Consider the following 144,179-nt stretch of genomic DNA (forward strand, 5'->3'; position numbering starts at 1 on the left):
GTTATGTTCTAGTCTCACAGTGACTGTCCCCAGATTTGGGGTGCCCTATTTCCTGTTTAGTTTCTGACACTGTCTACCTTCCTTACAGAGCTGATTAATCTCGGGTGCCTGGAATGAAGGCCATGAGGTCATGTAATATTAAGGCACCAAGAAAACTTCAATAAGTGGTTTAATGTATTTGCAGCGGCCAAAATTAGAACGGCTTCCTTTTCCTTTGATTTGACAGACTATTTTTGTGCTACAATTTACAGTTCTTCCCCCTCTAACAACTTGAGTTAATTTCTACTCTGCAAAAAGTCAGAAGCAAAGAAGCTAAAGCAAAGCTCTGGATTGAGATAGATCTGGGTAGGTAAAAGTGCAACAGCAAAGAAAGGCAGAGTCCCTTTCTGGCTGTTTCTAGTGACTGAGGCACCCCTGGGTTATGAGCATCCTAGCAATGGCAACTAGAGAACTGAAGAGATGTGGAGACATGTTCCCCAGTGGTGACAGTGGGGAGAGGCCCAGGAGTGGACTTCCAAGATGTAGGATAAAAGAAGAACCAGAGGCTGTGATGACCAATAAGCTTCTCCTCCTGCCAGAGCTAGTTAATGTGCTATATAACCTTTCCAGTACCCTGGAAATAAGGCCTTTTTTTTGGAATGTGCATTATACATGCATGTCTTTTTTTATATACAATAAAATGTTTTTAGATTATACCATTCAAAATTACAAGCATTGGGGCGCTTGGGTGGTTCGGTCGGTTAAGCATCTGACTTCTGTTCAGGTCACGATCTCGCCCTTCCTGTGTTCGAGCCCCATGTCAGGCTCTGTGCTGACAGCTCAGAGCCTGGAGCCTGCTTCAGATTTTGTGGCTCCCTCTCTCTCTGCCCCTCCCCCACTCATGGCTTTGTCTCTGTCTCTCTAAAACTTTCTTTCCTTTCATTGAGGAAGTGACAGTCAAAGGCAGGTGTATCATGACACTAATGAGGTTTGAGCTCCAGGACCCCTCATTTGCACAGGCCCCTTCGAAGGCTCTGGGAGCGGCCCGGGTAGTGTTCACGTGGTCATGTGCTTTGGGCAATTTCGAAAAAAGATATCTAATCTTGATCAGTTAACACCCTGGTGTCTTTCCACTCTGACCTCCTTTCTGTCATGCTTCTCCTTGTTTCATTCAGCTGGCCTTAGAGTACGTGTATTTTTGAGATCCAGTTAAGGGGAAGTTAATCTGGGGAAATATTTTGTTTCATTTTAATAGGATGTATTTATATGGTTTGGTGGCCATCACAGTATAAAGAGGGGCTTCCCAGTTGATGCCTACCACTACTGTGCTGACTCACCCCGCATCACAAAGCAAAGTTACAAGGCAGATATTGTTACATGAATGTGTCTTGCAGCAGCTGGCCCCAGCGTTACCTGTGCAATGGAGGAGTAACACAGTTTCAAATTTATTAAACTAGAATGTGGCCTGTGGGAAATTTTCGATTGTCAAACGTGTAAAATTGTGAGCGGAGGATGTGCTTCCCTTTGAGGTCTCCTCGAAATGAACATTCCCTCCCATCAGCAATATACTTGACAAGGTATGGTGGGAAATGTTTGGGTTCTGTGTTTGGCAGATGTGTTTGGGTTTGAATCTTCTCTTTTTGATATTTATAAACCTCAGTTTACTCTCCTGTAAGAAAGGAATAATAATATCTTTCCGAGTTACGATGGGAATAGCTACCGTTGAACACTTTGTCTGCCAGGCACTGGGCTTTACAACAACTCTGTGCGGTGGATACTGTTATTCCCATTTTACAGACGAAGTTATCCAAGGTCATACAGTAAGTGGGAGGTGGCCTCCATATCTACCAGACTCTTCCATGAGGATACAAGATAGCATATGGAATGTTTCTAGCATAAACCAGGCAGAGTCATCATCGAATAAATAGTAGGGATTGTTATGAAACCCACCACAGATCTCTCTCCCTTCTGACTGTCTATTGTCGCAACAAGCTCAACTTCAGAGCTTGCAGAACAGAGCTTGCAGAACAGAGCTTGTCTCTGTTCCTTTCTCCTACATGGTTCCTTTCTCCACTAGCAGAAGGCTTTATGTTCTTAATTATTACTCTTAGCCAATCTATCTTATTTTTGGAATTAGATGATAAATTATTTTAAAAATACAAAAACACTATTATACCACATTAATAAAACTATTATGATTGTTGATATATTCACTAACATTCTCTACATGTTCTAAAGTTTTGTTATAAATCATTTGTATGCATGCATCATTTAAAATATTACATGTTTTCTAGACCTGCAATGATATTTTATAATTGACATTTCCTGAGTCACTACATAGCCTTTAGTCTTATTAAAAGTCTTTCTTCAACCAGAATACATTATTCAAATTTTGTAATTTGTGAAAAGGACATTACATACCATGCAGAGTGTTTCTCTATTTCTGTTCAGGCAGTCATTCATTCAACCAATATTTACTATTTACCATGTGCCAGATATTGTCCTCAGTTTTTAAAACTTGTTTGTACATGCAATTGTTATATAATTGTATTCAAGTTTTAAATATAAGTATATATGTTTTATATATATGTTTTTTAAAACACCATTGGTTTTTTTTTCATTGTTTTAAAACATTTTTCAGGTCTTCATAATTATCGCTTTTGGTGGCTGTATAATGTTCCATTAAAAATATCTGCCATACTATGCCACTTATTAAACTATTCTTGGACATTTAAATAATGCATTACCATTGGAAAGAATGGTATAGTGAATATCTTCATACATAAAACTCTTCTCATCTGTTGGATTATTTCTTTACATTAAATTCCTTTAAGTCAGGGGACTGAACTTTTTTTGTTTGTTTGTTTTGGACAGCTATTGTCTTCCAAAGGACTTTAAGAATTCACGTTTTCATCAAATGTAAAGATATCGCAAACACTTGCATATTGTTACTTTAAAAATGTTTATTAGCACATGTAAAATAGTGCCTCCTTCTTCTGTAGCTTTGCATTTCTCTAATAATTTGTGAGGTTAAACATTTTTCTACTTCTTTTTAAAACAAGTTTATTAACTCTTAAATTGTCTACCACAGGGCTGTGTTAAGAGGACCAACACCAACAGTAACATGGATCAACACAGTGAGTGATAAGTACTGAATTAGGTCCATGTGGTGAATCTTCATATGAAGATTGTGATGGGGACCATGATGGGGAGAGTGTGAGTTGGAAAGGCTGTCCAAACCTGGGTTCATATCCTTCTTCTTCACTTGCCTGTTGGGAAAACCTGGACTTCAAGTCCATTGTGTATAAGATTGCATGAACAGTATAAAACATCAAAGGTTGTGATGAGGCTTAGGTAACGCTGAGGCAGAGACTGTATCCTTAGCACACAGCACAGTGCCTAACATGCAGTAGGCGCCCAATAAATATGTAAGCTCGGTGAAGTCCTGGTAACACAGAAGTCCCCAGTAAACGCTAAACCTTAAGATATTTTCCCTGATCTCCTGGAACTAATAACCTGGATATGACAATAAGATATAAGAATAAAATCATAAGTTCTTTATGCAGATATTTTCACAGGGAAGGCTTTCCATATAGAAAGAGTACATTCTAGGAGAGTGCAGAGGACTCTTGATAGAAGTGAGACAAGAATAATCAACATGACTTGGTTTATCAAAAAGGTGGGAATGTCCAGAATAGCCATATCCATAGGGAATAGACTGTGAAGTAATTGTTGCCAGAGACGGGGGAAGGGGGGACGAAAAGCAACTGCTAATGGGTATGGGATTTCTTTGGGGAGTAAAGAAAATATTATACACTTAAATAGTGGTGATAGTGGTACAACTTAGTAAATATACATAAAATCACTAAATTGTGCATTTCAAAGGGGTGAATTTTATATGTGAATCACATCTAAAGAAAAAAATTAGAAGTATATTCTTTTCTGTGGCTTATAATTTAGAACCCATGCCAATTAAGCAAATTCTAAAGGAAGGTTAAATAAGGAATTTATTCAAAGGCTCTAATATTTTACTTTTGCACATGACTCAGCCCCAAATTCAGAAACTAGGAGAGTGGTTGAATAAATTTTGGTACCAATTGCCCCTATCATCAAGAAGAAACTGTAAACATGTCTTGTTATGCTTTCCTACCCCAAATTAGCTACTCGTTTCCTTGAATTAAAAAGTATAAAGATCACTATTTTCAATGAGCCTGGGTCCGTTTAAAGCTTAACAGTGTCTTAGGAGTTGCTGAGAGCATATCATAGCAGAGGGCAACAGATCACAGCACCTTGATATTATTCACATAAAAGCTGATAATTCCTTGGGTAAAAATGGTAGAGATGCCTTTACAAGGTCCCTTAACTACTCAATCAGAAAGCAAAAGAAGGCAGTTGAAGGTCGGACCACCACCAGCCTAACTATGTTTCTACTTTATAATTACCTTTTTTTCTGATGCTACCTTTTAAAATATCTTAGGTTACCTTTCTCTTGTCCTTCAAAATGTCTGAACAAATAATTTATTACTGCATAATTTAGTTATTTCAGTATGAAATGGTCAGAGAATGGGTATCTGTGATATTGCAATTTTATAATTAGACATACATATTTGGTTCTTGACACAGAGCTCCTAAAACCCATGGCATTTCATAAGTGAGGACAGTGACAAAGGTACCTTTTGTTATACTAATGAAGGGACTTTTGGACTGCCCTGTGAATTAGGGCTCGTTGCCTGTGGAATCAACCCTGTGATTCCAGGGTTACATCTTTTAGTCCCATCCCCCCACCCCCGACCTCCAGGAGGGGGGAGGGGCTGGAGATCGAGTTCAATCACCAAAGGCCAATGACTTAATCAATCATGCCTGTGTAATGAGGGAGGCCTCCATAAAAATCAAAAGGACTGGGTTCGAAGAGCTCCCGGGTGTGTGAACCCATGGCAGTTTGGGGTGGGTGACTTGCTCTGGAAGGACACGGAAGCTCTAAGCCTTTTTTCCGAACCTCGTCCTGTAGGTCTTTCCATCTGGCTGCTCCTGAGTTGTACCTTTCTTGATAAAGTGGTAACCTAGTAAGTAAAATGTTTCTGACTTCTATGAGCAGCTCCAGCAAATTAATCAAAACCAAGGAGGGGGGCCACCTGGGTGGCTCAGTCGGTGAAGCATCCCACTTCGGCTCAGGTCAGGATCTTCCGGTTCATGAGATCAAACCCTGCATCAGGCTCTGTGCTGACAGCTGAGAGCCCAGAGCCTGCTTCAGATTCTGTCTCCCTCTCTCTCTGCCTCTCCCTCACTTGTGCACTCTCTCTCTCTCTCAAAAATAAATATTAAAATAAAATAGAATGAAAAAATGAGGGTGTCATGGGAACCTCTGAGTCTGTCATAAGCAAAAGTAGCAAGCCTAGACTTGCCAAAAGCTATTCGAAGTGGAGGGCAGTCTTGTGGGACTATCTCTGTAGAGACAGCATGAGAAACCTATTGAGTTGAATTGTAGGATGCCTAGCGGGTGTTGGAGCATTGCTTGGTGTGAGGGGAAAAATTCACACGTTGGAACTAGGTGCAGAACCCTTAGTGTCATATGCCCAAAACAACTACACATAGTCTAATCGTATATTAATTGGTATTAACCAATAGCATTTTTCTGCTGAAAATTCAAAAGAGATTTATTTTAGCTGTATCTGTTCCAAAATGTAATAAGTTTATGTGAACAATCACGTGAAGAACATAATTGCATGATATACACACAGTACCGTGTATCAGACACGGCGGCAAACATCGGACTGCAATGTGTTAAGTGTCAATTTATCCTAAAGTTGTTCGGTAATAAGTGAAAAGTGTGATTTGGCTCCTTGTTGTGTGGTTTCTTTCGCTGCACGTTCTCCAACTGTTACTTGCTTGATGGCACTCAGAATACCTGGCTAGACACTCTCGAAGCTATAAGTCAAACATGGAGGAATCAGTCTGGCTTGCGTTTCCTGCTTGAGCCAACAGGAAGTAAAAATTAGTCCTCTGCTGTTTTGTCCTATTTAAAGGTTAAAAAAAAAAATCCTATATGTGGGAAGCAACCAAAAGCCTTCTGCTAAAACAACTGATAAAACCTACGCAATAAGTAATGACTTAAAATGTTAAATGGATTTTTTCCCCTTAACAAACTCAGAGTAGTTTAATCCTAAAGTGCATGTATCAGAGAGGAATAAACACGTGCTCAGTTGAATCTGAGGGTTGATAGAGGGTCCAAACTGGTAGAGAAAAAATATCCATATTGCCCTGTTTCCACTTTATTGTAGTCCATAAGATTCCTCAAAAAATTAAAAATAAACTACCCTACAACCCAGCAATTGCACTACTAGGTATTTATCCAAGGGATACGGGTATGCTGTTTCGAAGGGGCAAATGCACCCCAATGTTTATAGCAGTGCTATCAACAATAGCCAAAGTATGGAAAGAGCCCAAATGTCCACCGATGGATGAATGGATAAAGAAGATGTGGTATATATATGCAATGGAGTATTAGTCAGCAACCAAAAAGAATGAAATCTTGCTATTTGCAACTACGTGGATGGAACTTAGAGGGTATTATGCTAAGTGAAATTAGTCAGAGAAAGACAAATATCATATGATTTCACTCATATAAGGACTTTAGGACACAGAACAGACAAACACAAGAGAAGGGAAGCAAAAATAATATAAAAACAGGGAGGGGACAAAAACATAAGAGACTCTTAAATATGGAGAATAAACAGAGGGTTGCTGGAGGGGTTGTGGGAAGGGGGGTTGGGCTAAATGGGCAACGGGCATTAAGGAATCTATTCCTGAAATCACTGTTGCACCACATGCTAACTAACCTGGATGTAAATTAAACAATAAATAAATTTAAAAATATATTGTAGGCCATAGGAGATTATAGTGAATGTTCCTTTTAGTGGAAGTTTCTTTCAACTCTTGCTACTTAACAAAAGGAAGTTTACCTCTAAGAAGCCAAGATTTGGGAAAGGTTTGCCTGCTCACATCAAGACCCCCTCCCCTTGTTTTATTCTTATTTTTCTGTCTTTGAACACTCAGAAGCTCTACTCCCTGTCCAACACACTAAGAATGAAATGGTCTTAAGTAAGATCAGAAAGCTCTGGAAGCCAGGTCACTGATACCAGGCATTGGTTCCAGAAATGAATGGATGTGGTTCTCAGAGGGAAGTTACCCCAAGTTTGAGCTATTCTAGAACAGTCATTTCTAGACTGGCATTTCTCCTAGCAAAACCTAACCTTTGAATGGAGAGAGATTGTTCCCATCTGTCCCCACCTGTTCTTTCACTTCCCATCTCCTCTTCCACATCTTGAAAGCCATGGCTGGGAAAAAAACCTCAAAAAAAGGGGAAGTCTTCAGAGTAAGGAAACCCTTCCAGTTTGCTTTTTTTCCTGATTGGCTGAGTTGGTATGGGAAGAGAAAAAGAAAACAACAAAACTGTCCTATTCAATTAAAGAGCTAAGGATTTAAACACTGGCTCAGTTCATTTGTCCCTGAATAAATTACTTAAACCCCTCGGGCCTCGGGTTCCTGATCTATTAAATGGGCATAAAATATACGTCCTTGCTGGTTTACCCTGAGGAAAGTATCTGACACATAAGTGCTTAATAAATGGTGTTGGCCTTCCTGTGTGTTCTGGGAGGTGCTTTAGGCTGTGGCTGGGAGGAAAGGGAGGTTTGCCTCTAGCCTCTGCCCAATCACGGTGCCAGATGAATGTCCTGGGTGATCCCAAAGGCAGTTTCAGTTCATTAGGCACACCTTGTGAAAGGGGTTCACAAGAGCTCAATTAAAAATGTCAGATGATACCAGCTTGTTCAGGGATCTCTCCATAACACTTTGAGGGGTTCCTTTAAATCAGGACATTATAAAAATACTAGAGGATTTTTACGATGGACAAATTCACACTGTAGAACAAAGTATACCCAATTTTGAAATAAACTTAGATATAACTATGTATATAATTATATCTGCAATTCATATTTTTATTATAATTCAGCCTTTACTGATACAAAGATGGCAAAAATGAAATGAGATGAAAAACTGTATAATCAGTAGGTGAAAGTAGAACAAAAATGTAAATCAAGGTGGAGCAGCATCCCCAGCCACATGCTCACACTTCCGATTTTAGAGAATTGTAACGTTGCCAGTTTGAGCGAGGCCCCCTTAACAATCCCACAGTCCGGCCAATCGCCTGAAGCATGTCATCACTTTAGATGCACGTGAAGATTACAGTCACTTGTTTCCTGATTACCCAGGTCACTTTTTAAAAGCATTTTATTTACTTTTTTGTATACATACCCGCCTATAAAGATAAATTGATATAAATGGCACCATACACATGCGTCTTCAGTCCCTTTCTTCTCTTACATTATGGCCTGTGCCAGCCCTTGTCTCCCGCCCACTTTGCTCAACAAAATAACTTAGGTTAGCAACTCCATCTATCCTTCTATGAATGAGACCACCTTACACAAAATCCAAAGATGCCCTGGTCTCTACAGCTTCAGCCTAATCTTTCTCCACCTTCTACATCAAGAACTAAGTTGTATGATGTTCGACATGTTACTAGAAAGATAAACCAATATACCGTAGAACTATTTTCAAAAGCGAAGTTGAGATAGATGGACTTATCAGTCTTTGGTTAAGCTTGGTGCTTTGCACGTAGCACGTTGTCAGTAAAATCTTGATTCTGGAACTATTTCTAGTTTTTACTTGTTCCCCCCCCCCACCCCCCTTCTTGGTACCACTCTGTCTACAAGGATGAATTTTCAGAGGTTTCTGGGTAAAAATTTTAGCCAAGACATATGTATGTTTTGGGGGGGGTGGACACATAACACCCTGAAGGTCAAAGGAAAGAGTGGAGGCAGGGTGCGATTGGCCACCGTGAATGGATGTTTGAGTTACCAAGAAAAATGGGCTAGAGGTTCCATCCAACACCTGCAAACCAATTGCCACGTATTAATGTCTCAGTTGACATCAAAGATCTTATTTAGTGCCTTATTTTGCTTAGTGTCATAAGAAAAGTCCCAGCAAAAAGGGGTGCCTGGGTGGCTCAGTCAGTTAAGCGTCTGACTTCGGCTCAGGTCATGATCTCGCGGTCCGTGAGTTCGAGCCCCGCGTCAGGCTCTGTGCTGACAGCTCAGAGCCTGGAGCCTGTTTCAGATTCTGTGTCTCCCTCTCTCTCTGACCCTCCCCCGTTCATGCTCTGTCTCTCTCTGTCTCAAAAAAATAAATAAACGTTAAAAAAAAATTTTTTTTTTAAAAAAAAGAAAAGTCCCAGCAAAGTAATGAGCCCCTCAAGTCTCCTGCTTCATATCTTTTTTAAAAAACCATTTCTTGTTTTTGTTAACATTTATAAAAGAAATAAAGATGGAGTGTGCAGACAGGGGACACAGAATCCGAAGCAGGCTCTGTCAGCACAGAGTCCGATGCAGGGCTCAAACCCACGAACCGTGAAATCATGACCTGAGCCAAAGTTGGTCCCTTAACTGACTAAGCCACCCAGGTGCCCCTCCCACTTCACATCTTAAAGCTTCTTCTTAGGGTCTCCTTTCCTCTCTGAGGTTGCCAGGGCCCAGAAGGTCTCTCCTCATTCCCCATTAAAACTGCTTCAAAGAAAAAACGAGAGGGACACATTCACACTAATATCATATCATAAATGAATAATAAGAGAACTTCAACATACATACCAGTATTGTTTGCGATTTTATAAAAACCAAAGCATTATTTTTAAAAAGAAAAATCCAATAGGGTAGTTTTCAAGCATAATAGAAACACAGGAAGAAGTCCTGCAGAGCCTTTCTAGCACTCCTGAGTGCATACATAAGCCTCCATAGAAGGTGGCCCTGAGAAACCATTACGAAGAGCACAGGGCTAGAGTCAAGAAAAGCTGTGGGCGTGATTCCAGCTCAGCCATGCACCGGACACTGGAACTTAACAAGTCACTTCACTGTCTAGGCCCCAGTTTCCTCATTTGTAAAGTGAAGGTCTTGAACTAGATCACTTCGAAGTCACTTCCAGCTCCAACATGCTGGGATTCTAGGATTATAATGGCCTTTTTGAGTGGACCACATTATCTGGATTTAAAAGAGATAGCATGCTTGCCATGATACCATAAAGGACTTCTTGGCAAATCCAGAATGGAAAGCTTCTTTTCTGCACGGAACCCACCCCTCCACCCCCTCCCACCCTTAAGGTGGAGAGCATGACTCAAGGAAAATTTGAACTCCAGTTCAACACAAGTATTGATCAATGACGTGCTATCTCATAAGACTGTTCCACTTGTTCTCAGTTTTCTGTCTATAAAAACAAAGGTTACACTAATGACAGGGTGATCTTTTTAAATATGAAAAGCTGACCATGCCACCCCCTGCTCATCACCTACTGTAGCAAACACTGTCAGTTGCCAACTCAGCAGCCATTTGTCCTGTTCCCCCTACTTTTTCTCAGAGGCCCAAATTTGTTCCAGTATTCTCTACCTGGCCATGTACTTCAGAAGAAGTGGGTCTGTCCCCTCCAGGGGGTGAGTCCAGGTTGGTCTGAGCCAGTCATGGTGGTTGCATTCCCCTTGCCAGTGAATGGTTTAGGATTGGGCATGTAATGCAGTTTTGGCCACTGAGGCATGAGGATTAGTCTGTCAGGGGATCATCTTAAGAAAGATTTTCCTCCCTGATTAGAAAGACACAGATCAAGTCAGAAAGCAAACAAACAAACCTCTCTTCCTCTTTGGTCATCTTGCGATCCAAAGAAGCAGCAGTCTGAGGATAAAGGACCATACCAAGAATGGCAGAGCAAAAAAGTGGAAAGAGCCTAGGTCCTTAATGACAGAGTTGAGCCACTGAATTCAGCCATCTTAGAACCTCCCTGCCTTTGAGCACATTATATATGCTAATCAATGTACTTCAGTGTTTAAGTCAGTAGTGTTGGAGGTTTCCATTCGTGCAGATGAACACATGCTAATACATCTACAGTGCAAAACTAGCATACAGTTTTTGGTACACAAAGCCCTTCATGATCTAATTGCCTCATCTCAGTCACCATCCATGAGGCTCTAGTCACCCTAGCCTTTGCCTAGCATGCCCACCTCCAAATTGTGCACCCTCATAAACACCACTACTCATCTTTCAAGTTCCAACAAAAGTATCTCCTCCTTTTTAAAATTTTGCTTAACTTCCTCGGGCAGGCCCTGCTGTACCGATTTCCAACAGTGTATCGTACATGCCTCCATTACATTGTTACCATTTGCATGCCAGTCGACCACACTAGACTGTGAACTTCTTGAGGGCAGGGGCCTCCAGGGCCTGTTTCTCTTATATTACCAGTCCCTGAGTGTATTTCTGTCTCATGGGCATGCTGAATGAATATAACACCTGACTTTACCTATCATTTTAGGAATAGAGCTCACCCTTAATTTGGAAAGTTTAATTCCTGTCTATCTCAGTGTGGGCCTTGCCCCAACTCAAATGCACAGAGGTCTGAGTAATTGAAATGTCTGAGACAACATAACCACCAGTTCCTGAGACCTTCACAGACTATGAGTGGTGGCTCTGGAGTTAGTTATGTTTGACAGTCTGACAATCAATCATGTTCTCTTCATTAAAAGAAATGAACAATGGAGGGAAATGTGCCCACTCCATTTGGGGAGTAGACGAATCCTATCCTATAACTCAGCTTCGAGATGAAGAAGTGCTAAGGCATAGCAAGCTACCTCGGTGATCCATCCAGCGTGAGGACATCAGGGCAGGCTAATATTTTAGAGTGACCAAAATTCGTATGGAGGAAATGTGGAACAGGGAGACTTCAGACCACAAATCCAAAACCTAAATCGGTTGAGCTTAAGCTTTCCTCTATGTTGAGAAACTGCCTCGCGGAGATCGGACACCATCTTCCACACCAGCCTGCGCTCTGCTGTTCTCTGTCCCCTCCACACACACCACACATATACGAACGTTGGGCACTACCTACCATTCAACGTCTTTCTGTAAATAGCAGCAGCTCCACTGAGTAACCATTTAAAAGTTCACATCTGCCCAGGGGTAAAACAAATGACACACCCTGCAATGCACAAGATAAGCCAGAGAACTGGAACACACAATTTCAGCAATTCCCTATTCAGGCCCAAAGCATTCTTTTGGGAATGCAGATCACCTTTAGCGGGACAGGGGGCAAACAATTACACTAGGGGTGCGATGACTCGTTTAAACAGCGTAATTCAAATATCTTATTCATGTTGCAATATAATCGAACTCCTGAGGGGTTGCTACACTCCTCGAAGGAAAGAAAAAAAAAAAAGTGATAAAGGAGAAAATGCAGAGCAATGACATGGCGGGGTAAGCAGGTACCGGAGGCTGAAGGGAGTCAGGGTGAGCGGGATGCTGGCCGCCCACTAGCCTTCACGGAGCAAATAGGGAAATTCCCCTCTACTGTTCCCCGAGTTGTGGGGCCCCACTGACCGCTTACACGGTCTATGGGAAAAACATGAATGCTAGTCCAGAGTCATTCGATCATCAAAACGTGCTGAGTACCTACTATGCGCTAGCATCGGGGGTGCAAAGAGAAGGACAAAATTCCTCCCCCGGAAATAGCTCTCCCAATAGTAGGGAAGATAGACAAAACAGCGTGGCCAGCGCTAGAACAGAGAGGGAGAAAAGACACTTGCTGGGAGACAGTGAATTCTAGCTGAGAGTGCTGACGCAGGCCTCACAGGACGCGTGCTTAAAATGCCTTGAAAGAGGAGTAAGAAGGGTCTCTCCTGGGCCTACACAAGGCTCACAAACAAGGTAATGTGTCAAACGACAAGTTGCTGGGAGTAGTCTGGAGTGTGTGTGCCAGATACACACAGAAGGGCAGGGTGAGGGGCCGCGTTTACATCTAGGCCCAGGTCCAACCTGTCTTATTTCCCCCCCTGGCTGCTCCTGACTCACTCTCACATCCCTAAACACCACTCCCAGGCCTTTCTGGGCCTTCCCTCCTGAACACGTGCCCTGCCGTCCATCTCCAATTTCCCTCACCCTGTTCCCTTCTCTGCCTGGACATTTCATCTCTGTGTGAAGCCTCCCCACATCCTTGGGCAGAGCAAGGTGCTTGTCCCTCTGTCCCTCTGCCCACCTCCTTTTGGCCACTTGGTAGGATGGACTATGTTTCTACTTTAAAAAGGCATAGACACAGTCCCTGCCTTCAGGGAGTTTGGGAACCAAAAGCCCTGAAACACAGAGCAAGACACAAGCCACAAGTGCAGGCCCCAGTGCCCAGATGGCCACCACAAGCTGAGCTGGCTTGTTATGACAAAGGTGCAGGGACCGAGGGCCATATCCTTAAGAGAGCTCCACTCTGCCCATGGCCCTCAATCAACCCTTTTGATTCCAGTATCTCTCACTGCATTGTCTCAATCCATGACCTCAATTTTGTTTCATCCCTTTACTCCTCCATTTCAGAGATTGCTCTGTTCTTCTCCTGCCCCACAACCAGCTGTCCAGAAACAACATGATAACAAGTAAGAGCACAAGCTGTGACTTCACCCAGAGCTAGACTTGCCTCCCAGCTGCAGCAACCCAATGACTTGCTGTGAATTGAAGGAGATGACAGCATTTAACTGCTCCAAGACATGGTAAGCACTCAACAATCCACAACTCCCGTGGCTGTTGATTAGCCTTGGGGTCATCCATCATTGCATCCACCTCCAAGCTTCATATCTACTGTCTTTTGAGTTCCGACAATTTTCTCCCCTCCCTCTCCTCTCCAACCTGTCCCTTATCCTTCAGCAAGAGTGACAGATCCTATACAACTGTAGGACCTCACAAGCTTCATAGAGGAGGTGGCTTGGATGATGGGTCTAAAAGACAAGTAGCCTTGGGATCTGTGGATCTGACAAGAAGAGGGCATACCAGAAAGTGGGAAATGGTGAATAAAGACAGAGACAGGAAAGTATGTATCTAGAGTTCTTGTAGAGGAATGTAGGGTCTCTGGTTTGGCTGGATGGTGGGGTCAATGCCAGAGATATTAGAGGTCAAGATAGACAGAGGCTGGGACCATCATCTGCAGTTTCGGGGAAACCACAAGCATGGATTTGTGGGGGTAGGGGAGGGGGGAGCAGGCTGAAGGGTGACTGTATATGAGATGCATTGGGAAGAAAGAGACCCAAGATACAGGTCACTCCTCAGGGGTGACCCTCGTGTCATACAAAACACACAAAATCGGAAGCCCTGAGCTCCAAGATCTGCAACCAATGAAGTAAGCCATCTTGGGACTTCAGTTGGCTCATCGGCAAAATGAAAAGCTGGACTTTCCTGTGGAGTTACCCAAGTTCAAATACCAGCCTGACCACTTATCAGAACAAAAAGATCTTAGGTAAAGTCTTGAATATTTTGATGTCTTCATTTCCCTCATCTGTAAAATGATGGCAAGGGCCCTACTTTCCTTATGGTGCTGCTGCAAAGACAAAGCATAGACAACCATATTGGCATGAGATAGGAACTTAAAAAGGAAAAGATCTGACTGTTAAAAGTCCTTCCAGCTTAAAAAGAAAAAAAAAAAAAAAGATTCACAGTCCCTCCTATGACAGTCCTATCCTATTCAGAAAAAATCCTGGAACCTAATCTGGGCTAGTCTGGGGTACAACATGAAAATTTCCTTCTGATCTGTTAAAAAAAAAATTGCATCCTTAACGATCCTTTCCAGATTGTCTTCAGAAAATGAAAATGTATCATTAGGAAGTTAGAAAAGCAATTGTAAAAGTCTTGGAAATAATAAAACTCAGTTAAGCCTTTGATTTCTAACTCAGACTTGGCCTGCATTTAGAAGAGGAAGGGCTATCCAACAGGTATGCAGGCACACCGCTTGTGTCTTCCCGTGACTCATGGAGACTCTGGAAAGCAAACAGACCACAAAACTATAACCAAGTGCTTGCTCAAGTCCACCAAACCTTATATGTCCCCAAGTTTGTCTGTGACGGGTCAGTTTTGACCCCTTCCAGAATCTGAGGACCAAAAAGATGATCTATTTCAAGACTCTGACCAAGAAGGTCCTGTTTCAGTTCTTAAAAAAAAAAAAAAATCCCAAGAGTAAAAAAAAAATTACCAAGTGTTACTAGTCCTATTCCACCCTTCACATACCTTGCACTTACTTACCCACCATTAGGAAAACATTTATCACACTAGCGGGTTTCTAGATGTCTGTCTCCCCAGAGACTGAACATAAGGATATGTCTACTTCATGTTTCATTCCCAGTGCCTCCTGTATGACCGTCACCATACCTACTATATTTTCAACACCTGTGATCCAGGGCAGCCTGAAACCACAGTGCATATTCTTACAATTACACCTACCGCATCCCAAAGGACTGAAGGAAAAAATACCCGGAATACATGAGCGAATGAGCATTCACATCCCATGCCATTCTTTCCACCCCAGATACCCTTTCCTTTCATTTTTGAGACTTCTCAAGTCTCCTCTGGAAGACACTTCCTTGTTGATCCCCACTCACTTCTGACTGTGTCTCGCCACCGTGCCTCTCTCAGCAGTTAGCACTCAATGCATGTTAGAGGAATTCTCACCTCTTTCACTCTGAAGCAGTGTGCTACATTGAGTAGGCTCTCTCTGAGCTTTGCCCTTTTGGCTCTCCTTCTACTTCATCTACTCAAAAAGTCCCCACTTCTTAAGCCTCCTTCTTCCTGCCCTCCTTTCCCACAGATGAAACATCTTTGAGGTGGACAGAGCAGGGCACAGGTCAGAGATTCTCACCTGACTATTCATCACAATCATCTACAGAGGTTAAAAAATAACAGACGGGGGCTCTCTGCGCCTCCCCATTCAATAGACAGCAGCGTCTTCGTGTGCAGTGCCAGCTGCATCCTCCAGACATGATGGTGGAGGTCAGAGTGAACGGATTTGACCTTATTGGGTACCTTGTTACCACGGCTGCTTTTAAATCTGGCAAAGTAAATATTGTCATCCCAAATGACTTCTTTGTTGACCTCAACTACATGGTCTATGTGTTCCAGTATGATTTCACCCATGACAAATTCAATGGCACAGTCAAGGCTGAGAATGTGGAACCCGTCATCAACAGAAAGCCCATCTCCGTCTTCTAAGAGAAAGTTCCCAACAACATCATGGGGTGATGCTCGTGCCGCATATGTTGTGGAGTCTGCTGGTGTCTTCACTACCATGGAGGAAGCTGGAGCTCACTTGAAGGGTAGAGCTAAGAGGGTCATCATCTCTGCCCATCCTGCTGATGCCCTCATGCTTGTGATGGGCGTGAGCCATGAGAAGTATGACAACTCTCTCAAGATTGTCAGCAATGCCTCCTGTACCACCAACTGCTTGGACCCTCAGGCCAAGGTCATCCATGGCAACTCTGGCACCGTGGAGGGACTCATGACCACAGTCCATGCCATCAGTGCCACCCAGCAGACTGTCAATGGCCCCTCTGGGAAGCTGTGGTGTGATGACTGAGGAGGGGCCCAGAACGGCATCCCTGCTTCTACTGGCACCGCCATGGCTGTGGGCAAGATCATCCTTGAGCTGAATGGGAAGCTCACTGACATGGCTTTCCATGCCTCCACCCTCAACATGTCAGTTGTGGATCGGACCTGCCACCTGGAGAAAGATGCCAAATACAATGACGTCAAGAGATGGTGGAGCAGGCATCGGAGGGCTCCCTCAAGGGCATCCTGGGCTACACTGGCCAGGTTGTCTCTTGCAACTTCAACAGTGACACCCACTCTTCCACCTTTGATGCCGGGGCTGCATTGCCCTCAATGGCCACTTTGTCAAGTTCATTTCCTGGTATAATAATGAATTTGGCTAAGGGGACTGGGTGGTAGATTTTGTGGTCCAGATGGCCTCCAAAGAGTAAGAGCCCCCTGGATCACCAGTCCCAGCAAGAGTAAGAGGAAAAGAGAAGCCCTCAGCTGCTGGAGAGTCCTTGCCCCAACCCTTCCCCCCACACACTGAGAATATCCTGACCTCTATATGGTTTCCATCCCAGACCCCTTGATAAAGGGGAGGGGCTTGGGGAGACCTGCCTTGTCATGTGCCATTAATAAATACCCAGCCAAAAAGAGAGAGAGAGAGAGAGAGGAAAATAACAGATGGGCATGTGAGATCATTGCTTTCTAGAAGGAAACAGATCACAAGTCACTGTTGGAAGTGTTTGTCTGTGGAAGGAAGGACTGAAAGCTGGATGGAAGGGGCAGACACTTTCTTTTCTGTACTGTGAATTTTTACTTTGGGCATGCATGTCATTTAATTTTCTTAAAAATGGAAAAAACAGATCCTCAAGGTCTGTTCCCAGATACGATTATTTAGTATATCCAGGAAAGGGCCTCGGCATCGGTATTTTATTTAAAATTTGGGTGATTTTGATGCAAAGGCAGAATTGGGGCCCAAGGGAGAGAAAGAGGGTGTATATGTGTTGTGTAGGTGTGAATGCACATGTGATTCTGTGTGGCAGGGAGGGGGTTGGGGGCAGGATTCCACAACTGAAAAATTCCTTCAATATTCCTTGCCTAGAAGTTTCTTCAGCCTTCTCCCCAGAAGCCAGATGAGACAGTGGGCTCAATTGCTTCCCCCTTAGGAAAGGCCAGAATGAAGCTTGCTCCCTATTGGAGGGCGAGTAGTGAATGGTGACAAGCATGGACTCAGGAGCCAGGCAACCCATGTTTAAGTCCTGGCCCTAACTGTGCATCCAGGAACTTCTCTCTGCCTTCGTGTCCTCATTTAGTGTTGTGTGAACATGACACATGTTGCTATATCCAGAGTACTTAGAGCCAGGCCTGGCATGGGAAAAGCACGATGCAATCACTATTAGCACAAACAGGTGACAGGTGAGCCCCTTCGTTATCATGAAAGTTGAAGCGGGTCACCCCCTTCGTCATCTGTTCCCCTGTGGTGCCTTATTGCTGGCCCCGTGGAATCACACCATAATGCCATTGTTTGGTCACATGCCTGTCTGCATTACTGGGATGTTACTGCCCTAAGGGAGACCCTGCTGCCCCTTTAATATTTTGTTGTCCCTTGGACATAGAGCAGTGGCCTTTGAGTGCCTGTAAAGCAGCCAAGGAAGTAGCCACTTAGTTACAAAGCTCCAGCATCCCTTTCTTCCAGAAAGCCATTCTTGACCTAGCTGAGTTTAACTATCTCCTGCTCTCTGTCCATGGACTCACCTCCTGGTAGCATGTCAACATTTCACCACCTTAGGCTGAGATTCCATCTCTCTTTCCAGGTGAGGGCTCCTTGGCGATAAGCCTTTTCTTCTCCTGTGTTACACACTTCCAGATTTCAGTGCATTTCTTGGCATACAGCAGGAGTGCAATAAATGTCTGTTGAGTCAGACTGCTGTTCTCATCTGACCCCAGCTGACACTCTCTGTGACCCCTACAGAAAGCAACCAAGGTGTTAACTTGATGTATAGTCTCCATATCAATGTGGGTGGGGTGGGGTGGGGTGGGGTGGGGTGGAGGTAGAAGGTGGGTTTCTCTCCACGAGAAGCATTTTTTTAGTAAACAGTCTGCAGATACTTGAAAAAGAGGAACATGTTGTGCCCTGGTTCTAAAATCCTAGGTAATTATACTTCATCGGCAGCCTGGCCCTTTGTTCTTTACCAAAACTGCATAGGAATAATCTTGCCATACTATTGCTACTATTAATAATGTGTAGACCTTATCACATTACAAACTGTATTATGAAAATTGAGTGCCAACACAGGGGAAAACTGATAGGACAAAGCTACCTCATTCTGTTGATAAGGGAGCAGACTTACTTCGGACCGAAGTTAGGTCCCTTCTGGGCATGGGAACAAACTGCAGCCTCCTCAGCCCCAACCCCCTCCGTCTGCTCTGCTCGCACCAATCAAAGGGATCAGTGAGGACTTTGTGCCAAGTGCTGCCTCCTGAAGAACCCCCTATGCCTGCACCATGGCCAGCAGTTTGCATTCAGAGCAACCGGCAGGCCTTTCAAAACACAGGGACACAGCCCAATCCACACAGTGTTCGCTTTGTATAAGGACGTCTTCCCGTACTTTCCACTTCAGTCTCCCAGACCACACCTGTAAATAGGGTGCCGTCCTCACTTTTGTGTCTCACCCTCCTCCTGTGTGAACTGTAAATTCTTCTAAGCCGAGAATGGGCGGGGGAGGGGGAGAACCCTCTCGCTAGATTCGCCCCTCTTCCTCCTTGGGGTTGCCCAGGGCTCCTTGGGAGGGCCTTGACTCCTTCGGATTGTGGTGCTCTGTGAGCATTCAACGTACAGCATTGCATCAGCAGGAAGGAGAAGGTTTCCACCTACAGTTCATTAAACACAGTTTTGCTGTGCACATCCTCCATTAGGAAGTAGAGCATCCAAGTCCAGCAATCTGCCGAAGGACACTGAGGAAAGTACCTCCTCAGGGCTTACTTTTGCCTACAAAAACCAAAAGAGGTCTGAGCCCAAAAAGGATGTGGTGTAACTTCCTAAAATCACCTCCTATTCTTTTTGGGAAAAGACTTGCCCAGAGACCCAAACTGATTTTCCTTATTTCAAATGCAAATTGCACACACACACACACACACACACACAGGCACACACAGAGACACACACTGTGAGAGTTTTTATGAGGTAAATGGTGGTGTCGTGATCGCCCAAGTTCAGCACCACTTTTTAACTTTCCATCACCAGGCCTTATCTTTCCAGAAAACAGATGAAAAGGTCTGAGGGAGGGAGGTGATCATAGAGATGGGAATGGCTTTTATTAAAAGAGTGTTTTCCCAGACCTTAACTAAACCTCATCCACTTTTGTCAGTCAGGGCCGACAGTTGAGAGCAATATTAGAGGAGGTAATTGCATGTATCAGTCAACAGCTTTTGTCCTGCAGCCGCTGAGAATTACAGTAAAACGGGCACAGGAAAACAGCATACTGGATTAAAGGCAAAAAAGATCTTTCTCCAGTTTCTCTCTACTCACCAGCTGTTATGTTCGGCTGTAGAGACAGAAGCAGCAATAATATCTGGGGGAAATCTAGCCTACCACAGTCTGGTTTTTTTTTTCTCCTTCTGTTTTTCCTCCGCCTTAAACGTGATTAAGCTTCGACTTTAAAGAGAAACTTTCTCAAAAAGCATTCTATCTCACCATAGCAACTAAGCTATTGACCCTATATGAATTTTTCCCCCCATTCAAGTATATGAGCACATGTAAACCTGAACCTTCTACCATTGCTTAGACTGACTATAAAACAACCACCTATGAGTTTTTGATATCACTTACTAACAGGGCCCAGTAGTTGCTTAAATAAACAGTTGGCAAGACACAGGTACGTACGTACGTGGATGAAAAGTTCACACAGGGGTCCGAAATTCACCCCCCTGAAATGCCTACGCCTATGCACCAGGCACAAATCCCCACAAGAGAAGTGTGGTTGTCACCAGGTCCCTGGTGCTGCGGACATCACACACTGGCCCCCATACCCCAATACTAAAGGAACTTTAGGAACTTTCTCTCAACCAGAGAAAATAACCAAGTCTGTCCAAAAGCAGCCAGAGACTTTGGACACAAAAGAGGAACTCTTAGGGCCGAGGTGGCGACGGTACCTTAGAGGGGGAACCGGCTGAGCTGGGAAGGACAGAGACCAACTCCAGCAGGATAGCAGTGGTCCCAGGTCATTACTGAGTGCGTTAGTGAAACCAGGGGCAGCGCTGAGTTTGGCCAGCTCCACCATGACTCTGGCAAAGGTCAATTGGGACATGGGTGCGGCGGGCCACAATAAAGTTGTTGTTATTAATGAACTTGATCCTTAGATACTTTAAGTCCTATAGCCACGATCGATTTCAGATGCAACAGTAAACACGCCTTTTTTTTCTTAATTTTTTTTTACTTTACTTACAGGTCAGAAACTGAGGTTTAGAGAAGTAAAGCAACTCAACCAAGTTAACATAACCAGTGAATAATACAGGCAGGATTCAAATCCAGCTCTGTCGTTCACAAAGCCGTGCTCATGCCGCCACAACTTCTTCTCCCTGGGGAGGGGGCACGTCCAGCAATAGTTGAGTATGGATGCCGGGGATGAGGGGAGCTATAGAATAAACCTGTAGCATTTTCCTGGGACATCAAACCCGTTCAAATATTAGTGAGTGTCAAATGGAACAGGAGGAGTAAGGTGGTGGGGGATTAAGTAATTGCATTAATCAATATTTTATAGCATTTTTCACATTAAATCCAATGGCTGTATTAGGGAGCAAGATGCAATATTGCTATTTTTAAAAAAGATTGAATAGGTAATGAATTAATATGATTCAAATTCAAACACTATAAATAGTACAAAATGGAAAGTTTCTCCCTCCCTTATCCCCAAGCCCCCAATTCCCAATTCCCTACTCACTAGGCAAATTATTACCTATTTTAGGCATATGCATATACATATATCATATATATATGTATATATATATATATATATATGATAGCAAGTATATATATAGTAATTTTTTTTTTCTTTTTTAAGCAAATAGTAGCCCACTAGACATGTTTTTCTGCACACTGCTCTTTTTCATTAAACAGGAAACCTTGGAGTTCATATCTATAAACAACTCCCTCATTCTTGTTGACAGCTGTTAGTATTTCATTAAATTGATGCCTCATTATTTATTTAACCAATCCTATTAGTGGACTCTCAGAATGTTCTGAAACTTTGCTACTACAAACAATGCCTCAATTAATAATCCTTTACATGGATCGTTTCACACATTTGAGAATATGTATGTGGGATGCATTGCCACAAGTAGAGCTGCTAGGTCAAAGGCATTTGCATTTACATTTTGACAGATATTAACAAATTTCTTTCTCTGGAAGTTGTACCAATTGGCAGAAAGCCATTTCTCAGTATTATCAAACTCTTTTCAGTTTGCCAATCTGACAGGTGAAAAATGAAATTTCACTGTTGTTGTAATTTGCATTTTTCTTCCTATGGGTGGGGCTGAGTAGCTTTTCCATGTCCTTAAAAGCCATTTCTCTTTTAGTGTCTGCAAACTGTCCATATCCTTTGCCTACTTTTTATAGGGTTTGGGGCTTTTTTTCATTGGCTTGCAGAGTTCTTTTTAGAGTACAGAAACCATCCCTTTGTCGGAGACTTGAGCCGCACAGTTTCCCCCCACCCACCAGTCTGCCTTCTCCCGTCAGTTTCCACTGAGAAACCCAGCCCCACAGTGGCAGCATGACACTGGCAGCCTGACTGTCCCCATGCTGACCCATGTTGACCCATCCGCACCTGAACTCTCCTGAAATCTACTTGTGGCCTTGCCAAGCTCCCATCCACATCTTGGGTTCATCCCCCAGGGCCTGTTCTTGTCCAACGGATGTCCAAGTCACCATGATCTGGCTATTGCATCTCCAAGCTCCTCTGAAGAGGTGAGGAAGTAAGAGAACGGTGAGAGCTGGTGCATATTCTCAACACCAGACCCCTACCAGGATCTCTACAGGCCACTGTGTCTTCTCCACTGAGCATGCCCGAGATCATGTAAAGTGCCTTGATAATAATAATCGCTCTCACGTATTGAACGTTTACTGTGTGCCAAGCACCAATTGAAGCACTTTACATCTATTTCCTCATTTCATCTTCAAAATGTCTCAAGAAGGTATTATTATCATCAACCTCTTCTACAGATGACAACACAAGTGACAGAAATGTTAAATAATTTGCCATGGGTCATGTAATGCCAATATGAAGCCAGGACTGAAAGTCAGCTATATATCAACCTAACCCAACCCTGAAAATTGCTGTAATCTTCAGCAGATATCCTGGCCACCACTCAGGTTACATATATCACATGCACGTACACACATATACACACACTGTAATACAGGGAAATCTCACTAATATTTTATGAGATTAACAAACACTTTATCCTAGTACCAACATGATATGAGGTCCTGTGGGCTTACATAAGCAAATTAAAGATGTTTGGGGCCTTAGCTTGCCTAGTTTTAACCGAAAGTCACGTAAGTTGTACAAAAATCTAAGGAAGTATCCAACTTTCCAAGAATCAAGGAAATAATATCTAGGAAAAGATGGCTTAAGAATTATGACAGGGGCGGGTCCCATGGGTCTACTTGGAAGTGATGCTGTGTTACTGAAACTTACACAACTCTCATATCCAAGGTAGAAGGTCATCCCAACCCTCAGCACATGCAAATGAAAAATCTTCCTACAATAAGTTGCTTAGGGATGCCTACTTTCACCTTATAGTTCCAAGGCCTAGGGCTGTAAAACCAAACTTCCCCAACTCAAACCCACATCTCAAAGCCAAATATCCTGGGAGAGACACCAGAGTGACTCATTTGGCTATGTCTCTGCCATGCCAGATGAGGCCAGCTCATGTCTGTGCTCTGCCCCCCTCTGCCTCATTCCCTCGATGTGACCACAAGGGAAACAATGATCCGGTTCCATCTTCATCTTGACAGTATCAATGCAGCCCAAAAGGACAACTTCTACGCCATCTACCTCGGACAGCTGTGGCTAAAGGACACAGTCAATCCCCTGACTGAGTGAGTCTATGCAGGAACTGGTAAAACACGACTCTCTTGCGCTAGTTCTGTAAGGGATTCCAGCCAGTGTATATGTTTAACTATACAGTCAGATTTTGGACACTCCAGCTCAAATAATCCAGATGGCAATCTAATCCAATTTTTAGTTCCTCTACCCATATTCCTTTTGATCGGTTGACTGTTAATTCATCCCTTGAACTGAAAGATGATCTATTCATTTATCATCCCCAAAACATTCTGAGTCCCTGTTGTGCTATAGGCACTAAAAATAAAAGGATCACACAAAAAAGTTCTTAATTATAAGGAACTTATTGTCTATTAAGTTACAGGAATTAAACTATTAAAAATTAAAAAACTATTAAAATTAAACTATTAAAAAAACTATTAAAAGCAATTGCAATGCTAAGGAACTTCTGTTTGGATGGAAGTAAGAGTCCACGGGATGACCCTCAAGAGCTGAAACCAGGCAAGATGGCAAAGGATAGCCAGGGGAAGCGATGACTGAGCTAAGGCACTGGCAGGTCTAGAGGTAGTAGGGAAAATAATCCAAGTAGAGGTGCACCGTGAGCAGAGGCCTGGAGATGAGAAAGCCATCACTCACTTGAGAGGCGACAGAAGTGAAGTATGACTGCAACCAGAAGGGCTAAGTTTGTAAACATGAGCAGGGGCCGGCTGTGAAAGGCCTTGCATGCTTTGCCAAAAGTGTCTGACCGAAGGTGGGGACAACCACAGAAATAAGTGTATTAAGCAGGAGCATGGTACAACCACAGCAAAGCTGTTCAGGGGGTTAGTCATTTCATCATAGATTGTAAATGACTGTTGAGGCTTAACTGGTTAGTGTTTCAACAAGAGACAAAATCTTCAGCAAAAGAATGAGTCCCAGTGTAGAACTAGGAGAAATCAAATGAAATTGGTGTTGGTGGGCTAAGTGCCCAGATGTGAGAGACCCCATTGGTCTTTCCCAAATCACGCTAAACGATATCTACCATTTCTTTCATTAGCACAAAATTTCACACACACACACACACACACACACGCACGCACACACACATGCAATATCACTTATACATCAGATTATTCATTATAGTATTAGTTATCACAAGATTGAAAACCTAAATATTTATCAGTTTGGGACTGTTTAAATAAATTATGGTAAATATATATATTAATTGTATATATACATATATACACACATATACATATATATATATAATGGAATACCATGAAGCTATAAAAAAGGCTGAGGGAACTCATTATTTACTATGTAAAAAGAGCTTCAAGATAAAGTATTGAGCAGAAAATACAGAACAGTGCATATACTACACTATCATTTTTCCCTGAAAGGTACTGGGAGCAAGTGGAAGGGAAATACATATGTATTTTTGTGTGCGTGCATAAAACAACCCTGGAAGGAGACACAAGAAAACAATAACATTTGGTGGCCAGTAGGAAGTGGGTAGCCAGGGGAAGGAGGCTTCACTATATTCCTCTTTTGTTCCTTTTGAATCATGTAAATGTATTACCTATTCAAAACCGTCCCTGTCCTTGAATAGCTCACGGCCCAAACTGATAAACACACGTACAACAGGCAAGAGCTCATTAAAAATATCTAATAGGCTATAAAAAAAAAATATCTAATAGGCTATAACACGAAGGTAAGAGAGGGGTTAAACAAATACTTGGTCCTGGGCCAAGAAAAATACAATTGGAAAAGATCATATTCCTCCTATTTCAGCCAACGTTTCTGTTGAACATTTCTCAACTGTTCTCCAGGCCCACATCTTGCAGGCGTATCTTTACACCTGCATAAGTTCAATCATGACTGAACACCCAGGGAGCTTTTTCCCCAGTCCCCTCACCTTACAGATGTGGAAACTGAAGTACAGCAGGGTGAAGGTGCTGGCTTCAAGCCAGGTGGGTGGTTGGCAATGTCCTACGTGAACCCATCATGGTGTCCCTTCCATTGGCAGACACTGACACTACAAGCACAGAGCCAGCGACGTTGGCTGAAACACAATTTGGTCTGTGGAGATTCCACTTGCCAAATCTCTTTGGGGACCCTGAATAAACTGTGTGCCCACCAGGAAGTGAGATGCCACCTCCTCTCCCCTCAGCAGGGGCAAAGGTCAGCAAACTTGTCCAAGGAAGACAGAAGGCATCCTTTCCTGGGGAGTGTTCTTCAGTATCTGAGCTCACTTGGTCCTGGCCACCTCGTTAGACCAGCCCCCAAATCTTGGAACCTGTAGTTCGGTTTTTGTGCAGAACAGAACATGATCCTCTGTGCAGTTAACAAACTGAAATCTCAGCATTAAGTTGCAAATCTTGCTTTAAATGAAACAAAAGAATGGTCCATCAACTCATCATCCCCAAGCTTCAGCCTTTAATGTCTTGATAACAGTAGAGTGATCTGCTCTCATTTGCAAATCCGCACACACCCTGGCAGGCAGCCTATGAGCCCGGTTCAGCACCTTGTGGCTTCAGAAACAGACCAGGGCTTAGCCTGAGGCAGCTGGAGTCCTTAGGGATTTCAGAGCCCTGACTTGCTCACATTTCTTTCCTTTTTCCACAGAAGTGCTCTTCCTGTCCAGGACCTTTCCTTGCTCTTGAAACTCCACACAGTTAACCGTTGATCTCCCCTCTGCCCTCCTCATCAGCCTCTTTATTCTTCTTGCTCCTTCCTCTGAGCTTTCCAGCAGCAACCCCATCCTAAAAATAGCTCCCCCCCCCTTCATCCTGCCTGCTGATTCATGGTCTTTCATGATCTTCCACAGTGCTCTTCCTTTTTTCCTTTCATTTCTAGGTGCCTTTAGAGTATGAGGGGGGAATCTCACTTCAGCAATTTAAAAATAAAACAATCATAATGTAAATCGCAAAAGTGGTGAATATTTACTGAGCATTTACTTTGTACCAGGCACTGAGCTAAATGTGTGTGTGTGTGTGTGTGTGTGTGTGTGTGTGTTTGTATCCAGCATGCATGATCTCAGAATAAAAACATCTTCTGAGCTATTTTTGTCTAGAAACAGAATATGATTGGTTTCATACTGTCTACTCTCTAAGATGACAATAATCGATTGTGTTACCATCTGACTGCTTTCAAGTAGCCCCTCATTGTGTGACAGCCACACTCGAACAAACCATCTGGCTGTATGATGCTTGCACTGTAGCCAGAAATGTAGCTCCCTCCCTCCCGGGGAGGGAGCCATGAGACAGAGCTGCATCAATTTTATTCTTATGCTACAAAAACTCAGATTTCAACATCTCTCACCAGAACCACATCACTCCTGCTTGACATGCTACCTCAGTTTGAAGCTACTCAACATGACAACCCAACAGCCTCAGTCTGTCTGAAGAGTTTGGAAAAGAAATGAGTGTGAAGATGAGCTTTGAAAATCTCTCACTTCTACCTACAAAGATTTTATCAAATGTAACTGCCTGGGTTGGGGTCTTGGATAATATCTTCCTCATAAGGAAATTCCACTAGAACTAAATATCTAAATAACTCATGGAACTTGTGACACTATATTTTCTATGCACCAATTGTCACTTTTAAATTACTCAGTTGAACGTTTAGCTTATTCATCCTATTAAGATAGAATGGGAACCAGCCTCCCTTCCTCAACTCTTTCCCCCCTCTAACTGGTCTTCCTTCCACATGCTGCCAGAGTGGTATGACCAATAAAAATACTTGAGTGGAATTAGTAAACAGACATACGATCGCTTACTTATTTTGCCCACTGATATATTCCAAGATAAATGAATTAATCAGTGGTCAGGAAAAGCATATTAAAACAGGAAGTTCATTATTGCTTATCAATTTACATCTTTCGTTTTGTTTATTAATGATTCTTCCCAGTGCTGGCAGGGATGTGGTCAACCGAGAGCATCCTTATATTCTTGACAAGAGAATTTGACAACACGGTTTTTTGAAAAGCCTTCCTACTCTTTCGTTCCTAGGAATTAATTAACCTTAATAGCCTAAATATTGGACAGATAAAAGTTTTATATAGAAAATGTTTTTCAAATCTGAAAATATGAAAAGTTCAGCGATCATGAAATGTGCAGTAATGGTGGTACAGCCACTCAACGAAATCGTATGCAGTTACCAAAAATGATTACTAAATTTATATAATGACGAGTGGAAAAAGTAACAAAACACGCACATTGTGATGAATACCTATGTCAAACATTCAGAGACACATGCAGAAAAATGCTAACAAGAGAAACTTGGCTTCCCAATCCTGGCTTCCCAGATTGTAAATTGTGTAAAGTTACGTGGGTTCATCTCTGTTGACCGATTTCCTCATATTAACTATAATGTGATGATAAATTTAATAACAACAACAAAATAGCTGATGCCTTAGGAGTGCTGTAGGGAGGTAAATGAGTGCTGTGGCTGACAACATAAGCAGCGAACAGATAAGCTTACTATAACGATTACTATAAGGGTGATGGAACTGTGGTGCTCTGTCTTTGTTTTCTAAATCCTCAGTGACGTGCTAATAGTACACACATCAGGATGGGGATCTATTTATCTTTCTCCTCTCTCCCTGGGAGAAATGCCTGGATCTGGATGACTTCAGCCATGGTGCTATTGTCCTCTCCTTCCTAGAAATTCCTATAGAGCTTCCTGCTTGAAGCTATTGCTTGGCAGTGTTTTTATGCTGCCTGGAGTTCTTCATTACATTTTATATGTACATAATGATCCCTGACTCCCCACAACGTGGCTCTTAGGAATATGGCATTTTGGGTACCTCCTTATGGACCCTTTGGCACAGAACCTAATGTGCCACAAGCTAATTTGATTTTTAAAATATGTTGATTTGACAATCACACAGATAGAAGCATGCATATTGCCCATAATTTCAACATTAGTTCTTTTTCCATTTCTTCCTTAATCATATTTTATTTCCATAGTCACACAGGAGCTAAAGAAACAAATAAATGCTGGCGTGGTTTTCCTTGATTTATATTTCACATCCACTTAGTTTTACAGCTCAGCAGAACCTGAAGTTAGTCTTGTTTCTAAGATTCATTCTGTATCTTTCCTGCACAGAAATAAATAATCTAGGCCAATGGTAATTAATTCCTAGAAAAAAAGATGTACCCAGTGGAAAGCTGGAGGATAGGCCATATAGGACTTCTAGGAGGGAACACTTTGGAGGGTAGGATTCCCTTCAATGATTTGAATGATGCTCTCCATCCAAAGGTAGGTATTTCTGCTTAAAGGTTTTTGTGATGCTATTTCCCTAGGGCAAGAGCCCTGTAAGCAAATACCTTTAACTGTGCCAGCTCCTTTTTTGTTTTCCGCAATTAGCTTATCTCCAATCATATAAACACACACATGATGACTGTCTTCGGTTATGGAGGTAAGACAGGAAAAAATAGGTTACTTTAGCTTTTAGAGTTGGTTTGAGGACAAACCAGATTAAAGCTTATATGGATATACAAAATAATAGGCAAATGCTGTTGTGTGCTTTCCTTAAATTATTTTATTACAAAGAACATATTAATTATAATAGAAGCAAACTTGGACTCTGTGGGTTTCGAAAAAAAATTCCTTTGTAGCATCACGGCAGGATTTCCCACCATTTCACTCTTTCTGATGAAATTAACTCCCCATGGTTGGTCAGCAGGATAATCTAATTTTAGCCAATCAGCTTGGGAGCTGCCGTTGACCTCACAAAGGGAGAGAAAAGTATCTGCAGTCATAGCAACCACCCGCTCAGCTCTGATCATCTCTGGACTCTTCCGCTTAATGACAGACACCGGCTTGCTTCTTAGATGATTAATCTTTTCCCCTGTGAACCTCCTTGAATACATTAGCCAAACAAGTCTGATAAATTTGTTTATCCCAAGACAATCATTAGAAAATTACCTGCAAAAGTAATTCTCACTAGAGCAGTTTGTGAATGGAAAGCCATATGGCAGATGAGAACAGAAATAAGCAATAAAATCTCTTGCTGTACGTTGCAACAGGTCAGGAAAGTTTTTCCTCTTTAAAGTTTATCATTGTACATTAAATCGCTAAGTACAGCAGTGTAAAGCCCATTTTATATGAGCAAAAGAACCTTCTATCCAGTCAGTAGCTGTTCCTCCAACACCGCACCTAATAGGTGTTGGGTTCTAGGGATGGCCTTCTGAATCTGAGCTATCTGTGCCATTCTCAATCCCACAGTTCAGTGAGAGGAGGCACACGTGTAAATACACCATAAGGGCCCTAACAGAGACAAAACAGAGAACTCTGAGAGCATTGAGAAGGAGGGGATAATTCTTTGTTTTTCCAGAGTCAACAAAGAGTGCCGTGGCTATGACTTTCAAGTTTGGCAACGAAGGATGAGCAAGATTTTTCCAAAATGGAAGAATATTCTAGGCAAAGAGAACAACATTTGAAAGACATGGACTTACGGACAACTGTGATAAACTCCTGGGCAGCAAAATGCCTGGGGCAGCTGGATACTGGCCACATCTCCTTCCAGGAAGTGAGATGGGAAGTGTGAGCTGGGACAAGATGGCCAGTACTTTGTAAGGTGGCATGAGCACATTTATAGGGCTTCAAGAAGGCTAGACAATAAGGATGGATGGGAAGGGCCAATCTGGAAGCTCCTTCTAAAAATTTTTTTTAATGTTTATTTGTTTTAGAGAGAGAGAGAGAGAGAGAGAGTGAAAGCAGGGGAGGGGCAGAGAGAGAGGGAGACACAGAATCCAAAGCAGGCTCCAGGCTCTGAGCTGTCAGCACAGAGCCGGATGTGGGGTTCAAACCCATGAACCATGAGATCATGACTTGAGCTAAAGTTGGGTGCTCAACCGACGGAGCCACCCGGGCACCCCTGGAAGCTCCTTCTGAGATTGAATTGAGAGAATGTAATTGTTGTCCTATCCTTGGTAATGCTCTTCACTTGTGGAAAGAATGAGAAGACAGTGAGGGTTTGTTGCAGCCACACAGCCAAATGGGCCATTTCCTATGCAGTCACTGGTTCTGCTACTAAAGGGTCAGTTTGATGAGTGGGAGAGAGGGCAGGGTCTCCATTTGGTTGAGTGGTTTAAAATGAGAGAATGTGTTTAAAACAGCTGATGAGACAACACAGTGGTCATAAATGTGGGCATAGCCTAATTGACCCTACAGACTTTTACAAATCAACATTCGACTAACCTCGCCCGAACCAGGGGTCAGGCAGCAGACGGCCGGATGGCAACCCAGGCAGTCTGAGTGCAGATGCGGACTCTAGCAGCGGCAAGACAATCAGGCCCGTGCCAGAGGTTCCAGAGCAACACTCGGGTTCCATTAAGACAGCTTCGGAAACACAGACTGGATTGAAAGACATCATGTAGCTGGGCCCCTCACTGATAATGTTCTCCAAAGCCATTCAGGAATCCCAGCAGAAAATGTGCTCCAAGCCCAGACCAAGGCCCTGGGCCAGAGGGCTTCTACGTCTACAGGTCTGTCTGGGGATCCCAGTTCTGGCCTCCGATTCTCTCATGTCTTCTAAGATGAGTGTTGCTCACCCAACTCCACGAGAGCCTCAAAAAAGAAGCCCTTCAGTAAGCTGAGGAATCAGTATTGCCTGTATTTTCCAAATAATCAGTAGTGAGCATGTTATTAGGTTTCTTAACATAAATGTATCTTCTAAAAAACAAAAATTATAAATCAAGCGACCTCAAATGCTATTCTCTATAATAGCAAATACACAGCTAGTTGAACATAAATGACCACAAGTGCTTACTGAGCACCTGCTCAGAACTAGGCCTGTGCCGAGCCCTTCACAGACCCTGAGTCATTTAATCCTCACAGGGACCCCAGACAAAAAGAAGCTCTGTGAGTTTCTCCTGTTTTTTATGGGGAAATGGCATTGGAAGTGTACATCTTAAAAAAAAAAAAAAGAACAAAAAAACACGTGTAAATGCAATTCTACTTTTAGATAGCCTCTTCTTTAAAAAAGGAGCGAAAACTTTATTGATTCAAGATTTAAAGAGAATATTGCCTTGAAGCTATTATTAAAACATATATGTATATATATTTTATATGTATATACAGATGCATATATAAGTATTATATATGTACATATGTATATATTAATATACATGTATTATTATATATAATATATTATTTATATATATATATATATATATATATATATATATATATATATATATGTAATATGTTCTGAGCACCTGTATGCCAGGCTCTGGAATACAAGGAGAAACGAGTGATATGATGGAGGAGGCACAAGACAACTAGTATAAGATGGTATGATACGTGCCTTAACAGTGGGTTGTGCAGGGGCACCTGGGTGGCTCAGTCAGTTAAATGCCTGACTTTGGCCCAGGTCACCATCCCAAGGTTTGTGAGTTCGAGCCCCATGCCCACCTCTATGCTGACAGCTCAGAGCCTGGAGCCTGCTTTGGATTCTGTGTCTCTCTCTATCTCTCTCTGCCCCTCTCCCATTCCCTCTCTCTCTCTCAAAAATAAATAAACATTAAAAAATTAAAAAACAAAAAAGAGTGGGCTGTACAGAGTAGTACAGGAGCATAGAGGAGGCAGAAATCAGCCCATGAGTGCCTTGTTTGAGCAAAAGCTGCCCTTCACTGAGCACCAGGCTCCACACTCCAGACGTGACAAACAGCACTTCATTTACATGGCCTGATGACCTCGGGGGCGCTGTTTTCCCCTGACAGTTTGTAGCTACAGAATATAGAGCTTAGAGGTTAGGGATCTTATCCAAAGTCCCAAGATCATTAAATGATATTTCTAGGATTTGAGCCCTCATCTGTAGGATTCCAAGCTTTGGGTGCATTTCACTACGTTGTAAATCACACGAATACACTCTACGCCCATCTCGCAAGCTCAAGTTCTTTATACCTGGACCATCAACTTGCATTCAGAGGCAAACTCCCACGTTCACACCTCAAGGGCTCTTCCCTAAATTTGCTTCATTTATTCCTCAGTTTCCTTGTTTCTTTTATTCTCCTTGAAAGCAGACCAAGAGACAGTATTTTCCCAAGGTCCAGGGCACAGAATGCTGCTTCATGAAAAACCCTGTGTTTCAATTCCAAATGACACAGGCTACATGTTTAATTTTTTTTTCCTTGGATCTCTTCAGACCCTGGAGATTTGCTGGAGATACATTCTTTCTCTCTCTCTCTCTCTTTAATGCTGCAAGTCCATAGTCTACCTTTTTACAAAGGAGTTCTCCATCGATAATAACAGGTCCTCTATTAATTTTCCCCCTCTGAAACCCACATGATTAGAACTATTGACCTTAATCTTAACTCTGTAAAGGTAACGCAATGGATTTAAAACCCCAGGCAAAAAGACAGCAATAAGGACCTACATGAGGGTAGGAGGCCTCATCATTTAACCCAGGATTGCTGTAAACTCTGAGGAACATAAAGCCAAAAACCCTAGACCTTTCATACAAACCTTTCCCATTTACTTTCTTGCTTTAGCCCAGAGGGAAATGACCTTTAGGACAAATCTGTCCAGGCAGAAACCCTGAGTGTCTCATGGCAGGTGTGCATCCTCACACATCCTCCCCTTCATGTTCATGCAAAAGTGTCCGTGGGGACAATTACAAGGCCCTGCAGGGCCTGGGACACCCCATGGGGATGCAATGTTCCAGGGAACAGAGCCAGGATATTTTGGTTCTAAGGCAGAGTCCACTGGTTAGATCCAATGGTCAGAAGTACCTGGACAGAGTTCTGATCACCTGGAGACAATTGGCTGAGAGCTTCTGCCAAGCATGCTGCGGTCCAGAAAGGATGACTATTTTCATAACAATGAACTAGAGAAAAAACGAGAAGCCAGGACAGAAACCCAGACACATCACACACTGTAGCGCTAGAACAATCTACTATCTGCTGTTCTCTCACCTCCAAGGCTTCTTCTTCATCATGTTGCGTACCAGTGACAGAAGAATTCTTTCACGCCCCTGCTCAAGAACCTACTATAGCTTCCTGTAGCCTCTTATTACTGCGGTGATCATACATCCTCATTTGCTACAGTCTTGGCTTACACTTGTTATCCTCGTGTAATTACTAATGGCCTCTCCTACCATCCTCAATAGTGTTCCAATTTGAACAATCAGTTATGTGGTCACTGTATCTCCTGACTACTTCATACTCCTCTGCCCACTTTACCATCTTCTGTTATGCTCTGTAGACTTCAAATCATTTTGTATTTATAGTGACACATTTCAGGGATTAGATTGGACCCACCATTATAACTTGGTGCTCCCTTCAACACAGAGTGGAACTACGTGCTGCCCTGTCTGTGCTGAGCCATGGTTCCTAAGCATTTCAGTCAATTACACATTTAGTAAGGTACACGTGCCAATATGCACAAACTAGTTTTTGGAGCTAACTTTGACTTTAAACACAAGTGTGTTAGAATCCTGACTGTGCAACTTACAAGCTGTGCGATCACAAACAGGTAACATACATACATACATACATATACTCTGTGGACCAGATTTTCCTCATCTATGAATATATATGAATACAGGCATTATCACAGAACCTAACTTGGAGGGTTAGTCATAAGCTTTAGGTGCAAAGATGCAGGTACAGTGCTTAACATATACATGCTGGCTGAAGGTGGAGGTCACCATCACCACTCCCACTGCTTGCTCAGCACAGGCTGCCGGACAGGTGATGGTTGCACAACATAGTGTTAGCACTTGCAGCAGTGATAACACTGCGCATCCCAAACACGATTTGAGACCTATCTGCTGAATGATTGTGTCTTAGTAAGGTTTGATATATCAGGGGAGTGCTCTCGGCAGAAAGAGAGTAAAGGATGAAATACAGAGTGTATGGAGAGGAGGGAGGAGAAGAACGCAAGAATGTGATCTCAGCTTCAGATGAGCTTCAGTCGGAGCCCATGAAAAAGCTCTGGAGCACAAAGCACATCACAAAGTGGTTTCCAGCTTGAACAAAGGGGCCGGCCTTTTGTACCCCATGCATAATGGTCATTAGCCAAGGTCTCGAGGGCTGTATCCTCCCGGGGAATGAATGCAGCTGAGGGATGCAGCTGGCAAAGTGGATGCTACCGTGGGGACCAGCAGCATCCATTCATTTGTGATTCCCACTCGGACCTACATACGCTCCACTACGCCTAGACAACCTCTGGGAGACTTTGGAGGCTGTGCATTTAATACGTGTGACTGAAGGCAAGTCACTTAATTTCTCTAAGACTCAGTTCCTTTATCTGCAAAATGAGGCTGGTAATGCTTAATATTGTAGGTTATTCTCAGGATTTAGAAAGAACACATTCTTAATCCTGGCAATAAATGGGATGGAACTGCACATCTTTTTCTCACAGCCAGATTTTTCTTTGTTCATTATGCACGGAATCTAGGTTCCTCACTTACATGCCTTTGCTCATGCTCCCTCACCACTCCCTGCAGAAAGCAGTGCCTGATCACATACACGCAACACATGCTTACAACCTTCCCCTCAAATTGCACCCACCCCAAAATAACCTCCAATGTATCCTCTACTTCAAATTTCCATATCCAAATTCTTCCTCCTCCCTCAGCCTCATCCACTTCCTCAAGTTTACACTGTTCTTGCCCTTCTCTGAAATCCCTTTTCACTTAATTCCATATAACTTAACATTTCATTGATTTCTAATTGTTTGGTATTTGTTTGGTCTCTTCCAACCAGATTTTAAACATCTACTCCTCCATCCCCACTCCAGAACTCAGGCATCCAGGGCCAGGCATCTAGTGGGGATTCAATTTACCCTTTTGGTTCAATTAAGAAGATTTTTTTGATCAGAAGAACAAAGAAATACCTCGGTTGACCATTTCAACTCTCAGGATTCTCAAAGCTAGCAAAATTCTTCCCTCTGATCTAGAGGTGCTCGGCTGACACCCCAGAACAATAGTGCATGTAAAATGAATGATAATGGCTTCCCCGTAATTTAGCTCACAGATGAATCTTAGGTGAGATTTTTCTATTGGGTTCTAACAGTCGCTGAAAATTGGTGCCCTAGGAGGTGCAAAGTGGAATGCCCAACACAGCTCTGATTATCAACTGCAGCCGATGCATGCATCACAATAATGGCAGGCCTAGACCGGGCTTAGCATTTGAAATCTTTGAATAAATCAAACCTCGAGTATTTAACAAGTGCGGGTGTGTCCTGATTTATGCAATAGGTGTGTTTCTGAAGAGCTGATTTACGCAAATTGAAATTTGGGGGGGCGAGGGGATCAAATTATAATTGAAATTCCCTTGGAGTACTCTCTAATTGATGGCATCACACTACTGGGAATTTTTCCTATAAATGATTACCATTCACTTATTTAGTTAGTTTTAACACAGCATTTTTGGTCTTTTCAAGTCAAGATATACATATATTTTCCCTCTCAGACATTTAGGGAAATAAAATATAAAAGCCACCATGATTCAGTACTATTTTTTGCTCATCTCCCCTCCCTCCTCCCATATGAAATAGGTTATTTTATTTGTTTATTTTAAAGTACCACCCATTTTAGGGGCGCCTGGGTGACTCAGTCGGCTAAACGTCTGACTCCTGATTTCAGCTCAGGTCATGATCTCATGATTTTATGAGTTTGAGCCCTGAGTAGGGCTCTGCGCTGGCAGTGTGGAGTCTGCTTGGGATTTTCCCTCTCTCCCTATCTCTCTGCCCCTTCCCTGCTCATGCTCTCTCTCCCTTTCAAAATAAATAAATAAACCTAAAAAAATAAAATAAAATCCCACCAATTTTTATGTCATAATCTACATTTCAAAGATGAGGAAATGAAATTTGAAGAGGTTAAATTTACAGAGTTACACCGTACATTAGTTTGTTAGGGCCACCATCACAAAGTACCATGGGCTGGTTGGCTAAACAACACAAATGTATTTTTTCACAGCTCTGGAAGCTAAAGTCTGAGATCAAGTTGCTGGAGGGGCTGGTTTCTTCTGAGGCCTCTCTCCTTGGCTTCTAGATTGCCTTCCTCTCCTTGTGTCAACACGTGGTCTTCCCTCTGAGCCTGTAGGTGTGCTAATCTCTTCTTCTAAAGACATCAGTCACATTGGATTGGGGACCACCCTAACGACCTAATTTAACTTTAAATATCTCTTTAAAGGCCTTATCTCCAAATTCAGTCACATTCTGAGGTACTGGGGATAGTACTATAATTTCAGGATACACAAGTCAGCCCATGACACACAGCCAACGGGAGAAGAGCTCAGATTAGAACCCAGTTACTCAAAGGTTTAAACCAAGGTTCTCTCTCACTACTTTCTGTGTGAGGTATCAGGTAAATATCAGGTTTCACTTACATTCCTATGTTCCATCTACAGCATTTCTGTTATAGTACAATGTATGTGTAATTGAAGAAAACCTTGTTTTCTGCAAAATTGCACGTGAAAAATAACAGACTTGGGGTGTCTGGGTGGCTCAGTCAGTTAAGCGTCCAACTTTGGCTCAGGTCATGATCTCACCGTTTGTGAGTTCGAGCACCGCATCGGGCTCTGTGCTGACAGCTCAGAGCCTGGAGCCTGTTTCAGATTCTGTGTCTCCCTCTCTCTCTCTGATCCTCCCCTGCTCGTGCTGTCTCTCTGTCTCTCAAAAAAAAGAAAAAAATTTAATTTTTTTTTTTAAAAAGAAAAAAAGAAAAATAACAGACTTTATGCGGGAAATAAGGTTAGGCAGACCCCTCAAAAACCGTAGAACTTTGTATCAGAGCACTAATAAAAACATTAATGGTCCTTTAAAAATCCTTAGCAGTTAAATCTCTATTAGCATTAGCACCTAGTCTCAAATCAGTCTCCATCATCTGCAGCCTTAAACCTCAGAGTTTGGGTGTCCTCTTCCTTTACGATATATGTATCAAATAACATTTGCTTCCAATAGAGACCACTTTCATCAAAATTTAAAAATCTGATCCTGAGTGCAGTCTTCATAAAGATGGTGTCCTCATACTCTTCTTAATCTTGTTTATATGTACCCTATTCCTGGGGACCAGTGAACTATGAGGGCATCCTAATCTGTGAAGTCCACACATGATTCTATGGCCCAGAACCAGTGAAATGGTCATTATTATACTAATAGCTATTATTTCCCAAGCACACACCTGGCAGACCCTGAGAGAGGTCTCTTACACATCAATAATCCTCATGGCAACTCTTCAAAGCAGGTATTTTTATCTTCACTTTTCAGCCAAGGAAACTGAGGCTAACAAAAGTTATGGGACTTCTTCAAAAACACAGAGGCACCCAACAGTCTAGTTCAGGAATTGTTCCAGAACATTACTTGTTCAAAATCCTTTGCCTGTTCCACACTTTCACAGGTAAGTTGGCCTGTTGGATGTAGGTCCAACCATTCATTCAACCAGCCGCCAGTTTTAGTTAACTACAAGAATCATCCCCATCCTTACTACTTTCCTCCTCCAAAGTGAACACTCTAATCAAAATGTTCTTTCTGACCATTGTAACATGGGGTGACTTGACTTTTCAAAAGGAAACAGAGTAACTGAGATGGTCCATCCACATTTCCCACGAACTGTTGCCATGCCCAACTCCCAACCCCTCCTTTAGGCTTTGATTTTTTCTTTTTTTAACCTAAACCCATAACTTTATAGTACTCTTTGTTAATTTTCATCATGTTAATTTAAACCCATAGTTCCAGGAATTGGTTATCTTTTTACACTTGTCATCTGTTTCCCTCCCAATCTGGACTTCTCTGCAAATGTGATGAATATTATATATGCCCTCATTTAAGTCATTAATAGACACTGAACAGAACAGGATCAAGGTTAAGACCCTTTCGTCTTCTAAAGAATCTCTCTCCATAATCACAGAGACATGCTGTTAATCCAACCAACTTTTCTGCCATCCAGGTTTTTAATGACAGACTGTATCATCTTGCGGAGAATAAGGTAACAGCTTGTCAATGTATTTGGTTCTTCTGTATTTGGTTCTGACAACTAATAACTCAGCTTTTCCATTAGGTGCTTAGAAATCATTAGATTTCTAATTTTTTTCAATTCTTGCCCAGGATCAGCATTATAAGTTCGTAGCTCAACAGTTTCTCCTTTCGTTAACAGCAACAGCATGTGCTCCATTTCTTGTCTCCTGGCCCCACTCCTGGCAACATCTCCTTAAGTTCTGTCAGAATGGATTGGTAGTCACATCTGTAGACCTAGTGATCATCCTGCATATTATCACTCAAAAATTGAGGCACAAATCTACTTAAAGGCATGGACTTGTTTAAACTTTTTATCCTATCCTAAGTCATGTGTTCTGTCTAGAATATTTACCCTACATTTTTGAATCTGAATACTATATTCTTTAATAAGGAAGAAAAGCGTTTATTTTATCTGTCTTCTTTCCACCTTCTATTAATATTACAGTTGAACTTTTAACAATGTAAGGGTTAGGGAGGCCAACACCATCTCCCAACCCCTCCCCCCCACAGTCAAAAATCCACATATAACATTTGACTCCCTTAACTACTAATAGGCTACTGTCAGCCAGAAACCTTACCAATAACATAAAGAGTCGATTAACACATATTTTGTATGTTATGCGTATTATATACTGTATTCTTACAATAACACAAGCTAGAGAAGACATGTTAGTAAGAAAACCATGAGGAAGATAAAATATATTTATAGTACTGTACTATAAAACAATCTGTGTATAAGTGGGCCATGCAGTTCAAACCCATGCTGTTCAAGGGTCACCGGTAGTCTGTCATTCCCAAGCTAGACATCTTTTTCTTCTTGCTTTCAATGTCCTTTTTGAGGTCTTCGGTGTTTCATGAGGCTTAATGCATTTTAAAACTAACCCTTCTTTTAGCCTCTAAACAAAACTGTGCCCCTTTTGCATTAATCCTCATTTATTCGGCCGTTCTTCCATGGCTCCTTACCATTTGAGCTCACTGAAAAACTCTCTGGGCAATCACATTTTTCTCTTCTGACACCTCTCCTAATATTTTGAATGACTTCTTCAAGATTTTTGAACAAGATTTTTTGTGTTTTTGTCTCAAACCACTTTGAATGTGAAAGATAGATTTGCTTCACAGGTTTATGAATGTTTAGGAAATATTGTAACATATATCTCAGAATTTTCATGTTTTCTTAATTTATGCAATCATTTACATAACGGCTTAATATTTTGAAGAGCTTACAAGGCCTCATAAATAACTAAACTTGGATCTTAGTTTTGATGTTTTCATGTTACTAACACATTAATTATGAGACACCTATAATTAATCTATGAAACATATAATTCCTTTTGTTTTTAATTTAGTAAACTAAGATACTAACTTTATCATATCTTCATAAAAGTGGAATAATCAATTCAATTAAAAATTCAATATTGTTTTAACAGACACTATGCTGGCTAAATAACAGACACTATGCTGGTTAAATAGTCCATTAGTAGTTTCAGTCACATTTTCAGCTCAACAAAATGTTTCAAACTTCTTAAAAAATCTGGAAAGTTGGCAAAAGCCACAACATATTTTGTCAATATATCTAGCTTAATTTTTAAGCCCATGTGAACTCCAGAATAACTTCATTCATCTGTTTTTTATTAATTTATCCTGAACTCATCAAAATATAACTTTGAAAGAGTACTTGATGTCTCAAGAATTTAAATTTTTAAGTAGTCTTCTTGGTATTACGGTAAGTAGGAATCAATTCCCAAACCTCTAAAATTTATTTCAAAATGTATAATTCTATAGGTGAAAACTTAATTAAAATTGTTTACTTAGAGACGCCTGATGAGGTTATAAGAGCTTATAGATAAACAGTGGGTTCTGCTACTCTTTATTCTGGAAGGCTAGAGCAGTATTTGCTAAGAGAAGTTCATGCTTATAAACAAAAGCAACCAACCCATGCCATACTTCTGGCCACATCTTCGCCCCCATTTAGTTGACATGGATGTCATAATGCAGGAAGATTAGGCTGAGGCACATTGGGCCTTAGGAATACAGTCCAACGAATGATCATGCCAAGTGGTAGAGAGAAGGTACACTGGAGATTAAAACTGACTTTTGACTTGTTAGATGTCCTGTTCTTGGTCACCTGTGTTCTTCCTGCCCACCGTGCTCCTTGGTCCATATTAGGCCTTCAAAAATATTCATTAAACAAATGTACTAACAGATGAATGAATGATTTTATGGCCCACTAGTGAGTAGACTTTGAGACTACCAACAGACTTCTTGCAGAAGTCATTAGTGTTTCTGGATCTCAGCAAGGCTGAGCTTACAGAAGATGGGTATGATGGATGCTGGCAAAAGGTAACAAGTTTCTACCAGAAGGAAGATCACTAGTGGTGTGTTGGTGAAAGTTTAAGAACTAGTGTGCCAGGGGGCACCTGGGTGGCTCAGTCTGTTAAGCCTCTGACTCTTGGTTTTGGCTCAGGTCATGATCCTACAGTTCATGGGATCAAGTTCCATGTCGGGACTTGTGCACTGACAGCGCAGAGCCTGATTGGGATACTCTCTCTCTCTCTCTCTCTTTCTCTCTCTCTCTCTCTACCCCTCCCCCACTCATGCATGTGCACTCTCTCTCTCTCGCTGTCAAAATAAGTAAACTTAAAAAAAAGAAAAAATTCTCCAGAAAAAAAAAATCCCTGATTTGCAGCATTAGTCGATTTTCATAGTGTAAATATTCCCACTGTGACCAAAGTGATATTACTAAATGTAGAGTTGGGAGGAGATGCATACAGTCTGCAGTCCTTAACACAGCCTGAGTGGCTTCAGTGCATGGGTAAGCTACTCAGCACGTCAGGAGTGTCCAATACTTACATAGACATTATGACCTCTTTTTCTGGCATATGTGTATGTATGATTTTATGCAAATAAAAAATGAGATTAAATACTTTAATCTCAAACTATACAGAAATGCAATAATTTAACTTTTTTCTAAGTTTATTTCTTTATTCTGAGAGAGAGAGAGCACAAGTGGGGAAGGAGAAAGAAAGAGAATCCCAAACAGGTTCTGCACTGACAGTGCAAAGCCTGATGTGGGGCTCAAACTCATGAACTGTGAGATCATGATCTGAGTCAAAGTCGGATGCTTAGCCGACCAAGTCACCCACGGGCCCCAGAAATGCAATAATTGAAATTGACAGAGTAGACAAATATTTATAGACATGGGAAGATGTTCTGTATCAATACTTATTGTTTGGGGGAGATGTCAAGACAGTTAATACAGCATAGCACTTTACTGAAAATATAAATACATAGGGGCATCTGACTGGCTTAATCAGTAGAGCATGCAACTCTTAATATCGGGGTCGTGAGTTCAAGCTCTGTGTTGGGCATGTAGTCTACTTAAAACTAAGTAAATTAGTTAAAAATAAATAAATATCAATATCAATATACATGTAATCAAATTTGCACCCAGAACATTTCAGAGTGAAACTGTAGAGTGTCAAAGAAAAAGATCAAATATCAAAAGCGATCAGGGAAAATAGACATCTTAGCTACTTAGCACTATCTGGACTGCTCATCAGTAGCAAAAGAAAATCATTGAATAGTATCTTCAAAGTGTTGAAAGAAAATTCTGTCAACCTAGAATTCTATAACCAACAAAACTGTTCAAAAGTGAAAGACAAATAAGGATTAGAGAGGTCATAATATGCAAAAATCATCACTGAAAAAAATGCTAAAGAAATCTGAAAGAACTACTGAAATAAAAAGAAATATGAACGGAAGAAGTAGAATGCCAAAGGTAAACTAAAAGCATATAAATTGGGTGTTAAAATTTTAGGAGTAGTGACTAAAACTCTAGAAATAGATTCTAAAACTTTTAACCCAGGTAAGAAGAATTTTAAAAATGTAGTCGACTCAAAGGAGGGCAAGAAATAAGAAATTAGAAAAAAGCATACAAAGCATAGTAAATAGGATATACAAGTAATAAAAATAAATTTAAATAAATGCAATTAAATGAATGCAATTAATGTAATTAAATAAATAAATATAATTAAATAAGTTATAAATGTAATTAATCAGTGAAAACACAGAGGTTGTCAAGTTGGGGGGAAAAACAGCTATATGCTACTTATAAGAGATATATCTAAAACAAATTGTTATTAGGAAAGATTTTTAAATACATACTGGCTTAATACTGAGGCTGAAGTTGTTAAAGCTTTGTCAGGTCTGACACTGACATTCTAAGCAACCACTTTGGAAAACTTGATCAGAGCTGCCTTTAATGCAATATATGTAGTACTTTTACATATATGAGTATATACACGTGTATATATATTTATATACCTATACACGTGTATATATATACCTATATATGCTATGTATGATGGAACTGGGATTTCCAGCCATGTCTCAGCATCAGAGCTTTTGGCCTTCTAGAAGGATTTCTAAGCCATATCCTCATCAGAATCTTTCCTTCAAATAGGCCAAACACATTTTTATAGTCTAGAAGAAAATGTGCACACACATGAACACAGACAGCCAATGGCCATAGAATGTTCCTACTGAAAAGATTTGAGTGATCCTCTAAATGTTCTTTTAAGGATCTCAGAGCCTTTGGAGACTCTGAATAAAGTTATGGACCCAGGGGGAAAAAAATAATGTCCAAAAACAGAATTATGCATGCTATTTATGGGGATTTACAGACACCCATCCCCCAAAACCCAATCCTTGAAACACTAACAGCCGTAGATGGACCCCATTTCATAAGCCTACATTGTCAAGACAAACAAAATGAGTTGCTAGGAAAGAGGGATGTTAAGTATGCCCAAGGCTGCCTGACCAGGTTGTAGCAGAAGCAGGACACAGAGTCAGAGCCTGCCTCCCTCAACCCCTCAGTGTTCCACCAGCCAATGCTTGTATACATTTTCATGGCCACACTCCTGGTGCCATTCCTTGAAAAAGCACTTCTAAAATAAATGGAGGATATCTGACAAAAAGGGCCAAGTAACATCTCCTTCTATTCCTTTTATCTTCAGAACTATTTTAAAATTTTTTAAGTTTATATATTTATTTTGAGAGAGACAGAGACAGAGTGAGTGGGGAAGGGTCAGAGAGAGGGAGAGAGAGAGAGAGAGAGAGAGAGAGAATGTCAAGCAGGCTCCACACTGTCAGTGTGCAGCCCAATGTGGGGTTACAACTCACAAAACTGTGGGCTTATGACCTGAGCCAAAACCAAGAGTCGAACACTTAACACTTAACCAGAGCCACTCAGGCACCCCAGAACTATTTTAAATGAAATTCTTAAGCCAAATGATCAGTTAACTATTAGCTCAATGGGTGCAGAAGGGTCATATGGCCCAAATTATGATGAAGGAATCATCATAAATGTATGCTGTGTTTAGAGACCTTGAAGATCTATTGTGCCTTAAAAATCAGGCATGGACATAAAGAGAAAACATGGATCAACTAGGGTAAGGCAGGTTGGTCTCTTAAACTATAATCCTTTCTAGTAAGAGGTTCCGGGGTTCCCCAGGTTTTGGAAAGTTGCCTGTCTTTTAAAAGTACCTTGAACTATTAGAAAAATTTTCTTTAGAATTATAAATCATTATTAATAATTACATGTAGATTTTGAACTAAGTGGAGATGGAAATGTTCCTTCACTAATTCATACAAAGCTGATCATGTGTTCCTTCAAGACACTTGGGTTGAGAGCCGTGGTCGAGAGACAGAAACAAGAAAATCTCCTTTGATTTCAAAAACTGCATTATACTTCTTTCTTATCCTGCTTCAAAACTAAATTTTCTATACTTCACTTACATTATTAAGAAATATAGTTGTTTGATAAAAATGACCCAAACTTTTTATGAGAGCTGAGGTAAGTATGGAAACAATTTTGTTTTAGTTATTAAAGTATCCCCTCATTCAGTCGAGTGCGCTAAAGAAGGGGGAATAAAGTAACATTTATGTTCCCCCATAAATATGAAGGACACTGTCTTGAGTCACTGCCTATAGGCTTATCAACACTGACATCTGGTCCTGAAAGCCTATCCCATTGTCAAAAAGAGACACTACATTTGGGAATTCTATGATTGACTGGATGCAGAGACAAATTCAAATTCTAATACTGCTACTCCCAAATGAATTTCTGAATTTCCCATACTGGATGCGTGAAACAGGCAAGACTGATTCAAATAATGTGTGTGATAGGACCTGGGAAAGAATAGAAATAGAAAGTTCACCCTCCCCCACCGGATTGTAAACCCTAGGAGGACAGGCCCCTTGACTTCTTCACAGCCATGTCCCTTGGGTTTAGTGCAAAGTCTAAGAAAATATTTATTGAACCAATGAATTAATGTATGAATTTTCCTGGTATACTTGTATTTTTTGTTTGAAGCATCGAGGCTTTAGCATCTGGAAGAATTTATTTAAAGCTCTTTTTTTTAAAAAAATACAGTCTGTAACTGTGTAATCTCGTGTGAGCACAAAGAGGAAAAGAGGGAAAAGGGGACTACACATCAAAATATGGTCCAAAAACCCAATTCAATGTGTAGTTAATGTCTACTTAATAAAGTTATCTCCCTCATAATGTTTGGTTTTAAAATATGTACATCAGAGTTCTCAGAATCACCTGGGCCAGTATCTACCAAGTCAAGCCCTAACAGGACCAAGAAAAGAATGAGAAAAGAGCCAGGAACACAAAACAAATCTCATGTACGAGAAGGTCATGCTGGTCAATCACCTCTATTTCCCTCTTTGCCCAATGTCATTCTCCCACCTTTCACAGCCTTTGGCAAGCCCTGCTGCTCTCCCCTCGTCATTCACTGTTATACCTAATGTGTCACACCTTGCTTAGCTTTGGGTCTCTGCATTCTCCTTCCACCCCACCTAGAACCTTTTGATCCCCACATGTAGGCTGCCTCCCTCTTCCTGTTTTAGGTACCTTAGGCATAAGAAATTCCAGCTTTCTTGTCAGTGCTCTGTCTACAAGGCAACAGTAAGTTTTGATTGATTTTAAGACCCTACAACAGTTTTCTCATCTTTATCTCTTTGGTCAAGTCATCAGCTACATGTAAACGTGCACACATGGGCATATGCATGAGTATACATATTAATGTATACACGTACATATACAGAGACACACATACGCATACACACACATCTTGCATAACCAATAATGGACGCTGAAAAACCATTTCCTTGATATCAAATGTCTAAAAACTCAAATGACTATTTGTTATAGTACAGCACTATGATGATTTCCATTCATATTGACAGCCCTTGACAATGCAAGACATTCATGTGTTTTACGGTAGAGAAAAGATTAATCATTTCTGAACAGTTTTAATGGCCAATGGTTTTGAATCAGGTGAGATTTGGCAGTTCAATCCTGAAAGATGGTTAACTGGTTAACTCCTTCTAGGCACATGCTTAGTGACTGAATGTCCACAGATGCTTGAGAACTGAGATTTCTCTTCTCAATGACACCTGAGTGAGGTCTTTAACTCATCTCTAAATGGACTTTATTGGGAAAAAAATGAAAAAAAACCCTTGTAAAACTAACTTAAATTCTCATCTATCTATCTACCTGTGTACCTTTCTTTATGCATCCACCCATAACATATATAAAGTTGTATAACTTCCTGGAATCTACTACGTGCCATGTAAGAGTTCACTATTGTAACACAGAGTGTCATGGGCAAGACTTACCGTTCGGTAATGTGGCTTTTGCCAAGACCTGAGTTTTCTCCTCCTCTTGTCTACTTCTGTATCTAGTGCTGTCTCTTTTTTCTTTTCCAGGTTACTTGATCTGTACTAATTTTGTCTTCTGTATTCACCACTGAAGTGCTAACTGGAAAATCAAAAAGCACATAGCACTCTAGGCAAATACTCTGAATTCAATTAACAAAACATTTAGATTTTTTAACCTTAATGATAAGAATGTATTCACTGGTTTTCTTTTCACTGATATTAATGTTATATAAATTTCTGCACCCAGAATGAGCTCATCTGACACCTTGCAGTGATGCTCCTCAAACTTGTCATGAAGAGTTTCTCAGGACACCCTTGCAAGCCTATAAATGAGTCTCCAACTGGCAGTGGAAGACTATTTAAGAGACTTCAGCAGGCTTAGACAAGGAAAGAAGAGCTTCCCACAAAGCGCTTTTCCTATCTCTCTTATTCCCAAATCATGCACCTGAGACACATAGTTTGCTATCAGCAAGAGGGCAGAGGAGAGAAAATATAATTTTAATTATCATATATGTGCTATAAATTGCACAACTGTCAGTTATTTTGGTGATCTTGAATCTCAATACAATAGTAGGTTCTCAATAAATGTTTATTTCATAAATAAATCAAAGTCAGTAAAGCAGATTTCATTCACCAGCACATCTAATCTTGCATCATTCTAATATAAGTGGAAGTTTGTTGCATGAACTTCAACTGCTTTATACGACTTCACAAACATAAAGAGAGAAACAAGCATTCTAAGGTATTCACCACCTGAAGCAAATACAGGCTATGATCTTAACAGGATCAGTTATGGAACTGAATGGTTCAGAGAGGACAGTGACATTAAAGTCCATTCCAGCATGATTTGATCCTACTGTTAGGGTCGTTTTACTCAACACCTAAATCAAAGAGCCATTCCCTCCTATGGCAAGTGTTATACCTCCCAGGATAAATGAAGGCCCCACTTTGTAAGTTTCACCATTACTTAGTTAACTATTCCTTAAATAGATACTACCCAAAATAAGTTATTTCCTTTCTTTTTAACTAAAACAATAGGCAAAGTAGCAAATAAAAATCACAATATATTGAAATCAAAGGCATCCAAAGTGGCAAAGAAGAAGTCAAACTTTCAGTTTTTTCAGATGACATGATACTCCACATAGGAAACCCAAAAGATTCCACCAAAAAGCTGCTAGAACTGATACAGATATTCAGCAAAGTCGCAGGATACAAAATCAATGTACAGAAATCAGTTGCATTTCTATACACCAATAATGAAGCAAAAAAAAAAAAAAAAAAGAGAAATCAAGAAATCGATCCCATTTACAATTGCACCGAGATCCATAAAACACCTAGGAATAAACCTAAGCAAAGATGTAAAAGATCTGTATGCTGAGAAGTAAAGAAAACTTACGAAAGAAATTGAAGAAGGTACAAAGAAATGGAAAAATATTCCATGCTCATGGATTGGAAGAAAAAATATTGTTAAAATTTCAATACTACCCAAAGCAATCTACACAGTCAATGCAATCCCAATCAAAATTGCACTGGCATTATTCTCAAAGCCAGAACAAACAATCTTAAAATTTATATGGAACCACAAAAGACCCCAAATAGCCAAGGTAATGTTGAAAAAGAAAACCAAAGTGGGAAGCATCACAATCTTGGAGGTTAGCCTCTACTACAAAGCTATACTCATCAAGACAGTATTGGCACAAAATCAGACACATAGACCAATGGAATAGAACAGAGAACCCAGAATTGGACCCACAAATGTATGGCCAACTAATGTTTGACCAAGCAGGAAAGAGTATCCAGTGGAAAAAAAGACAGTCTCTTTAGCCAATGGTACTAGGAAAACTGGACAGCAACATACAGAAGAATGAAACTAGACCACTTTCTTACACCATACAAAAAAATAAACTCAAAATGAATGAAAAACCTAAATGTGATACAGGAAACCATCAAAACCCTAGAGGAGAAAACAGGCAACAACCTCTTTGGCCTCAGCTGCAGCAACTTCTTACTCGGCATATCTCTGAAGGCAAGGGAATAAAAGCAAAAATGAACCATTGGGACCTCATTAAGATAAAAATCTTCTGCACTGCAAAGGAAACAATCAACAAAACTAAAAGGCAACCAACAGAATGGGAAAAGATATTTGCAAGTGACATATCAGATAAAGGGTTAGAATCCAAAATCTATAAAGAACTTACCAAACTCAACACCCAAAAAACAAATAATCCAGTGAAGAAATGGGCAGAAGACATGAATGGGCACTTTTCCAAAGAAGACATCCAGATGGCCAACAGACACATGAAAAGATGCTCCACATCACTCATCATCAGGGAAATACAAATCAAAACCACAATGAGATATCACCTCACACCAATCAGAGTGGTTAAAATTAACAACTTAAGAAAAAACAGATGTTGGTGAGGATGTAGAGAAATGGGAACCCTTTTTCACTGTTGGTGAGAATGCAAACTGGTGCAGCTGCTCTGGAAAACAGTGTGGAGGTTCCTCAAAAAATTAAAAATAGAACTACCTTACAACCCAGCAATAGCACTACTAGGAATTTATCCAAAGGACACAGGAATGCTGACTCATAGGGGCACTTGTACCCCAATGTTTATAGCAGTGCTTTCAACAATAGCCAAATCATGGAAAGAGCCCAAATGTCCATCAACTGATGAATGGATAAAGAAGATGTGGTTTAAATATGCAATGGAATACTACTTGGCAGTAAGAAAGAATGAAATCCTGCCATTTGCAACAATGTGGATGGAACTGAAGGGTATTATGTTAAGTGAAATTAGTCAGTCAGGGAAAGACAGATATCATATGTTTTTACTCATATGTGGAACTTGAGAAACTTGAGAAACAAGAGACCATGGGGCAAGAGAAGGGGAAAAAAAATAGTTTCAAACAGAGAAGGAGGCAAACCCATCAGAGACTCTTAAATACAGAGAACAAACTGAGGGTTTATGGGGGGCAGGGGAAAATGGGTGATGGACATTGAGGAGGGCACTTGTTGGGGTAAGCACTGGGTGTTGCAGTTAAGCAATGAATCATAAGAATCTATTCCCAAAACCAAGAGCACACGGTATACACTGTATATTAGCTAACTTGACAATAAATTATATTAAAAAAATAAAAAATAAATTTAAAAAATCACAATATATGTTCATTGAAAAATAATGCCATAGACTATGTAGTAAACGCTTTCTTTCAGTTTAATTTAACCAAAAAATTGAAATAAAACAGTGTAATGCATTTTAGTCATGCCTTCCTTTTTATTTAAGTACGGGTCCCTTCTTATTCTTCAAAACATAAAAAGGCTGAGCAGATTAAGTAATGATAAGGAGCATGTTCCACCTTGTGTTTCATAAGCATTGACCTCTAAGGAGACTAGTGAAGTCTGGCTTTTTACCTAGAAAATGAGAGCTTGGAAACCATTTACTCAGAGGTCACAGACCAACACCCTGAGGCTGAACTGGCCCAGGTACAACAGGCCAACATGTATATATGAGATACCAATATTTAGAAATCATAGATTTCCAGAGAGCCTGGGTGGCTCAGTCGGTTAAGCGTCCAGCTCTTGGTTTCGGCTCAGGTCATGATCTCTCAACTCATGAGTTCGAGCCCCACATCAGGCTCTGTGCTGACAGTGCGGAACTTGCTTGGAATTCTCACTCTCTCTGTCTCTCTCTGCCCCTCCCCTGCATGCTCTCTTTCTCTCAAAATAAATAAATAAACTTTAAAAAAAAAGGAAATCATGGATTTTCTATAAAAACTATACACTTCTACTAGTTTCTCAAAAAACAAAACAAATGAAAAAGTGGGTTCTGGGCTCCTCAGACCTGGAGGCTTCCCCCACTCTAGGTGGGAGGTCAAAACTGAGGAAGCCTAGGTGTTCCCACATATCTTCAGTTACACACATTTCCTTCAAGCTACTGTACAAATAAGTAGGCCAAGCCCACCTTGTCATTCTTGTCAATCCTGAGACCTAGACCAGGAACAGAGAAAAATCCAGACACAAAAGGATACAATTCTACCATCTTGAACTTTTGCTTACTTATCCATTTTACAATTGGTAAGAGCACATGACAAATCTCTAATGCCAAAAGCTGTTCTCAGCATAAATGGCCACATTTTAATCAGCCCAATATTCACACTGAAACAGAATTATTCTTTGTTCAAGTTTGGTCTGCTAGCAAACCTCAACAGGTTGGGAGATCTTTGAGAGGAGGGAAATGTTACACCAGGCCTATTCGTCCAGCACCTCGCACCACAACAGCCCTGTGGGGTGATGAATACACGGGAGAAGGGGAGGTGGGCTGAGCCTCTGAGGGAAGAGTCCAAGTTGGAGCAACTACAGTTACTTTTGTTTTCATGCATAAGTGAATGACTCGTCGCAGCATCGTTTGAGGACATACAAAGGAAATTTGAACACTGAGGTCAATCCCTAAAATATTCAGATTACATTGCTATTTCACAAAATGGATTTCAGAGCCCAAATTAGCTTAGTAACCGGCTCCATGCATTTCATAACCTGCATTACATCAACCACCAATTTAGGAAAGAAATATTTAAACAGTAAGAAATGAAATGTTTCTTCACCGCAATTGATTTTCCTTATCAAGAGGTTAAAATCACTGATACTTTTCAGTGAGTGAAAAAAAACAAATGCAACTTTCGGTGAATATAAATATTTTTAAGAACAAAAACCACTTAAATGTAAAACTGAAATTGGCTTGAAGTGATTCACGAAGGCAGAAATAAAAATCACAAATAAGCATTCAGAATCTGAAACAAATTCATTTTATGAAGCAAAACACATGGAATCAAATATTTTTCCATAGCAGTAAAATATGATTTTCCTTAGGGAGCTTGGAAAATTCCCTCCAAAGTTCTGATTGATAAGCTTTTTAAGAGAAAGGCTGCTTTTTGAGGTAGTAAATCGCCTACTGACATTCTCCACAAAGCTTCAGTGTTTAATACCAAGCTGCTGGGATGCAAGTACAAAGACATCAATTATCCCAAAATAGATTGGGGCAGAGTCCAGTTCACTTATTAGTCCTTTAGGCTATGTCCACAGGGGACAGAGAGAAATAGAGATTTGGCAATCAGCTGGTTAATTTGATCATCGCAGACAACTGCGTTGTATAATTTAGGTCGGAAACATACCCTGACCTGGTATTCCTAATTTGGAACATTCATCAAATTAATCAAATAATCACCAATTCTCAATTTCACTATACCCTGTAAACAGAGTCCTAGCATCAAGCCTTCACTTACAATTATAAACAAAATGCAACATAATCTGGGCAACTGCACCTTTTAGGGGTGTCCCATTTTCTACATAGCCCTTCCAAGCCATCTTCATTCTCCACAGCTATCAGCCTAATTCTTCTTATCCCTACTCCTTTCTGTACAGATGCACCTGCCTCCTAGCGTACAAAGAAAACGGAGTCCATCAAATAGAAACTCCCTCAGCTCCCCATTTCTCAACACATATACAGTCTTTGTAGCACTCTTTGTACAACACATATACAAACACCCTTCTTAACTCCTGTCTCAACAGGAGAGCTTTCTTCTTCAAGAGTACCTTCTAGCACCTTCTCCAGATCTCATCAACACTACTTCTCAGGAAACTTGTTCCATCTTCTTTATCTTCAAAAAGCATCCCTTTATACTGGCTGAGTCAACTTAGCATATAAACAAATGACCCCTCTCTCAGGTGAAAAAGGTAACTTTGTCTTCCACTGTTAAGAGTTTAAATTAGTGGAGGGGTGCCTGGGTGATTCAGTCGGTTGAGTGTCCCACCCAACTCAGGTCATGATTTTTGCGGTTCATGAATTGGAGCCTGGCGATAGGATCTGTGCTGGGAGCTCAGAGCCTGGAGCCTGCTTCAGATTCTGTGTCTCCTCCTCTCTCTGTGCCTCCCCCACTCACACTCTGTCTCTCTCTGTTTGTCTCTGAAAAATGAATAAACATAAAAAAAATAATTTTAAAAAAAGTTTAAATTAGTGGAAACCTCTCTGGAAAGCAATCTCACAATAAGTATCTAAATACCATAAAAAGTTCAGGTCTTCTGACTCGACAAATTCCTCTTCCAAAAATTAATTCTTGAAAAATAGTACAAAATATGGACCAAGCTTAACTTCAAATACACTTCTGAAGGTGTCATTATAAGGAGAAATATGAAAAGAAAAGCTAAATATTTAACATTAAGAGGAAACTTTCTAAAGACTTTTTAATGTTAGAGGAAATATCAAGTGGAAAAGTTATACAAAAGAAATCGAAAGCCTGTCTGTAAGATCTAGCAGGTGAGTGCAATAGGGGTATGCCACAGGGTGAAGTAGAGGTCCTCTGCAAGTGACACTATTCAAGCATCATGAGATAAGTGTCTGTCTGCTTCACTGCTCCATCCCTCAGCAACTAACGCAGTGCACATGGTAGACAGCTAACAAATATTTGTTGAATGAATGAATGAGAAGTTTTATCTCTGTCTAATTAAATAACTCCATATGGAGAAATACCCAGGGTGCAGTGAGGGAGGAAAACGGTCTAGCCAATTAGACTTGCCAAATCCACCCTGGTAATTAATGCAAGGACAGATGCTAAAGCCAATCCTCTGTATGTGCAGAACAGAACCTGTAATCACTAATTTGGCCTCTTCCCAGCTTGGTTAAAATGCATGGAAAAGACTGTAAGGAAATGGTTAAAAAAAGCATCAGTGTTGGGGTGCCTGGGTGGCCCACTCAGCTGAGTCTCCAACTCTTGATTTTGACTCAGGTCATGAGCCCATGGTTCATGGGTGGGTTCGAACCCCACACAGAGCCCCCCCAAGGAGTCCCACATCGGGGTCCACACTGATAGTGCACAGCCGCTTGGGATTCTCTCTCTCCCCGTCTCTCTCTCTGCCCCACCCTCTGTCTCTCTCTCAAAATGGATAAATAAGGGGCGCTTGGGTGGCGCAGTCGGTTAAGCGTCCGACTTCAGCCAGGTCACGATCTCGCGGTCCGTGAGTTCGAGCCCCGCGTCGGGCTCGGGGCTGATGGCTCGGAGCCTGTTTCCGATTCTGTGTCTCCCTCTCTCTCTGCCCCTCCCCCGTTCATGCTCTGTCTCTCTCTGTCCCAAAAATAAATAAAAAACGTTGAAAAAAAAATTAAAAAAATAAAATGGATAAATAAACTTAAAAAATATTTCTAAAAAATTTTTTAATGTTTATTTATTTTTGAGACAGAGAGAAAGAGAGAGACAGAGTGTGAGCAGGGGAAGGGCAGAGAGAGAGGCGGGCACAGAATCCGAAGCAGGCTCCAGGCTCTGAGCTGTCAGCACAGAGCCCGACACAAGGCTGGAACTCACAAGCTGTGAGATCATGACCTGAGCCGAAGTCGGACGCTTCACCTACTGAGCCACCCACATGCCCTCCCAAAAAATTGTTTTAAAGAGCAGCAGTGTTTAGAGTGGTAGGATTATAGATCTTTTTGGCTTTTTATTACCCTCCCATACTGCTCCAATATTCAGTAATGAATATATATTCTGCCTATAATTAAAAAAAAAAAAAAGCTTAAAAATAAAACCCTACATTTACTCTACATACATGCACCTCTTCTCCCTACAAGGAAGCGTCCTCCCAATCCCTGGCCTTCCTTTTCTCACCCTGAAGAGTCACCCCACTGCACTAAAATTGGCCTTGCTATCATCACCAAAGAGCTCAGAGTTGTCACATTCAATGGTTACTTCTCTGTCCTCATCTGGCCGAACATTTTGGCGGCAAGTGACACTGTCAGCCCCTATGCCATCTGCTTGAAAGCCTTTCCTCCTTGGGATTCCACGACAACACTCCTACCTTTTATCTTTCACTTACCGCTTGTTCTTTTCCCCTTTCTCACTCACCAAGTAATGATCGTGTCATCCGGAATTCTCTCTTTATCCATCTTCTTACTATAGATTACCTTTAGGTGATCTCATCACACCCTGACTTCAGCCACTCTGTGTTTATAACTCTCTGAACTTACTTCTCTAGACTATTCTAAGCTGTGACTGATACATACACAAGTATATGACCCACCAAATCATATATGTAACTACAGAATGTATAACCCACAAATTACCAGCCCTGAAGAATGAAAACCTGTTCTTCTACCTGGAACCTGGATCTCTGTTCATTGCATCCAGCCCCAAAACCGGGGATCCTCTGAGATACATCCGTCTCCCTCACTGCTCCAAAACATACAAAGAGTCACTGAACAGTTTACCAAGTGAACTGTTTTCTGGACATCTATTCTTTCATATTTTCATTTAGCATCCGTTATGTCTCTATGGGTAAAACATGAGATAAATACATCTCTGCCCTCAAGGGCCCACAGTCTAGTGAGAGAACAGACAAATCAGTCATCATGACATGTTCAGTGTTGTGGGTATATACAGAATGCTATGGGAATGAACAACTGGGTGAATCATAACGAGTATCTTGGCAAAGGGTTCCTGAAGGACAAAGTTCTTCAATCCAGGCAGTGGTGGTAGGAATGAAGAAAAGGAAATGATGGGCCTGTGGATATTCTGGATGACACTGAAGGAGTAGTCAGAGAGGACTCTCAGGTTTCTGGCTTCAGTGACTCGGCAAATGGCCCTAACCCCTCCCTACTGCCACCAACACCAAGTGTGTGAAAGACTGTAGGAGAAGCAAGTTTGGGAAGTAATGAGTAGTTGGAACAAGATAAGCATCAGATGCCCAGCATCTATGCATGTGTATTGTTTTCGTTTGTTAAATGAAAAAAGCACAGAGATGAAGAGGACATGTAATATTCTACTCTTTGTGTAAGGAAGGGGAAAAAATAAGAACCCACATTCCTATTTGTCACTAAATACAAATAAATTTGGAATTGCTGAAATATGCATAAAGAATGTCTGGAAAGATACATAAGAAACTAAGAGCAGTGGCTGCCGGTGGAGAAATGAGAGACAAGGATGGGAAAGACCCTACTCACTCCTTTTTACGCTTTCTGGGTTTGGATTATAAATGAAGTACGGTTCAAAAGATACTTGGGGGCACCTGGGGGCTCAGTCGGTTAAGCATGTAACTCTTGATGTCGGCCCAGGTCATGATCTCACGGTTTGTGAGATCAAGCCCCACATCGAGCTCTGTGTTCGCAGTGTGGAGCCTGCCTGGGATTCTCTCTCTCTCTCTCTCTCTCTCTCTGCTCCTCCCGCTGGCCCTCTCTGTCTCTGTCTCTCTCAGTCTCTCTGTCTCTCTCTCTCTTTCAAAATAAATAAATAAGCTTTAAAAAAGAAAAGATACTTTAAGGGGAATATGGTGGTCAAGAAGTCCCACAAAACAAAGATGGAGACTACAGCTGGATAAGGAGGTCACTGGTGAGTGTGGTGACAGCAGTGTAAGGGGAGGGGGCATGGGGAGAGAGGGGCTACAGGTCTGGAATCGGAGGAGGGGAAGCCCCTTGCAGCAGGTGAAGGAGGGAATGGACAGAGGAAAGAGATTGTGGGGACAGACCGCTCCTCTGAGAAGCGTTGGTGACAGGTGAGGAGGTGACAGGAAGAGACTTAGAAGAAGTTAAAAAGTGTGTCTGGTATGGCTCTGGTCTTCTAAGCAGCCTCCCTAAAGTCTCTCCCTCTCCTCAGTCTGACATTCCTGTGGCCACCGCGCCCTCCAGGCTCCCCACCATCTCTCAGCAAATGCCACGTTCCTTGACACACGGGTCCCTTTACACCACAGTGTGGCTCACTGCATCCACTGTCTCTCCCCTCTCACCACAGAGCCTCACTCTTGTAGCAGTGTCAAAGGAGTGGCATTCCCAATATTCCCATTCTTCCCTTTGCACGCTGGCATGCTTTTCCCCACCTGGCGAAGGTTCAGTCAGACATCAGCCCTCTCAGAAGTTTCCCCTGACCGCCTTCCCTCCAGGGTCAACAGCCTCTGTTCTGTATGCCAGTAACACCAGGACCTCCTCTAATGAGGTGTTCCTCATTGGTTTAACCACTTCACCACAGCTGATCTCTTTCTCTTCATCATTTGGCAAACACTACATGCATATTGTGTGCCAGACATCGTGCAAGGTGCTAGAAATTTTTTTTGAATGAGCAACACCGATATGGCTCTGTCCTGAGGATGCTTACAAGATAAGTGAGGGAAACACAAATGAAATCAAACATTAGCTACTCACAGATGCAGTAAGTGCCAGGAAGAGAAGGTACAGGATCATCCTGTAAGCTACGTGATGGCAAAAACAGGGGTTTTTAAAATTGAATTGCACTGTAAAATTTTAAACATTTAACTGAAAAGTCAAAATGTAATCAGGTTATTGCTATATATCTAAATAAATTTGTATTTCGGAAAATAAGGCAGGGAAAACAACAATTACTAAATTATGTCACATGGGGGTGCCTGGGTGGCACAGTCGGTTGAGCATCCGACTCGATTTCAGCTCAGGTCACGATCTCACCCGTTCAAAAGATTGGGCCCCACGTCCGGCTCTGCACTGACAGTGTGGAGCCTCCTTGGAAGTCTCTGTCTCCTTCTCTCTCTGCCCCTCCCCTGCTTGCTCTCTCCCTCAAAAGAAATAAACTTAAAAAAATTGTTTCTTAAGTAATAAAATAAACTATGTCACACAGAAAGAGGAAAACAAAGTATTCACTAGAAGAAAATCATGACTGTCACTTTTCTGTCAATCCTTCTAATTAGTGGCAATCCTTTAAACTGATCATTTTTCTACATTACTACGTAAAGTTCGCTAAGATGTTTATTGAAGCTTGAAAGATTTTTTTAGTCACACCAAAACACCCAGCTCTGCTGCTGGGTTAGCAGTGACTTAAGCTCTCTTAGCTCTTTCACTGGTTAAGTTAAATGTTGGAGGTGTATTTTCCTCACTGACCTCTGACCCTTTACGCTAATTCTGGCCCTGCACACTTGTCCACTTACCTGCCTGGGGCCCTGTGCACAGACTGCTTATGTTTGGTCTTCTGGCATTTGAGCCTCCCCTCTCCCTCTTAGCCTTTGGCTCTGCTCTGCTTCTGGACTATCATGGGGAAGTCCCTAGCATGGTCACAGCCTCCTCCCAACCCAACACCAGATTCAAATGTTGCTGAAATATTTTGGGTTTTTTTAATGTTTATATAGATGTATATGTATTTTTTATTTTATATAAATGATATTTATTTTATACAAATATTTATTTTATATAAATATATATTTTATATATATATATAATTTTTTTTTTTGAGAGAGAGAGAGGGAGACAGAGAGAGTGAGATGGGGAGGGGCAGAGAGAGAGGGAGACAGATGATCTGAAGCTGACAGCAGAGTCAGATGCAGGGCTCAAACTCACAAACAGCGAGATCATGACCTGAGCCAAAGTCATACACTCAACTGACTGAGCCACTCAGACACCCCTGAAATATTTTAAAACAAAGGGCAAGACTTCTGAGGTTTTGCTGGTTTGTGAACAATCAGGGGCTCCTGTCCAGGCTAATAAGCTCCGTATGTTAGAACATAAAACTAATGAGACCAAGATCACAAATTCTTCCTAAACAAGTCTGTCAGCTCTGACGTTGCCTAAGGGACTAAAAAATTTTGTAAGTTTCTCTATATCTCCTCTTTGACTTCAATCTGAGGTACACTTGCATTGGGAGAGATAAGATGTCTATCCAAGAGCCAAGTGACTAGAAAAAAAATGAGTGGATTTTTTTTTCTTACTTTGAGACCTAATTGTCAAACCATGTGAATCTATTACTTATTCCTCAAAAACTCCATTTTAAAAATAAAAGTGAACATGCTCACCTCGGTGCCAGTGTTAGAACTTGGAATCTAGATAACCAGGAGTTCTGATATGAATCTGTGGTCATCATTTGCCTTGCCTCCCACCCTCTCTCTATTTCTTCCCTCGTTTCCTCCCCCACCCCCAACCCAGGTTCCCTGTTTCCTTTCATTCCTTTGTGTCTGCTGCTTTCCATAATATGGGTAAGTCCCCAGTGCCTAGAACAGTTGTTCTGCATTTGAATTGCACATGTGTTTCTTAATAAATGCTTACTATTAATCCTTTTAAATCATTTTACAGATACAGAAAATATATACCTTTAATCCTGGCCAAACGGTTTACAAATATATCTCTTTGGTCACAAAGGTGACAGGGTAAGAATATAGAAAACAGGGCAGCACAAATCATGAGATCATTAAATCTGGAACATGAAAGATACCAATTTGTTCATTAAGTTAACAAACATGCTAGCATCTCCCATGGGCGTGACCATGAAGTTGGGGAAATCTCTGTTCGATATCCATAGATTATACTTAAATCTACCCCCTTTAACAACATGGATTCATTAATTCCACAAGGATTAAAGGTCCACTTTTGTGGCAAGCACTAGGCTGACACTAGGGATACAAAGTCAAACAAGACATGGTCCGTGTCAGGGTCAGGTAGTTTGGGGGAGCTGGTGGGCTTGTTACATCCTTGGGTGCATGTTTGCCTAAGGAATGTGTGTGGACAATGTGTGTTTCTCTAAAGGGGAGAGTAGTAGTAACTACCAGGGACTGGAGAGGAAAAATGGGGAAATATTGGCAGGGACATGAAAAGTCAGTTCAATTTCAGTCCATTACCCCATCCCACCTCCCTCCCAACCCCCCCCCCCCCCACACACACACACAGGCACTGGTTTAGATCCACATGATGAGGGAGATTTTAGAGTGGGAATTTGAAGAACATTTCTCATGAAAGTCACTCATTGGAACACTCGAGGCACAAGCAGAGCACCTGTGGGGTCAAGGGAACAAAGTGCTTAGAGGGTTTGGGAGAACACAGTTCCTCCCCAGACACTGCCACAGACCCTGTGCAACCCTGTGGAACCCTAGAATCTCAGCAGAAGAACCCTTTGCCAATGAAGCATGTTATCACAGGTACCTGCAGCTGGACCAGAGACAAGTGACGTGACAGGTTGCCAGACGAGGAAAACATGCATGAACTTGTTCCTACTCTGGAAACTGGAAGAGACATTAAGAGGAGGTATGGTTCTACAGTCATCGAAGGGGGCATCAAGGGTCATCACAATTTGGTCCATAATCTTAGGAAGGCCTCATTTATACTCAAAGGTAGACAGAGTTTGGATCCATTTGGGTGATATATAAATTGTGCCCACTTGTTGGGATGAGCCCTGGGTGTTGTAGGTAAGCATATGAATCACGGGAATCTACCCCCAAAACCAAGAGCACACTGTACATGCTGTATGTTAGCCAACTTGACAATAAGTTATATTTAAAAAGTAATAATATATAATATAATATAATATAATATAATATAATATAATATAATAAATTGTGTCCAAAGCTTTCTCCATGGAATTTCATCCTTTGACCCTGTTTCTGTCCCAGCATTACTGGGTTTTTAAAAAATAGCCAAAATATGATCTACTCACTGGTAATTTCCTTGAGGACAAGCGCTCTATCTCATTTCTCTCCGGACCCGTAGTTTCCACTATAACGCCTGTGTTCGACAAGTACTACACTGTCTTAAATAATATTTAGTAGCATCAATTCTATGGGAAAATGCTGCATATTTACATTTAAAAGTTAATAGCCATTTTTTTCCTGTTCAGAAGGACAACCTGTTTCTTAGTTTGGCTGCATATCTACCAACTGACTTGTATTAGTAAAAATTATGAAAATAAGGTCAGATCACAGGATATTTAAAGCTTCTAATACCATCACATTAGGGGGTAGCATTTCAACATACAAATTTAGGGGGGGGGGACACAAACATTCACTCCATTGAAGGAACTATTTAAATAATAAGTTTCCTGTAAGTTTCTGAGATTCATATCTGAACAAAATCTTTCAGGTCTCAAAATAAGGTTATTTCTATAGTACCGTGTAGCAGCAGAATTGCAGGATCAAAAGGCATGAACATTTTAAATTTCAGTAGATATTGTCAAGAGCTCTCCAAAAAGCTTGTAACAATGTACATAACTGAAGGCAAGTTCTTACTTTATCTGACCTGTCCTATATATGGGAATAAAAGAACACAACACTCAGTTAGTAGCTAGCAGACAAAATCAAAAGTATCAAAGGCTGTAAACATAAACAACTCTCCTCTTTGTATGCCCCCCATCCTCACGGCAAGAGACACCATGTGTCCAGCAAAGATGACCAGTGCCCCAGATGGCTTTCTAGATAAACAGTAGGACAGAGGACAATGCTGACATTTAGGCTGACTAAAAGCAATTGTTAAGAGTAAGACCTTAGAGATAAACCAAAAACCATGAACCTTTTTCTATCTAGTCCATAAAAATACACATATATGCACAAAAATAAATGAATAAAGGAAGGTTATTAAAGCATAGTTTATAACACCCCCCAAATTGCCTACAGGTTTTTCACTAGGGGACTGAATGTTCTGCGGACATCAAAAGGATAGTAGTGTCCAAGAGATGTCTCTGAGGAATCGCTAAAAACAATCTGAAGAGTATGACCCATTTGTTTATAGGTACGACCATGTGTATTTGTGTGTGCGTACACGTGGTGACAAAGGAGAGGTCTCGCGTGACACACACCAAATTGCTATCATTGGTATCACCCCTCCTCCTTGAGGAGGATAGAAGGGATGGAATGGGACAGTGGCATTAAGGGGCTTTTCCTTTATTTTTTACCTCCATATACTTATGGAAGCTTCTATCATTTACTTGTACAAATATTTCATGACAGGTAGGTACTACTCCTACAATTATTTCATAAAGTGCCATTTGATGAGTCACTATGACACGTCCTATTCATGAGGAAAGAAATTGTGGGCACAATGAAGCTCTCGTTTTCCCCAGGGACATGGGCCAAAGATTTCCACAAGTGCTGTCAGGTCAGCACCACAGCGCTTGGTGATTAAAACATGCTTCTGAGCTGCCATTGACCATATAATCTAGTTCTCAATAGGATTCAAATATATCACAGCTTGACTCAATTCCATTTTATAGGATATAATTTCACCCCAAGCCAGGACTCCAGACCCCCTAGATAACAGATCTGAGAGGCTGTGCCGTGAGGCAGATGGAATTAATGCACTGGAACTAGTGGGAGATGAGAAGGTATTTTTTTTTTTCTAGCACATATTGATTTTGAATGGCAAAATACCTCCCCCTAGAAAATAATCTCAACCATAGTGTGGTCCACAGTGGAAATTCTTTCTCCTTAAAATGTTCATTCAGAAAACTCAGGCTGAAAGCCTCACCAAGACTTGCCAAAGTCTGTCCGTGTGTCCTGGAATGTGAACCCACTTACCGTGGCTCCAAGTAATATCCATGGATATTAATATATCCATGTTATTTAATAGTAGTTATCTTGACCCTCGAGAGAAATTATATTCATTCTGGAGATTCAGTATACTATCTTCTAAGAAAAAAACTTTTTTAACTATTCACTCAAAAATATATCTGGCTCAGGGCACCTGGGTGGCTCAGTCAGTTGGGCATCCACTTGGGCTCAAGTCATGATCTCACAGCTTGGGAGTTCGAGCCCCAAGTTGGGCTCTGTGCTGACAGCTCAGAGCCTGGAGCCTGCTTTGGATTCTGTGTCTCTCTCTCTCTCTCTCTGCCCCTCCCCCACTCATGCTCTGTCTCTCTGTCTCTCAAAAATAAACATTAAAAAATTTTTTAAGGGGCGCCTGGGTGGCTCAGTCGGTTAAGCAGCTGACTTCGGCTCAGGTCACGATCTCACAGTCTGTGTGTTCAAGCCCTGCTTCGGGCTCTGTGCTGACCACTCAGAGCCTGGAGCCTGTTTCACATTCTGTGTCTCCCTCTCTCTCTGACCCTCCCCCATTCATGCTCTGTCTCTCTGTCTCAAAAATAAATAAACGTTAAAAAAAATTTTTTTTAATTTTTTAAATATATCTGGCTCTAAGAGTTTCCAATAAGGGATGAAGAACTATATGTGCTCTGATCAATGAAGCTTTGAAAGAAATGAGATTGAAGTTTTCCTAATAATCAAGAGCAATATAGTGCTTGAACACTCACATGCACACATACACACACACACACACACACACACACACAGAACCTTGTTAAGAGCTAACAGATAATAGCTTCATTACCCAGAGAAATAAAATGAGTTCCAAGGAATAAAGAGAAGCAAGTGGAAATATGCCATATCAAAACAGCTAGTAATAGGAAATGACTTTACTGCTTTGGTACTGAAAGATATTGCCCTACATTTGTTAAATGATGTAACAGAGAGAATATTCTATTCATGGTATAGGAAATAAATACAATTTCCTCAAAGGAAACCTATCCTGATCCTGCTAAATGAATATGATCTTACATTTTCTCTTGGGAAAACATTTTAAGGAGTCAGTAATAAAGGCCACAGTAGTTGATTCTGTAGATACACAATGCAACCAAATTGTAAAAACTACTGTGAAAAAGTATCAAAGACCTGCTCTGTAGGTTAAACTCCATGGACCCATTAATTTCAGTCAAGAAAGAGCCGATAGAAAACATTAGTTTCATCTAGTCTTTGAAATAACTTATAAAATCACCTTGTTTTTATAAAACTTCTAGAAGAAAATGTAAGAGAAAATCTTTGTGAGTTTGAGGTGAGCAAAGATTTCTTAGATATGATACCCAAGGCATCATCCATAATAGAAAAAATTTAAAAACTTAGACTCATCAAAATTAAATACTTGTGTTCTTCAAAAATCAGCACTTAAGAAATGAAATGAAAAGATAAGCCATGGATTAAGAAAAAAAATATAGGGGCTCCTGGGTGACTCAGTCGGTTAAGTGTCCAACTTCGGCCCACGTCATGATCTCACGGCTCCTGAGTTCAAGCCCCACGTCAGCTTCTGTGCTGACAGCTCAGAGCCTGGAGCCTGCTTCGGATTCTGTGTCTCCCTCTAGCTCTCTGCCCCTCCCCCACTCATGTTCTGTCTCTCTCCATCTCTCAAAAATGAATAAACATTAAAAAAATTTTTTTAAGAAAAAGAAACTAGAAACAACTAACGTTTATCAACAGAGCAATGGTTAAACAAGATGAAGCATCCAGATTATGAAAGATCATGCAGATGTAGCTGTAATGAAAACAATGAAAAGATCCCCAAGATATGCTGTTAAGTGGGGGGAAAAAAAGCATAGTCATAGGGACATAAGGACAATAACGAATAGTATAATTTACATCTAATATACACACACAAGTACATATATACTAAACTACATTAAGTTTCCTTCTAGGGAAGATTGAGACAATGAAGACAGAGTGGACTTTTATTTTTTAATATGTTCTTCTGTAATATTCTAATTTTTTTCACAAAAACATGTACCACTTTTGCCATCTAAAAACACAGTTTAAATGCACCTGCTAGCCCTTGACTAAATAATCATTTCTCAGAAATACCTGCTTCTGGGAAAACCATGTTTTCCTTAAAAGGAGACTAAATTACTGTGAATCGTGTTGGAAAACAAAAACAAAAACATATAATAGAATTGTCTATCAGCCAGCATTTTGATATCCTGGTAGCTTACCAGCAATGATAATAATTACAACATGCACATAGTTTTCTACTACGACAGCCCTATGATGTGATGTTACCACCCCTATTTTGGACAGGATTCTGAAGCTCAAGAGGTCAAGAACTGCCCAAGACCACCCAGATAGGCAGAGTGAGAATGAGGCCTATAACGTAAAATCTTATATTTTCTTATATTTTCTTATATTTTTATTCAGCTGCCTGCCTCATCAAGGATGATCAAGGATACATAATGGTGACCCTGAGGCACTACAGGATCCTAAAGGACTTATGAATCATCAAAGAAAGATTTAATTATATTTAGTGTAGTTTGGGTTTTACCCATACTTTATTGTGTTATAATCCCTGGAAAAGTATTCAGCCACGCATAGCACACACCATCACCCTAGTTCAGAATATGTGATTAACCAGAATGCCTCTGGCATGGCTGAAACATGGAGGACTTACTCCACATTGATTCACTTCATGATTTAAGTCTTTACTTTCCTCTGACAGAGAAAATACCTCGCTGCCCTACCTCCCCTCAACTTTACCTCAGAAAACCCTCAGTTCTCTCTTCACCAAAGACCATGTCAGCCCAACCTTCCAACGGTGGGAAGGCAGAAGGGTCAGGAGGAGACAGCCTGAACTACCGCCAACAGAGGCCTTAGGGTGCGACAGCCTTGAGGCTCTCTTCCCAGCTCCCCTCCTACAGCTCCGGCTCTGGTGAAAATCTCCTGGTCACCACACCCTCACTCTGGCTGGGCATTCCCACAGCCCATACATGGGAACACTCACAAACAAAAGGCAGTGGGTGAGCAAGTGAAAGTGTATCTGAGCTCAGGCTGAAGGCCTGTTCTCATATTGGATTTGCCTATAAATTTGGAAGCGGGCTTCTTCATGGCACCAGACTACCCCAACAAGAGGACTATAATTTGGGGGTTGATCTGTTCGGCTAACACAGGTTAAAAACAGACTTGTATTATTTAAAATAATTATAATTTAAAATAATTAAGTGGCTAGGAGAGATAAAGTTCTAAGACTGGGAATCAGGTAACCCATGCTGAAAATAAGGCAGAACTATGTACAAGAGCCTATTTTGGAGCCAAACAGGTAGCCCGCCTTGGACTCTGGTTGGATAATTTGAAGCAAGCTACTTCATAGATGAGGAAGTTGAGGCATAGAGAGCTTCTAAATCTCTATGCCTCAACTTCCTCTATAAAAATCAAGATAGGGGTATTACATACCTACCTTAGTAGTATGATTAAAGATTAATCCGCATAAAGTCCCCAGTACCATTCCTGGCACATAGTGGATGCTTACTAAAAGATAACATTACTATCAAACTCTCATCCTGGTTTTGCCACAAAAATGAGAACACATAGTAGATGATTCTTCAAGATCCTTCTAGGTCTAACACTTTATGATTCTATCATTGCAATTAGCAAGCTGGCAGCGTAACTTCATTATCATGACAAGTCCACAGGACTCCCTAGCTAAGGACTTCATTTCGGGGAGTTATCTTGGGACCATTTCCAGGTCTCCAACACACCACTGTTTCTGTTGCCCAAGGAGCACTAGAGGAGACCCCAGATTGTCTCCATAGTAAGTCACAACCCACGTGCCAGGCCAGGTGTCCACTGCAGAAGACATTAACCGCAAGAATGAAATGAAAAAGCACAATTCCTACCCCTACATTGTTTCCCTACACAATGCTCTTTGTGGGTTGGGAAGTACAAAACACAAAGAAGGAAGCTATCAACTATAATCTCACATGCAGCTATAAATGCCTCAGTTTACTTTAGATCTTTTGTCTATACATGTTCCTCTGTGTGGAAGTGAACTCCTTACTGATGTTCAACTGTTTCCCTTAACATTTTAGCAACAACCCATCCCCCCGCCAGTGGCCAAGCTTGAAACTTGTAGCTCTAGGCTCCATTCACTAGCAGACACGCATTTCACTCAGCCCATCTCCTAAGTCTTGAGGGTAAAGGATTTCCAGAGAAATCAGTCGTCACCGTTCTTAAACTACTTGACCCAGGATTTTCAGAGTCCAAGGTTATTCCCAGGACACGGTTCTCCTTTAGCTCTTAATGGCCTCCTTGGGGGAGGGAAGGGAGCATAGAAGGGAAAATTCCCCTCTGCCCCTGGGGTTCTACATCTGACCTTCAGGCAATGGGTATAAAAGGCTGAATGGGTATAAAGTGGGTTGGGGGGAATTATGTCCATGGAGCAGCTGGAACAGAAAAGATCCTCCTAATACCTACTGTCCATGTGGTGGCCACCTGAAATGAGTCAGGGCCCATTCAACAATATTCACCTGGTGGTCCAAGTCATAGGCCACACATACCTCTGAAAGCCTTGACCTCATAAGGACGCACCCCTCAGGCTAGGTGATTCCAGGAGAACGTCATCTGAGATTTCTGCGGATTGTAAAAAAAGAAAAAGAGAGGGTGAGGAAAGGGAGGGAGGGAAGGAGAAAGAATTGAAGGAAAGTATGGAAGGAAGGAAGGGAGGGGAGAGGGAGAGAGGAAGGATGGATTAAACTATCTTAAGGCAGAATATGAAATAAATTAGCATAAATTACAGCTTAATATTGCCAGTATCTTTGATAAACCTGATGGAAACCCCAGAAGCCTGTTTGGGGCTAACCTTTAGTCAGGAATGGCAGAGTTGAGATGCTGGTAATGCTATTTTTATTTTTAAAAAATAATACCAAAGAAACACCTTTCCTTTCAAATATGACATCTTGGTCCAAACATGAAGTCAAAACTCAAAAATACCCACCTGCCAGCCTCTGATATTTGGTTGCTAAAACTCCAGATTCAGAAGTGTAGCCAAGAAGGGGGTGCTGTTGGAAGTCAGAGGTTTGCAATAGGAGGCAGGCTTTTAAGCACCTGCCACTTCAAGGGAACTGAGAGGTTGGCAAAGAATCAGTGAGTTCATGTTGCACTGAAAGCCGGCCTGGATCATTCAGGGAGAAAAACTTCCAGTGCAGGACAGTGTGAGCACCTAAGCAGGCTGCCTGGGAACAGGTGTCAAGCCATATACCTGACCCCTTACTTGTCACATGGTGCTTGCTAGACTTGGACAAAGTGCAATGATGGCCTTGAGAGAAAATTATTTTTGTTATTTTCATTTTATTCTCTTTTCTCCTGGATTGAGCAAAGAAGTAGAATTAGCCTTCCAGGAATATTAATTCTCCAATGCATGTTGAAGTGATCCTCATTTTCTAGTAGGGCCAGGTCAAGGATAAGCACCTATCTGAAAATTCTCTTAATCTTGTAATTAGTTTGCATCTTCCATTTTATAACAGCCTTGTATACCAAGATAGACCCAAAAGCAGACCAAGGTAAAGGAATTCATCTCAGGTTGTAAATGTGCACTCACATGAATTATACAAATAACCACACTGACAAAATTCATTAACTAACTAATGTCCTACTACCTCAGGTAGAGTTTATTCCCTTTAAGGATATAACTTCATAATACATACAACTCTTACTCTAAATCTTTAGACTTGACTTTCAACTTCAATTTTCAATTTATTGTTTATGCCTTTTGGTTTTCTTTCTCCTCTGAGGCCCAAGGGTAATCCTCCCAAGGGATGGCCATCTTGAAGGAAAACGGTAACCAGGTATCTGTGATGGGGACAAGGGTTTCTGTATGAGTCTCCTCAGTCAGGGCCCCTCATAATGACTTCTAGAAAGTTGAAGAATACTCTTAAAAAAAAAAAAGTAAGCACAATGGTTAAGATAGATGGGATATTGAAGGTGCCCCAAATCACTCATAGAATCAAGGTACATCTCAGCTCCTAGGACAGTTTCTTGCCCCCCTTGTTTCTCCCTCCAACTACCTAAATGTTGTCTCTGGTTTTTTATTAAGGCTTCTCTAATCCCCCTCTAAATGACTTCCCAGAAATCCCTTCTTCCTTTGGATCCTTAGTGCTCTTACTATTGGTACTAATATAAAATGTCAATGCCCTATGTTGGTCATTATGTCCCACCCTTTCACATAGGTTATTCTCACTTTAAAATTAAGAACATCCTCTTAATTCCAGAAAATTTCCACAGCCTCAGAGCAGTGGCTTGTAATGGGAAGATTGGAACCAACTGAAAGCCCCATGAGGGAGTACTGACCCACTCCTGACCTCCAGTGACCTTGCTTTATCTGTTCTCCCCCTGCCTTTATTTCTTCATCACCCACCACCTAATCTCCAGTCCTAACACCTCTCTCCATCCAACATGGAAACATTGTCTCTTTTAGTGCCCAACTCTCTCAAATGACTGGAAACCCAAATGATATTTGTTTTGTTTTGTTTTCCAGTTTTATTTCATAATCCTCTTATTCACAAGGCACAGAGCCCTCTCAGGTATGGTGTCTAGGTGGGGTCAAGTCCTTGGAAATACCACATCTTTCCAGTGACAAGCTCTGATGCCGAGTCTAGTCTATCATGCAAAATGCCTTACTTTGGATGATTTTTCTCTCAGGAATGTGAGGTTCATCAGCAGTGCCCAGCCTAGTCCATCAGTTACAACTGTCAGGGTCTGAATCTCAACCACCTAGAACACTCAAATTCTTTCCCAGAGTGCTTCTGGGCACCAAGCCAATCAGATGGTGAGATGTCAGTTTTGTCACCCGAGCATTCTATGACAGTTAGGAGGGTCTTCCCCATAGAGCACAGGCAGGAACCTTGAGGGAGAGGGGCATACTCCTCAGACCAATGAGTTAGAATCTTGGTGCTGACATATTCCAAACTTTCCAACCAGGAAATGGAGAAATTCCAGGGAGATTAGGGCAAGCAGGTTTCCAGTGAGGACTCTGAAACTCATGTTACACAGAGTGGCATTTGGCAGAACACTTTTTGTTTAAGTTTATTTATTTATTTATTTATTTTGAAAAAGAAAGTCTGAGCACGAGCAGGGGAGGGGCAGAGAAAGGGAGACAGTGAATCCCAAGCAGGCTCCACGCTGTCAGTGCAGAGCCAGAGGCAGGGCTCGAACTCACGAACTGTGAGATCATGACCTGTGCCAAAATCCAAAGTCCCACGCTTAACTGACTGAGCCACCCAGGAGCCGCCAGAGCACTTTTTTTAATAAAGAGGTTTGCTTCTTGTAAAAATGTTGGTTTAATACTAGAGAGCTTTCTTGAAAAGGTGCATTGGCCAATTCCTATTAGGAATCTTGCTTTTTTTTTCATGTCTGTCCTTGGAAGACAGTGTCAACTCTAACAACACATGTGCATGTGTGTGTGGTCACCCGCCCTTCACAGGTTGCCTTGAACAGCTTGGTTTCTCTCCCCAAGCCCCACCCTTCCCCATGGACTGTAAGTTCTAACAATAACCAGTCTCCAATATATTATTGCTGAATAATTCCTTCTTGGTGGCTTTATAAAACATTTTTAAAAGAATCTGTATTGTTCTGCTTGACTCTTTTGAGATTCCTAGTATCTCATTACGTCAGGGTAGTCTTTGTTTCCTCAAGGTAAAACACACACACACACACACACACACACACACACTCACACACACACACAACAGAAACCCACATATTACTGGCCTTTTTATTTAGCTGTCACAATACCAGCAGTGGGAGAGTCACTATGTGGAGGAAACAATAGTAACATGGATCACTTCACATTAAAAAGTGGTACCTAATTATTGTTTTTAGGGGCAGCTAATGAGTGGTACTTGTAGGTGATTAAACACATTTGGGTTTGGAAGACCAATGGGGTGAGAAGCAAGCCTCCCTGCTTGGTAACAGTGTAGGGGGAGAGAGACTTTGAGCCCCGCATCTGCTTCAAGAGTCCCATCCCACCCCACCCACAGCGCCTTCTCATGGGGATTAACAATGGGCGGAAGATGCCTGGGAAGCCACCCAGCCAACAGAGCCCATTCACAAAGAACATCCTGATTTTGCTGTGTATCATTGCAGGTTCAGCTCAGCCACCACTGAGGACAAAAAAAAAGCGAGTTTATTTACAGCTGGTGATGCTGAATGGAAGAGCCCTGAAAAGGTCAAAGTTCAGGAGTCCCTACTCTATATCATGTGTTGTGCCAGATATTGAAGACACAAAGATAAATAATAACCCTCCTGGCCCTCAGGGAATTCTACCTGGCAGCCAAGATAGACCCATATACACTGCTAGAGACTGAATGTTCGGGTCCTCCAAAATTCCTCTATTAAACTCTGGTCCCTAGTGTGACGGTATTAGGAGGTAGAGCATTTGGAAGGTGATTAGGTCATAAGGACAGGCTCTTATGAATGGGATTCGTGCCTTTATAAAAGAAGCCTGAGAATTAAGGAGTGCACTTATGATGAGCACCGGGTGAGGCATGGAAGTGTTGAATCACTATATTGTACAACTGGAACTAATATAACACTGTATGTTAACCAACTAGAATCAAAAGAAAGACTTAAAAAAGAGAGAGGGAGAGTGAGAGAGAGAGAGAGGTCCAGAGAGCTCCCTTCAACCTTGTGAGGATACAATGCAATGAGAAGTCTGTAACCCTCCCTGGACATGCTGGCACCCTGAGCTTGAAATTCCAGCTCCCAGAACTGTGAGAAATAAATGTTTGCTGTTTATAAGCCACCCAGTCTGTGGTATTCTGTTATAGCAGCATGAACGGACTAAAACATACACTTAACACAAAAAGCACAGTGATGTGTTAAAACAAAGACATGAACAAAGCATTATGGGAGAACAAAGATGAGAATGACTACGTCTGGCCAGTTTGGAGACACCGAAGGGGAAGGAGATAAAGGCTCCATGGAGGAAGTGTCATTTGAGCTGGGCTTTCAAAGAGGAGGAGGAAGTTTGGAAGGTAAAGCCTGGACCCTCTGGCAGAGGAAACACAACAAAATAGCAAGGAGACATTGAAGTGTGTAAGCAACAGAGACCAAATTGGCAAAGCACTTTCAACCTTACATGCACAATAGCAATGTGTTCATGCTTTCTTGAAGACGTCCCTTTCTTTAATGGTTCAAGTTGCTACAAAGATAATACATGTTAAACACCTTTCCCTGATTCAGTCAGAGCTTGAAAATCAAGTTTATACTGTATCAAAACTTCCTATTACCCAACTCTACCACCTACGTCTTTTGCTCAAATTGTTAACATCAATTTAAACAGCAACTTTGGGAAACTTGAAAGATAAGGTGAAAAGAAAGCAGTTCCCGAAACAAGTGATGCTTTCTCATTGGAATCCACTATTTAGCACGTCCCCTCAGCCACTGTTTCATTTATTCTAACTGCATGCTCCTAAACACTGAGGTTAGAAAGATGAGTTAGAGGGGTGCCTGGGTGGCTCAGCTGGTTAAGCATCCAACTTCAGCTCAGGTCATGATCTCGCAGTTCACAAGTTTGAGCCCCTCATTGGGCTCTGTGCTGACCACTCAGAGCTCAGAGCCTGATTTTTTTTTTTTTTTTAATGTTTAAAACAAAGAAAGATGAAGTAGATATGGTCTCTGCCTTCTAGGAGCCCACAAATCAGTGAGCAAAAAAAAAAAAAAAAAAAAAAAATGGCTGAAAAGCAAAACATGTGTTTGCTTTGGTGACACTGAGGGGCCAAAGCTGCTCAATGACCATGTTTTTGCCAGTCTGAAGCAAAATGAGCAAACTTCTCAATATTATCCTTCGTAGTCTCAACTCATCTTTTGCAATGGCTACACACCATCTCACTGCACAAGCCTGTGATTCTAGGGTGACACTCATCAGAGAGCATGTCTTAATTTTCATAAAAGTAAATGTATTTTATTTTTAAATTTTTTTTTAACATTTATTCATTCCTGAGAGACAGAGAAAGAGCATGAGCACGGGAGATGCAGAGAGGAAGGGAGACACAGAATCCAAAGCAGGCTCCAGGCTCTGAGCTGTTGGCACAGAGCCCGATGTGGGGCTCGAACTCAGGAACATATGAGATCATGACCTTAGCCAAAGTTGGATGTTTAACTGACTGAGCCAACCAGGTGCCCCATATTTAAAAAACAATTTTTTTAATGTTTATTTATTTTTTTGAGAGAAAGAGAGAGCATAAGCAGGGAAGGGGCAGAGAGAGAGACACACAGAACCCGAAGCAGGCTCCAGGCTCTGAGCTGTCAGCACAGAACCTGATGTGGGGCTCGAAACCAAGAACCATAAGATCTAGACCTGAGCCCAAGCTGGACACTCAACCTGCTGAACACCCATGTGCCCCAGTATTTAATTTTTTTTTTTTTTTTTTACATTGAAATGTCACTCCTTTGGTGATACAGTAGTAGATGGCAGTTAGGCTATTTAAATACCTTTACTCATGTCAATTCCACACTGGTCCCAAAAAGGTATTTACCAGTTTTTTAAGTACAAAAATTATGAAAACTTTCAATCTACACCTTGCCATACAAAATGTTTCATTGATTATTTTTTAATGTGTTTGCTAATTGTTTAGGAAATATTTAAATTCAGCCATCAAAGGAGATCCTTATTGAATGCAGATTTAATAGACTAGGAATTAATTATGAACAGGCTAGTAACAAAAACTGGAAACCAAGATTTAAAACACTGATTATGGTACCCATAAAGAGGGGGGAAAAAGCAGATTATAAAACACTATGTTTAGATATGTGTCTAATATGTATTTTTCATATAATATTCTATATATATACCCATGGAGGGAAAGAACTAGATGGAGAATGTTTACATCCCAAGATGTAGAATTATAGAAAGGTTTTTTTTTTCCTTTTTACCTATCTGCAGTTTATAATTTTCCTATGATGAACCTATATTGCTCTTGAAAATTATTTATTTTAAAAGAAAAAGAAATATGTGTTGATTTCTTAAGAAGGCACTATAAACTCTCAAGATATTTTTAATTAAAATTTTAACCTGCTAATTTCTCTCTCAAGTTTCTGTGTTAAAGAAATAGTAACCAATATCAAAACGTGTTGAACAATGTGTTTGACGTGGATTTAGTAAGTACCCACTATGTGCCAAGTACTGCCTGGGACATGGGGACTCCAGCAGTGCACAAGCCAGTCTTCAGGGAACTCAAGGTCAGTGGTCCTTCATCTCTAACAGGAACACCTAGAGAGACCAACCCCTTTTTGTTTGTTTGTTTGTTTGTTTGTTTGTTTGTAGTGCAAGTGGGGGAGGGGCAGAGGACAGAGGTTCCAAAGCCGGCTCTGAGCAGACAGGCTGACAGCAGCAAGCCTGATGTGGCACTCGAACTCACGAACCGCTACATCATGACCTGAGCTGAAGTCAGATGCTCAACCGACTGAACCACTCAGGTACCCTACACTAACCTTTTTATTTAACCCCCTTAAAAAACACCTCCCTCCCCATAAGCCTACTGCTCAGGATCCCCAGGGTGGAAGACAGAAAGGTCCAGTTCAAAAGTTACCCAGGTAACTTTCTAATGTTGTCAGCCCGGAATCAACCTCAGAGCACCACTAGTGAGGTGGTTTCTTGCCATTTCTTGACAATCCTGAAAAACTGTAAAACAAGAAATGGTTCAATAATAAAAAAATGTTTCAATGATGTAAGGATACTTTACATAATGAAATTTTAGACAGACATTCAAAATCCTGTTTTCAATGACTAGTTAAGGTCTGGGGAAATTCTCATAATAAAACGGTACTTGGAAAAAAACAGGTTAGAAAGTTTTATATTTATTATATTCATTTATTCATTTATTTACATTACATAAAATATATTCAGACAGGAAAAGCAATAATTAAAGTTTGGAAGAAGATTGGTCAAAACAGTAACGCTGATATCTATTATCTAACAGTGACATATTTTAAATTTTTTTATTTTTTTATTTTTTGCAATCATTCATTTTTATTTTTATTTTTTCAATATATGAAATTTATTGTCAAATTGGTTTCCATACAACACCCAGTGCTCATCCCAAAAGGTGCCCTACAATGACATATTTTTACTTTCTATCTTCTATTCTTAACTTCCCTGAGTTTTTCCAAATTCTGTATAAAATGAATGTGTATTACTCCAATAAAAAAAAAAAAAATGATCTTTTGAAATAACAACCAGCCAGGAATTATCATTCCCCCCTAATCACCAAACTCCTAGAAAAGCAAGATATTGTGGCACAGGCCTCTGTCTCTAGTGTGGGCCTAGAGTATTCACAATTTTTTGGTTTATGGGAGGCAGGACTTTATGCAATAAGCTTGATGATCCTCATTTTACAGATGAAGAGATAAAGGCTCAGAAAACTCCATTCACTTGTTAATCAAAAAATTCTTACAAAGCTCATTAGCCAGGCATTCAAGTGTGACCAGGTCTCAGCCTCTCCCTGCTTGATCCCGGGGACCAGTGACTCTTCATTCAGGAATTTGCTCCAAGCTACAAAGTGGCAGAGCCAAGATGTGAATCCAGGTCCTTCTGGTTTCAAATTCAGACTCTTTTTGCTGGAGCACGAGGCCCCCTAAGCAAGCACACAAGGATACAGCCACACTGTTGAGACAAAAATCCCATTTTGAACGGAGGAGTTGCAGGATAACCTAGTAGTGAAATGTTCAGGCTGTGGTGTCAAAATACCTGAATTCAAGTCTCTGCTGTACTCTTCACTGGCTAAAGGCACATCACTTCACCCAGAGCTGATGTCCCATCATATCAGGCTGTCCTGGAGAGACACCATCAGACTCACGCCTCCTACCCCCATCTGAGTCTGCTGCACATCGTGGCTGGGCTTTCAGTCTAGTCCCTGAGCCCTGATTTGGGTCACAAGGTATTTTAAGGATTGCACTGCCCAGATATATGAGGGATAGTTAGATATTCAGAGACTGGGAGTCCCCAGACAAAAACAGCCACTAGTCCTTTGAAATCTTGTACTGAAATATCAATTAAAACTTGCGATGCAAGGTCCTAAATTGAAAACTGTTATGTTATAATAAAGTAGCCTCAGTCAGCTTTACAACAAAGGCCCACAGTCTTTAATTACATTAGAGGACAGTCTTGTGACCAAAGAAAGCAAAATTAATTAAAAGGTGGTTTTTGTCTGAAAAGGCCTTGGCCTCATATGGAGTCATTCATATCCCCTACTAAGACATATATGTTTATGCCTTGTCTAAAGCCCCATGCACATAGTAGGTATACAATATATGCTAGTAATTGATTTATCAATTAAAAGATGAGTTTTATTGGAAAAAGCAAAATTGACATCGTTGACCCAAAGATTCTACTTGTAGAAATTTCAGCGAAAAATACATTCACACCTGTGGGAGGGGTTGGGGGGAGAAGAGAAAGTGTTTCACTATAATAGAAAAAAAGAGAGACAGCCTCACCGTCCATCAACAGAGGGAGGTGTAAATGAGTTAATGGTAACTCCACACTAATGCAGCCATTAAGAAATGCAGAGGCTCAGGGCACCTGGGTGGCTCAGTTGATTAAGTGTCTGACTTCAGCTCGGTCCAGATCTCACAGTTTGTGAGTTCGAGCCTTACATCAGGCTCTCTGCTGTCAGTATAGAGCCTGCTTCGGATCCTCTGTCTCTCTCTCTCTCTCTCTCTCTCTCTCTCTCTGCCCCTACCCTGCTCTCACATGCTCTCTCTCTCTCTCTCAAAAATAAACATTTAAAAAAAATGCAAAGGATCAAATATGCACTGACTTAGAAAACTCTCCAATACATGTTTTAAAGTAAAAAAAAAAAAAAGAGAATTTCAAATAAAGTAGATACATTTCTATTTATGCTTATTTTTTTAAACCTCTGAAGAATTTATATTTATATGTAAAAATAGTGAAAGGAAATTCAAATGACACAGAGCAAACTTCTAGCAGTAGTCACGTACCTCTAAGGGGAAAGACAGGGTGCATGATTATGTCTGACTGGGCAAGGCTGGAAGAGGTCAGGATAGAAGTATTCCTTGAATCTTTTACAATAATGCTGTATTTGTGTATTACCTGTATAATTAAAAAAAAAATGAACAGACTGTAAAAGGGGTGGGGGGATAAACAATTTAAATTGTGTTAGAAGTAATTGTTTCAGAAATGATGCAGTCAAAAACATATTTGCCAAAGTCTGGCCACCAGATTAAAGAAATTGATCATTTCAAATCTCTTATCCCCCCCCCCCCCCGTGGTTTAAAGGTTGCTTTCCTTTAGCTCATTATGTTTACACTGCCACTTCAAGCTGCCTTATCTGAGAATAAATTCCTTTGCTAATGTGTTTTTAAAAATTAGAAAGTTTCCTTACTTAAAAGGCACCAATCAACAGGATTGACTTTGCTAACAAGTGTGCTGAGCAAGATCTGATTTGGGTGGAATGGCTGGCCCAGGAAGTGAGAAATCAGCATCGCATGGCATTTCAGGACGTGACAGTAGTCACTTAACAGATTTGCCTTTATCTCTCCAAAGGAGAGCCTTTTCCGATAGAAGTTGCCTAATTGTTTCAGGACGTCCAGCTGAAGCCAGGCTGCGTTCACCTGCTCTCCTCCTCATTGTTCCCTTGAACGCTTACCTGCCCACACCTCTGCCGTTTACCTGCAGCGGCTTAGAGAGCTGGCCCTGGGGGCTGTTTCTCGGAGCCAGCGTGCCGCATCATGCTCTGAGACCCTAAAGAGGCTTTGTGGTATCATAACTTTCAGACAGACAAGCCGCTAACGTAAACAGGAGGCGAGAGCAACGCCAGGCCACACACCTAAGACACCTCCGTTTCAACCATTAGCGCATGTCAGATGGTTTAAGACTGATTGAAATACCTAGTCTCATGCCACCTGAAGTTCCACTCTCCATTCCTAAACGGTTCCTCTGTTTTTCCACTTCTTCAGAAATACCAGTAATCAGAGTCAACAGTTTCAGAGAACTCCAAAGTTCAGGGGCAACAGCAAAGCTCCCAGACTAGGAATGGTGCAGGACATCAAGGAGGAAATATGCCACCGACTGAAAAACATTCAGCTGGTTCACAGAATATCGAATGATAAAGATCAGGAAATGTGTTCCGGATAGCAAGAGACAGCACCATTATCAAAACGATATTTGAGCAGTCTTTTCTAGAGGCTAGTTTTACAAAGCGTCTTCATCTGTCAGATAAGTTCTAAACATCGGAGTATGAGTTTGAGTCCAAAATTCAGGAAGAGCTTAGTGATAAACATGATGGAAATACATGGCTGTGTCTCCAGTGGAAGAGAAGGCTGACAATTGTCTAGATAAATAGGGTTTGGAAATCTGAGTAAGGTAGTCTTACTGGTTAACAGACTTCTAATAACTCTAGATCTGCTTTTAAATCTGTGTCTTGGAGTAGATTTCTTAGTGAGAGATTCTTTGCTCAATTGTGTACTGCCTGAAATAAACACAAGCAGTGTACTGCCTGAAATAAACACAAGGAGAGGGAGTATATTTTGCTTCTCTTCTCCTGGGATCTTTTGGGGGCAAAGAGAAGTCAGATTGGGAGACTTTGGCATGGAGCCCCTTCTACTTTCCCCTCACCCCCAAATAGAAGTCTCCATACAGTATTATTTGTACTTCTTGACAAAACTTGGGACTGACCTTCTCAACATTCCTTCTGCGAAAAATGCTGAGAGAACATGCTAGTCTCTTCCTGTAACAATTCTTACACTAAACCTCCCTTTTAAGAATAAGATCTGGAATGAAACTGGGAACATGAATCTGAGAACATGGGGCTATTAGATTTCCATTTCGGTCTGTTTCTGGCTTGATTTGATTAAAGTCCACTCTGGCTATACATCCAACGTCTTACTTTCTCATTCTTCCACCACTATTTAATCCTTAATTTCCTCCACTACTGGAATGCTTCGTGCTGAATGATTGGATTAAACTCCAGCCCTTCAGGATGGACCTAAGTCAGCGTGGTGGTCCAAGACTCCTTTAATTGATACGTGGCTTTTCCACATTTGCCGATAATAAATGTTTCCTCCTCCTTACTTCTTTAGTTAATACAAGCTGTTTTCAAAGAAAACAGAATTTTGCAGAAGACGGGCTACCCCTTTTCCAGGGAAGGGGATGCTGGGAGCACACCATTTACACACATCTTTCTTTTCCTCTTCTGCTCAAAACAAACATCGCATTTATTCTTTGTCTCCAGCTTTCATGGACTTTTTGTCTTTTCTCTCCTTTAGATCTGTGTATGCTCACAACACCTGTCTCTCTGGAAAGCACATATCCCGTTTCTTCAGCTCACCAGAAGTAGACATATATATTATTTCCCTGAGGGTTAGAGAAAGCTATCAGAACTTGGCAACATATAAAGTAAATACCCACTAATTGCAATACATTCATTTAAATCAGGTCTTTATCCTCCTTAGGCATTGTAGTAGGTGGCTTCCTTTGAAGTCTTGTTGAATTTGTCCAAAATTACCTTGCCTGAGGCAGACGGCTGTTTGGAACATTTGTTCTGAACCGATCCCCAAAGCAGTAAATCTTAGCATTGGTAACGGCTCACATGCCACAAAGAGGAAATGTCCTGGGTAGGGCATGGATCCAGGCTTAGATCCCCCATTATATACAAAGAAAAGAAAGAGAAAGGGAGAGATAACTGCACAACTCTCAGGGATATAATGCTATTGTATAACTCTGATGATGTTATAAGCCACAAACCCTGTACATTATTGAAATACATAACCAAAAGCCTACCAATGAATGTCTTTCCTCTTTTCTTCTGCAGCATCCATGCATGCATGCATCTCTCGTTTTACAATAATCTTGCTACTGTTATTTGTTTGTTTGCTTACTTGCTTTAAATGCAAGTAGCTTATGCCCTCTCGTTATTTCAAACTCAACCTGGGAATTTCATTGTACCTGTATGAGAGAATCATGCTCTGTGGGCATGAAGATATCACACCTATCATTGACTCTCATCATCCCCACAAAGACACTGATAATCTGATGCAAACAATCACACTCTGAGATCCTTGGACTTATTCAAGGCTTTGTTTAGGCTGTGTCACATACTTCTACCATGTACATAAAACAGCTTTCAGCCAATTATATCAGAAACTGCTCAGCAGTAGGCAAAGAAGCTTATCTGAACTTAGAGCAAATGACTCCCTAGTTAATTGTCATGGACACAGCCTTAAGTCATGGCCTTCTGGAGCAAGGGTAGAATCTAAATCAGGTTGTGAAACATTTACACATTACATGATTTAAGTGCCATATGAAAACACAGGATGGGTCAAGATGATTCCTTGGGATAATCTCCAGTGATAGCCCCAGTTTTGGGTGATGGGAGATGAAACAGAGTGAACAATACTCATGAACCTCATCACAATATCAAGCCAAAGGAGTTAACAACACTTTATCAAAATGAGGGAGGAAAACGAGAAGGAAGGCGACAGGGGAATCAATAAGCAGGTGATTTTACTCAATAAAAAGGAGGAAATTCCCAAGATGGTAGTGAAGCGAGATGGGAAAGGATGGGCTGGCAATTGTGCAGTAGGCTGGAGGAGTTACCCAACCAGATAGCCATCAGAGTCTGATGCCTCTGGGAGAAAGACTCAGAGATGAACTTGATGAAATACTGGATGTGCTTAAATACACTGAGGAAAGATTTAGACAATTAGGGAGTGTGATATATAAATTGGTGTTAAATACCTAGAAAAAGTAAGCAAAGTAAAAAAATAAATAGGTAAAATGGAATATTGAGAACTAAAAACTTCAAAGAAAACAAAAAGCTATGAAAGATGCTATAAAAAGAAATAAAGGATATCTTTACCTCCTACTATGGTGTGATCTCCATAATATTTTATGTGCTTCCATTTCCCTAAAATACCCATTTGATTATTTTTAAAAATAAAACAAGGTGGGGGGCAGGCGGGTGGTAGGGCACAAAACTTTAAAAATTAAAAAATAAAACAAAGGAAAAGCAAATCAGCAAATAAAAAAATTTAAAGGTTACTTATAGGGCAGGGGACATTAGTGCTTAACATTTTTGGATATATATTGTTTTATAGCTTTGACTTTGGCACCGAGTTAATATTTTGCATAAATAAACAAAACTAAATTTTAAAATGCCATCTTTGAAGAATCAAAAGTAAGGTAAAACAAATGAACCTCACTGTGTGGCCAGCTGACAGCCTAACATCACAGAGAGGAGCTAGTTCAAATGACTTTTACAACAGCTATTTGACCATATGTTCTTGGGAGGACATACTCTAAAGACAACTGTTTTCACTAATTCTAGCTGTTTTCCATAATTACATTAGTAGTAGCAGTGTTGGTATTGTTATTGTGAGACTGTTATGTAATTACATTATGAGAACTGGAATTTCCAGTGTGAATAAAAAGAGATAAATATGTAAGATCAGTGAGGTTAAGAAAAACCTCTGAATCTGAATTGAAAATATCGGTACTTTTTTTTTCCATTTGCATACAGTATCTTTTTCCATAGTTTCATTTTCATTCTGCCATGTCTTTAGGTCGGAAATAAGTCTCTTGTAGGCAACATATAAGTGGGTCTTGTTTTTTTATCTTTTCTGCCACCCTGTGTCTTTTGGTTAGAGCATTTAAACCATTTACGTTTAAAGCAATTATTGATAGAAAATATCAGTATGAACTCATGTATATTTTACCATGTAAATAAATATGTATTATACACACACACACAAATTTCCTAAGTATGTTCACTGAAAAGGCTTAGAAAAAGCGACCAACCCTGTAGCAATAAGTACCACTAGTGTCCAGACATCCTCTCTAAACACCATCTCTCAGTAAAACAGACCAGTGCTCTTTGGAGAGAAGTCCAGTTCCAGATGTAGGGTAGAAAATGTGCAAGATGATCCTGGAATATCTTGCAAGAAACTATCAACGATTACCAAGGTTATATCAAAAGAATGTGGGACCCAACTTGAAGAGGCTTCCACTGGCTTAAGAAAAGATAATTTGAGAATCGATAAACATAATAACTGCAATGGGGGTGCCTGGGTGGCTCAGTCGGTTGAGCGTCCAACTTTGGCTCAGGTCATGCTCTCGCGGCTCGTGAGTTCAAGCCCTGCTTTGGGCTCTGTGCTGACAGCTCAGAGCCTGGAGCCTGCTTCAGACTCTGTGTCTCCCTCTCTCTGCTCCTTCCCCGCTCATGCTGTCTCTCTCTGTCTCTCAAAAATGAATAAACGTTAAAAAAATTAATTAATCAATTAAAAAATAATAAATAAATAAATAACTGTAATGGATAGAAACATCAAATATGGTGTTAGCACCGTTCCATAAATGGAGTAATCATTAGAGTAATTACGCAGGAGCTCATTTACTGATTTCTCTCTCTCTCTTGAATTTCTGTGATGCCCACTGAGTATAACATCATTTGATAATGAATAATATACCACCTTATTTTATTTTAAATATAGTCTGACTTTGCATGCCTTTTAGAAATTACTTATATTTTTAAAATAGATCAATATATATGGTAAAAAAAATCAAAACATACCAAAAGATACAAATTAAAGTAATTCTTTCCTTATTCACACACTCCTGTCCTCCCATAATTATCCCCAATCACCTAAAAATAACTACTATCATATTTCTTATAGAACATTAAGAAAAAGTAATAAGCATACACATTATTTATAGACATCCTTTTCTTTAAAAAAAAAAACGTATGGGTAAGCTAATTCTATATCCTTATTCTGCTTTTTTTCTAATCTCAAAGATAGATCTTGAAGCTCTTTATATACTAATGCAGACCTACCTAAATTTTCTAATGGGTACACAGTATCCCATTCAGTATATGGATGTCCCATAATTTATTTATCAATTTCCATATTGATGAATAGCTACCCTTATTTCAGTTTTATTCTATTTGGTATTACTATTTAACTCTACCCATATTTATATCTTATTTGAATATATCTTATGAATTCTTCATCAGGGCATGAAGCCTATGGCATATTTTTCTACATCACATGCTGTAAACACTAAAAAATAATGTGTGCAGAGTCTCCTTGAAAAATGCTCGTAAACAGTTGGGTACCGCGAATTTCCACAGTTTGACTTTTGAGGTCAGTGAATAGATGCTAATAATTCACCATTGTTCCTAGGGTAAGTGAGAAGCTCTTTACAAGACTACAGACCATTTAACACTTTATCAATCAGAGCTAACACTTGAAATTACACCCAAGGTAAAGAAACAGTCACCATAGTGAAGGAGGGCATAAGCTATTTTGTGCCCTGAAGATTTGGGTTGATTTTGTCTTTATGGATCTTGTTTCTACTTAGGACCATTAGATTTTGTTTGAAGGTGGAAGATAACGTTGTGATTGAACAGCACCCCAAGTACCAAAAAGGCAACTGTAGTCTCTCCTGTTTTCCTCTTCTACATCATTGGAGAGTATCACTACAGTAGGTTTAAGGGCTTAATCAACCCTTGGTAACAAGTAAATTCAATGAAGAGTGTACGTCAGAGGTTCATACTCCCTGGCATATTAAAGGCTAATTCCCAGGACATTAAGGAAGTAAATAATGCAACAGATTAAAATTTAAGAATAAAACCATTTTATCAGATAAAACAGATTCTGTTTTTTCCCCTACTTTTGAAGTAAAGGGTAAAAAAGCAGTAAAGGTCAACTCAGAGGTCTTTAAAATTATATTTTTAAATAATAGGAAATATCGGTATCCAATTCTGTGGTCATTTGTGAGGTTATTTCTTTGAAATCTAAGTGGAGCTCCCTTCACACTCACTCATGCTCACACACACACAAACAAGTGCGCACGCACAGGTGTGAGAAGCCCAACCACTCCAGGATTAGCTGTTCCTCAGAAAGCTCAGTAATGATCTGAAATCCGAAGCCCTACTTGAACTTTTCTACTAATTCAGTAATTACTGCTGTGCCTGAAATTGGCCCCTTTCCTGCAATTACTCAACATGCACTTTCAGTCAAAGAGGTTAACACCTGAATTTAGATTCTAATTAGCACCTAAGGTAGAATTTTTTGTTTAAAGCTTATTAAAATGGGGACTTTTCCCAGCATAAGATTTCACTAGTGTATACAGGTAAACACATGGTCTATGGATCAATCTGTTTCTGCTTATCTTAAAAGCAACAGAGGATAGAGGTGAAACCAAGATCAACATACCATTATTTAAGATACTAACCTCCAAATAAATCAAATTCAACCAATATCTGGAGTTGTCAAGCTGGACAGACCCTCGATACAAAGACCACTGTTTCCAAATCTCCATTTAAATAAATGGTTTATCTCAAAGGAAGATGTAAGTAAACGGAGCTAAAAATCCATTAATATTGGTGTCATTGGCTTTCAGGGCTATCTCCATTTCTCTCCACCAGCTTTCCTAAGCACTAACATTTAAAAGGTAGCAATGCCAAAAACTCAGAATTATGTGGGGGCAGGTGGTCTTGAATTCCTCGGGCAGCAATTAGTGTGAGTCTAACTTCAACCACCAGTGTGTCAAGTTAACTAGGTATCCTCTGCCACATCCCTGTGGCTGCCCAGTTATTGCTTGGACACCTCCAGTCATGTGAAATTCATAGTCCTGCTTCCTAAGGCAGCTCATGTTCTTACTAGGCACCCCTGAAAACATGGAATCCATAAATGATAGCTTATAAGAATACTGGGTATGAGGGCATTCTCATGATTCAGATGACTCATAATGAGCTTTCAATACATACTACTGCTTAACAATTTCTCTCCTACCTTGTGCTTATGCAATTGACATTTTTAAATCCAAGTTCAAGAGCTTATCCTTATCTTTTTTGAATTTTCCTCTACTTCCCTTCAGCTCCTTGTTCAACCAACCAAGATGATTCGGGTTGGCCCGTACCGTCTGGTTTCTTGTTAGCTACAAATATAATAAGCATCTTTCTCTGTTCCCATTCAAGGATAAACTTGAAGATATTTACAGGGTCTCTCAGCATCAAACTTAGCTAACACGGCATTTCCGTGTAGCAATGAAATTCTTGTGCCTCATCAGCAATTCTGAGAGTCACATCATACACAGAGCCAAATCAAGTAGAAGTGAAACAATGCTTGTGTCTTCAAAAACAAAGCAAGAGGGTCAAGGGGTGAGAAGTGGTAAAAACCACTTGTATAGTTTCCTAGGGCTGCCATAACAAAGTACCCCAGAATGCGTAGCTTTAAAAACAAAAACCAAAAACCAGAAATGAATTTTCTCACAATTCCAGACGCTAGAAGTCTGAGACCAAAGCATCTCTTGGTTGGGTTGATTTCCTGTGAACTGTTTCTCCTTGACTCATAGATGGTCTTCTCTCTTTGTCTTCCCCTGGGTCTTTTCTTTGTACATGTATGTATCATAATCTCCTGTTTTTATAAGAACATCAGTCATGTTGGATTAGGGCCCCCCTAATGACCTCATTTTAACTTAATTATCTTTTTGAAATTTACCTCTTCAAATATAATCACATTCTGGGGATTAGGGCTTCAACATGTGAATTTTGGAGAAACACAGTTCAGCCCATAACACCACTTAAGAGACATTTCCCTCCATATTCTGAGTTATAGATTGCCTCTGCTCCTTCCACATCAGTTTCTGTAAATGCTTATGTTAAATCTCACTAAATTTGCAATCTTATTTACTTAGTACATATGTCTTTTCACATTTATTTTTAGGGCCTCGTGTCAGTACTTCAGAATCTGCCTTCAAATGGATAGAAGCCTAAATATATTTAACTTCTTTAAATGCTGCAGCTACTTGATGAAAGGTACCCTTTGCTGATGGACTTATTTACTGCAATAATTTCTACTTTAATCCAAACTTGAATGAACACAAATATATACACATACATAGATTTATGAAGTTACAGCATATTTATTTATATTCCTGCCACTATCCTGAATCTTTCTTAGAGAAAACACGATATGAATATGGAGGTAGCTGGCCTCAGTTATTCTGAGCTACATGTGACCAAGGAAATTTGGTTACATGAACTCCAGTGAAGTCAATTACGTGCCATGGACTGGGCTTTCGACCCAACTATTTATCTCCTTTAGATGTGTCTCATCACAGTAGAGCCCTATATTATGCCCCAAAAAAGCTCAAAACCTGTAGAAGTAAGACTGTAGGAATATTTTAGGATAATGGATGTTAGCCACATTCAGTCACTAATATGGCTTCTGTGTCCCCAAATTCTTATAATCTAGAAATCATTAGTGTCTAGTAGATACTTGTGAGTATGTGGACCAAGAGAAACTGAACAGAAGACCATGGGGGAGGAGAAGTGGAAAAATATAGTTACAAACAGAGAGGGAGGGAGGCAAACCATAAGAGACTCTTAAATTCAGAGAACAAACAGAGGGCTGAAGGGGGGCGGGGGAGAGGGGAAAAATGGGTGCTGGGCATTGAGGAGGGCACTTGTTGGGATGAGCACTGTGTCTTATATGTAAACGATGAATCACGGGAATCTACCCCCAAAACCAAGAGCACACTGTATATACACTGTATGTTAGCCAATTTGACAACAAATTATATTTAAAAAATAAAAATAAATGTTTGATAGAATTCCTCTGGGAAAAAAAAAATTAAAAACAAAAAATAAAATATTTTTTAAAACACTGGTATAATTCCCTTTTGACCGTACTGTGAGCTGGAATGTTGCTCTAAAGTCACTGTATACCTTCAAACACTTAAACAAAAACTCTTCCTGTGATGTAAAATTACTTCAGTTATACCGTATAATCAAGATAATAATATATCAAATAAAGCAAAAATCTGGCTTGAAGACAGCCGTTAGACTCAAGAATTAACTTGACTGCTAAACTTACTTCAACAAGTGACTAAAAGATGTACCTTCTCTCCCCCTCCCCTCCTCAGTATGCTCAGTTACTCCAAAGTAACTTCCAAAGGGCTGAACGTATGTAAGACCAGGCCACGTGGAATCCAACTACACCTAACAGATAATACATCAGTAACATAAGAAGGAAAAGCCAAGTAAAAGATAACATGAACACTGGCATGTTATTTACTTTTTTTTTTTAATGTTTTTATTTATTTTTGAGACAGAGAGAGACACAGCATGAGCAGGGGAGGGGCAGAGAGAGAGGGAGACACAGAATCCAAAGCAGACTCCAGGCTCCAAGCTGTCAGCACAGAGCCTGACGCGGGGCTCGAACTCACTAACTGTGAGATCGTGACCTGAGCCACCCAGGCGCCCCTGAAGATAACATGAACGGTGGCATGTTATTTTTAATAGTACCCGTTTGTTCTGTAAAAAACTTAACAGCACATTTTCTCTGGGCCCTGGAAAATAAGAGAATTCACGTAAAATAAAATAAATCCCTTCAGAAATGTTTTGTTGGGGGGCCTGGGTGGCTCAGTGGGTTGAGCATCTGACTCTGGGTTTCGGCTCAGGTTGTGATCTCTTGGTTTGGTGAATTTGAGCACTGTGCCAGGCTCTGCGCTGGCAGCATGGAGCCTGCCTGGGATTCTCTCTCTCTCTCTCTCTCTCTCTCTCTCTCCTTCTCCCTCTGCCCTTCCCCTACTTGTGCTGTCTCTGTCTCTCTCAAAATAAATAAATAAACTTAAAAACAAAAAAGAAAGAAAGGTTTTGCTGATTTTCCCCAATACCAGAGTAGAAGGTTATCCACATCTTCGATTAAGCTTACCCCCAAGGAAATAGCACAGTGACGGCAGACATGGACTCTGGTGCTGACCTGGGGGCAAGGCCCAGCATGTAGTAAGCACTCTAGAAATCTTTGCCATTATTATTTTTGGTTAACAGCATTAAAAGTCACAAAAATCTATGAGTTGGCTATTGTTTTCTTTATTTATACGTGAGAAAATCAAGACTGGCCCACGGTCAACAAACTACTAAAAGCTGGAATTGAGAGTTCTGCCTCACTCCTGCTTCTGCTGTAACTTCCTCTATAAATGTAATCTTGTATGGAAATTGCTTGTCGCCCAATGGTCAAGGGCACATAGCAGTGGGGAGTTAGTCGGAATGTCCTTAAGAAAATTTAGTCATTAAACAATTCTTTGCTCATGCTAATGAATGTAGCAAATTCAGGCTTAGTTTGGCCAAACACCTGAAGTGGAAACAGGCAGGACACCGAGTGGGGGTTAGAGGCGTGGGCAGTTCCTGAAGTCAGGGCATCAGTGGCATTGTGATTCTGAGCCATCTGTCCATAACAGCAGGATGCCAGCAAGTGACAAGTTAGGTTAGGGCAGTGGTCTTTGAGGGCAGAGGCCTTGTCTTCTCCAACTTTGTGACAGGCCCAATAGAGCATAATAAATACTCAATAATAACTGTTTGTTAAATTGAGTTGTCTTGAACTAAATTGAATTGGCCATCCATCCTCACTTATATTGCTTAAGAAGCATAAAAGGCCCCACCCCTGCCCTCACATCCACACATGCCAAAATAATTCATTTATTCATTTGTTCATCAGATATTAATTGAGTGCTTTCCATTGGAATACTCCGTAATAAGAAAGACAGGGTCCTGCTATCATGGAGCTTAGAGTCTGATGATGGAGGAAACGGATAATTAAGCAAGTAATTGCATACAGTTCAATGAGTGTTCTGAGAGGGAAGCATGAGGTGCCACAGGAGCACATGGCAGGGAGACCTAAATGCAGTGGGGGGCCCGGGGAGGAGAGTGGTGGCAGGGTGTCACAGGGGACAGGGGCCATAGAGCTGAGGCTGGAGGACTAACCAGGGCCTTGCTGGTCTTGACAAGGAGTTTGGGCTCTTCCAAGTAACAATAGGTAGGACCTTTTATTCTCTTAAATGTTTTTAAGCTGGGGACTAATATGCTCTAACTTACATTTTAACAAGATCAGTCCAGCTCCATTTTGGAGAATGGATTGGACAAGAACAGTCTGGAAGGGGAAGCTTGTGCTGCTGCAGTAGTCGAGGCAAGAGATTGTGGTGGCCTAGGTTAGGGGAAGGAGAAAAGTGGAAAACTTGGAGATACGTTTTGAAAGTGGAAGAAGGGTATGGAAGTGGAGAGCTGAGAGGAGCTGAGAGTTTTGGCTGGAGAAAATGGGATGGTTGTGGCTCCATTCACTGAAATGTAAAAAGAAGAGGAGTCCAGTTTGAATAAGCTAACTTTGCAATGCCCCTGGGACATCCACATTAGCAGCTGCTCATAGGAATCTGAAGCCCAGGAGTAAAGATAAAGATACTGTATGCTGACGTGCCATAAACAATAAAGTGGTCGGCATACACGTGGCCATTGATGGAGTGAGACCAAAGTAAGACTAAGAAGTGAATACAGGGAAGGATATTGAGGTATACGATTATTTACGTTTCTGAATCATGGGGCAAATTGTTAAAAATACGGGGCTCCACTCTATGAGTTTCAAATTTAGAAAGTCTGCCCTGAGGCCTGAAAGTTTGCATTTTGCTGGATGTCTCTGATGCAGACAGGCCTCAGACCACACCTTTAGAAATGCTAATTTTGGGGCACCTGGCTGACTCAGTTGGCAGAACATGCAACTCTTGATCTTAAGGTTGTGAGGTTGAGCCCCACATTTGTGTGTGGAGATTACTTAAAAATAAAATCTTTAAAAAAAAAAAAAACACTGATGTTACTGATGGGCGGAGGGAAAGAAACACAATAAAATCTAAGAAAGAGCAGCTGGAGTAGAAAAAGTAGGACTAGAATATAGCTCCCGGAGACAAATAAGACAGCTTCAACAAGGGAAGAATGGTCAGTCACACCGTTCTCTACAACAGCCTTCCCAAGATGGCTGACCCTAAATGTTACAGCCCTGAAGGTCCCCGTCACAATGGAAATGTGCTGTTATCTAAAATGAGTTACACATTTTTGGCCCCTTCAAAACTCTTGGGGCTATATGTGTTTCAGAATTCAGAATTTGGGGGATATTAGAAGATTGCTTATGCCGTATATTATTTAAACCTCCAGGAGGGTCTGAGATAGCATCTAACTGTCAAATACAAAAATATTTTTGCAGCAAAGTGTATAAATATTCACACTGTGCAAAACAAAGAGCCTTACGTCAGTTTAAACCAGGTGCTGACAAATGAACCTAAACTGGATCAAGTTTTCCCTCAGCTAAGTTACCAAAAACATTTTAGATAACCTTTCTTGTAGCATTTCATAATAACTCACAAGAGACAACCCTCCCAATGCATACTTCTCCAAGTAAACATCAGCTCTTTTTTCCAGATATAGTGCCCTATGTATTGTAGTGTTTATACATTTCATCACTGTTTGACATGGGTACAACTGTGCTACCACTTTATTGGGTTTCTGTCTTCTTATGTGTCACTGACAATGTTTTTGAGTGTTTTCCCTTTAATCTCATTTTCTCATAAGGACTACGGTTTTTATCGTACAGCTGTGCTGAACATGTATATTCTCAGAAGTGCATATATCACATTAGAACAGAACTGACTGTACCTCTAGCACTCAACAGGATCTTAAAAGAAGGAGATACACGGGCGCCTGGGTGGCTCAATTAAGTTCAGATTCAATTTCGGCTCAGGTCATGATCTCATTCATGGGACTGAGTCCTGCGTCAGGATCCGTGCTGACAGCACAGAACCTGCTTAGGATTCTCTCTCTCTTTTTCTCTCACTTCCACTCCCCCAATCACGTGTTCTCTCTTTCTCTCAAAATAAGTAAATACACTTTTTTAAAAAGAGAGATTCAGAATAAATAAATCTTATTGGGAAGAGGGTAAAAAATAATCTTAAGGGCCAACTGTGATACCCTCACTCCTACTAAAAATGTACGTGACATATAATAGAAATAGAATAATCAGAAAAGCTAATGTGATCATCTCTGAGTAATGGGTGGAGAGTAATCATTGTCTTTACTCTTTATTGAATATTCCAGGTTTTATGCAATTAGTATCCACTATTTTGTAATTGCAAATACATAAATTGTTGGCTTCTGTTTTTGTTTTATTATTTTCTTGCTTCTTTTGAAATCTGGATCCCAACCAAGAGATCTAGGCTTAGGGAGGAAATGACAGTGTTGGCACCCGCTTTGGAAGTTACTGGATGCTTGGGTTGGGAGTGCGAATGCACCTGAAAAATCAAGATTTCCCTTCTTCACAATTTTGCCCTGGGCTAGCCCCGCCCAACCCTTAACCTTCAAGCGCATCCAGGCTCCCAAGGGGCTAGTTTCGGGTCTTCCTCTCAAGTAGATGAGAGCTGCCTACACTTCCTTTCCAGATCTACAGCCAACTACTGAACCAATCGCTAAAAGGGTATTGTGTACGTCAAAACCAAATACCAATCTCCAAATCTTAGATCCTATCCTCTTTCTTAGAAAATCCAGCCTTAATCCAGTTTGCATTTTTCTGCAAAAGCAGCTTATTCACTAATGGAACAGTCAGATTCCTCCACTTGTTCATTTGTTCACACAGAAAAAGCTGTCTGGGAGACCACCTGTATGGGAACGGCAGTTGAATAAGGGTTGTTTTTTCTGAAAACAGATTTTCAGGATAATTCTCGGGATTTCACACATGTCAAAGTCTCACTTCTCCATATGACCACGTGTGGCCTCCACAAGGAACCCCCTTGTATTCTGTAGCAGTCTCACCAAATGTAGGACCGAAATAAAATGTGTATTACTATCTGAAGCTAGGAGGTTCCATGTCCCCCTCCCCAACCTGACACACAGACACCAAAATTTCACACATTATCTAGAATTTTCCCACTCAAAAATCTGCTTTGGGCCTAGTTCTAAACTAGTTACTGAGACATAACTTCCAGTGATGTTTAGGGGAATTCGATCAAGCAAGGAACTACTAAATCATGCTGCAAAGACGAAGTAAGTTAGGTAGTTAATTTATAAACAAGAGTGGTTTCTGCAAAGTAGCTAAAAGCCTCCCTCCGCAGAGAGATTAAACTTTCAAAATTACCAAATAATATTTAAGAGGCACCATTTGCTTTTACTTGATAATGTTTTATTCTGTCTTCTTTCCTACCCTGTCAATGTCTAATAGTGAAGCTGTAAATAAGAAGCTGTTTTATAATATAAAGGACTTAGAATATGAAAGGCCTTCCTACAAGAAAAAAAAAAAATGTCTGTTTTAAACAGGAAAAAATTCTTTCACCAGCTTCTTTACCTAGGATGTCCCAAATTTAATTAAGTACTTGACCTATTACCACAAGCCATGTCCACATCATGGCAAGCCAAATTTTGGAGTTGAAGTGAACTGCAGCACTTGGAAATAATTATGTATTGCTTTCTTTATATGGGAAGAAAGCCTGTCCAACAAAGTGTCTGAAAATGTTTGTTCTAGTCCTCAAAGGAGATTCGAAGAAAACCCTTTAAATGCCGATAGTTAAGAGCTCATATCTAAGTAACACAGTCCTGGCTGGGGATCGTGGTGAAGGAAGAAAAGTCAAGAGAGGTTCCTGATGTTGTAGATATAAGCACGGTACACTAAGAAACTTTCATCCTCTGTCTTTCACACGTTCTTCTTTTTCACGTTCTTATCAATTCAGCATGTGGCATGACACATTTAAGAATACTAAGTTAATTTTACTTTCTTTAGCCTGGTCTGTAGGGGTTATTGAGTTATTGTTTTGATTAAATTAGTTATTTCAAACAACTTCTGTGGCTAATCTAATTTTTTACTGAATTAACCAATTTGGGTGGTTTTTATTCATTGGAACAGTAAGTATAAGCACATTTAGCCACTGAGTAGGTAACTGTGACCATGCCACTCACTATGTCCCCCCAAATTATCTGGGGCTCATAGGAAGAATAAGAAAATAATCAAACCCATCCAAAGAACTGCCAGACTTCCGAGGAATGCTCAGGTCAGCCCTGATGAGCCCTTGCTCATCTTTCTCCCAGTAGTGGAGAGATGATTCAGCAGCAATAAGATGATTCACCATTGTCTCACAAGCAATTATAAAAATACCGCTGTGGGGCGCCTGGGTGGCTCAGTCGGTTAAGCATCCGACTTCGGCTCAGGTCATGATCTCACAGCTTGTGGGTTCGAGCCCTGCGTCGGCCTCTGTGCTGACAGCTCAGAGCCTGGAGCCTGTTTCAGATTCTGTGTCTCCCTTTCTCTGACCTTCCCCCGTTCATGCTCTGTCTCTCTCTGTCTCAAAAATAAATAAACGTTAAAAAAAAAAAAATTAAAAAATACCGCTGTGTGGCTGATGAAGTACATTTCACGTAGACCTAGACTCCATATTCTATTAATATAAGGCAAGGTCCATTTTTAAGCCTCTTCTCATGGTCAAAAACTATTCTAAAGTTCACTCATTATGGTCTCTTCTACCATGAAAAGCTGCTACATTGTGGACACCCACTGGAACGGAGCCAGGGCATGAAAAGAAAATGATACGTGTGCTCTACACCGAGTGCCTACTCTGTGCCTCTGTACCTACTGTGTGCTGTTTTACAGATGAAGGAACTAGGGCCCAGGAGTGCTCCATTTTGCCTGAGGTCACGCAGCCTTAAGCTACAGGTGTAGGATTCGAGGTGAAGAAAGTCCAGTTCAACAGTGTTTCCACTGCACTTTGGTGGATATCTTTACGGAAATGTACCTTCATGACTCTAAATGAGGAGTGCTTCTCACCTAAGCTCCTTCACCCTGCAGGAGGCCATTGTAAAATAGCCCCTTGCTTGGGACCTGGGCTCTGGTTGCAGATAATCTGCCATTTATTGATGTGTGACCCTGGGCAATTCACGTAAACCCTCTGAACCTCGGGGCTTACAAGTTTAAAAATGCAGACCTTGATGTGCTGCTTACATCAAAGAGTGTTGTGAAGGCTAAATGAGGTAATGTTCATTCGGTCCCAGTACATGTTAAGTATGCTGTCAGAGACCGTTATTAGTAACTATTATTGTTTTTCGCTGATTCAACCAGTGGCTCCAGAGATGTGGTATTTTTCCCACGTGATTGCAAAAGGTTAACTCACCTCTTTTCCTCCTCCTTTCTCCTCCTCTTCCTCATCTTCCTCTCTCTTTCTGTCTCATTTCCTTTTATATCTTTATCACTCTTCTTTCTTTGAAATTTTACATTTTTTATTATAAAAGATTTCAAACATACAAAATTTAGAGAAAATAGAAACCCCCAAATATCCATCACTGAGCTCCAATAATTATTAATGTGTAGCTAATCTTCTAAAGGTTAACCCTAAATTTTAATAAATTCCTCTTCAATGTACTTGTCATATAGGATCACTTGAGTTTCTCTGAATAAAATTTCAAAAATACCAGGAATTATTTTCAAACGTACAAATACGGCTCACACTTTGCTTCCCTTTAGCCGGTTTTAAAAATAAAAATTGAAAAAAGAGCTCCATCTTTTTGGAAGCATGGTTTATAATATTACACGGTGCAATAATTTTACAAAAGATATATGATCCATCGAATTCTCAAACTCAGCATGGAATCAATGTACATATATGAACTTGAGTAGGGCCTGACATTTGTAAAGTTTACAAACACTTTAAGAAGTTTTTTCCCCAAACCTGGTGCAAGGGTTGGAATCTAAACAAAATAAAAAGAAAATGAGTTAAACCAAGCTTTATCCCCCAATTAGAAGAATTCCCCAGAGCTCTATCATTGAAAATTGGGCCTTTCTCTTCAAATGCAGGCCTCCAAAGTCTACGTCGTTGGTGCAGAACCACTGAAGTTATTGCAAACCACATCTCCTGGTCTCTGAAAATGATTTCTTAGTAATGGCAAACTAATTATGTGATTACTAAACTCCCTTCATGTGCCATTAGTCATAGGAAGCTGGAAAATATGCCTGTTTTCAAGGCAAATTGCTCATTTTGAATTGTGCCTCAAAATGTAGATTCTCATCTGTAGGTCCAAACTGAAAAATCCAAGCCAACTTTTCAATTAAAACTTCTAAACAGCCATCCTTAGCCAGGCCAGCCAATGGTCTGTGATGACTTGGGGAATCTTTTAAATGGAGACAGAAATGAAAAGACTGGAGTCTTCTGCATATTTTCTTCCTTCCCTGCAAATGCTTTAGGGAAATTCAAATCACAACCACTTTTTTTTCCCATAACTCAAAAAACACAGCATAACTATTTCCCCCCCTGACAAACCCATGTTTCGCCAAGCATTTGGCTCCACTTGTCTGATAATGACAACTGGCCTCATTTTCAAATCCAGAGGCACAGGCCCACCCTCCCAATGCTGCTATTCCCTAGAACTAGGAAGACTACCGCAGAGTTAGGAATGGGACTGGGGAGAGTTTTATCCACAGCAGAAGGGGGGAAACCACCCACATGTGGTGTAAAGAACAGAAACAGCACCCACACACACACCCAAAGACCGGGGGCGGGGAGAATGGAATACGGCTGTAATGGCAGCAAGGGAGAAAGACTCCAAAACTTGCTCAATGACGAAGAACTCCTTCAGGCACAAACCACATCCCATCCATTTTTGTAACCACAGTGCTTGGCACACAGTAGGAATGCAATGAATGTTTGGTAAATTCAATTTAATTGAAATGAGAAGAAACAGATTGACCCAATGTAGCTTGCAGTGTCTCTAAACATAATTAATTCTGGAGGTTCTCAAAATCATCTGAGAGTTGCTTGCAGGCTCAGTAATAATTTTCATCTAATGACAGCTCCAAAGACCAGATATGAATTTCATTAAAGGAGTCAGCATGCCAGCAGCTAGAATATGAGCAAAATGTTAAAGATCTGTATATCACCAGGGTCAGGGGACAGAACAGGATATAGGTTAATTATGCTCTATCAAGCTTTTGCTGGATGGAATTTGTTTCTGAGAACAGGAGCAGATCTGTTTTAGATCCGAATCACCGTGATAACAAGTAGTATTCTGCAAGAGTGCGTGCAGCCAGGGCCTGAGCTGCTAACTGCTGGGATGCCCAGCTTGGCCAGTCTGGGCTCTACAGGCACACCCTGGGCTGTACAGCACAAATAGGTGCACGCAACAGGCCCACAAGAAACATCCGCCAAATTGAAGTTAATTTGCTCCAATGGGGCTTTGGTCCCCTTTAAAACAATTCCATGAGGCTGTTTCGCTTCTACAGTGATGTTTGCTGTTTTAAGTCCCAAATAACACTCAAGTTCGATCTTGTTTCAGCCCCAAACTTTTCATTCAGGTGTGGCCTCAGCAAAGCTGATAACAATTGCGCACTTTCCCTGACCTCCTTCCAACTTTCCTGTAAACGGGTATGGTATGAAAAAAAAATGCAGAATGGTAACCTAATACCAATTCCAACTCTGGAGTGGCTGCTAAGGTGCTCTATTGTGTCTCGAGGAATGCTTTCTGCTACCACTTTACTGTAGTCAAAGGAAAGGGTGTGACACTGGAGGTCTAGGAGACAAGACCGGGAATTGCATCTTCTTTTCATAAGCCGAAGATGAGTGCCGTGCCAATAAACAGCTGGGCTTCCCATTGTCCCATGTCTACGTATCAGGAAGTTTTGGTAGCAGAGACAATGTGAAATGCTAGAGACAAAAGTAATTACTTGAATCAGTACAAGTTCCCCTGGCTGTGTTGATTTAAGATGCTCTATTAACTACTGTACCAAGTCAGAGCTTGATTTCTTTTTGTTGTGTTTGCTTTCTTCCCAAGTGAGCAAATAAAGTAAGTGCAAGACCGGAAACTAGAGAGTACATAAACTAGGTAGGTGGGATTCAACGAGTTAAACCTTTAAGCTTCACAGAAACGTAGACTTTGAGGCGGCCAAAAAATGGCTCACTGGACACTTAAACTCCATGCTTCTGTCTCTGAGATGACAGCTAATTAAATACCAGTCTTTGTAACATCTTACATCAGGTGCTCTGCATGAAAAACCACAGCCTGACATTGTTTAAATATAAGTTCTATATTTCCAAGTGCTGTTTGGTGAACATATAATTCTTTTGTAATAAAAAATTAATTTATATTATGTTCAGTATTTGAAAAGTGGCCCTTGAGCAAAGCTGTGCGGTACAGATGAAAAATCATTCGATTCGAATTGAGATGGATTTGGGTTCAAGTCCCAACTCTGTCACCTCCTAGCTCTATGAAAGTGGAGAATTCCTTTACTTCTCCAAACTGCAGTGTCCTCTCCTGTAACACCGTGAGTGATAACACCTGCTCTTTCACAGAGCTGTGACGGGGATTAAAACGGTAAGAAGGGCCTGACACACACTAGCCACTCAGCATGTGACAGGTATTGCTGTCATTAACTGAGAATGTAGGTTAATCATATTAACTATTGCTAACATTAACTAAGAAACTTCCTTCTCCCCACAAATGCTGTAGAGAACAAGCCACAAGCTAATTCTATATGACCATATATTTTTAAAATGCTAATTGAGCAGCACTGTACTGATACGAAAGACTATTGTAAAGCGTACATTTGGGTGAAAAGGGCCAGGAGCTGGGAGTCAGGCGCTGTGGCAGCTGAGATGTGGTGCGATCTTAGACAAGGCTCCTATACCTCAGTCTCCCCATCTCAGTCACTCTGAGATGATAACCCCACCACGGCCTACCCCATGCAGTGGTTGCAAGGATCAAATAAAATATACACACGCGCGCGCACACACACACACACACACACACACACACACACACACAGGAAAAAGCTTTGAAAGTTAAAAGATCTGTATTCACAAATGGTGGATGTTATTATAATTCCATAGTTTGAAACTATGCATATTAATATCTACTCTGGGTTCAGTTGTGCTTTTGAATCATGACCTACCTAAACAGCCCCCAAACAAAACAAAGCAAAACAAAAAAGATCTTGACTGATCAAAAAAAAAAAAAAAAAAAAAGATAAATTCTTGAAAACTAGTATGAGAACTCCTACTTCTATATATGCTTGTATAAAAGATTCTAGATAGTGGCATGTATTGGTTCTCTGTAGGTTCCAGGAAAATTGCAGAAAATATCACCAAATCTGTAAAATCAAACAGGCAAGCAAGTATCACATTGAACAACCCTCTGGCTTTTCTAGAATCTTAACTAAAAGAACTCTTCATTTATTCAGCATACACAGTCTCCTAGTTTCATCTACTTATTTCTTATGAATGAATGAGTCAGAAATGGAAGGTCCTGGCAGACAGGGATCCTGGGACATGCCTTCACATATGGCTGGTGAATAATTGATTTGAAATAATCACTGTAAATGACACACATTCATTGCTGGTGTCAGGTTCATTGTTACTAGCCTTTGGAAAGCAATATGGCAAAATCTATTAAGAGCCATAAAAATGCCCATATATTTTCACCCAGTCATCACACCCCTGGGAATTTATTCTAAGGAAATAATTCATGTACAAAGATGTTCGTGGCGGTTTCCTGTGTAAAAGTGAAATCATTTAAATGTTCAACTGTGGTTATAACAAAGAAACAATAATTATAAGGATAATGCAGCAACTGAGTCATATTAACAATAAAATGTTAACTACAAATGCAAAATATCCAATGGTATTCTAGCATGACGTCAAGTCTGTAAAACTTTGGCATGTGAATAATGACCAGAAATAATACACAACAATAAAAAGGTGTTAAGGAAACCAGATATATATATATATATTTTAATCTTTTCCTAATTTTGCTATTTTTCACTATTAAAAGAAATAAATATTCATTGAAATATTTTCATTTAAACAAGGCTATAAAACTTTCAAAACCGTAGCATTATCTTATTTGATTTACATAACAACCCTGGAGAGGTGGTGAGGGCATATTTATCACCACTTGACAAATGAAGAAGCTGAGGCTGAGAGTCTTCCCGTCTATAGTCCCTCTTAGGAAGTATCTGTCCCAGCGCTTGAACCAAGTCTGCATGATGCCCTTACTTCTGTGTCCTTTCACTCAAGTTTCTGCTTTATGCTCACCTCAAGGAGACCGGTTCCCCCAGCCTGGACTGATCAGGACTCTGGGTGAAGTGCTTTAACTCAACCCAGCCTTTGAGGTGCGCTGGCTTTCTTTAAAAGTTCGTTTTCCTAAAAAGGTCCCTTCCTCCTCACATCTGGGCCCCACCTATTCAACAAGGACTGAGCCCCCAATCTGCACAGATTTTTTTTTAAAGTCCCCCAGACTCTGTGGACCAAGAGCAATTTTGTGGGAAATCCCAGCAATCTTTGATTTGGTTTTGGAGACCATCTTGTATCAGACAACTATAACTACAAATATTGATTTAAACTCTGAAAAACAACCAACTTACTTATATCTACTCATAAATATCATAAATGGGCTGAAAGCAATAGTGAGTCACCCCCAAAAAAGGTAAAATTGAACACATAAATTCCAGAATGAGCTTTACCCTCCAAATATCAGAGATTCTGGTAAAACCTGATCAGAGCGGTTACATCTCCAGCTGCATGTGGCAAGTGCTGTTGGGAAAGGTTACATTTTCTTGAACATTAAATTTTCATTTCTGCACATTCAGAATCTTGAACTCTCCTCATGATCCAGTAGTGACCACTGATGTGACTATGTCCTTGCAGAAACAAATTTCAAGGGGGAAAAAGAGGAGAGCCTGTGGGACTCAGTCAGTTGAGTGTTCGACTTCAGCTCAGGTCATGATCTCATGGTTCTTCTTGAACATTGGGCTCCCTGCTGCCAGAGCAGAACCCACTTCAGATCCTCTGTCCCCCTCTCTCTCTGCCCCTCCCCCGCTCTCTCTGCCCCTCCCCCGCTCATGCTTTCTCTCCATCAGAAATAAATAAGCATTAAAAAGGGGGTGGGGGGAGAGTTCCCCCCTGGAAAAAAGTTCTCCAAAGAGAACTGGAAGAAGGGAATGGGGAAAGGGAGAAAAGAAGGATGGAAAGATGAAGAAATACAGTGCTACCAAATGAAATATGCCTAAAAATTAATTTTATGGGAAAACGGGAATAATTTTATGGGAGAATTATCAGCACTTCGACTTAGGAAACATTATCTGTAAAATACTCAGCGTATGGTGGCAGTTCGATAAATAGGAGCTGAGAGTGAGTTTCTTTTTATAGAAATATTCTGACTAATAAATATATATGCTGCCCACAGTTATCGTATAATAAATGAAGAAGGAATAATAGAATCCAAGTACCACCATTTTATAGCCACTAATGAATTAATGAATTAAATGAATTAAAGATTGTCAACAACTGCTAACCTCACAAAAGAGTCAGTCAATATGTACTCCTAATGAAAGAACCAACACCACCTGTGAAATAAACTTGTCAAAAAAAAATCTAATCTGAATCCGACCAAGCCTCTAAATCCAAACACTACTTTATAAGAACTATAGACAGAAGATACAGGAATATATGAAGTATGCTACAGAGATACAATCCACAAAATCCAGACTGTTTTGGTCTGGTCTCCTTTCTTCAACAAATAAATCACATCACATGGAGAGAGAGAGAAAGAGAGAGACCTACAGATTAAAAGATACTTAAAAAACATATCAACAAATCATAATGTGTGGCCTCATTTGGACACTGATTTAAATAAACCATAAAAACAATAAGAAATTAATGAGATGATGAGACAATTGCAAATTAAAATACTGACGAGGTATTTGATGATGATAAAGAATTATTGTTAATTTGTAAGATCTGATAATAGTATTGTGTGTTTTTGTTAAGAGCCTTTATTTTTTAGAGACACATCCTTAACCATTTGTGGAGTAAATGATATGAGGCCTGGAATTTGCTTCAAAATAATATGGGAAGTGGGGGGTTGAGATGAAGTAAGAGTGGTCTGAGTTGAAGCTGAGTGGTGATGGGTATGTGAGGGTTCATGATACTATTCGTTTGTATATGTTCTAAAATCTTCCTTAAAGAGGGTTCTTTTAAATAAATAGTATCAATAAATGTTCGCTCTTCTTTAATTAGTAAAGTAAAAGTCTAATATGATAGCCTGGATTTTAAGGGAAAAGCTATAGACGCATAATTTTAAAAGAGAGCTTTAGTAGGCTGCAGAGTAGAGATCAATGAATGAAATCACCTTTGCTTCTTCTTAAATTTACATGTCCTGTCTCTTTGCTTAAAAGATACGAAAAAGAGAATGGAATAGATGAACGGAAGGAGGAGACAAGGACGAGAGTATAAGGCTCAGGTAAGGAGAAAATAATATAGACTAACAGCTGGATCTGAATAGGTCACTTGAAAATAATCAAGTAAAGCCATAGGATTGGGTTTATAATGAGTCTACTGTATTGATTATATAAGCATCAGGTGTTCAACCAGACAGATGTGGGTTCTCAAGCAAGTTTCAAGCCTAATGACTTAAGTTCTCTGAGCTTCAGTTTCCTCCTCTGTTAAAGGAAGGATAACCCTAGTCTGTGTGGAGATGAGACAAGCTATGTGAAATGCCTGGTCCACGTGGGCCATGAGTAGATGACAGCCTGCCTCTTCATGGAGGGAGGCCAAAAGCCCTGCTGACTCAAGCAAATAACGGAAAGACAGAAGATGTCAGATTCGAGATCACTTGGCTGAGGGACACTAAGGAGTCCTGCATTTGTGTTCTGTGGCTTATCTAAAACATTGCTGTTCATTCATGAGATCTGAAGCCCAATTGTCCATTTACCTTCCTCACGTCCATAGGGCAAAGAGTTGGCAAAGCTCATAAGCAAACCCAAAACATCTGTACACACCAAATTGGACCAGCACAGCCTCAAACATCTAGGCTCGAAGTTTTGCACCCTCAGATTTTATTGGCAAAAAATATTTGACTAAAACATTTCCTTTCTGTGATGAAGTCAGTTTCCCCTTGACTTATGAAATCTCAAACCAGCACGCTTATGCTAATACCCTGCCAATATACCCATTTACCATAATGTGGCAAATGAACATGTGTGCCAAGTTCCAACATACTCAGGCCTAGAGGCTATGGCTTTGTAGGGGAATTTCTGCATGTTTCCTATCATTTGATCCTTCCACAACTAGGCCACACATTTTGCTCTTGTTAAATTGGTGCCAGGCAACAGGCACAAGTGGGAAGCTCAAAGAACACCATGTAATTTGTTTCTTTTCTTAAATTATATTATTATCGTGATAATTTTTACCAAAGTAACACACATTCTCTGTATCTCAAAATTCAGGTACACAAAAAGAAGAAAATTAAATTCCCTGCCATCTTGCCACCCACAGATAACTAATGCTAGCATTTTAACATCTTGAAATATACCTTCCAATTTTTCTCTGTGGAGCTATCTTTTTCTCTTCTACACTTTTCCTTTCCCGCCCCCCGCAAATGGGATACTATTGTACCACAGTTTTATAATCTGTGGAGGTTTTTTTTGTATAATATATCTTCAAACTTTTCCATTACCTTCTGCATCATTTTTACTAGCTACGTACTATTCCATCAATGGCAGTATTATAATTTATTTGGCAATCCCCTATATCGGATACTAGGAGGCTTCCAATTGTTCACTAACATAATCTGATTCCTTAAAATTAACAATAAAAAAAAAATTAGTGAGAGTTTGGGGAATCTGTTTTAGTAATTCCAGACCTAAACCTGTTACCAAATAGACTAAATGCAGCTAAAAGGCCTAGACCTAAAGTTCAAAACCTCTTTGAACTCTGGCGATTCCATTCATGTGCCTCAGGAGAACTGCACCTGTGCCGCCACCTCCCCAGCTCGACCGGAATTCCCAAGGTTAATGGTGCCATGCAATGGAGCAGGAAGCTTTGTTTCTCCAGAATCCTGTGGCAGCGTTGATCTAGGGGTTCAAGCAATGTCTTGTTTGCAAAGCCTGAGTCAGAACCTCCCCCACCCACTGACTGAAAAGCACTTTTACTCTAGCTTTGTTTCAAGTTTTGCCACAAAAATAAAAGGGACATAAGGGAGGGTAAGAGAAACCACCAAACCTCAGGCATCTTTTCATTTTCCATTGGGTGGCTGGTGCTACACCTCCTTTTGCTCCTGGGGTTCTCAGCACCATTTCCCACCAGCCACTGGAGCTGCTCTGACTCTCACGCAATCCTAGACATCCAGTGTCATGCCCTAGATGGTTTTGTCCAGAAGGAAATGCCTCTTGAACAAAAGCAGCAAACCAGGAAGCAACTGTGAAAGGAAGTCAGACCCGGTGGGGGTAGAAAGTCATTCCCAGAATGCTGGCTTCTGCCAGTGTTGATTTTTCTGTACAAACAATGTAAAAGCACAAAAGCTGGCAGCAAGGATTCATTCTAAGGATGAGGGAAAAATACGTGTGTGTGTGTGTGTGTGTGTGTGTGTGTGTGTGAATATACACTCATTTCTTTACAAATATTTTGGAAACATGAGGCCCAAAGGAATAGCTAGAGTCTTATGGGGAAGAAAGAGAATAAGAAAGACCTAGAGACGGAGAGATCGAGAGGGCAGGTCACAAAAGGACAATTATTCTTTGGTGGGGGTAGGAAAAGACTTCGAGAATTCTCCTCTAAACCTGGATTATCTCTCTGCTTTTGAGTGTTTTCAATAAATACTTTTTTTTTCCTTCAAGCAAATTAGTTACCAGAAAAATATCCTGCCTCCCAGCCCCTTGCTCTGCCTGACAGTACCTGTCAAAAAGATAAGATCTTTCAATGAATTAAAGAAGGTGAAAGGCCAATCCCTCCCAGGCATCTTACTGTGATTTACATCAGTATAATTATATCTTCTATTGCTCTGGGAAATTGACTATACCTACAGGGAAATGCTACTAGTACGTAGGAAGTTTCTTTTTTAATTACTATAGAATACAGACCTGCGACTTTATTTCTGGACCACTCTGACACTGTGCTTCGGAGGGGGGAGTGTGGCCCATAAACACAGAGATCTTTTATCTTTATGAATAAAAACCTCAAGATAGAGTTGGGTTAGTACTAAAGAGAAAAGGAAACGAAACCAAAGGATCAGTATTAATGTGGGTAATCATTTAATTGTGAATATGAGCATGTGCATGTGTATGCACTTACTCTGGCAGGGTACTGTGTCTTTAATCCCACAAATCTTTCTATATGTTTTCTTTTCTTTTTTATTTTATAATTTTATTATTTATTTTTGAGAGAGAGAGAGAGAGACAGAGTACAAGCCAGGGAGGAGCAGAGAGAGAGGGAGACACAGAATCCGAAGCAGGCTCCAGGCTCTGAGCTGTCAGCACAGAGCCTGATGCGGGGCTCAAACTCACAAACTGAGAGATCACAACCTGAGCGGAAGTCAGATGCTTAAGCGACTGAGCCACCCAGGCAACCCTGTATGTTTTACTTTCTTAAACAAGATTGCTTACCAAACAGGTGGTTCTCTTGCAGTTGCTGTTTAAATCACATTTAATTTGCACCCTCAGTGAATATCAGCATCCATTTGAGGTTTTGCTTCTTTGCATCATCTTTACTTTTCTGTCCTAGGTGCCCTAGAATGTCATTAATTCTGTGTGTATCACACACATATATGTGTACACAAAGATGTGGATGTGTACCCATGAATACATGCTTATATACACATATAAAATATTGGTATTTAGCCAAAGGCGTTACTAAGTTTACCTTCAACTGAAGGAGTGAACCAACTGTAGTTATTAACTGGTTCATCTCAATTTAAATATTAATCTCATGTGACTGTTAATTTTTTAAGTTTATTTATTTGTTTAAGCAATCTCTATACGCAACTTGTGGGTCAAACTCTCAAAGAGTCACATGCTCCTCCAACTGAGGCAGCCAGGAACCCCTGATGCATTTGTGTTAAAACATAGGCACATGCTGCTTACTGCCTGGGATAAGTTAGTACTAAAAACAAACAAACAACAACAACAAAAACCTATAAATATAATTAATACTAACTCAGCTGCCCCTCTTTTCTCACAAATGGTCCAATTTTTATCATATAGGATTGATCCCTAAAATTTAACTTCATAAACTGAGTTAGTTTAAGAACTGATCTGATGTTATTTGTATACCGAAGCTAAATTAAATTACCGATTTAAATACAGTATATTTTCATATCCAGATTATCTCCACGGCATCATTAGAGGAACTTTTCATCAACTTTTTTAAAAAGTTCAGTAAACCTGAGCCTTAAGCTTGGGGAACTTTTTCAGAGTAAATTTCAGAGTGAATTCAGAGTAAATTTGTCTCAGCTACAAATGCAACATGGTGACGCTGAACTCGCCCCCAATCTCTTGTCATCAAACATTATTTGATCTCTATGTTGTTGATACCAGACATCACAAACTGTCTCAGGTTAATGCAAAGAGATGGCAATCTGGAACATATGGGCTAAATTTGATTTGTCTTTTTCCAGATTTATAGCTAGAAAGCATCTTATTCAATCTCCTTATTTACAAGTCAGAAAACCGAGGTCTGAAGATGTCACAGAATGTGCCCAATTTCAAAAAGGTAACATAATGGTAGAATCAGGACACAACTCAAGTCTCTTGAATCTCAAACCATTGCCCACACTATCTTCTCTGATGAACTATTTCACACATCGAGCTTTCTGTGGAAAGTGATCTAGAGTGTCACTCTACTTTTTAGAAACAGGTTTCTCATAGAAATTTCAGCGTCTCCTTATGCGAGATATATTCTGGCAGACTGTGCTTTCCAAAGATGGCTGCAATACTATCTCCCATCCCACATGCTCATCACCATGTATTAATGCTCTTCCCAGTAAGAGGTGGGGTTTATGTTCCATTCCCTTAAATCTGGGTTTTTATCTATTGTGGAAGTGATGCTATGTAACTTCTGACACTAATCTTAAGTGGTGATATAGCTTCCCTCTGTTTCTTGTAGAATAGTTGCCCCTGCGACCTCACTACCATGCTGTATGGAAGTCCAGGCATCCAGAGTGGCCCCATGGTGATGTGACCCAGCTGAGTTCCCAGATGACAGCCAGCATCAACCACTAGATGAGTGAGTGAATGAGCTTCCAGCAATTGATTCTTGCACCCTGCCATCAAGTCACCCCCTTTCTGGATTTATCGATTTCTGGCTGCCACTACAGCCTTCGCTGCTCACAGGGTATTATTGGTAAAGAGATTGGAAAGAAGCTGGAGTCCATGGTGAGGACAGTCCAACCTTTTCCCTATTCCTTCCTCATCCATCCTCGTGCTACTGAGGAGAGGGTCAGCAGGAGCCCACTTGGGTCCCCCTCTTCTTCCTTCTCCAACCATTGCCTTATGCTTTTTCTTCCATAGGCTACCTTTTCTCTCCCAAAAGGTTCAATTCAAAAGACCTCCCTTTCCAAAGAGATTCCTCTGAGCCCTTCACCTGGAATATCACCCATTCGTACCAGCTCTTGGTTGCAGACGATGCCCAGGGACAAAGCACATTTGACACACTCCGAAGTCAGGGGGATTACTACTCTGCATTATGTGCATATTGTTTTTACAAATGCTATTGTGGCCACGGTGGCTTTAGTTGCTTCCATTATTGGCGTATACTGAGGCAGCAACCAACTTAAACCCCAACGTATTTTTTTCCTAACATGGACTTCTACCTCAGACTTGTATCTAAATTCAGAAACTTCCCTCCAAGCTTTTTGACAGCAGGGACACATCTTTCGATCCCTTTTTAGTGTGTACTGAAGGGGCATGATAGCTACCTGATATTGTAGGCCCTCCAGAGATCTTTATCTTGGGAGACTTTTCACCCCTGTCCAATATTTTAACCAATAAAACTATTTTGAATCTTGAATCAATCATAGTTACACTAACTGTTTATATTTTATATTCTGCCAATTTCCCGAGCACGCCTGCTATGATTTCACAGAAGTCATTTATTTTTATAAGTCCCAAATAGAATAAGGTCAGAAATAGAGACTAGAAATAGAAATAGAAACAGAAATACAACGTTCTTTGATTTCAGTATCTTTTAATATACCCACAATACCATTATTTGGCTCAATTTTATTCCTATCAATCAAAATCATATTATGGTAGACATGTTTAAAAATTGAAATTGTTCCTGAATCAATTTATTTACTTATTAATTAACTCATTCATTCATAAATATTTGTTAGACACTTATATATGCCAGGCACTATATTAAGTGCTAGAAACAGAGAAATAAATAGAACTGAGTATTGAAGAAACATTGGATAAAAGGACTTGGCCAAGAAGTGCAGCTTTGTTTCTGTTAGCCAAAAAATTGAAAACAATGTAAATGCCACCAATATAGAAATAATTAAATAAGTTACAATTAACTTATTACTAATTATAATTAATTATATTACATATATTATTTCTATATTATATTACTTATTACAATTAAGTTATTACTGCCGTGCAGCAAAAAGAAAAAATGAACTACATTTATGATTCAATGAGACAAGATTCTCCAAGACATTATATGGTTAAAAAAAAAAAAGCAAGTTGCCAATAGACATGGCACAAAACTACATAAATAATTTTTTTCTTAAAAATCTTATGTTTCTGGGGCACCTGGGTGGCTCAGTACGTTAAGTGTCTGACTTCAGCTCAGGTCATGATCTCACTGCTCATGAGTTGGAGCCCCGTGTCCTGCTCTGTGCTGACAGCTTGGAGCCCGGAGCCTGCTTCAGATTCTGTGTCTCCCTGTCACTCTGTTCCTCCCCTGCTCATGCTCATGCTCATGCTCATGCTCTGTCTCTCTCTCTCAAATATATAAAAAAAAAAATCCTTATGTTTCTCTGGGCTGCCTGGGTAGCTCAGTCAGCTAATTGTCCAATTCTTGATTTCAACGTAGGCCATGATCTCACGGTTTGTGAGTTCAAGTTCCACATTGGGCTTTGAGCTGATGGCGTGGAGCCTGCTTGGGATTCTATCTCCCTCTCTCTCTGTCCCTCCCCTGCTTGCTCTCTATCCCTCTCAAAATAAATAAAAACAAACTTTAAAAAATTTTATGTTTTTATCCATAAGAATGAAATCTTGCCATTTACAACAACATGGATGAAGCTAGAGAGTATTATGCTACGTGAAATAAGTCAGTCAGAGAAAGACAAATACCATATGATTTCACTTGCATGTGGGATTTAGGAAACAAAACAAACTGGCAGAGAGAGAGAGAGAGAGAGAGAGAGAGAGAGAGAAAAGCCAAGAAATAGACTCTTAACTACTGAAAACCAACTAATGGCTACCAGAGGAAAGGGGAGGGAATGGGTTGAATAGGTGATGGGATTAAGGAGTGCACTTGTCATGATGAGCACTGGGCCATGTATGGAATTGTTGAATCACTGTATTGTACACCTGAAACTAATATAACACTGTATGTTAACTATACTGAAATTAAAATTTTAAAAACCATAAAAAAGTACATGTTTCTATAGGTTTATATATTTATAAGCACATGATAGGGAAGGTCTAAAAGGACATATACCAAACCAATGACAGAGAGGAACACCTGGGTTGAAAGTTGTGGTCCAGGGGCACCCGGGTGGCTCAGTCGGTTAAGCGTCCCACTTTGGCTCAGGTCATGATGTGATGGCCTGTGAGTTCCAGCCCTGCATCGGGCTCTGTGCTGGCAGCTCAGAGCCTGGAGCCTGCTTCAGATTCTGTGTCTCCCTCTCTCTCTACCCCTTCCCCACTCACAGTCTCTCTCTCTGGAAAAACAAATAAACATTTAAAAAAAAATTAAAAAAAAAAAGTAAGTAAGTAAGTAAGTTGTGGTCCAGGAACCTGTATCATTATCTGCATTGTTTGGATATTTTAAAGAGAATTCTTTCCTGTATTACTGGTATTGTTGTCAATGGATTTTTACCATTAATAAGTTTTTTAAAAAATTACAATACAGTGTAAGCACTAAAATAGACATATGAGCAAGATACTATATGACCCAAAGAAAGGCAAAAATGATCTCTTCTGTAAAGTTTCCCATCCACCATACCTTTTTTTTTCCAGAAATGGGACACTATATCTCAAGTGTTCATAACATAGATACCCAGAGACATAGACTAAAAAACTACTTTGGCAATTTATGACACCTTTGGAATGCTGGTTAAGTTGCAGACATTAGAACCCAAATTATGAAGCGCTCAGATTGATTGGCAATTCCTGCCAGGAGCCTTCTATGGTGTCAGCGTTGTGAGCCTCATCCAATAGGTGAGGGAACAGGAAAAGGAACAATTAGTGTCTTGTCCGTAATAACTCAATAGTCGGTGGCAGGAGCAGAAATTTCAAACCAAAGGACCCACTGGGATTGATCCTGTGTTCAAATCAAGAGTAAGATGACAACAGATGCTGGTTTAGAAGCCTCTCCCATCTTCAGGAAACACAAGGAAATATGGCTTGCCCCACCCATTAGATTTCTTTACAGGGCAATGGAGTTCATGCCTATAAGGTAACCAGGGCATTTTGGTCTTTCATCCACAGCAAAGCCACAGAAAGAGGCAAGTTTCCAGGAACATTCTGAGCCTGATTCTCCAAGCTCACTCTTCTGCTGCACATCAAACATAAACTCAGCCACCACACAGTGTGAACCGCTAGCCTTAGAGGGTCCCTTTATGTAACAGAGTGGCTGTCCTTACCTCAAGCTAGAAGAAGATCCAGTGATTTGAATAAATCTCCTAGCATCGCTTCCCTGATAAAGAAAAAAGTCCATTCTATTCCCCACTTAGCATCACAAGTAAAAAGTCTCCAGAAGCGTCTGTGCCTGTGACATTTAAATTCATGGATGAAGCTGAAGCTCCTGTCACCCTCATTTATTCCCAACAGGTGAGTCAAGAGTGCATGCCGGCAAGATGTAATGCTGAGTAACTTGGCTTTTTTTTCTTCCCGATTTCACTGAGACCCTGTAATGTTATTTGATGCAGTTTTCTGTATTTAATTAATTTAACATTCCAGATTTTTAATTTGCATTTAATTTAACATTTCAGGTTTTTAATTTACCAGATATTGTTTATCAAATATTCATTTCGGAGACTTTCACCGTATATACAGTGCATACCCCTCTTTAATTAGTGTGTGGTAAATTAATTCTTCTATCCTTGCTCTTTCATCAGATATTGGATTAAGGAAGTTGCACTGTTTCAACACAGCACATAAACTCGTTTATTAAACCAAGATGGTAAATCTTTCCATGTATGTGCATTGCTATTCCGCTTTCATGCTTAACCTGATAAAAACTGTTGTGGTTACAACCAGAAATCTGTTATTGTTTAAAACCCACTGCTTGGTTTGACAATGGAAGTGTTACATTTTGTATTCTCTCCAATTATTGGCTCCAGTTCTGTTCTTATCTTACTCCTGGCGCTGTAACTCTTCCACACACACCCCCACCCCACCCTGAGCCTTCTTTCCCTGTCTCTGTCATCCATGTTATCACCCTCTCCCTCCCTGGGCTACTTGTTAAAATGAGATTATACTTGTCAACGCTCTCTGTTAACTTTTCTCAATGACTCAGATATCCCGGGTTACAAACTTCAGCTTCTCATCCCGAAGTTTTACAGTTTACTTCCCTCTTACTCTTCCCTCTCTCCAGGCAAATAATAACCAGTCCCCAAAGAGATATTATATTCAAATTTTGTTGGAAGAGACCATTGTGGAAGGAAGGATCTTAGCTCTACTGTTACACTGTAAGATATTTGAGAACACATTTTTTTCAGTTCTACACCCCAAAGCAGCACCCTAGCATACTGCCTTGTACAAATAGGAAAATGGTACCTGTTTGTTGGATATCTGAATAGATGGATGGATAGGTGGGTGATTGGGTGGATGGCTTCATGCATGGAGAACAAGATTTCTCCTGCGTGCCTGGCACCAAGCTCATTCTTCAAACTCTGTTTTCTCATTTAAATGTTTCTCTTAATGGAGAAGTATGTCCGTTTAACTGATTAGGACACCAAAACTCAAAGATGTGAGTTAAGATTTGCTCATGAACTCACAGCTAGCAGGGAGCTAAGCCCAACTCTGAACCCCAATAAGTCTGATCCTCCTGTACATGTTACACATGGGCAGGACTGGCTACATAATTTGTAGGACTGCTATTCCCTGAATGTGCTCTCCCACTCCATATTCATACATGGAAACCCTAATGCCCAATGTGATGGCACCGGAAGGTGGAAGCTTTGGGAAATGATTGGGTCATAAGGGCAGAGCCCTCATGACTGGGATTGGTACCCTTGTAAAAGAGGTCTCAGAGAAATTCGTTTCCCCTCCTTGTGAGGACACAACAAAAAGTCTGCAAACCATAAGAGGTCTCTCACTTGACTGTGCCGGCTCCCTAGTCTCAGACTTTCCAGCCTCCAGAACTGTGAAAAATAAGTTTCTGTTGTTTCTAAGCCACCCAGTCTATGGTATTTTGTTACACCAGCCCAAACAGACTAAGACAGAGGCCCAGAGAAAAATCAAAACCCCTGTTTTTTTCAAGACAGAGACAGCAGAGCATTAAACCTAAAGTGAAGTCCTTCTAATCATGGAGTCTATGGGGCATCACAGGTCACATGCCCATGAAACCAGCGGGATCCACCTTCCAGCTCCAGCTTCTCACTCCCAGGTTGTCCATTAGAACCTCTGGGTTCCTATTCTCAGAGACACTGTTCCAGCCTTGTTGTCAGAGGCAGAATCAGACCAGGAAATTTGAACCTTGCCCAGATGCTTGTGGTAGGTTAGGTATACCTTCTAAATACACTGGAAAGCCTTGAGGGCAAAGAACACCTCAAAATATGATTCTGTCACATTCTTTATTCCTATCAGCACCACCGTCACCCCATCACCTTGATCAGGGATGGTGGGTGGGGACTGGGGAAACAGTGTACTTTGCTCTGCGATACCTCACTGACCAACCAACTAAAGCACACTCTAAGAATGGGTATGCTGCCTTTGCTACTCTGATGAAACAGATTAAACATGTACGCAGGTAAGGAAGAGCCAGATGGTAGACGGGAACCATAAAGAGTACAGTGGTAACAGTCCTGCCTGTGAGCCTGAGAGCCAAAGCTGAGCGTGGCACCCCAGAAAGAATTCTTCTCTTTGAACTTCCGCGAGCCAATCTCGGGGCCAGTCTCGTGTGAGCCGAATCTAAGGAGCCCTAGTGTGAAACTCAACACTTTATATGGCCGAAGCTAAATGACTGCTCCTCCCCACCCTCTATGGCCTTCTTATGTGGATACTATTCTTTTCAAAGGAAAGATAATGATGTTGATGGGCTTTTAAAGAAGTCCTTATGACACCAATTTCAGAGGTGACAGCTATCCATAAAATATCACAAAGCAGAGACGGGAAAGTCTTTGAAATCCTGTGGAACAGCACAAGATGGTATTGGCAACTCTGCTTGTGACCTAGGAAAGCGTGTTAAAAACCAACAAATAATAGGGGCGCCTGGCTATCTCACGTGGCTGAGCGAGAAACTCTTGATCTCGAGGTTGTGAATTGGAGCCCCATATTAGGCACAGAGATTACCAAAAGAAAAAAAAAAAAAGTAAAACCAGCACTGAGGGCATTCAAGATGAGAGAGAGCATGCGCCAGGTTAAGGGCAAACACTTACTCTTTAACTACTGAAAGCCAAGTTTTCGTGTGCTTGAGGGCAGGGCTCACAGCTGTCTTGTCCCTTGAAGAATCCTCAGGGTCCAATGCAGGCGCTCAATGAATAGAGAAAGGCAGAAGGAAAGAAAGATGGCCCAAGGGGACATAAAAGACAAGTTTAGAAGGACGCACCTGCAGGTTTCATTCCTTGGCCATTTCCATGTATTTCCAAAAAAAGATGATGGCACTTGTCATTCTTTGTCGAGTTGTGTTTTCGTGGTTTATACCACATTTAACTTCATCTCTTAGGAATTTAGGGGCCATGGCTGTCACCAAAAGTCCAGAACTTGAGTGCAGGCACTTGATCTTCCCTTTATCATCTACTTCCAGCCACCAGAACAGCCACAGCATCCCCGGCAGTGCCCTGCTTGAGGGAGAGCACCAGCACCTGGGGGGTTGTTAGCCAGGAGGCCTGACTGTCGCTTGCTGGGAGGCATTCTCTTTTAAATAAACTTTTCATTTTGGATTAATTTTAGATTTACAGAAAAGTGACAAAGATAGTACAGAGAGTTCTCATTATCTCCTCACCTAGAGCCCCATAACGTTAACATCTTGCATAACCATGGTACATTTGTCAAAACTAAGACATTAACATTGGTACATGACTATTAACTAAAACCCAGACTTTATTCAGCTCTCACCAGCTTTTCCATTTATGTTCTTGTCATTTAAAAAATAATGAATAAACTAATTTGGGGTGCAGATTTGGATTTACAGAAAAAGTGAGCAGGTAGTACAAGTCCGGTATAGCAATCCCATCCCCACCGTGCACCCCTAGCCCAGTTTCTCCCATTGGTAACACCTTCCATGACTGTAGTACATTTGTTAAAATAATGAGCCAATATCAATACATTTTTTTTTTTACTTTTTTTTAATGTTTATTTATTTTTGAGAGAGAGGGAGAGAAAGAGCGAGTGGGGAAGGGGCAGAGAGAAGGAGACACAGAATCCCAAGCAGGCTCCAGGCTCTGAGCTGTCAGCACAGAGCCCTACACGGAGCTTGAACTCACAGACCACGAGATCATGACCTGAGCTGAAGTCAGACGCTTAACCGACTGAGCCACCCAGGTACCCTTCGATACATAATTATTAACTAAAATTCACACTTTGCATTAAGATTCACTCTTTGTGTCGTGCAGTTCTATGAGTTTGGACAGATACCTGATGACATGTATCCACCATGACAATATCATGCAGAGTAATTTCACTGCCCTAAAGATCCCCTGTGCTTCACATATTTATCCCTCCCCTCTCTCCCCTAGAACCTCTGGCAGTGATTCATCTTTCTACTGTCTCTTTATTTGTGCCTTTTCTGAAATCTCATCTGGTTGGAATCATACCGTATATAGTCTTCAGATTGGCTTCTTTCACTTAGCAATATGGATTTTAAGATTCCTCCGCATCTACATGGCTTGACTAATGAATGTCCTTTTTCTATTTCAGGATGCAACTCAAGGTTAGTGTGGAGGCATTTTTTTTTTTAATTTAAGTATAACTGACATAAAATATTCTGTTGGTGTCTGGTGTATAACATAACGATTCAACATTTGTACACACTGCATGTGGTGACATTTTTAAAACTTCCCTTTCTATGATCAGAATTCTTTTCAAAGGAAGAGATCAGTGTAATATCTTCGGGTGATTTTTTTAAAACATTATACTTATTTCTGTAACAAATATTAATTGAACTTTTATTATGTACCAGGCATTGTCTTAAGCAAGGAATACGCAGATTTGAACAAGCTTTAAGAGATCCTTGCTCCTATAGAGTTTAAAAACCTTTCCTAAAATTACTATTAATGGCTATGTACTGTTCCATTTTATCAATTTCTTTTGAAAGAGATCAGTGTCCTAAGAGACAATGTTAAATGTAAAAAAAAAAGAGAGGTCCATTTTTGAAGTATTTGCTATAGGGGGTCATATTCTTCACCAGAAAGGACATAGCTATTGACACTGCCTCTAGTCACGAAAGTTCCTATCTTGTCTTTACTGTAACTGTTATCCCCCTCCGCTTACATTTTCCCCCTACTCTCTGTATACTCTCTGTATAGCCCTCAGCCCCTTTGTCCTCTTCCAATGCAAGCAATCTAAGCAGTCAGCCTCCAGTTCCAAGCTGGCCTGCTGGCTGCAGATTGCTTCTTGCCCTCTAACTCCCACCAAAAATGCTTCCTCTGTGTGTGTACTGCGCACACGTACCTCACTTCTGAATATCCATTCCAGCAGGGGCCTGCACTTAACTTCCGTAAGCCCAGGTTCCTTGCTGTAAAATTGGCACACTCTCACGATGAAGGCTAATCTTTATGCAGTGTTTGCATATTTACAACCGTTAATTGCTCCTGGATGACCAAGCTGTATTTCCAAGAGATCAGGAAGTGATGCTACACTATGAAAAGTAGGTAAACCAGGGGCAATTTTTGGTGATTCATCTCAAAACGCATTCTTTTTAACCACCTAGCATTTCACCTTGTTCTTATATGAGTACAGACCTAAGATATAGCCCCTCATTCTGAAAAGCATATTGTCTTTATCTAAATGAACACTGTGATATATACTAGAAATAATATGATCTTTGGAAGTAGGCAGACCTGGGTTTAAAAATTGGTGCAACCATTTACTAACTGTGTGACCTTGAAAAGTGACATAACTTCTTCAAGCCCAGATTCCTTATCTCTGAAATGGGGGCACTAGTAATAGCTAATCCTTGGAAAGAGTTTACCATGTGCCAGACACTGTTGGTTTGATCCTCACTGCAATCTAATGGGGTAAATTTAATTATTATCATTCCCATTTTATAGAGAAACAAACTAAGGCAGAGATAGGATAAGTGACCTGTCCAAGGTCATGCAGCTAGTAAGAAGAAGCAAAGCTGGGATCCAAATCTGGGAAAACTGGCTCCAGAGTTTAAATTCTTGACCTTACATACATATCCTTTTGCTGATAGTACATGAGATAATTAGGAGGATTAAATTAAACCTTATATTAAGGACCTATTACATAGTATTCATGGCCCATAATAAATTTATATTCCCTTTACCCACTCCTACTGTAACATTGTTATCTTCCTGGTTCTGGATACTAAAATCTCAGCCAAACAGGTATAGTACAATCAGACCATTTCACCTATGAACCAGACACAGGGTGGCACATACAGGGAGTTTAGAGCAGTTTGGCATTCCTAGAGGGAGGCATGAGCACAGAGAGGTGAGGTTGTTTTGATGGATGGAGTGATGTCATAGAGGATGCTGAGTGTCCATGGGGAGGCAGTATAATGTAGGGTAAAGAATATGGGCTTTGGAATCATCCAGGTTCGAATCCCAGCTCTGTCTATACTGTAGTCTGGAGAATTAAATGAGATATAGAAAAGGATGCTCACCACACCTTCTCTTCTTAAATTCATGCACACTCTTGGGTCTCCTGGGTGGCTCAGTCGGTTAAGCATCTGACTTCAGCTCAGGTCATGATCTCACAGCTCATGGGTTCGAGACCCACGACAGGCTCTGTGCTGACAGCTCAGAGCCTGGAGCCTGCATCAGATTCTGTGTCTCCCTCTCTCTCTGCCCTTCCCCTGCTCACGCTCTGTCTCTCTCTCAAAAATAAATAAACTTAAAAAAAAATTCATGCACACTCTTGTTGAATCACTACATCCTACACCCGAAACTAATATCATACTGTATGTTAGCTATACTGGAATTAAAATTTAAAAAAAAAAAATAGGGGCACCTGGGTGGCTCAGTCAGTTAGGCATCCAACTCTTGGTTTCAGCTCAGGTCATGATCTCACTGTTTGTGGGTTTGAACCCTGATAGTGCAGAGGCTCCTTGGGATTCTCTCTCACTCCCTTTCTCTGCCCCTCACATGCACTCTCTCTCTCTCTCAAAATAAATAAATAAACTTTTTAAAAAACCTCAATAAATAAATAAATAAGAATTCATGCACATTCACACAACTGGACACTGCTCAGCAGCTCCAAAGAAATATAAAACTAACCTCAGAAAAGGGGGCACCTGGATGGCTCAGTTGGTTAAGCGTCCAACTCTTGATCTCAGCTCAGGACATGATCTCACAGTTCACAGGATGGAGTTCTTAGTCGGGCTGTGTGCTGGCAGCACGGAGCCTGCATAGAATTCTCTCTCTCCCTCTCTCTCTCTGCCCCTCCCCCCATCCCCCTTACCTGCACACCCCCCCGCCCCCCACCGTGTATAGCCCTCAGCCCTCCATGTCTGCTCAGGTGCTGGTGCTCTCTCTCTCAAAATAAATAAGTAACCTTAAAAATTAAAAAAAAAAAAAAGACTAACCTCAGAATGAAAAGTTTGAGAAGTATGTAGTTCTATATTTGATTTAGTGAGCAAATGGATTGCATTTCAAGCTGTTGACACCAAGCTTCCAAAATGGCAGACTTTTGGTGGTGGGGGAGTGGCAGTAAATGTGGTAGGTGATTGTATGTCTCTCCCCAAAACAGTGTGCTTTTTCAGGCTTCACCAAAACCTGAATGAAATAACCGTCAAGATTCTCAGCTATTTATTGCTCAGACTCTACATTCACCAAGTAACCTTCTGATTAATACCTAGAGCCCCAGAGCCCCAGAGAGTGTCCAGGTAGAAGAAACAGAAATATTCCTGGCCCTAGAAGAAAAGATCTCCATTACAAACACATATAAATCAATCTTATATAAATTAAACGGTATTGCTGTCCAGAAGGTAGAAAACTCTTCAGTCTCTTTGATTCTAGCATCAGGAAAAATTTGGAAACCCCATCTTGAATCCCAGACTGCCTAAGCACCTACTATGTGCCAGGCATGAGCTCAGCGCAGTGAGGAATTCAAAATGACATAGTCCTTGCTAAAACAACTTAAATGTGGTAGAGATAATGAAGCAAATACACCAAGAGCTAAAATAAGGCACAAGTTGAACAAAATGCTACCTCATTACCACCTTGAAAAACCCCCAAGGCCAAGTCTAGGCCTCCTAGTTCTATTCAACTTGAGGAGGTGATAATGAGGAGAAAATGTTCTTGCCCATTAAAGAGTTCTTAACGTGGAGACCGAGGCTAGCTGCTAAATAAATGGTGGAATTTTACCTTTCAAGTTACATAGGTAATACCTGTTACCTTTTATGATACATACTTTACAAAGTCTATTTCTACAAAAGGAGGGAAAAAAGAGAAATGCATACATAGGGGAACAGAAGCATAATTTATTTATAGATAAAGAAAGGACAAGAGGAGCCGATGGCAAAGGCCATTCGTCGGAACGGTGATAAATGAGTGAATCAACATGCAAACTCAGTGGCTGCCAAACCAAGTCAGTGCCTGTGTGGCTGATGACAATGAGGGTCCACACTAGCCCACACTGCACCCCATACATGGACAATACACCCCATATATAGACAATACTCCCCAGAGACCCAACATACCCCTCTATCTATTCCTGTAACATCTTACCCTGCCTTCTCAGCCCAGATTCCAATAGTGTCTCTGCATTAAGCTTTTGCCACCTTCCACTAACAGTACCTATTCCTTCCTCCTCTAGCTTCTCCCATATGTTGTCTCAAGGGCATTCCCTGAGACATGGGCATTTTCTCCTTCAGGTGGATGTGAGGCAGCAAAAAGAATATCAGAGATTGAAATTGAGGCATCTGGGTGGCTCAGTTGGTTAAACATCCAACTTAGGCTCAGGTCATGATCTCACGGTCCATAGGTTGGAGCCCCGAGTGGGGCTCTGTGCTGACAGCTCAGAGCTTGGAGCCTGCTTCGGATTCTGTGTCTCCCTCTCTCTCTGCCCCTCCCCTGCTGGCTCTCTCTCTCTCTCTCTCTCTTTCTCTCAATTTCTCAAAAATAAAATAAAACATTAAAATTTTTTAATTAAAAAAAAAAATAAGAGGGGCGCCTGGGTGGCGCAGTCGGTTAAGCCTCCGACTTCAGCCAGGTCACGATCTCGCGGTCCATGAGTTCGAGCCCCGCGTCGGGCTCTGGGCTGATGGCTCAGAGCCTGGAGTCTGTTTCCGATTCTGTGTCTCCCTCTCTCTCTGCCCCTCCCCCTTTCATGCTCTGTCTCTCTCTGTCCCAAAAATAAATTAAAAAAAAACATTGAAAAAAAAAAAAAAATAAGAATATCCAAAATTGATTCAGAAAACCTGGGTTGGAATCTGGATCTTGCCACCAACTAACTGTAGAACTGTGGAAAAGTTACAGTTCCACATTCCAGTGAATGGAGAAGGCACGTCCACTTCGGAGTCCAGAGTGCTGACCATTACACCATGGGACCTGCACGTCCACTTCAAAGAGCACCTAGGAGATCTCAACGAAACAGTCTAGGACAGAGATGAGCTCCTGAAAGCACTGCCCCAAACTGAACCTGGCAGGACCTCGGGAGGACGTGCACTTCATCAAAGATGGTTTCCAAGGGAAGAGTTCAGTTTGTAAAGAAGAGAAGGAGGAAGGTAACTGGATGGATTCACAGAGGGAGTACTTACCCATGATCTTCCAGCGGCAGAAGACACTCTAGAAGCAAAATTACAATAACTGATGTCCCTTCTTTTTATGACAGGGGCCGGAAGGGACCTGAGAAAAGTATAAGGAAATGTGTTTGTAAGCTAAATCACATTTTAATTTGAATATAGAAACAATAGAAACTCCACTTTATTTTCACTTTTTTTGTTGTTGTTTTAGTGAGGTGGAGAGGGGCAGAGGGAGAGAGAGAATCCCAAGCAGACTCCACGCTCAGGGCAGAGCTTGATGCAGGGCTCGATCTCACAACCCTGGGATCATAACCTGAGCTGAAATCAAGGGTTGGACGGTCAAATGACTGAGCCACCCAGGCACCCCAGAAACTCCACTTTAGATAAACAAGAATAATCTCAACATGGGTCCCAAGCAAAACCTTTACTTTGGTCTGTTCTGTACACAAGACAGTGGAGTCTTCTGGCTCAGTTCTATTAGTACTAAATGTAGGCACTTAGGGACCAGCAGTGACTGCCTCAAAGCAATCCAAAAGCTGAGGATAGTGAGTGGGAGAAAAATCGGACTGAGAATCTGGGCACCCAGGTTCTAACTTATTGTCATTAATGTTTGTGAAGTTGCCTGGGGAGGGTCTCTGGGTCTTTGTCTCCTCATTTCTCTAGTGAGACAAAGCTGTGAGTGCCCTCCTAGGCTCCTTCTGGCCCTGTGCTTATCAAATTAAGAAAGCTCGAGAGGTCAGTAAGGGGCCAAGGTGAAAGCCATTCAGCCCACTGCCCCACCTTGAAGCTTTACATTGTGAGATCTCCATTTTACTGAAAGCATTCAGCATCCCCTGTGCTGGGTACTAGGGCTCAACTCAGGTCATCCAGGAGCTGACTGGTGATCAGGATGACCAAAAAAGAAAACCCAACAGCTAGAGAATCAGAAAATACTAAACAGAAAAGAATTTACAGATTATCTCGTGCTAGCCCTTTCTTATACAGAGGAAGAAACCAAGCATCAGAGGGGTCAGAAATTCTTTTCCCAAGAATGCAGCTAGAGGAAGATAGCTTGGGGGTGGGGGGGGGGGGTTGGGGGGTTGCGGTTCTTGATGTATGAGGAAACAACTCCTCCCGCCCCCCCCTCCCAGGCGGTCAGCACAGCCTCTCTCCAGGCCTCTGCCTCTCCTGGGGAATCCATGCAGCTCAACCACTGTTTCTTCCGCTCCAACCCTCGCTGTAGCTGTGGAGTTGAGACTGGCACCAAAGCCCCCTGATCCCCTGCCCTGGACTTTTTCTGTTCCACCAGAAAAAAATAAGAGTGCTGTACAAGCACACCCAGTTGCAACAATCCTGGGAAGACACGAGGGATGGTAAAAGCTGACTTGTCCTGGAGCCCATCAGCTCCCCCAGGGAGACCCACATGAGAATATGTTTATGCTTTTCTCAAAATACCTTTTACCTGGGCATGGGAATACCTATATTCATTTTTTCATTTAGAAATGTATAATTTTTGAGGGTAAGGAATAAAACTAATTGATAGTGCAAATTCAGAAGACAAAATGGTGAATGCAAGCAGAAATTGTTTACAATAAAGCTGATAAAGTCTCAGCTTCAGAGTCCCTCCCTTGCAGGGGTTCCTTCCAAGATGCTGGGAGGGCCCTAGCAATGGGTTCATGTGGTCATACAATCGTAAAATATTTGCAGAAGTGAGATATTTTTGCATTCTTTTTCTTGTCTTTTCTTTTTATTTTAGTGAGTGAGAGAGAGCTGGGGAGAAGGGTGGAGGGAGAGAGAGAGGGAGAAAGAACCACAAAAGCAGCCTCTACACTCAGCTTGGAGTCTGACAGGGGGCTCGATTCCACGACTCTGCAATCATGACCTGAGCCAAAATCGAGTCAGATGCTCAACTGACTGACCCACCCAGGCACCCCTGTGTTCTTTTTCTTGAAGTGGTAAGCCTCAGGCCTCCAAATTCAGAGTCTGAATTTCTTCTCTTCTCTCTTCCTTTCCTTCTTTCTAGGACTGGAAGAAAGATAAGTTTTGTTTCTGCTTTAGTGAAAAGAAATGTACAACTTAAGAGAAGATTGAGTCTGAAAAATTAAAAATGAGAGGCTATAAAGAGCAAACTCTGAAACAACGCAGTGCCCTTGAATAAGGTGGGTGGGAATTCTGTGCCAACGCAATAAAATGTGCCAAAAATATATTGAGTTTAAAACTCAGACTGCCTTGGGGTGCCTGGATGGCTCAGTTGGTTAAGTATCTGACTTCGGCTTTGGTCATGATCCCCTAGTTCATGGGTTCCAGCCCCACATTGGGCTTTGGATCCTCTGTCTCCCTCTCTCTCTGACTCTCTCCTGCTCATGTACTCTCTCTCTCTCTCAAAAATAAACATAAAAAATAAAAAGAAAATTAAAAATTAAAAAATTAAATACAAACTGCCTTTCATCTCATAAATTTTAGCCATTTTGATTGATTTGACACACGTTGACAAATCAAAAATAAAAATGTGTCAATCTGTTTTGCCAATTCTAAAAACAACAAAATAAAATAAAATAAATTCTAATTAACTTATCTGGTTCTCCTGATCAGTTAAGTCAAGTCAAAACCCATTTGCTGACATGGTTACACATTTACTTCTGAATGAGATTTTTAAAGTTACTGCTTAGAGAAGCCCATAGAAGAATTCATTTAACTTTTAACCTCTTCTGCCTTAGAACAGAAGAGGCTAATCTGAATTTCTAAACTTCATTAAATAGAACCTTCCAACTGGGAGTTTTACTTTAGAGTGGGTGAAAATGTTTGTTTACAGGAGGGACATTTTATTGTGTTCACTAGGTATGCCTCATAAATGCACTATACTGGTGACTAGTCTATCCCCTCTAAAGACCCACAAGTGTCTGGTGAGGGAATGGGGTGTGGCAAATTGTGAATTTTAAGGGTAATTGAATCATTTAGCCGTTACCATATACCTCTATCCATTTTAACCCCAAATGTTACATATGGCTCCCCCGATTTCTAAGCTCTGCATTTAAATCTATGAAGGAACAGCAGGTATTTTTTTCTTTTTTGTCCTAAGGGGGAAAAAAAAAACCTCAAATATTTATGGGTCACTAGTAAAGCCAAATGAGGCCCATGAAGATTCGTTTACAGATTTCATGCACAATGACATCCCAGGTATGGAAAATACTTACCCCTTTCTTTCTGGGCCGGACATTTGCCATTCCAGGTAGAAGAAGTCAGCCTAAAGACAGTGATTCAGTATAATGTCACTTTCCTCTCAAGATTCTAAAATGCAGTGTTTCCCAAACTTGGCAGATAAGAATTATCCGAGGCAGTTATGACAAGCAGATCTCCTGGACTTAGGTGGAGTCCAGGAATCTGTATTTTTAGCAAGCATCCCAGGTGATTCTTATCACCATCACAAAGCTAAGGCTCAGAATGGCTCCCAGAGTCATCACATTATTGGAATAAATACAGCAGCCACAGGGAAATGTACTTTAACCTGTACACAGCTGGGAAGCCACTGGGATTCATGGCTTAGAATTTCATCTTCAAGCCAAGATGTTAAACATATCAATGAATGTGTGTTCCTTATTATCACCCATAATGGTTTCCTTCTTCATGTCTTAGGGGAATGCCATATGCCCAGAGTTCCTGGCAGCAGAAAACCAAAATATTAACAGAATAAATTACTTCAAATTAGACATGTGCTGCTGAACTATTCTAAGGTATTTGGAATATTAACGAACTTGGACCTGGCTAAGGATCATTAATAGCATTGTCCTCCGAGCATATTCTTTGAATAAAAACCTTCAGAGTTTGCTTTCAACTGCCCAAGCACTAGTATCTTCATCGTCCTGCAAAGAAAGCGAGGGGTTGGTTTTGCCAGCTCTCCAGAGCTTTCTCTGTGATACCTGTAGTCAGAAACAGCTCACCTTGGGGACAGTGCCAGAACCCGCAACTGCCTCCTCCCCTCGCCTGCCTGGATGGTGCCAGTTCCAGCACGACCCAGACAGATGAAGAATGTAAGCAAAGCAGAGGTGGCTCTTGTCTCTGCCGGGGGTTGGGGGGGGGGGCGGGGGAAGACCCACTTCCTCCCCTCCAGAGATGTCCTCCAACCAAGAAGAGCTGCCAAGACCCAAGGTCAAGCCTGTCACACACGTTAACGGTAGAAAGAATTAGGACTAAAATATAAAACCTATGAGAAAGTCCTTACTATCAGGGACTGGGCTCTCTCTCTCACATGCTGCGAATATGTCGTGATTCTATTTCCTGAACGCAAGTGTAATTCTTTTTTTAACATCATTATTATTGTTAATATATTGTTAATTTTTAAGAAGATAATACATTCGCATGGTCAAAACAAACAAGATACAGGGTGAGAAAAATCTCGCTTCTACCCTTGCCTTCCACCTGCCTAGTTCCCTTGCTCCCGCCCAGACATTACTACCATATTTAGTCTCTCATACATTCTTCCAGAATTTAGGCAAAAACAAGCAAATGCACATCTATCTTTGTGTTTCCCCACTTTTTACACAAAGAATAAAATCCTAAGCCTCCTGTTTTGAACCTGGCCTTCTGCCATCCAACAAGCACACCTTAGAACCCTTTCCAAATCAGTACAAAGAGAGCTTCTTCATTCATGTTTGTAGCTGCATAATATTCCATAATAGGATGCGCTGATTTGTAGTGAAACTCTTAGTTCTTAGTCTGTTTTCCTGACAGTGAAATAAATAATTGTTTCAGACACCTGAAATTTAAGCAAGCCCATAGACACCAAGAGAGTCTGTAAAGTTGCACCTGCAGAATTTCTGAAGCTTCTCAGAGGGTGGTGATTTAAGAAATACATCTGTTCCATGTAATTGCAAAACGTTATTCAATATATCATGTGCTACAGGAAGAGCAGCCACAAAGCATCTGAGAAAAATTAGAAAAGTATTTGAACCTAAATATGGATTAATTAAGGTAAAGAAGGGAAAAACAAGAGAGGCGGAAAACCAGCTTCGTTTCTGTAACTCCCTTTCAGCTTCGTCAGACTCTTTTCAGTTGTTGGAGAGACCAAGGCTTGTTCAAATAAGGACTCAAGGGGTCTAATTAGGTGGGAAGGGAAGAGACTGAGTAAAGGGAAGGCCAGAAGGAAGACAAGGAGGGCCGGGAGAGCAATGTCCGGATGTTTTATTCTCAGAGGCTAACCTGCTCCCTAAGAAGTGTTTTCATGGTCATATGTTCCTCTAGGCTGTGATTTTACAAAAGGAAATCTTTCAGCTTACAACTCAACATCTTTGGCCACAACAGTATTTAAAGGTATGTCCCTTTGTTGTCCACCAACCTTTGAACTGTTGAGTCATGTACATATTCATAATGTCGTGTTTTCCTCTCAGAAGAGGTTAAAAAAAAAAAAAGAGGTTTCATCGCTGGCTAACAATTGATAAGCGCATCAATAAGTACATTTCAAAGTCATTTTAAACTTCCAAATGAAAAGCTCCAAATATTTCTTAGAAGTTGGGATAACCGAAACAGGCTCCCCACCTTTGCACTCTAGCTGGTGTGCAGTGACCTGGGATGTTAACTAATGCTTGGCAAAATTAAAGAAGCTTTACTCGAACACGGATGATAGCAATGTAAATGGGCACCACATTCTGGAAAGCAGTTTGGCCCTATATGAAGAAAGCTTTATTTTTTATTTTTTATTTTTTTAATTTTTTTTTAACGTTTATTTCTTTTTGAGACAAAAAGAGATAGAGCATGAATGGGGTGGGTCAGAGAGAGAGGGAGACACAGAATCTGAAACAGGCTCCAGGCTCTGAGCTGTCAGCACAGAGCCCGATGCAGGGCTTGAACCCACGAACTGCGAGATCATGACCTGAGCTGAAGTCAGACACTTAGCCAACTGAGCCACCCAGGCACCCTGAGGAGAAAGCTTTAAAAAATAGTCACAATAAATAGATAGATAGATAGATAGATAGATAAACAAATAAATAAATATTCGCACTCTTAGACTCAGAAGTTTCATTTCTGAGAATCAATACTAAGGAAATTTTATACTTTTGCTGCAGGGATGAAAAGCTATAGGAAACTGGAGGTAGCAGGTGTTCTCAAATATTTTGATCTCAAGACCCCTTTATACTCTTAAAAATTATCGAGTACACCACAGAGCTGTGGTTTATGTGGGTTGTATCTATTAATACTTGCTATATTGGAAACGTAAGTGGAGAAACTGAACTAGAAACTCAATCATTCAAGGGCTTTTCCTCCAGATATTCATTGCTACCTTAGCATGCAGCAGAAGTGTTTTATGAGTACTCTGTCATCACACAGAATATTAATAGGATGGGTATGCAAGGGTTGAAAATTAATAAAATTAATCATTTTTTATTTAAACAATTAGCTAAATGGTTATTTCCATGAATGATTTTGTTCTTTTATGATCTAATTATTTTTTAGCTATAAGCTATTCACTAAGGTTGTCACTGCACTAAGCAAAATTGGGGAACGAAAGCTATAAGACCTAAGGGAAAATGGGTTTGGGGCACCATGCTCAAAAACTTCGTAAGGAACACAGTAAAAAAAAAAAAGGAAATTAATTTAAAAACAACGGCACAATTTTACACGAGTTCAATGTGCATTTTATAAATATGATACACTACCTTGAGAGAGACCTGCAGTTTGCTGTTGTAGAAGCCAGGCTCTGCCCGCCTGCCAGGTCGCCAGTGGGTTCCAGGCCCATCACACTGTGCAGGAGAGGCACAAAGCAATAACAAACAGAGAAAGAGAGGGGGGCGCCTGGGTGGTTCAGTCGGTTAAGCATCTGACTCTTGATTTAAGTTCAGGTCATGATCCCAGGGTCGTGAGATTGAGCCCCAGATAGGGTGGGCTCTACACTCACAGCTCAGAGACTGCTTGGGATTCTCTCTCTCCCTCTCTCTGCCCCTCCCCCTGCTCTCACTATCTCTCTCTCTCTCTCTCTCTCAAAATAAATAAGCAAAAAATTAAAATAAATTGAAAAAGGAAAAGAGAGAAAGGTGAAATAAGAAGAGGAAAATGAGCAGAGAACAGAGAAGAAGCAATTTTACAAAATAGGCTGAGATGAAAGAGAAATTACAGGTGTGGGGGTGGGCAGTGGGATGTTGCAGGCTGCAGTTATGATGAAGTTGTGAGAGGAGAATTATCTGAATTGGTACTAAGAGTTGTATCACCAGATGTTGGTGGCTGTGGCTCCTGTCCTTGTGAGGGTGTATGTGCACGCGTACACAGCCAGGTGCGGTTTTCTGTGTTCACCTGGTATTTCTCCTGTAAGAAATTGGCGTCTTACTCAAGTTACTCCCTTGTGCAATTGTATTGGAACAAATTTACATTTTCAAAACAAATGTTACACCAGAACTGACTGTATTAACATGATCTTAAGAAGTCTGGAAACACGTACACCATGTTGACATTAGTTCTGTCTCCATGTAAGATTACAAATGACTTCGATTTTCTTCTTTCTGCTAATGTGTATTTGCTAAGTTTCCTTCAAGCCACATGTATCAATTTGTAATCAGAAATTGGGAAAAAAGCATTTTTAAGTTTAAAAATCCAGCAAAAACTTGTGAGCTGATTTTAAAAATCAGCTAAAATCTATGATTCTCTCTCTGAGCCAACCAAAAATGTTAGTCATCACTTGATCTCTGGGAATCACCCCAGGGCTCTATTCTGCATTGTCTACATCAAAGAATCAAGAAACTACCAGGCACCTGAGAACTGTCTTGCCCAGCCTCCTGATTTTAGGAATCAGAGGCCTGCCTTTAGGAGGTGAAATGACCTGCCCAGGGTCACGTAACTGGTTGGTGACAAAGCTGGAACAAAATCACAAAGTCCCCCAGCTTTCAATTTAATTATTCTTTCCACTCCCCACTGGCTTTAAAAAAAAAAACAACAACAAAAAAAAAACCAGTCACAGAAGTATTGTGGAATTGGGATTGATTTACACTTTTACCCAATCATTTCATTCTAAAGAAACCTAACAAGACAAAATAAAACAAAACTGTCAGCTAGGTGAAAAATAAATTCATGCCAACTTCTTGTTTCACACTGTATGGACAAAGCAACGAATAATTCCGTGGATGTTTCCCTTTCCAACTGGTTGCTTTGGTGTTAGGTTCTTTGTGCCTTTGTGTTAGAAAAACCAAATGTGGGGAAGGTAGGAGGAAGAGGAAGGGAAATCTTGTCTAAAGGCAAATGAAGCTCCTAAAACCCCACTACCCATATAAGTAACTTCATTTGGGCATTAGATTTAACCACGCTTGCCTGTACCAGTCAATACAGACCACACAGGAAGAGCCACAGAGCAGTCAGCTTGGCACGACGCGGACAGCAGTTATTCACAAATTCCATGTATTCAAGTTACCTTCAGTCAACAATCTAACAGAAATGAAAGAGGAGGGGAGCCTGGGTGCCTCAGTCGGTTGAGCGTCTGACTTCAGCTCAGGCCATGATCCCCCAGTTCATGGGTTTGAGCCCTGCATCAGGCTCTGCACTGGCAGCTTGGAGCCTGGAGCCTGCTTCTGATTCTGTGTCTCCTCTCTGCCTCTCCCCTGCTCATGCTCTCTCTCTCTCTCTCTCCCTCTCTCTCTCAAAGAATAAATAAACATTAAAAAAAAAAGAAAGAAAGAAATGAAAGAGGAAACACAGAGCACTTTTATGCCTCTTCAAAGAAAAAACTGAATTATATCCAATGACACCAAGGTGGTTTTATTTACCCACCTTAAACCAATGACCTATCATCAACTGTTGAAAAATTTCAATCTGTTTGTAATACCCAGCTAATTCTTTATACAACTCATGCGGCCAGAGTCTCAGTAACTATATCGGAGAGGATGTATACCTTTTGAATTAGAAAGGATGGAAAATTTGGCGGGGGCCCAACATCGGGCATTCTCAAGATCCTGATGGGAACTCAGGAGAGAGGCTGGTTTCCGGCCTTCAACAATTAAGTAATCAGCTGCCCTTGGTTACCCTAACAACTCTCACAGACAAGATACCCGGGCAAACAGGCTGCAACAATTCAGGATGCAAAGGCAACGGGAGGGGACACAGGTTCCCAGTTCAGTCACTACCTTCTTGTTTGAGAAAGAAGGAAGTCGAATGATTTTTAAGAAGCCCAGGACTTGGCAGCCGTTTACTGAGGTGCCCTCATTAACGGAATGCATACACAGAGAACCAGCCCAAGAGGGCAACTGCCGTGAGAAAGTCTAAGCTCCCCAGTCTCACCGAACATCATGCTGTCTGACAACTAAGGGCCCTGCTTTTCCCTCAAATACTATTTAGTGATGCCTTTATTTTTGTTTTGTTTTATTTTCTGAGTAATTTTATTCATGGTAGTGCTCAGAAAGTTTAATTTTGTTAACTCTAAATAAATACAAAATCCTACTACTAATAATGAAGAAAATTAAGTTTACAGCAGAATCCCACGACCTGTCAAAACATCATGTTCTACATTTCAAATATATATAATTTTTATTTGTTGAGTACATCTCAGTAAAGATAGAAAAATTGAACAAATGCGTATATAAATAATTCAATGACCAAGAGAACCCAAATCTTTTTTGCTACAAATATATACCTTTATATAATTGAAATGCAACTTTACAAGGGCGCCTGGGTGGCTCAGTCGGTTAAGTGTCTGACTCTTAATTTCGGCTCAGGTCATGATCTCACAGTTCATGGGGTCGAGCCCCATGTCAGGCTCCACAATGAGCGTGGAGGCTGCTTGGGATTCTCTCTCTCCTTCTCTCTGCCCCTCCCTGGCTCACAAACTCTCTCTCTCTCTCTCATTTTCTCAAAATAAATAAATAAATGTTGAAAAGAAAGAAAGAAATGCAACTTTATAGCCTGTTGTTTCCACTTTGAATCATATGCTCATAATTTTCCCACAACTTTTTTAGTTATTTACAAACATTGTTTTAAATGATTATATAACATTTTATTATATGCACAGTATACTCTCTGTTTATTTTCTCATTTTTCCAGGATTAGAGATTCAGGATTGCTTCACATTTTCACTACCACAAATACCTTAGAAACAAGCATATTTGAGCATACATTGTTTGGCTATATTCTTTGTTGTTGTTGTTATTGTTGTTGTTGTTGTTTGTATGATAATAGCTTTATCAATTTAAATAAATCACAAAAACCCAATGAACTAAGTACAAATTAGGAAATGTAGTGAAATGAGTAATTTGATCAAGGTCACACAGTATGTAGAAAAGCACAGATTTGAAACTAGACTGGCTTAGAAGGGCATGCCATTTTTAAAGGAATTTTGGTAATGATTACCAAGCTATTCAATTATCTCCAAGAAAGAACATACGAATTTATATTCCCTAAAGAACTGTCTGAGATGTTATGATTCAAAGGCTTCCCTTTCCCAAATATACCCATGTTATGATATTTAAAAATAGAAAAAGCTTTGTATGCCATCATGAAAGAAATGTCAGGCAAGTAGTACCAAACCACATGGTACCTACTCAACAAAAACCTGCTTGTAACAACCTGCAGCGAAGGAAAAAGGGATCTGCCAATACTCAAATTTCGGAAGATGCTGCCATGCTATATGTGCGTGCCATCATCTGGTTGGGTGCCCAGACAATGGTTTTTCACTTTAAAATGCTGAATTAATGGGCCTAGGAGAAATATACTAAGTATTCTAAAGCACATCCAAATAGCTATAAAAATTGGGTCTAAATGAGAGGCACCTAGGTTACTCAGTCAGTTGGGTTCTGACTCTTGATTTGGGCTCAGGTCATGATCTCACAGTTCGTGGGATTGAGCCTCACATCAGCCTCTGAGCTGACAGCACAGAACCTGCTTGGGATTCTCTCTCTGCCCCTCCCGGCTCCAGTGTGCACACGCGTACTCTCTCCCACTCTCTCTCTCTCTCTCTGTCTCAAAATAAACAAACTTTAAAAAAAATAAAAAACAGGGGCGTCTGGGTGGCTCAGTCAGTTGGGCGTCCGACTTTGGCTCAGGTCACGATCTCGCGGTCCGTGAGTTCGAGCCCCGCGTCGGGCTCTGTGCTGACAGCTCAGAGCCTGGAGCCTGTTTCAGATTCTATGTCTCCCTCTTCCTATGACCCTCCCCTGTTCATGCTCTCTCTCTCTGTCTGTCTCAAAAATAAATAAATGTTAAAAAAATAAAAATAAAAATAAAATAAAAATAAAAATAAAAAACAAAAATAAATAAAAATAAAAATTGGGCATAAATAATAAAAAGGATAAATAAATTGTCATATATTCATTCAATGAAATACTATACAGCAGTAATAATGGAAGAATGTCATTAACATGCTCTTGAGAGGATAAAGCTCAACACAAAAGTGCATACTGTGAAATTCCATTTATGTAAGGTTTTAAAATAGGTAAAAATAGGGGCACCTGAGTGGCTCTGAGCCACTGAGCGTCTGAATCAGGTCATGATCCTACGGTCATGGGATCGAGCCCTGCATCAGGCTACGTGCTGGGCATGGAGCCTGCTTAAGATTCTCTCTCTCTCCCCTGCTTACACTCTCTATATACGTAAAATAAAAACGAAAAAATAGGTAAAAATGACCAATGGTTTTGGAGATAAGTCAACCCTTTGTGGAAGTTTAGAAAAGGTTTGATGACAGAAAGAACATAAGGTAGGCCTCTGAGGTGATGGTAATATTCTATTTTTTATCCAGATGCCATTTTTGAGAGTGGACGCTGGTTTGGGAGGGTTCATCGAGCTCCGCATTCATGACATGCGCAGGTTTCTGGTACGTGTCACATTTCAGCTTTGGGCCCAAGTCAAAATACAGGCACAAGTAAAGCAAATGATCACTTAAATAGACTAAGCTTCTTGAAATAGAACTGCGGGTTATCACCAATTTAGTAAAAACACACAACAAAATCTCATTTGAAGGAAGCCAGTTGTTAAATTTTGGAGGGATGAATTAAAAGCAAAATTTTATTTGACTAGCTTTAACCCAAAGTGACTTTTGGGGGAGTTTTATTTGCTTTGAGAGAAAGATTTTTAATTACAAATGCAATTTCTTTAATAGGTATAGAAATACTCATATTTTCTACTTCTCCTTGTGCCAGTTTTCACAAGTGATCTCTTTTAAGGAATTTGTCCATTTCATCTAACTTGTTGAACTTATTGACATTACATTGTCCATAACATTCCTTTATCTTTTTATTATAGACATTATCCTTTTAATGTCTATATTTAAGATCTTTAGTAATGTCACACTTTTTATTCTTGATATTGGTGATTTCCTTTTTTTCTTACCAAATCTAGTTATAGTTTTGTCAATCATATAGACATTTTTCAAAGAAAAATTTTAATTTTCAAAGGAAGCATCCTTGTTTTTTATAGTACATTTCATTGATTTTTCTTATTTGTATTAAATTTAATAAATTACTAAATTAATTTTAGCCCCAAATTTAATTATATTAAATAAAACACTAAATTTAAAAGAAACAGAGGAGTGCTCAGGTGACTCAGTCGGTTAAGTATCTGACTCTTGGTTTTGGCTTGGGTCATGATCTTAGTTTCCTGGGTTAGAGCTCCACTCCAATGGCAGTGTGGAGTCCACTGGGATTCTCTCTCTCTCTCTCTCTCTCTCTCTCTGCCCCTCCCCAACTCGCACTGTCTCTTTCTCAAAATAAATAAATAAACTTTAAAAAGATAAAAAAGGAAATAAACAGAATTTGTCACACATGGTTTAAAAAGCAAGATTCAATTATATGATGCCTGGGGGAAAAAAAACTCACTTTAAACACATAAATGCAGATAGGTTTAAAGTAAGAAGATGGAAAAGACAGAAAAGCATGAGAAAATGAGAATGTCTTTATTAATATCGGACAGAGGAGATTTTAGAGCAAGGAATATTACCAGGATAAGGAGAGACATTTCATAAAAGTAGAATATCAATTCGTTAAGAAAACATAACAATACTGAATGTATAATGCACTCACGAGCAAAGTTTCAAAATTCATGAAGCAAAAACTTACACAGTAGAAAAGGAAAAACTAATTCATTTAATTGGTAATTTTCATACTCCTGCCTTAATAGCTGATAGAACAAGTAGACGGGAAATTAGAAAGGATATAGAAGATTAGAATAAAACTACCAAACAACTAGACCCATTGACATTTATAGAACACTTCATTTAGCAGTAAAAAAAAATACTTTTTAGACATTTTTAGAATGTCTTCATTGGGAATACAGACAATTGCATACTCTCAACAAGAAAAACTACAGACCAGAATTTTTTAAAAAATAGATATCTGGGTTGGAAACAGTGGTTTTCAAACTTGGCTATACATTAGAATCATCTGGGAAATGTTTAAAAATATGATGCCTGGGACACTCTCCAGAGCAACTTGATCGGGATAGGGTAAAAGAGGTGGTGACTACATTAGCCTAACAAGGCTAATTCTGGACCAAATTGTTAGATAGTCAAGCTTCTCTTGGGAGGCGTCAACATCCCCTTCTCCACTCCTTTCAGTGAAGGCTTCTTCCCTCTCACTCCATCCCTACCCATGCCCTGAAATGTTTTCCTATTGTGTCCACTTCAAAGCATCCTCTTGGAAAAGAATCATCTTTGTCATGTACTTCTTTACACAAATATGTGTCAAAATTCCTCACATGAAGAATTGAGCCTTATTGTTATTATTTTTTAAAGTTTATTTATTTTGAGAGAGGGAAGAGAAAGAATCCCAAGTGGGTTCTGCACTATCAGCATAGAGCTCCACTCAGAACTTGATCTCACAAACCGTGAGATCATGACCTGAGCCGAAATCAAGAGTTGGACACAACGAACTGAGTCACTGAGGTGCCCCAAGCCTTATTTTTAAATCATTACCCTCAGTTAAAAGAATTTCAACCATTTGCTTACAAATGGACTTAACATTAAAAAAAAAAAGTGTTTTTGGTTGTGTGTTTTGCTTGTTTTTACAAAACCTTTTTAAAGTATATGAAAGTGATCAGATAGGTAACACCTACTTGTAGAATTATAAAATACAAAGTTAGAAAAAAATCTAAGTTGGGGTGCCTGGCTGGTTTAGTCAGTGGAACCTGTGACTCTTGATCTCAGGGTTGTGAGTTTAAGCCCCACATGGGGTGGAGAGATTACTTTAAAATAAAATCTTTAAAAAAAAAAGAAAGAAAGAAAGAAAGATTCTAAGCTGAAACCTCATTTATCTCCATACCCCAGGTATAACACCACCCATCTAGGATGTGATTATCCAGCTTTTGCTTAAATAACTGTAACAAAACTTCTTTCCTCATTCCAGTTTTAGTCAGGCTTAATTACAATAAAGATTTTCATTTCTTACATAATCATTGTACATAATTTGAAAATTATGGAGCAAAATAGAAATTGTTAATGATGTCTTATTAATTTTTAAAGTAATGTGTAATAATATCTACTAAAAGCAAGGGGTACCTGGGTGGCTCAGTTGGTTGAGCATCCAACTCTTGACTTTGGCTCACATCATGATCTCACCATTTGTGGCTCGAGCCCCATGTCAGGCTCTGCATTGGGTTAGGGTTAGGGTTGACAGTGCAGAGCCTGCTTAGGATTCTCTCTCTCCCTCCTCTCTCTCTGCCCCTCCCTGTGCCCACACATACACACACACTCTCTCTCTCTCTCTGCCAAAATAAATAAATAAACTTATAAAAAATAATATCTATAGTAAGATGATTGAAGAGTTACAACTCCAACACCAAGTGCTATCAATTGGGCAAGATGACTTAACCTTGCTAGGCTTCAGTTTACTCATCTGTAAAATGGGGATAATAATACTATCACATTTACAAGGTTGTTAAGACAAGTTTTAATGAGTTAATGTATATAAAATTTGTGGGAAAATGCCTGGAACAATGTTAACTAGCTTGATTATGATTGGTTGTGGCTTCTCAGAGAAGTATGATGAAAAAGACTCCAGCTCCTTCCAGGTGACCGTGAGTTAGTAGGATCCACCATGTTGTAAGAGAGCACAGGTACACATGACTGCCAGCCACTCTGAGCTATCCCGTGGCAGCAACTCTACAAGGACGTGTGCAAATTGACAAGTACCAGCAGAGAACAAGATAATTTAACATCTGAGGAATTAAAGGTAATCTAAGTGTGGTTAATTTTTTCCCCTTTTTAAAGAAAAATCTTTATTGTTACAATGTTGTAACTAAGGATTAAAATAAAGTAAAATTTTAAAAGCCCCCACTTATTTTGGATTATAATTTCCATCCACAGTATCCATTGAGGTCTTCCTGAGCCATATGAAATAAACCTCTCTGCTATGGTTTGAATATGTGTGTCACCCCCTGCCCCAAGAACTCTCATGTTGAAACCCTGACCCCAAAGATGCTGATATTAGTAGGTGGGGTGCTTAAATCATGAGGGTGGAGCCCTTGGGAGCGGGATTATTGTTTTATAAAAGAGGCTCCAGGGGTCACATGGGTGGCTCAGTCAATTAAGCCTCCAGCTTCAGCTCAAGTCTTAATCTCATGGGTCATGAGATTACACCCCACATGGGGCTTTCTGCTGTCACTGTAGAGCCCGCTTTGGATCCTCTGTCTCCCTCTCTCTGCCCCAACCCTGCTCAAGGGTTCGCACATGGCACACACACCCGCTCGCATGCTCTCTCTCCCTCTCTCTCAAAAAAAATTAACATTAAAAAAAAAAAAAAAAAGAGGCTCCAATAAAATCCCTAGCTCCTTCTACCATTCGAAGATGCAAAGAGAAGTCTGTGACCTGGAAGAGGGCCTCAGCGGACCATGATGGCACCATGATCCTGAACTTCCGGGCTCCAGAGCTCTGAGAAAGAAGTGTCTGTTGTTTACAGCCACCCTGTTTGTGTTTTGTTATGGCAGCCCAAACAGATGAAGAAATTCTCCCTTGCTCAGAACACTTTACATCTGTTAATTCGCCTTTGTTTCTGCCATTTAGAGAAGAGTTTTCTAGGCAAAAGCTTCCTGCTTTTATGTTCTTAAATGTAATTTATTAGGATAAAAATATTTACCATACTACTAAATATTCTTCAAATAAATTTTCACAGCTTCGTACTGCATCATGATTTACTTCCAAGCCCCTATTGTTGGACATTTAATTTACTTCCATTTTTCATTCAGAAATAAAATGCTAATGAACATCTTTGCTGATAAATTTGTGGGTTCATTTGTGACTATTCCCTCAAGATACTAGGCCACACGTCTGTAATGCCATGTTGTCAATACCCTGGATGACATCAGCATTTTGGGCAACAGCCCGAACACACTGCTCATTCACATGGAGCTGCTGGTCAACCAAAAGAGTCCTCTTTCTCACACTTATTACTGTTGAACCACGTCTCCACCCCAACCCAAAATATTTTGTTTTGAACTCATTATTCCAAGCCTGTCAAGATTATTTTTTTAAGTTTTTATTGCTTAGCTTGCAGAGTACAAGTTCAATGTAAGAAATATGGCAAAAGAGGCACTCTCACAGATGTATATTAAAAATATTTGCTTGCCCACAAATAAAAAAAAAACATTTTTTTTTTTTTTTTTGCAGAATTAACACCACGCAGTTTTTAAACTTGCCTGGAACACCCACCCTGTAGAAGGAGCCTGTGTGTTATGATACTCCCCTGTCTCACAAAGTAAGACTCGCTTCAAGACACTCCAGAAGAAAAAATTAAAAAATAAAAAAAAAGAGAGGTTAGAGTGGGAGAGAGCCAAAGCATAAGACTCTTAAAAAATGAGAACAGAGGGCTGATGGGGGGTGGGACGGAGGGGAGGGTGGGTGATGGGTATTGAGGAGGGCACCTTTTGGGATGAGCACTGGCTGTTGTATGGAAACCAATTTGACAATAAATTTCATATATTAAAAAAACAAAAAAACAAAAAAATACACTCCAGAAGTCTGGGCTAGGTCAGCCTTGCCTGCCCTAGAACTTCCTGGCTTTCTCCCAAATCAGAAGATTCACATCCTTTTGGGGATGCCTGAAATGCCCCCTCTTTATGTCCATTCCCAATCCTTATTTCAGGTCTAGCTGCCTCCTAAATGCGAAATCATCAGAGGAATGAACTCTATTTCTGGCAATACGAATGGGGTGGACCCTATTAGACAACTATAATATCAATGCAGTTCTGATTTCAGCAAATATTTATTGTGGGCTTACTACATGCACAGCTTCAAGCTTAGACACACTGATTGTCTAAAGACACAAAAAAGCTGGGGTGCCTGGGTGGCTCAGTCGGTTAAGCGTCCGACTTCAGCTCAGGTCACGATCTCGCGGTCCGTAAGTTCGAGCCCCGCGTTGGGCTCTGGGCTGATGGCTTGGAGCCTGGAGCCTGCTTCTGATTCTGTGTCTCCCTCTCTCTCTGCCCCTCCCCCGTTCATGCTCTGTCTCTCTCTGTCTCAAAAATAAATAAACGTTAAAAAAAAAAAAATTAAAAAAAAAAAAAGACACAAAAAAGCTGCTTCCTCCAAAGAGCTCAGAGTTCAGTGGCTCTGTATCGAATGGGGAGACGAAGTAGAAGCACACCTCAGGGAGGAATTCACAAAGAAGGAATAGTTCGTCTAGGAAGCAAAGTATTAAATTTTCAAAGGTAATGAAGCTGTAAGAATAGCTTCATCCCACTCCTCTTGGCAGAGCTGATCACTCCCCTTTTGTATCAGAGTGTGCTGTATCACTACCCCAAGTAGAGCAGGTATCCCACCTTTGGAATTGTTTGTGTGCAGGCCTGTCTCCCCAGCCAAACTCAGTGCCCCAATTCTTGCTGCATGCCTAGAACCAATGCAGTACCTGAACAAAGTAGGTGCTTAGCATATGCTCACTGAAGATGCACATGTTTAAATCTATGCACAGCTATTGGGGCTCCTGGGTGGCTCAGTCAGCTAAGTGTCCGACTTCGGCTCAGGTCATGATCTCACAGTTCATGGGTTTGAGCCCCACACCGGGTACTGTGATGACAGCCTGGAGCCTGTTGCAGATTCTGTGTCTCCCTCTCTCTCTGCCCCTCCCCCACTCTCTCTCTCTCTCTCTCTCTCTCTCTCTCTCTCTCATAAATAAACATTAAAAAAATAAATAAATCTATACACAGCTGCTATAGGGAAAATGACTTTTGAAATAACACAGACCCGCTACCTTAAAATCTGCTACTAACTTTTTAAAAATAGTAGTTAAGGAGAGCTGGGAAGAGAACATGAAAATTATTTTAAAATTTGAGGCTAAAGTGTCATTATTACTGTTTTACAACTTTGAAATCACCGTATGGATTTCCTAGCAAAGTGTTTGTATCTGGGCAGTGAAACCCGTGGGAGTAAAAGGTAGATGCCAAGGAATCTGGGTGACATATTCAGCTCAGATTTCAGAAGGGAAAGAATAAAAGCTCGCAACTGCTAATCTAACTCCAAACTGACAAAATAAAGACAAATTAATGTAAGCTCTCTGGAAAGTCTGGAGCTGAGTAAGCTATAATGCTTGAAAAAAAATAGGTAAACAGTCCCTTCTTCTGGTCATTATCTTCTGAAGTGCACGAGACATTAAATAAACAGTCATATTATGTTCAAAATACTCCGAAGATGAAAAAGACTGTCAGCCAAGCATTTGCAAAAGATAATGGTGAAGAAAAGACAACATCGTAGAAGTAAGACATCCGGAAAATAAAATCATTTAGCAGGCTTTCAGAACTGACAGGTTCTGAAGGAGGCAGGTTTCTTCCTACCTAAATTTTTTTAAGAAAAAAAAGCTCATGAAAAACAATGTTTTGTTGTTTACTTATTTATTTTGGTGCCTTAAGGGCTGGAGGGGATTTGGGACCTGCTAGTCTAGCTCTCCCTCTTCCCGGCTAGCAAGTGAAGAAACCAGAGCTGTAGGGACTTTTCAAAGTCAAGAGCAGGGCAAGGACTAGGGTCTCAGTCTAGAGCTTGTGGTCCAGTGGCCCAGATCACAATAAGCACATTGTCATCCCCTGAATTTGACTCAAGGGGCCATGCTCAAAGGGCTTAGGGAAAACTCCAAGGTTTTTAAAAAATAAACCACACAACAAGGAAATGCACTAGACTGGATCCTGTATCAGGGCAAAATCTGCAAAGGACATTATTGACATAATTTTTGAAATTTGAATATCAAAAATGGTATTTAATAAGTGTTCAATTTCCTGAATTGATAACTACAGTGGTTATGTGAGAAAATGTCTTTTTTCATAGGAGATACATGCTGAGATATTTAGGCATAAAGAGGCATAATGGGTGGAATCTGTTCTTGAATGGTTAGGAAAAAAAATACATTTTTTTAAGTTTATTTATTTTGAAACAGAGAAAGCATGAGAGATTGAGAGCATGAGGTGGGGAAGGGCAGAGAGAGGGAGGGAGAGAGAGAATCCCAAGCAGGTTCCATGCTGTCAGCACAGAGCCTGATGTGGGGCTTGATCCCATGAACCGTGAGATCATGACCTGAGTGTCATGACAAGAGTCCAACACTCAACCCACTGAGCCACCCAGGTGGCCCTAATGGTTAGGAAAAAATAATACATTTTTTATTAAAAAAAAATTTTTAACATTTATTTGTTTATTTTTGAAAGAAAGCACAAGTGGGGGAGGGTCAGAGAGAGAGGGAGACACAGAATCCAGGCTCCAAGCTCCAGGCTCTGAGCTGTCAGGGCACAGCCCAACGTGGGGCTCAAACTCACCAACTGTGAGAGCATGACCTGAGCCAAAGTCAGAGGCTAAACCTACCGAGCCACCCAGATGTCCAAGAAATACATTTTCTAAAGAGAAAGAAATAAAACAAGTTTGACAAAATATTGGCAATTAAAGAATCTGGGTGAGGGCTATACGGGAATTCTTCATACAACTTCTTATAACTCGTTTGTACATTGAAATTATTTCAAATGAAAAGCTTTCAAAATATTTTAAAAACTAGATGTTCTGTATATTTATTCTGGGCCACTGAGCAAAAGTACCTCCACGATCCCACCCTGACCAGGCCTACTCTGAAGGAGAAGGGACAAGCACTTCCTCTGCACCCTTTGCAGTACCCAGAAATCCCTGCCAGACAGAACGCCAAGCCACCGTGGTCAGTCAAACCCTCCAGTTGAGTCAGGATCAACTAGAAATACCTGGGAGGCAGCCAAGTTAGTGCTCTGCCACCAGACAATATTAGAGTCCTAGCTTTGCCTCTCACTGGCTTTGTGACTGAGGGCAGGTTGCCTGACTTCTCTGCATCTCTGCATTTCCATCAAACATGGCTCAAGTACCTCCTTCACAGAGCGATGGTAAGGATTAAATGACATAATGCATACAGATTTCTAAGCCTGGCACAAGATAAATTTTTTTAAAGGTTTATTTATTTTGAGAGAGAGAGAGAGAGAAGCAGCACAGGCAGGGGAGGGGCAGAGAGAGGGGGACAGAGAATCTTAAACAGGCTCCGCCCTGTCAGCAACCAGTCCAATCTGGGGCTTCAACTCACGAACCAGGAGATCTTGACCTGAGACGAAGTCGGACGCCCAACCCACTGAGCCACCCAGGCGCCCCAGAAGATACATTTTCAGAGTGGAAATTGTTATGATTATTATCAGGTCTGAGTTTAAATGTACAGGCTGCCAGAAAACATCTCATTCACTCACTCATTTGCTTCTTCACTCAGATCTGCAAACTTGTATTTTGACAACTGTGCCAGGCATATGGTGTTCGGCAATGTGCATGATGATTCCCTCCTCAGAAGGCTTACATTCTAGGGGGATCAGCAGGTAAATAGGCAATTACACCAAATGTGAGACCAGGAATGTGAGTGGCCAGTGTGAGAGTATATTCAGCATAGGGTAGGGACCCTGGGACAGGCACCTAAGTCAACCTGAAGGGGCCAACAGGGAGGTGCCATCTGGGCTGAGACCTGGAAGATGGGTAAGAGTTAGGCAGGCAAAGGTGGGTCTGTGGGAGCAGGAAACCTATACAGAGAGGTGGTGGTGTCCTTCAGGAAACAACAGCACAGGTATATACCAGCAGAGGTGCTATTTGTGCTGGAGATGGGGAATGAGCGACATTTCTGGGCATGGGTCTAAACAGGAGGTTAAAGCCAGAGAGGGGACCTCAAAGTGTTAAGGAGCTCAGGTTTTCCTGAAGAAACTTCTGAACAGTCGTAAGCAGAACAGATGAAAACAGATGAGAATTGTAGAAAAGTTACTCTGGCTATAACCCCTTCCTCCAAGATTGTGGCTATGGGTGGAACCCTGGCTGGAGGTGATGGTGATAGCAGCTAGGCTAGATTCCAGAAGAATCTGGAGAGAGAATAAAAGGATTTGGTATGTGCCTGAGGATAGATTAGAAAAGGAAGGGGTCTAGGAAAATCTAGGTTTCTGGGTCATGAAAGCTATCTCATTGACTGGATGGTGGCCCCATTAATTGAAACTAGAAATTGCTGAATTTATCACCATGTGGGGTGGCGGGGGGTGGGGGGGGTGGGGGCGTTCCCCTGGGTAGGAGGAAGGGATAGAGAGAAAATGGGGCAGAAGAGTGTACTTCTAAGGAGGTTGAAAGTGATGTAAAGATAAATTTCCCCCTTCTCACGGTTTGCCAAGGGCCAGGTTGACAAATTAAACATTTCGAGAACTTGTAATCCTCCCGCTAAGAACTATGTGAAGAAATAGCTGAGAACTAAAAAAATTTTAAGACGAATACATTCTATGAGCCAGCAATTCCATTTCTAAAAACCCGTCCAACGACTATACTGACATTTGTGAGCAAGAGAAGAACATACAAAGTTTACCAATGTGGAATTAATAAATCAACTATGATACAACCTGCCTATGGGGTACAAATAGCTATTAAAAGAATGAGGTAAATCTACATGGGGAATGGAAAAATCTCTTGAAATGTACACCAATCATACTGCATTTTTGCTTTCTTTTTTTCTTATTTTGTTTAATGTTTATTTTTATTTTTGAGAGAGAGAGAGAGAAAGCAAGAGCAGAGCAGGGGCACAGAGAGAAAGGAAACAAAATCAGCAGGCTCCAGGCTCCAAGCTATCAGCACAGAGGCCCGCACAACGCGGGGTTGGAATTCACAAACTGCAAGATCATTTCCGGTGGCCAAAGTCAGACACTTAACCAACTGAGCAACCCCGGTGCCCCTGCATTTCTGCTTTCTAAAACACTCCATGTAGGTGTGGGAATGGAGACTACATTATGTATGTGTGCATGTGTGTGTGGTATACAGAAATGGAAAGATACACATTAAACTACTAACATCCCAGCGATGAGAGTAAAATGGAGACGATAAAGTTAGGAGGAGGATAAAAGGGAACCTATATTTGCATTCAAATATTGTTTTGTTTCCTTTATAATAAACTTGCCTTCATGTTGCATGTGTATATTTTTTTTAAAAAAGCATCTAAGAGTTGGAGGAGGACTTTGGGAAATGCAAAGAACTCATTCAATACATATTCATTCAGGTCCAATTGTGTATCAAGCACTAATTAGACACTGGGATACCACAGTGAGCAACAACAGCAGCTGTGCTTCCTTCATGGAGTTTATGGTCTAGCAGTGAAGACTGACCACTAAACACATGATTGTAATAAGGAATGACAACACCTTGGCCAAGAGTAAGCACTGGGTCCATATGAGGCACATAGGAGGCCCAGGAGAAATCAAGGATGGCTTTCTGGAGAGGGTGTCATTGAATTGAGACCTGGAGCAGGAGTTAGGAGAAAATTTCCACCACTGGATGGAGGCTGGAGAAGTGGGAGAGACAGAAGTGAGAGAGGAGGCTGGAGGCTTAAGCATGCAAGTTTATGAAAGGGCATAGAATTTGCCATGCCATAGAGGGGCACCTGGGTGGCTCAGTCATTTGGGCTCCCAACTTCGGCTCCAGTAATGATCTTGCAATTTGTGGGTTCGAGCCCCACAGCAGGCTCTGTGCTGACAGCTCAGAGCCTGGAGCCTGCTTTGGATTCTGTGTGTGTGTGACTCTCTCGCTCTCGTTCCCTCCCCTGCTCACGCTCCATCTCTCCTTCAAAAATAAATAAACTTTAATTTTTTTTAATTTAAAAAATAAAAAGGATTTGCCATGCCATAGAATTTGGATCTTACCTTTACCATGAGAACCACTGACAAGTTTCAAGTGAGGCGGTGAAACCGTCAGATTTGCCATTGCAAATGATCACGCTGTCAGCAGCCATTCTAAGTTGTATACTCAGACACACGGATGGGATCAGCTGGAAAGAAAAGAGGAGAAAAGAAGATTCAGGCTTCCAAGATTCAGGCTTCCTGGTTCGGAAAAGAGACTGTAGAAGATCAAGTGTGGCTACGCTCAACTAGTTGACCTAATGCAGACCAGAGATGCAAGTAACAGAGGTGGGAAAGAAGCAGTTCACAGTCTGTTAAGGAAAAATCTGTTATAAGATGGCTGACAGGACTGAGAAGGGAATTCCAGTCCTTGTCAGAAGACTACCCTTGCGGGATTTCCTTCCTACCCTGCTTGCCACAGGCACCAAATTACTACTAATGAGGAGTGCAGAAGTAACAGACTGTAAATTGTCCCCTCTGTTGATGCTCTGGGCTCAGATCTCTGGAGAATGACCTCCTCTGGGCCCACCAGTGTAAAATAACCCTCTTTCCTTCCAAGATCTCCGAGTGCCACTTGGTTCTTCTGCTGGGTGATCCAGACCAGTTTCCGTAACAGTATGCAAGGTAAAGAGATAACCAATATACAAATAATTGTATGGAACATTCAGGCGGGGTGACGTGAACGCTAGAAATGAAGTCCGAACACTAGCTCTGCAGCATGAAGGAAGGTGTAGCTGATCCCAGCTGCAGAGCAAAAAGTCTCTTGGAAGAGGCGGTATTCTAAATAGGTGGTGAAGGATGCATAGGACCTTCAAAAGACAAAAATACACAGTAGTGTTTTTTGTTAGAGGGAATTATGTGGGCATAGGCACAAAGACAGAAAAGTCCAGAAAGAGGTTCAGTGGTGAGTATGTCCTAGAAAGCAAGATGGGAAAGTGAGTTGAGAGCAGACACGGATTATAACAATAGCTAACAGGAATGACACGCGTGCCAAGCTCTGTCTTTCACGGCACTTGGCACAAAACATACGTTCTTCCTTGTCTGTTTTCTGAATCTTAGCTTGAGTGAATGTTCCAGGGGGGACGGACCTGGTCAGTCTCATTTACCACTCTTCCTAAAAGCCTACCTCAGTTCCTGGCTACTGGTAAGTGTTCAGCAATGAGTGAGTTAATAAATGAACATGTAAAGCACTTAGTATTTTGGATGGCACAAAATACTATTTAATAAATAGTAACTATTATTCATAGTAATAGTCATTACCATCATCATGTATTGGAAAGAACTGAAAGAAAAATACCTGATGAGTTGGGGATGCTGGCCAATTATCTTGTCTATAGTATCTTGTTTAAAATATATCATTACTGGGGCACCTGGGTGGCTCGGTGGGTTGAGCGTTCGACTTCAGCTTAGGTCGTGATCTCACAGTCCGTGGGTTTGAGCCCCGCATCGGGCTCTGTGCTGACAGCTCAGAGCCTGGAGCCTGCTTTGGATTCTGTGTCTCCCTCTGTCTCTGACCCTCCCCTGCTCATGGTCTATCTCCCTCTGTCTCTCAAAAATAAATAAACATAAAAAAATAAAATAAAATAAATCATTACTCCTCAAAGTTCATTGACTAAGCTATAAACTTAAATCTTTTGCAAGGTATTCAAGCCCTTCATTCTTTAATGCCAACCTAACTTTTAAACAATTTAAGTTTTATTTACTGCAAGCTATTCTTCTTCCCTCTTCCCTACCCCCAAAGTCAACAGTTTCCTTCTTCTTACTTCAGAGGCAAACTCAAATGCCTGGGGCAGTGGGGGAGGAGGGAAGGAGACAGATAATTAACATAAAGACGTTAAATAAATAATAATAACAATATCCAGCATTTAGCCCATGCTCCATAACTATGCTAAGCAAATTACTCATTAACAACCTACAAGTAGGTATTATTCTTATTCCTATTTCCCAGGGTGAGTAATTTACCCAAGATGGGAGTTCCTATTTGGAGAGCTGGGACCTGAACTTGCTTCAGATGTGATTAACCAGACCATTTTCCTTGTTATCACTGCAGGGCTTCTGTGAAAGACATTGGATCCAAAATTCAGATTTTATTCTGAAGTCAGTGATGGTCCAGGCTCTAGTTTGAAGGGAGGACCCTGACTATATTTAGGAATCAACTCACTGTCACGTTTTTCTGAAGCACGCTGTATGTTTAGGGTAACATGGCAAGATGGAACTGGAAGTTGCTTGGAACCTTATCCCAGGAAACTGTCCTTTATTTGCTAAGAAATGGAGACACAAAGGGAATCTCAGCACGGAAATGGCGCAACTGGTTAAGTATTTATTAGGCATCAGGTCTGAGAAAGCACTGCTCTCTGTACTCAATAGTTGTATACATCTAAACATAGTCCTGCCTTCACTGGGTTTCTGGTCTAGTGAGGGAGGCAGAGCACACACACGTTTAGACACAAAGTGAGAAGAAGCTGGCAAGCCCAACCAGCCAAACAGAAAGGTGCCAAGTTCACACTAGCAGGCAGGAAGGTGAAGAGCTTGGAGGCCACGGACTGAAGCATCCAAAATTCAGTTCCCAGCCCGCAGGCTCCTATCCCGTCAGTAAATACATACAAACTGAAGATCATGGAGGTCTTTATCACCTCCTTACCAGAAAATCTGCATTCCCATTCTTATGAACTTCTTCCTGAAACCAGACATTTCTGGTTTGAAATATTCCCCTCAAACCAATCTAGCTTTTTACATTAAATTAACCCTAACCACCTCAGGTCACTTCTCTTGTTGGGCCTCCCCCATATTTGGGCTACTGTGTGTAATTGTCATTTGCAAAAGGTTAAAGAAAGATAAAACTTCCCGGGACATTGCCTGGGTATAAAACCCAGACAAGGAGAAATGGTCTTTTTTTTTTTTTTTTTTTAGACATAAGAAATCATGCTTTAAGAAAAACATATGTTTAACTAGTTTTTTGTTCACCTGATTACAAAAGTTCTAATACAGTGAACAAATAAAACCAGAGTTCGATAGAGAATAAATCCTCCATAACCCGACCAACCAAAGATAACCGCTGTGAGCAAGGTGGTATGTATCACTTCTGATTTCTGACTAGTTTTGTGATTGCCAGATGAGAGAAAGAGAGATAACATTAATCCACACATAAACATATAAGTAATGCATGCTGTTTTTTATCTTTTTATTACCAAGCAACATAGTTTTCACTCATTTTTAATGCCATACAATATTCTAGTATATACAAACCCTATTTTTCTTATCAAATCTCACATCCATGATTATTTTCCTTCAATTGTTTATTATTTATGTGTTTACTTTCTATTACTGTTACAAAAATACTGTGTTTAACATGCTTGTGCAAATATGTTTGCACTACTGGGCTAATGTAATAATACTAATGTATAATTTCTTTATTTTATTTTTTAAGCAGTATTTTATTTTTTGCTTCTTCCTTTACCTTCGGTCTGCTTTTTTTTTAATGTTTATTTATTTTATTTGAAGAGAGAGAGAGAGAGGGAGAGAGAGAAAGAGAATACCAAGCAGAGCAGACTCCACCATGGAGCCCTAAGCATTACCTGAGCCAAAATCAAGAGTCTGAGGCTTAACCAACTGAGCCACCCAAGAGCCCCACTAATGTATAATTTCTTTAAAAAACTGCTCCAAGAATCCATTTTCATTTGAATTGATATTGAAATCACTCTAAATGGGTGAAAATGCCAACTTCTCCATCACCTCCCTATGGCAGGTAAGCCAAAAATGTGAGCAACCGTGTATTATCATAGGACAAGAAAATACATCATTACTTGCCCCTTTAATCCCCCAGGCAAACTAAG

General features: G+C 40.8%; 1 long non-coding RNA gene and 1 pseudogene across 4 annotated transcripts; one reads left to right on the forward strand and one right to left on the reverse strand.

The window, feature by feature from the left end:
• Positions 1-13,767: 13,767 nt before the first annotated feature.
• Positions 13,768-68,184, reverse strand: LOC122230458. 4 transcript variants are annotated; one of them, XR_006207414.1, is made up of 6 exons: positions 68,097-68,177; positions 67,133-67,349; positions 65,978-66,050; positions 46,097-46,238; positions 22,220-22,351; positions 20,850-20,975 (listed from the first exon to the last, which is right to left on the reverse strand). It is a non-coding gene; the product is annotated as an uncharacterized LOC122230458 (long non-coding RNA). The 4 variants fall into 4 exon arrangements; XR_006207415.1 differs by having other exon boundaries at positions 67,133-67,268; positions 68,097-68,164; XR_006207416.1 differs by lacking the exons at positions 20,850-20,975; positions 22,220-22,351; positions 67,133-67,349 and adding exons at positions 13,768-14,851; positions 18,153-18,363 and having other exon boundaries at positions 68,097-68,184.
• LOC107180784 lies at positions 15,846-16,843 on the forward strand (annotated as a pseudogene).
• Positions 68,185-144,179: the final 75,995 nt, after the last annotated feature.

Source organism: Panthera tigris, chromosome C2 (genome assembly GCF_018350195.1).
Source record: "Panthera tigris isolate Pti1 chromosome C2, P.tigris_Pti1_mat1.1, whole genome shotgun sequence".
NCBI lineage: Eukaryota > Metazoa > Chordata > Mammalia > Carnivora > Felidae > Panthera > Panthera tigris.